We start from the raw sequence: 144,179 nt of genomic DNA, 5'->3' as shown, positions 1-144,179 counted from the left end.
CTAACTATAACGTGGTTGAAACCTATGGTTTTTCCGGTAAAAAAATAATCTATATATATCTATATATATATTCACTGAAAAAACCATAGGTTTCACACGTTATAGTTAGCTGGACATTTTACTGATAAAAAACCAATGAAATTCCCCCGTTATAGTTACTGCAGGCAACTATAACTCACGCGACCGCAATCCTCTGCTGATGCTAATACTGTATTTAGACACTTATTTGCCCATGTCTTCTTCCATTAAATTTTAGCTTTACATATATTACAAATATTTTTTTTTCATAAAGACACATATGTCATCAGCAGAAGATTGCGGTCGCGTGAGTTATAGTTGCCTGCAGTAACTATAACGGGGGAATTTCATTGGTTTTTTTATCAGTAAAATGTCCAGCTAACTATAACATGTGTGAAACCTATGGTTTTTTCAGTGAATTTGCAAGGTTTTTTAAATGCTAAGTTACTTTACGCCATTCGTGGCGTGCGCGCCCAGTTAACGCAGTTCGTTCCGTGCGCGCACAGTGAGCACGCGGTGCGCTTCGCGCACCGCACGCCCACTTTACGCAGTTAGTGCCGTGAACGCACAGTGGTCACGCGGTGCGCTGCGCGCACCGCGTGCCCACGTTAAGCGGGATGGGCCATGTACGCACGATGCGCTTCGCGCACCGTGCGCACATGGGGGACATATTTTGCGCATCTTTGTGAAATGTATTCTTCGGGCACCATTTGCACACGGGGTGGGGAGAATGTGGATAGTTTTTTTTTTTTTATAATTTTTTACCGTGCGCGTACGGTAAGCGTAATCGGCGATTTTCCGGAAAAAATTTTTTTTTTTTTTTTGGGCTTGGGGGTGGTTTGGGGACCCCTGTATCAATGCTGGGTGGTTAGGATCTCATGAAACTGCCTCTTTACATATATTTGGGGTACGTTTTTGCTGCCCAACTCAGGAAGCGAGAGAGAAAATGGCGGCCGCCGCTTCCTGGTTTCGACCGACTCGAATGTTTACTAAGATCTAAGAGCCAATCAGAATCGCGCTCGCGCACGCCACCGTACGCGTACGGTAAGCTTACGGTAAGCGCACCGTAAGCTGCCACAGATATATATATTGATTTAAAGGCTATTTTCTCAGAATCTACTGAACAGATTTACACCAAACCTACAAAAGGCACTTCCTTGACCTGGGGACTACCTCTCTGCCAAATTTCATTAAATTCTGTTCAGCCGTTCGGGCTGTAGCCCTGTCTAAAGGTCCTATGGAAAGATGCATGGGAAAAACGCGTTTTGGGACCCCCCTTTTATCTCAGCCCCCGCTTGACGAATCCCCCCGAAACTTTCAGGGTAGGAGCGGAGCGTAGCGCCCCACCTATTTTGAAAAATTCGCGAGGATTCGTCGACCGGCGCCAAAGTTATTCAAAATAGAATGTTGCGGATTTCCTATGGAAACGTGGTCCTAACTATAACTACCTACTGGCGACCGCCAGTAGGTAATATGTGTTTATTTATATATATATATATTATCTACTGGCAGTCGCCAGTAGGTAGTTATAGTTAGGACCTATTTTCCATAGGAAATCCGCAACATTCTATTTGGAATAACGTTGGCGCCAATTGACGAATCTTCGCAAAATTTTCCAAACTTTTGGCCAGCTCCGATCTGCTCCTATCCTAAAAATTTCACGGTGATTCGTCAAGCGGGGGCCGAGAAAAAAGGGGGGTCCTAAAACACATTTTTCCCATGCATTTTTCCATAGGACCTGTTGACGCAGCTACAGCCCGAACTGCTGAACGGAATTCCACCAAATTTGGCAAAGAGGTAGTCCTCAGTTCAGACTCGTGCCTTTTGCTTAAATGGTGTAAATCCGTTCAGTAGTTCCTGAGAAAATAAGAGTTAACAAGATAGATATATCTGGGCGGAGCCTAACCACACATCTCATCGTGAGATCTGATTGGCTGTCAGTACTTCATCCAATAAGTGTTGGCAGCCATCTTGGGACCAATATACATGATAGTACCTCATTAAAAAGCATTGCAGTTAATAGAAGGTTTTAAGACTTTAGTTACATTATAAATCATTTGTTGATGGTACCATACTCATTTTAGGAATTGTGGTGTGTTCTAAGGTGATTTTACCATGTGAAAAAGCCTTCTGCTGTGATATCATGAATCATGTTTGAGAGAAAACTATTTTCTCATGCTTTTCCCACAGAGGTTTGGAAGGTGATATAAATGAGAGCATATTTTCTGTAAATTCACATTATCTTTCTCAGTCATGTGAGAATGAAGTCTGACATTCTCAGTAAAACAAGTACATCCAACAAGGGCAGAGACTGTCAGTTGATTCATTTGTGTTCTACTGCAGCTTCCCAGAGTGTTCTAAAGAACAACTAGAGCGCTAACAGTCCTACTTATGACAAATGTATTGCACACCTGAAGCCATCTTGATTGGAATAAAGTGGTAACTCTTAAAACATTTAATTTAAAAAGGAACAAAATGAGGGGGTTCATTTTGCCATAGAAAGTATGATTAGTGCTGCAGAAAGAAAAATTAGGGCACATTTTGAGTGACTTCTCAAATCCTCTTCTATTTTATTAAAAAATTCTGACATGCAGACTGAAACATGCACTTTCAATACCAGCAGCAGACTTCCCTGGTGAGCAGTAGCTTTACTACAGTAATCTAATGAGCAACTAGAGTGCTAACATTCAGAATGTATGGCAAATGTGTGACACATCTGAATGCCTTCTTGGTGGAATCAAAGTAAAAAACTGAAAGTATTGCCTACTGAGGAGACTGTAGTAAATGAGGAAATTAGGAAACTTCATAACAAAAAAGTCTCCCAAAATGGCCACCAGAGACAAAAGAGCCCAAATGTAGCCCAAATATCACCCAGATGTAGCCCAAGTATAGTCCAATGACAGAATGTCCCAGAGCATTCTAACGAACAACTAGAGCGCTAACAGTATTACTTATGACAAAAGTATGGCACACCTGAAGCCATCTTGATTGGAATAAAGTGGTAACACTTAAAACATTTAATTTACAAAGGAACAAAATGAGGGGGTTCATTTTGCCATATAAATTATGATTAGTGCTGCAGAAAGAAAAATTAGGGCACATTTTGACTTCTCAAATCCTCTTCTATTTCATTAAAAAATTCTGACATGCAGACTGAAACATGCATTTTGAATACCAGCAGCAGACTTCCCTGGTGAGCAGTAGCTTTACTACAGTAATCTAATGAGCAACTAGAGTGCTAACATTCAGAATGTATGGCAAATGTGTGACACATCTGAATGCCTTCTTGATGGAATCAAAGTAAAAAACTGAAAGTATTTCCTACTGAGGAGACTGCAGTAAATGAGGAAATTAGGAAACTTCATAACAAATAAATCTCCCAAGGTGGCCACCAGAGACAAAAGAGCCCAAATGTAGCCCAAATATCACCCAGATGTAGCCCAAGTATAGCCCAATGACAGAATGTCCCAGAGTGTTCTTAAGAACAACTAGAGCGCTTACTGTCTTACTTATGACAAAAGTATGGCACACCTGAAGCCATCTTAATTGGAATAAACTGGTAACACTTAAAACATTTAATTTAAAAAGGAACACAATGAGGGGGTTCATTTTGCCATAGAAATTATGATTAGTGCTGAAGAAAGAAAAATTAGGGCACATTTTGAGTGACTTCTCAAATCCTCTAGTATTTCATTAAAAAATTCTGATATGCAGACTGAAACATGCACTTTTAATACCAGCAGCAGACTTCCGTGGTGAGCAGTAGCTTTACTACAGTGATCTAACGAGCAACTAGAGTGCTAACATTCAGAATGTATGGCAAATGTGTGACATATCTGAATACCTTCTTGGTGGAATCAAAGTAAAAAACTGAAAGCATTTCCTACTGAGGAGACTGCAGTAAATGAGGACATTAGGAAACTTCATAACAAATAAATCTCCCAAGATGGCCACCAGAGACAAAAGAGCCCAAATGCAGCACATATATCACCCATATGTAGCCCACATGTAGCCCAATGACAGAAGTGTGCAAAACACTTATTTTGTGTGTATTTGCAGTTTTATATAGTGCAGACTTGTCAGGTAGTGAAGTGTTTTACATGAGCATTGGTTATATCACACAAGATCAAATTCATTTTGGTTGTAGACATGGGGAGATTAAATGATTTGACCAGAATCACAGAATGTTGAGCTGAAGCAGAAACTCCAAACTGGTTCCCCAGTTGCAAAGTCTGCAGCTCTGAAAGTAACACCACATCCTCTCCCCTAGGTGCAACATTTAATGAAGTGGTCAACTGGATAAAAAAACATAAAGATTACAAATAATTTAAAAGTTCTTTGTCGCTATTTGAAAACTCAGAAAATATGTCCTCATTTTAGTTTTTTAGAGCACTAACCATAATTTTGATGCAAATAAGACCCTCTCATATATGTTATTTCTAAAGGAAATGCTCTAGGTATTAGAGTTTTGATTACATCAAGATGATGTCAGGCGTTCCACACTTTTGTAATCAATCTATAATGTTAGCAATCTAGTTATTCATTGGGATACTGTTGAGAGGCAGAGGCCAGCGGCACGGACTCTGAAAACTGAAGGCAGGTAGGAGAGTGCAGAGGCAACAATTTGACCGCACTGGGCAGGCAGGAAGGGCAGTGGCAGCACAACAGACTATGGAGGGCAGTGGAAAGGGGGGCAGGGGCAACAAACCAACAATACAGGAGAGGCTATGGCAATATAATAGATACCATACATGCCAACAGACCCGTTTCAGCCAGGAAACGTCCAATGTTTTTAAGCTCAAATGGGCTTTATTTGATCTGTCTCCTGTCTACAATCTCCTCTTTTTCAATGTAACTCAAAGGGGAAAATCAATACCCCAGTTTTTTTTCAAAATCTCCCTCTTACCAAGTTCAAAATGTTCGCAAGTATGGTACATTGGATCATGATAGGCAGGGGTAGGGACATGGACTGGGATAACAGAGGACAGGAGGGACATGGAGAGCTGCACCAAACTGACCCTACAGGACAGGCATCAGGGTTTGCAGCAGCACAATACAAAACACAGGGCATGCAGGACTGGAGTGCAGCACAACAATCCATAGAAAGCAATAGGGAGGTGTCAAGAATTCCTGTCATGCGAGGGGAGGAAAACGATAACCAGCGAAAACGGACTACATCTCCCAGGATGCTTAGCGGTTGAGAGGTTATGTAAACAGGAGAGCTGTTACATAACTCTAGGAAAACACGCCCTTATGTAAACAGAAGAGCTGTTACATAACTCAAGGAAAACACGCCCTTATGTAAACAGGAGAGCTGTTACATAACTCAAGGAAAACACGCCCTTATGTAAACAGGAGAGCTGTTACATAACTCAAGGAAAACACGCCCTATAAAGGGAGGAACCGGGAGGTACAACGCTGTCGGATATTGTGTTTACACCGACGTACCTGCTTAGTGAAGAGCAGTGTTCCGGAGTGGTGCTCCAGTAAGGCAAGAACGGAGGTGGGCCGTGTCTTGCCCCATCGTCACCTGTGAAGGACCCGGAAGCTCTACCGGATAACCATTGAGCTTCGCTTTTTGACTCGGCTGAGTCAAAGCGCAGTGGCGCTTTTGCTGGTTGGAGTCGTAACTCCCAGCCCGACCAGAGATACAGGGACTGCCAGCTGTAACGCACACCAGGAGGTGTTTGCTGCGTTACAGACTCGGAAGTCCACAGGATCGATCGAGCGGCTGCTCTCGGTTCAGTCTTCTTTGCTTGTGATTGGGGTATCGGTGACGCATCACCAGGAGGTGACTCCGCGTCCCGGTGCAGTCTGAGGAAGAGGTTGAGCGGCTGCTCCCTTCAGGTAGAGACCCCGGCTGGGTGTTTCCCTGACTCCTCGATTCTCCCCAACACTCTTCGTGCCCCTCACAGCCTACCGATTGGCATTGTCGGCCATTTCATTTCTGCCCTCTGTTGGCATACGCCGGGATCGGCGTATATGCAGAGGACGGTTAGGACCATCCGTGCCGTGGGCTGGTAACGTACTTAGCCTGGAGGATTCCAGTGACTATAACCTTTGTTTATTCCTTGTATTATTTTTGCCTTCATTAAAATAACTAAACCTTCACAAGTGGTTGCGTTCTCATTATCGTGTCTGTTAAACGATCCTGAGACGTTCAGGGCGTTACAGGAGGGGACAGGACCATGCACATGGACAACAGAGAACAGAGGGGAAATAGGCAATGGTAGCTAGCTGACCATAATGGACAGACAGGAGAGAAAGCTGCAGCATAACAGACCATAAAGGGCAGGAGGGATGGTTCAGGGGCATTACAATGGAACAGACAAGCCAGGAGGGAGGGAATAGGGGTCTGCACATGGAAACAGAGTGCTGGGGGCAAGGGGGCAGGGCAGGAGCAGCAAGATGACCATGGAGGTCAGGCAGGATGGGCACTAGAAACAAGACACACCATGGAGAGCAACAGTGAGACTATGATGTCATACACACAGACCATGGAGGGAAGGTGGGAGGGGGTCAGGGCCAGCTAGCTGACCACACAGGTAAGGTGGGAGGGGCCATGGCAGCACAGAAGACCATGCATGGCAAGCGGGAGGGTTAGTGGCAGCACAATGGCTATGATGGGCAAGATGGAGGGTGCAGGGGCATGCACAAAGGACCATGGAGGATAGAAGGGAGGGTCAGGACCTGGGCACAGACAAGAGAGTTCAGGGGAAGGGGCCTCACAACAGACCGCGCGGGGCAGGCAGGAGGAGCAGTTGCAGCACAACAGACCAGGGAGGGCAGAAGGGTGTGGCAGTAAAATGGACCATGGAGGACAGGAGGAAGGGGATAGGGGCATGGCATGTGGACAGCAGGGTGGAGGTGGCAGGGACAGGTTACAGTCATCTGACAATGCTAGGCAGGTGGGAGGGGAGTGGCAGCTCAACAGAACACTCAGAATAGATAGGAGTTGCAGGTCCATGGAACATGGTGGGCGAAAAGGATGGAGCAGGGGCATGCACAAAGACATCGGAGGGCAGGGGGAAGGAGAATAGGGGCAGCAAGCTAAGCACAGAGGCTAAGCAGGAGGTCAATGATGGGCCATAGAATTGGGCAATGGAGGGCAGGAGGAGTGGACTGGTACATCATGCTAAATGGAGGGCAGTGGCAGCACATCAGACCATGCATGGCAGGAGGGAGGAGGCTAGTCCATGGATTCAGACAACAGAGGATAGGGAGGAGGTGGATGGGGCAGCAAGCTAACTGTTCAGAGAAGGTGGGTATTAGGAACTTTATTGTTTTTAAAATGTGTGTCTGTGCGAACTACTTAAAATATGAACAAGTATGCAGCATAATCTCACTTTTATTCAGGAAGAAGAGGACATTTGTGACTGTGACTCTGGGCTCACTTGGCAGAAACACCCCCTGACCCTCCACCCCCCATCGCAAAATGTAATGCCTGTGAAAAGGGTAGGTGGACGCAGTGTTATATAGAACATAGTCCTGAGAGCACGATTGAAAATGAAAACTAGCTATAGTATATGGTATAAACTATGCACCAAAAAGTGTGATATAAAATGAACCGGGGCATGAAATATACTATGCAATACATTGTGCGCAATGAAAGATTCATTGGAGAGCGCGAGATAGCACAGGCACTAGCGTGTGCTATGCGATATGCGCCTTGGAGTGTAATATGCACAAGGCAGTGTTGTGTAACCTAACTAGTCTCTAAAGTTGTAATCTAAAATATGTGCTGGGGAGTGTAACATTGCATATGCACTATGACAAAGATATGGATTCCAGATTGTAATATGTATGGCATAGCGCTGTGCGTTATAACATAGGCATCGAGAAAGGCACGTTAGATGGGGCAATATAACCCGTGCGAAGGCAAGTGTGGCATGACATATTCACGAGGTGGTGTTACAGTGCACATGGGCTAGAGAGTGTCATAGCATACGCACTAGCTGGTGAAATACAATACAGAGGTCTGTGGCACTCGGCGGGCACTGGTGGGTGTAACACAGCATTGGGCTCAGCCAGGAGCACGCTGTGACTCTCAAGTGAGGTGTGTCTCCTTTCCAGAGAGTAAAAGGACCATATGTACCTATCACCATGACGATTTGCGTGATATTCATTAAAAGGCGACTATGCATAGAATGAATCCACATGGAATGTATTTACACCGCTAGTGAAGCTCTGACGTGTCTGACGCCCTACTGTGCCTAATCCCGGCGCCCCCGCCGGTGGGTACTCTCCAAATAGAAACCCCTGTCGTTTATTTATACAAACATGGGTAGCTATTGACGGGCACATTTAATATACACGCACACCAAGCCATTCAAAGGGGACTCGACAAAAATTCGACCAAACTATGCAAGAAACCCCCCTCACGGTTAATAAAACACACATCCACCGCCGGATGTGTAATACTTTTTATTTTACTCTCTGGAAAGGAGACAAACCTCACTTGAGAGTCACAGCGTGCTCCTGGCTGAGCCCAATGCTGTGTTACACCCACCAGTGCCCGCCGAGTGCCTCACACCTCTGTGTTGTATTCCACCAGCTAGTGCGTATGCTATGACACTCTCTAGCCCATGTGCACTGTAACACCACCCCGTGAATATGTCATGCCACACTTGCCTTTGCACAGGTTATATTGTCCCATCTAACGTGCCTTCCTCGATGCCTATGTTATAATGCACGTGCAAAAACAACAATTGATGGACAGAATGCAGAACAATGTCATACATTCACCCCAGTACAGAGATCTGGGCCTAAATCCATCGTTTTTTTGCTCACCATGCCATTCCAGTTTGAACCCAGCCATATGCAAATCAGTCTTGACCCTGTGCCCCATGGGAACAGTCCAGCCCGAACTGCCAAGCCAGGTACTCCCTGGACTGGAAACAAGCATCCTAGGATCGGTTTCGGGCTTTCAGCCCTCGTCAGCCAGGATAGCTTGATTCCAGTGGCATGGAGAGCACGGGACTCACGTCTGAGCATATCCTTCCCACTCGGGGTGACAAATGCAAAAACAACAATTGATGGACAGAATGCAGAACAATGTCATCCATTCACCCCAGTACAGAGATCTGGGCCTAAATCCATCGTTTTTTTGCTCACCATGCCATTCCAGTTTGAACCCAGCCATATGCAAATCAGTCTTGACCCTGTGCCCCATGGGAACAGTCCAGCCCGAACTGCCAAGCCAGGTCCTCCCTGGACTGGAAACAAGCATCCTAGGACCGGTTTCAGGCTTTCAGCCCTCGTCAGCCAGGATAGCTTGATTCCAGTGGCATGGAGAGCACGGGACTCACGTCTGAGCATACCCTTCCCACTCGGGGTGACAAATGCAAAAACAACAATTGATGGACAGAATGCAGAACAATGTCATACATTCACCCCAGTACAGAGATCTGGACCTAAATCCATCGTTTTTTTGCTCACCATGCCATTCCAGTTTGAACCCAGCCATATGCAAATCAGTCTTGACCCTGTGCCCCATGGGAACAGTCCAGCCCGAACTGCCAAGCCAGGTCCTCCCTGGACTGGAAACAAGCATCCTAGGACCGGTTTCGGGCTTTCAGCCCTCGTCAGCCAGGATAGCTTGATTCCAGTGGCATGGAGAGCACAGGACTCACGTCTGAGCATACCCTTCCCACTCGGGGTGACAAATGCAAAAACAACAATTGATGGGTCCCGTGCTCACTACGCCACTGGAGTCAAGCTATCCTGGCTGATGACGGCTGATAGCCAGAAACCGGTCCTAGGATGCTTGATTCCGGTCCAGGGAAGACATGGCTTGGCAGTTCAGGCTGGACTGATCCCCTGAGGCACAGGGTCAAGACTGATTTGCATATGGCCATGTCTGAACTGGGGTGGCGTAGTGGGCAAAAGAACGATGGATTTAACCCAGATCTCTTGACTGGGGGAGAATGTCTGCATTGTCAGCATTCCGTCCATCATTTGTTTGTTGTAACGCTTTTCGCCCTAAGTGGGATGGGTATGCCCAGACGTGGGTCCCGTGCTCACTACGCCACTGGAGTCAAGCTATCCTTGCTGATGACGGCTGATAGCCAGAAACCGGTCCTAGGATGCTTGATTCCTGTCCAGGGAAGACATGGCTTGGCAGTTCGGGCTGGACTGTTCCCATGAGGCACAGGATCAAGACTGATTTGCATATGGCCATGTCTGAACTGGGGTGGCGTAGTGGGCAAAAGAACGATGGATTTAACCCAGATCTCTTGATTGGGGGAGAATGTCTGCATTGTCAGCATTCCGTCCATCATTTGTTTGTTGTAACGCTTTTCGCCCTAAGTGGGATGGGTATGCCCAGACGTGGGTCCCGTGCTCACTACGCTACTGGAGTCAAGCTATCCTGGCTGATGACGGCTGATAGCCAGAAACCGGTCCTAGGATGCTTGATTCCGGTCCAGGGAAGACATGGCTTGGCAGTTCGGGCTGGACTGTTCCCATGAGGCACAGGGTCAAGACTGATTTGCATATGGCCATGTCTGAACTGGGGTGGCGTAGTGGGCAAAAGAACGATGGATTTAACCCAGATCTCTTGACTGGGGGAGAATGTCTGCATTGTCAGCATTCCGTCCATCATTTGTTTGTTGTAACGCTTTTCGCCCTAAGTGGGATGGGTATGCCCAGACGTGCGTCCCGTGCTCACTACGCCACTGGAGTCAAGCTATCCTGGCTGATGACGGCTGATAGCCAGAAACCGGTCCTAGGATGCTTGATTCCGGTCCAGGGAAGACATGGCTTGGCAGTTCGGGCTGGACTGTTCCCATGAGGCACAGGGTCAAGACTGATTTGCATATGGCCATGTCTGAACTGGGGTGGCGTAGTGGGCAAAAGAACGATGGATTTAACCCAGATCTCTTGACTGGGGGAGAATGTCTGCATTGTCAGCATTCCGTCCATCATTTGTTTGTTGTAACGCGTATGTTATAATGCACAGCGCTATGCCACATATATTACAATCTGGGATCCATATCTTTGTCACAGTGCATATGCAACGTTACACTCCCCAGCACATATTTTATATTACAACTTTAGAGACTAGTTAGGTTACACAACACTGCCCTGTGCATATTACACTCCAAGGCGCATATCGCATAGCACGCGCTAGTGCCTGTGCTATCTCGCGCTCTCCAATTAATCTGTCATTGCGCACAATGTATTGCATATTATATTTCACGCCCCGGTTCATCTTATATCACACTTTTTGGTGCATAGTTTATACCATATACCATATCTAATTTTCATTTTCAATCGTGCTCTCAGGACTTTGTTCTATATAACACTGCATCCACCTACCCTTTTCACGGGCATTACATTTTGCGCTGGGGGGTGGAGGGTCAGGGGGTGTTTCTGCAAAGTGAGCCTGGAGTCACAGTCACAAACGTCCTGAATAAAAGTGAGATTATACTGCATACTTGTTCATATTTTAAGTAATTCGCACAGACACACATTTTAAAATCAATAAAGTTCCTAATACCTGTAGGAGAGTAGGGTCTGCAATCCTATGATCACCCAGATTTTTTGCTTTTGCTTCATTGGTTTACGACTTTCTCCGGCTGTGGGCCTGCCAATCAGACCCACAGCCTAGCTGTTCTCTCTCGAAATTAACACACATGTACGTTAGGTGCATCCACTAATTGGAACTGGGCCGCCTTGTCAGTCCCTGTCTCAGCATACCACAGGTATCCAGGGCATCGGTGTACCCAGGGCCTACCAGGGGCTGAAGCATGTATTATGCCACCCCTGGAATGGCCGCCCAAATCTGACACAACTGGCTGCACGACAGCTGGGGCCACGTGGTGTAATCACCCGTTGCTGTAGGTGTAGTATTCCTACACCTAAACCCTAAAATGGACACATGGATTCCTATCAGTCACTCCTATAGCAGGCCTTATCAATCCTGAAGGCAGAGTGCAGGGAATCATGTGGGACGGTGCTCTGGCGCGAGCTGAGCCCATCGACGGCTTGCGGAACCAAGTCCTAATAGCCGTTCCATGGGGACGCGGGCCAACTACTTTTAATGCATTATAATCCTTGCGGTTATTTGCTAACTTTGGCCTCACATCACCTACACATGTCGAGTAAGGTGTCATACGAATGGGAATACGAACCCCTCGCCAGTCCTGGTGACGGGGTTAGCATTCCCCCCTTTTAGAGGGACACGACATGGAAGTAACCTTGAACCCCGGTTAAAGTTGACTCAAGCCTCAGCATCACAAAATGGATGCTGCCACCAGACACAAGTCTGACCTCCTGCTGCTGGGGGACCTTCCAGCAAGGGGAGCTTGGACAAAGGGTTTCCTGTCGAGGGCGGTGTTAGCACCGTCCCAGACAGGGTTTGTGTATCCCAGGTAGGCAGGGCTGAAAGGAAGGTGATTGCAAGTGGCACCCCGGTGCTCACTGTGCATAGCCCGGCTCAAACCAGTTTCGGGGGCACACCAGCCCCTGAGCTGGCGCGAAGCCGGACAAAGGATAGGGGTGTAACCACCCCCCTCCTGGCTCCACCCATAGGTAGAACCTAGTCACGGGCCAGCCCCTTTTCTTAGAATAAAGGTAGGAGCGAGTCCCCTTCCCAAATTGGATAATCAGATAATCGGATAACTCCGAATCACGAACCACTTTCCACGAAAGGAACTCTTGACTATTTCTGAAGACTCTCCCTTGTGGCTAAGGAGTAGCCACCCTGCACCAGCAGGCACCACCTAAGCGCTTGCGGTTTGCTGTAAGTCTCTCCTATGGATCAAGACTGCCCAGCTCGACGAGACCCGAGTTCCCTGCCATCTCTGACCTTTTACCTACCTCATCAGCCCAGCTGAGAGTCGTAGGTGTGACGAGACCTGCGGGACCGGCTATCTTCAGAACCTGCACGACGCTTATCTAGCACGCCCACCGAGGGACCCTCGAGTGAGTGCACCTAGGGTTTGAGAAGCCCTAACCCTGAGCAGCTCCAGCATCGAAGTCTGCCTCCCCAGCATCCCCGAGATCTGCGTGGGGGCCCTTCCGCTCCTTGCTGTTCACCGCGTTGTTCGACCACTTGCCGACCGGCTTGTGGCCCTCTTCACGACGCACCACGATTGTTTCATCACTAGTCTGGTTGCTCCAGACTGGCTCTTGCTCCCCTTCAACAGAGGAGTACCACGGACCCTCCTGGTCCACTCCCGACGCCATCTTGACTCCCCCGCTTGGGTTGCCACTGCCAAGGTCCGCTGCCCTTCCTGGGCCCAGCATCATCGACAGCAGACACCTTCGTGGGACAGCTCGCCCTCCATCCTGGTCGCCGCCGCGCCTCCTGGTCCGAGGAACAGCCGAGTCCGACGTCACCCACTCACCTGGTCGAGGTGACTTCAGCCGGTACCCTCCTGGTACCCACCCGATCGCTGGCTAGCGGTTGAGAACTGAGTCCCCTCTGCTTTCAGGTTTCCTTCATCACCGATCCAGGCTTGGATCGCTCTGAACATCGTCACTGGTCGCCTGCCAGCAACTTCTTCTTTCAGGCTCCTGAGACTACACGAGGACTCCCGACATCTTGCCGAACTTCACGCAGCCGCAGCCTCCGGGCTAGGTAACTCGAGCATCTCGGTGCTCCATCGCAGGTTCGCTCTACAAGTGTCCAGTTCCTTTTTCGTTTAGTCCCACTGATCGGATCACTCCGGAATCAGTACCTCCAGACTCTAACCATTCGCATTTCACTGTTAGTGTAGATGGTTTCTCGTGCCCCTCGGGCATTTGTGTAAATTGTGCAACTGAAGTATTTTCCTAAGAGTTTTGTAGTGTGCTTAGCTCCCTGACTCATAAAGAGCCAGGGTAGTCTTGTTATAAATAAATATCCTTTTATTTTCATAACAACTTGTGTGGTGTCCTTTCACTTGGTGTTCAAGGGGTATATGTGATGGTAAACAGCTGGCTTAACACGCCCTCTAGAGTTTAGCCTAAGACTGCTCGTATCCACGCTACTAGGATAGCTGGTCTATAAGGTTGACTTACAACCAATCATCAATAAGGGTCGTTTGGAATGATACACAGTGATCACTAGAATAGTGAGCACTACATATCAGGCCAACTTCTCACATTGGTGAGCAGCGGTTGGGATTTGAGCTTGCTGTTGTTTTACCACACACGTATCCTAAGAATATCGCAGTGAAAGATCACATAAGTACCCAGGTACATATAACTTAACTTAGAATACTCCGAGTTCTACTGAACCGGCTGTTGTAGTGTAACAGGGCTTAGCACACCCTGACTACAACTCTTAGCAAGGGATCAGTAGGTAAACACATAGTGTAGGTAGGTGCATCACTTACACCTCACTAGAAAAGCATGTCGGTCCACGGAGAGTCTTCGCAGACTCCCTTAGTGGTCAGTGACCCTCCACAGGTCGTGTCACGATATGCAACTCTTAGCTTCAAGGAGATGAGACAACTGTGTGCCTCCAGGAAGCTAAACCAGGGTTCTAACCCTACCATCGCAATACTGATAGGTCTCTTAGAGGCGTACGATGCTAGGAGGTCCTCTAACCCAGGTCCCCCCAGGGCAGATGGGAACATGCCTCCCTTAGAGGGAACCCTCGGTGACCCAGACCTCGACCTCCACACAGAGGAGGAGGACGAGGACGAGTTATCGGGAGACGAGGCAGACAAAGGTCCAGTGGTAGTCGGCAGGCTTACAAGGACCAACTTAAGCAGGCATGAGAATGGAACTGGGGGAGCCCCGGGCCCACGCTCAAGCAGGCTTAACCTTGGGAACGGACGAGCTAGGTCTCTCTCCAGAGGCTCTGGCAGATCGGTTCATACACATGTCTCTCAGGCATCTTCTCAGAGAGGAATGACTTCCCCTCAGAGGAGGGAGCATGAAGCGAAGATGCGGGAGGTCAATCTGAGGATCGAGCGGGAAGAACTTGCCCTCGCCAAAGAAAGACTTGCCTTGGCCCGAGAGCAGAAATTAAGTGGGTTAGATCCCACTGGTGGCAGCATTCTCAATAGAGAGAAAGACAGGGGTATAGACACTAGACACCTGAGTAAAATAGTGCCCCCCTTTAAACAAGGGGACGACATCCACAAGTGGATAACTGCCTTGGAGAGGGCCTGCACTGTCCAGTGCGTCCCCCCAAGTCAGTGGGCAGCTATACTGTGGCTTTCCTTTGAAGGTAAAGGACGGGACAAGCTCCTCACTACAAGAGCTGAGGATGCTAACAACTACCAAGTCCTGAAGAACACACTGATTGATGGGTTCGGCTTAACCACGGAACAGTACCGGGTGCTGTTCCGGGACACCCAGAAGATTCAGTCTCAGGATTGGGCTGACTTTGTCGATTGTGCCACTAAGGCTTTGGAAGGCTGGTTGCTGGGTAGCAAGGTTACTGATTACACAGGATTGTAAAATCTTATCATGCGAGAACAGATTTTAAACAACTGTCAGAACCAATTGTTGCATCAGCACCTTGTCGACTCGGATCTGACCTCTCCCCAAGAATTGGGAAAGAAGGCAGACAGATGGGTCAGAACAAGGGTCAAGCAGAACCAGAATCAGAACCAGGGTGGTCAGAAGAAAGCAGACCAAAAGGGTAACAAGAACGAACAAAATGACCAGAAGTCTTCGACAGGTCCCCAACAAACCAAAGAGGGTGGGGGTCAGGCTTCACAGAAGAAGAAGACTCAAGAAGGCCAGTCAAAAAGGTGGTGCCAATACTGTAAAAGTAAGACTCACTGGTTTAGTGAGTGCACCAAGAAAGGAGGGCAAACTCCTGCCACTGCAGCCCCTAAGGCACCTGCGCCCCCTAGTACAGTCAGCAGTGGTAGTGCGCCTCCCAAGGCATTAGTTGGGTTAACCTTGGGAACCGAGGGGAGTGACGACTTAGTCGGCACGCTCACTCAGGCCATCCTTGTCTGTACAGGGGATATGGATATGTCCCCTGATGCCAGTCCCAATACTTTGGGCAAATACAGACAGACACCTTTGATAAATGGAAAAGTGGCTCAGGCCTACAGGGACACGTGTGCCAGTGTCACCATGGTGACGCCTAACTTCGTGGACCCTGGACAGATCATGCTAGGTACCAGTTACCTAGTGACCAATGCCAGCAACGTCACTACCAATCACAGTATGGCAGTTGTTGATTTCTCCTGGGGAGGGGTAAGTGGCCCGAAAAAGGTTGTGGTTAGTTCAGACCTCCCCGTAGAATGTCTGTTGGGCAATGATTTGGAAACGTCACAATGGTCAGAAGTGGAGCAGAGGACTCACATGGAGATGTTAGGCTTGCCAGCACATGTCCTTGCTGTGACCAGGTCACAGGCCAAAAGATGCCCCACTGAACAGGTGCTGGATCCTGGAAGAACGGACCAGACACCTTCCAAGAAAAGGAGCAGTAAGGGTAAGGCTTCGCCTTCCCCCTTGCCCCAGGTCGTGGATCAAGTCTCCGAGGAGGCTGACCTTAAAGAACTGAGGGAAACTGAGCCGCAAGAGCTTGAACCTGGTCAGGTTGAGTTTCTGGGCTCAGGGGGACCCTCCAGGGAAGACCTGGGGAAGGCACAGTTAGACTGCCCCTCACTTGAACCCCTCAGACAGCAGGCCGCTGCTGAGGCTGCAGGGAACGCCACAGGTACCCACAAAGTGTACTGGGACGATGGACTCCTGTACTCCGAGGCAAGAGACCCCAAACCTGGTGCGACCAGGAGGCTGGTCATCCCCTTGTCTCTGAGAGGTTTCCTTCTCACCTTGGCCCACGAGATTCCCCTTGCAGGTCACTTAGGCCAGAATAAGACTTGGGACAGAATTGTTCCACACTTTCACTGGCCCCACATGTCCGAAGATACGAAGGAGTTTTGCCGCTCCTGTGTCACTTGCCAAGCCAGTGGTAAGTCAGGTGGCACAACAAAGGCCCCCCTCATACCACTACCAGTGGTGGGGGTACCCTTTGAACGAGTGGGGATCGACATTGTCGGACCAATGGAACCCCAGACAGCATCAGGGCACAAGTTTATACTGGTGGTGGTGGACCACGCCACCAGGTATCCTGAAGCTATTCCCCTTAGGACCACTACAGCACCTGTGGTGGCACGGGCCCTCCTTGGAGTGTTCTCCAGAGTGGGCTTCCCTAAGGAGGTCGTCTCAGACAGAGGTGCAAACTTCATGTCGGGATATCTGACTGCTATGTGGAAGGAATGTGGTGTCAACTACAAGTTCACCACACCCTATCACCCACAATGCAATGGGCTTGTTGAGAGATTCAACAGGACCCTAAAAGGGATGATTCACGGACTACCTGAAAAGCTTCGGCGGAGATGGGATGTCCTGATACCCTGCCTCTTGTTCGCCTACAGAGAGGTCCCGCAGAAGGGGGTTGGCTACAGCCCTTTCGAGCTTCTGTTCGGACATCCTGTAAGGGGACCCCTTTGTTTGGTAAAGGAAGGATGGGAGAGACCTCTCAGAAAGCCGGCATCAAACATTGTGGACTATGTGCTCGGTCTCCGCTCGCGGATGGCGGAGTACATGGAAAAGGCGTCTAAAAACCTGGAGGCGAGCCAAGAATTACAGAAAGCTTGGCACGACCAAAAGGCTGTCCTGACTGTGTACCAGCCTGGACAGAAGGTGTGGGTGCTGGAGCCAGTGGCCCCAGCAGCACTCAAAGACAAATGGTCTGGGCCCCACACGATCATTGAGCAAAAGGGAGAGGTCACCTACTTGGTAGACCTGGGAACTCCCCGGAGCCCCCACAGGGTGCTCCATGTAAACAGGCTCAAGGCATATGTCAACAGGGAGGGCATGGGCTTGCTCATGGCCACAGATGAGGGACAGGAGGAGGAGAGTGACCCTCTCCCAGACCTGCTCTCTCAGAACCCTGACGATGGATCAGTAGATGGTGTTGTCTTTTGTGGCAGCCTCTCTGGACATCAACAAGAGGATTGTAAACAGGTTCTTCAATCCTTTCGACATATGTTCTCTCTGACACACAGTCAGACCAAGTGGTGTACCCATGAGGTCGACACTGGGGACAGTCTGCCCGTAAAGAGTAAAATCTATCGGCAACCTGATCATGTCAGAGACTGCATCAAGACAGAGGTGCAGAAAATGTTGGAGCTGGGAGTCATTGAACCCTCGGACAGCCCCTGGGCTAGTCCCGTAGTGCTCGTGCCGAAACCTCACACCCAGGGCGGTAAGAAAGAGATGAGGTTTTGCGTGGACTACAGAGGTCTCAATGCGGTCACTAAGACTGACGCCCACCCGATACCAAGAGCAGACTAACTTATCGACCGGTTGGCCTCGGCCAACTACTTAAGTACGTTTGACCTGACAGCTGGGTATTGGCAAATCAGGTTAGCTGAGGAGGCCAAGCCCAAAACAGCATTTTCTACCCCGGGTGGGCATTATCAGTTCGTGGTAATGCCCTTTGGTTTGAAAAATGCACCTGCCACCTTCCAAAGGCTGGTGAATCGAGTTCTCACTGGGTTGGACGACTTCTGTGCGGCGTATCTGGACGATATCGCTGTCTTTAGCTCCACCTGGGAGGATCACCTGGTCCACCTGAGGAAAGTGTTAGAGGCCCTGCAGAAGGCAGGCCTCACTATCAAGGCCACCAAGTGCCAGATAGGGCAGACACAGGTTGTATACCTGGGCCACCTTGTAGGTGGAGGCCAGGTTCAACCATTGGAGAGCAAAATACAGGCCATCCAGGACTGGGCTCCTCCAACCACCCAGACTCAGGTTCGAGCTTTCTTGGGCCTGACTGGTTATTACCGGAAATTTGTCAGAAATTATGGATCCATTGTGACCCCGCTAAACGACCTGACAAGTAAAAAGATGCCAAAAAAAGTTCAGTGGACAGCAAGCTGTCAGAAGGCATTCGATGACCTAAAGCAGGCCATGTGCACAGCACCTATCCTAAAGAGTCCAGACTACTCCAAACCATTCATTGTCCAAACAGACGCTTCGGAGCTGGGTGTGGGAGCTGTTCTATCGCAACTGAATTTTGATGGTCATGACCAGCCCATAGCTTTTATTAGCAGGAGGCTGACCCCCAGAGAGAAGAATTGGTCAGCTATTGAGAGGGAGGCCTTTGCTGTGGTTTGGGCCCTGAAGAAGTTGAGGCCATACTTGTTTGGCACTCACTTCAAGATTCAGACCGACCATAAGCCCCTCTTGTGGCTAAATCAAATGAAGGGTGAAAACCCCAAACTACTTAGGTGGTCCATTTCCCTACAGGGGATGGACTTCACAGTGGAGCATAGACCTCGCACTGATCATGGCAATGCAGATGGGCTCTCCAGGTATTTCCACTTAGAGCAAGAAGACTCACCTGGTCAAGGTTAGCTTATTGTCCCAAAGTTTGGGGGGGGGTCATGTAGGAGAGTAGGGTCTGCAATCCTATGATCACCCAGATTTTTTGCTTTTGCTTCATTGGTTTACGACTTTCTCCGGCTGTGGGCCTGCCAATCAGACCCACAGCCTAGCTGTTCTCTCTCGAAATTAACACACATGTACGTTAGGTGCATCCACTAATTGGAACTGGGCCGCCTTGTCAGTCCCTGTCTCAGCATACCACAGGTATCCAGGGCATCGGTGTACCCAGGGCCTACCAGGGGCTGAAGCATGTATTATGCCACCCCTGGAATGGCCGCCCAAATCTGACACAACTGGCTGCACGACAGCTGGGGCCACGTGGTGTAATCACCCGTTGCTGTAGGTGTAGTATTCCTACACCTAAACCCTAAAATGGACACATGGATTCCTATCAGTCACTCCTATAGCAGGCCTTATCAATCCTGAAGGCAGAGTGCAGGGAATCATGTGGGACGGTGCTCTGGCGCGAGCTGAGCCCGTCGACGGCTTGCGGAACCAAGTCCTAATAGCCGTTCCATGGTGACGCGGGCCAACTACTTTTAATGCATTATAATCCTTGCGGTTATTTGCTAACTTTGGCCTCACATCACCTACACATGTCGAGTAAGGTGTCATACGAATGGGAATACGAACCCCTCGCCAGTCCTGGTGACGGGGTTAGCATTCCCCCCTTTTAGAGGGACACGACATGGAAGTAACCTTGAACCCCGGTTAAAGTTGACTCAAGCCTCAGCATCACAAAATGGATGCTGCCACCAGACACAAGTCTGACCTCCTGCTGCTGGGGGACCTTCCAGCAAGGGGAGCTTGGACAAAGGGTTTCCTGTCGAGGGCGGTGTTAGCACCGTCCCAGACAGGGTTTGTGTATCCCAGGTAGGCAGGGCTGAAAGGAAGGTGATTGCAAGTGGCACCCCGGTGCTCACTGTGCATAGCCCGGCTCAAACCAGTTTCGGGGGCACACCAGCCCCTGAGCTGGCGCGAAGCCGGACAAAGGATAGGGGTGTAACCACCCCCCTCCTGGCTCCACCCATAGGTAGAACCTAGTCACGGGCCAGCCCCTTTTCTTAGAATAAAGGTAGGAGCGAGTCCCCTTCCCAAATTGGATAATCAGATAATCGGATAACTCCGAATCACGAACCACTTTCCACGAAAGGAACTCTTGACTATTTCTGAAGACTCTCCCTTGTGGCTAAGGAGTAGCCACCCTGCACCAGCAGGCACCACCTAAGCGCTTGCGGTTTGCTGTAAGTCTCTCCTACGGATCAAGACTGCCCAGCTCGACGAGACCCGAGTTCCCTGCCATCTCTGACCTTTTACCTACCTCATCAGCCCAGCTGAGAGTCGTAGGTGTGACGAGACCTGCGGGACCGGCTATCTTCAGAACCTGCACGACGCTTATCTAGCACGCCCACCGAGGGACCCTCGAGTGAGTGCACCTAGGGTTTGAGAAGCCCTAACCCTGAGCAGCTCCAGCATCGAAGTCTGCCTCCCCAGCATCCCCGAGATCTGCGTGGGGGCCCTTCCGCTCCTTGCTGTTCACCGCGTTGTTCGACCACTTGCCGACCGGCTTGTGGCCCTCTTCACGACGCACCACGATTGTTTCATCACTAGTCTGGTTGCTCCAGACTGGCTCTTGCTCCCCTTCAACAGAGGAGTACCACGGACCCTCCTGGTCCACTCCCGACGCCATCTTGACTCCCCCGCTTGGGTTGCCACTGCCAAGGTCCGCTGCCCTTCCTGGGCCCAGCATCATCGACAGCAGACACCTTCGTGGGACAGCTCGCCCTCCATCCTGGTCGCCGCCGCGCCTCCTGGTCCGAGGAACAGCCGAGTCCGACGTCACCCACTCACCTGGTCGAGGTGACTTCAGCCGGTACCCTCCTGGTACCCACCCGATCGCTGGCTAGCGGTTGAGAACTGAGTCCCCTCTGCTTTCAGGTTTCCTTCATCACCGATCCAGGCTTGGATCGCTCTGAACATCGTCACTGGTCGCCTGCCAGCAACTTCTTCTTTCAGGCTCCTGAGACTACACGAGGACTCCCGACATCTTGCCGAACTTCACGCAGCCGCAGCCTCCGGGCTAGGTAACTCGAGCATCTCGGTGCTCCATCGCAGGTTCGCTCTACAAGTGTCCAGTTCCTTTTTCGTTTAGTCCCACTGATCGGATCACTCCGGAATCAGTACCTCCAGACTCTAACCATTCGCATTTCACTGTTAGTGTAGATGGTTTCTCGTGCCCCTCGGGCATTTGTGTAAATTGTGCAACTGAAGTATTTTCCTAAGAGTTTTGTAGTGTGCTTAGCTCCCTGACTCATAAAGAGCCAGGGTAGTCTTGTTATAAATAAATATCCTTTTATTTTCATAACAACTTGTGTGGTGTCCTTTCACTTGGTGTTCAAGGGGTATATGTGATGGTAAACAGCTGGCTTAACACGCCCTCTAGAGTTTAGCCTAAGACTGCTCGTATCCACGCTACTAGGATAGCTGGTCTATAAGGTTGACTTACAACCAATCATCAATAAGGGTCGTTTGGAATGATACACAGTGATCACTAGAATAGTGAGCACTACATATCAGGCCAACTTCTCACAATACCCACCTTCTCTGAACAGTTAGCTTGCTGCCCCATCCACCTCCTCCGTATCCTCTGTTGTCTGAATCCATGGACTAGCCTCCTCCCTCCTGCCATGCATGGTTTGATGTGCTGCCACTGCCCTCCATTTAGCATGATGTACCAGTCCACTCCTCCTGCCCTCCATTGCCCAATTCTATGGCCCATCATTGACCTCCTGCTTAGCCTCTGTGCTTAGATTGCTGCCCCTATTCTCCTTCCCCCTGCCCTTTGATGTCTTTGTGCATGCCCCTGCTCCATCCTTTTTGCCCACCATGTTCCATGGACCTGCCACTCCTATCTACTCTGAGTATTCTGTTGAGCTTCCACTCCCCTCCCACCTGCCTAGCATTGTCAGATGACTGTAACCTGTCCCTGCCACCTCCACCCTGCCTGTCCACATGCCATGCCCCAATACCCTTCCTCCTGTCTTCCATGGTCCATTTTACTGCCATACCCTTCTGCCCTCCCTGGTCTGTTGTGCTGCAACTGCTCCTCCTGCCTGCCCCGCGTGGTCTGTTGTGAGGCCCCTTCCCCTGAACTCTCTTGTCTGTGCCCAGGTCATGACCCTCCCTTCTATCCTCCATGGTCCTTTGTGCATGCCCCTGCACCCTCCTTCTTGCCCATCATAGCCACTGTGCTGCCACTAACCCTCCCGCTTGCCATGCATGGTCTTCTGTGCTACCATGGCCCCTCCCACCTTCCCTGTGTGGTCAGCTAGCTGCCCCTGACCCCCTCCCACCTTCCCTCCATGGTCTGTGTGTATGCCATCATAGTCTCACTGCTGCTCTCCATGGTGTGTCTTGTTTCTAGGGCCCATCCTGCCTGACCTCCATGGTCATCTTGCTGCTCCTGCCCTGCCCCCTTGCCCCCAGCCCTCTGTTTCCATGTGCATACCCCTATTCCCTCCCTCCTGGATTATCTGTTCCATTGTAATGCCCCTGATCCGTCCCTCCTGCCCTTTATGGTCTGTTATGCTGCAGCTTTCTCTCCTGTCTGTCCATTATGGTCAGCTAGCTACCATTGCCTCTTTCCCCTCTGTTCTCTGTTGTCCATGTGCATGGTCCTGTCCCCTCCCTATTGCTTTCTATGGATTGTTGTGCTGCACTCCCGTCCCGCATGCGCTGTGTGGTGTATTGTGCTGCTGCAAACCCTGATTCCTGCCCTGTAGGGTCTGTTTGGTGTACCTCTCCATGTCCCTCCTGTCCTCTGTTATCCCAGTCCATGTCCCTACCCCAATTCCTCCTGCCTACAATGATCCAATGTACCATACTTGCGAACATTTTGATCATGGTAAAGGGAGATTTTGAAAAAAAACTGGGGTATTGATTTTCCCCTCGGAGTTACATTGAAAAAGAGGAGGTTGTAGACAGGAGACAGGTCAAATAAAGCCCATTTGAGCTTAAAAACATTGGACGTTTCCTGGCTGAAACGGGTCTGTTGGCATGTATGGTTGTACTACCACTGCCTCTTCCTTCTGCCCACAATGGACTATTATATTGCCACAGCCTCTCTTGCCAGTCCTGTATTGTTGGTTTGTTGCCCCTGCCCCCATTTCCACTGCCCTCCATAGTCTGTTGTGCTGCTACTGCCCTTCCTGCTTGCCCAGTGTGGTCAAATTGTTGCATCTGCACTCTCCTACCTGCCTTCAATTTTTAGAGTCCGTGCCCCTGGCCTCTGCCTCTCAACAGTATCCCAATGAACAACTAGATTGCTAACATTCTGTATTTATTACAAAAGTGTGGAACGCCTGACGTCATCTTGATGTAATCAAAACTGTAATACCTAGAGTATTTCCTTTAGAAATTACATATATGAGAGGGTCTTATTTGCATCAAAATTATGGTTAGTGCTCTAAAAAACTAAAATGAGGGCATATTTTCTGAGTTTTCAAATAGCGACAAAGAACTTTTAAATTATTTGTAATCTTTATGTTTTTTTATCCAGTTGACCACTTGATTAAATGTTGCACCTAGGGGAGAGGATGTGGTGTTACTTCCAGAGCTGCAGACTTTGCAACTGGGGAACCAGGTTGGAGTTTCTGCTTCAGCTCAACATTCTGTGATTCTGGTCAAATCACTTAATCTCCCCATGGCTACAACCAAAATGAATTTGATCTTGTGTGATGTAACCAATGCTCATGTAAAGCACTCCAATACCTGACTAGTCTGCACTATATAAAACTGCAAATACACAAAAAATAAGTGTTTTGCACACTTCTGTCATTGGGCTATACTTGGGCTACATCTGGGTGATACTTGGGCTACATTTGGGCTCTTTTGTCTCTGGTGGCCATCTTGGGAGATTTATTTGTTATGAAGTTTCCTAATTTCCTCATTTACTGCAGTCTCCTAAGTGGGAATACTTTCAGTTTTTTATTTTGGTTCCATCAAGAAGGCATTCAGATGTGTCACACATTTGCCATAAATTCAGAATGTCAGCACTCTAGTTGCTCATTAGATCACTGTAGTAAAACTACTGCTCACCAGGGAAGTCTGCTGCTAGTATTCAAAGTGCATGTTTCAGTCTGCATGTCAGAATTTTTTTATGAAATAGAAGAGGATTTGAGAAGACAAAATGTGCCTAATTTTTCTTTCTGCAGAACTAATCATAATTTCTATGGCAAAATGAACCCCCTCATTTTGTTCCTTTGTAAATTAAATGTTTTAAGTGTTACCACTTTATTCCAATCAAGATGGCTTCAGGTGTGCCATACTTTTGTCGTAAGTAAGACTGTTAGCGCTCCAGTTGTTCGTTAGAACACTCTGGGACATTCTGTCATTGGGCTATACTTGGGCTACATCTGGGTGATATTTGGGCTACATTTGGGCTCTTTTGTCTCTGGTGGCCATTTTAGGAGATTTATTTGTTATGAAGTTTCCTAATTTCTTGATTTACTGCAGTCTCCTTAGTAGGAAATACTTTCAGTTTTTTACTTTGGTTCCATCAAGAAGGCATTCAGATGTGTCATACATTTGCCATAAATTCTGAATGTTAGCACTCTAGTTGCTCATTAGATCACTGAAGTAAAGCTACTGCTCACCAGGTAAGTCTGCTGCTGGTATTCAAAGTGCATGTTTCAGTCTGCATGTCAGAATTTTTTTATGAAATAGAAGAGGATTTGAGAAGTCAAAATGTGCCCTAATTTTTCTTTCTGCAGCACTAATCATAATTTCTATGGCAAAATGAACCCCCTCATTTTGTTCCTTTGTAAATTAAATGTTTTAAGTGTTACCACTTTATTCCAATCAAGATGGCTTCAGGTGTGCCATACTTTTGTCATAAGTAAGACTGTTAGCGCTCTAGTTGTTCGTTAGAACACTCTGGGACATTCTGGCATTGGGCTATACTTGGGCTACATCTGGGTGATATTTGGGCTACACTTGGGCTCTTTTGTCTCTGGTGGCCATCTTGGGAGATTTATTTGTTATGAAGTTTCCTAATTTCTTCATTTACTGCAGTCTCCTCAGTAGGAAATACTTTCAGTTTTTTACTTTGATTCCATCAAGAAGGCATTCAGATTAGGGCTGGGCGGAATTTGCGGAATGCCTCTTCGCGGAATTTTGAAAAAAAAATTGTTGAAAACGAGCGCACAACCTGAGGGACCGTGTGCCCGGGACTGGGGTCCCTCGTGCTTGGGCAGGCTCCCCTATCTCCCCGGCCTGGCTGCGTTGAGAAGCAGTGACCGGCCCCGGGCCTCCTGATGTTTGGTCAGGGCCTGGCATCCCACGTCCTGCGGCCTGCCAAGTGTCCATCTGCCCGGGACAAGGGACCCTGGTGCAGAGCCCCGGAGCCCTGCAAGGGCAGGCAGGAGCCCTACCGTTATGGCTCGGTGTGGGCAGCTGGGAGTCCTTTCGGTCCCGGCCATCTGGTCGCACCTCTCCCCTCGGCCATCTGGTCGCGCGCAATGCTTTCCAATAGGGCGACCAGATGGCCGGGCCAGCCTGGAAGTCCCGATGAGGGTCCATCCGCCTCGCGGATCCCAGCCAGGGCTCCAGGAGGCCACGCGCCGCCGCCTAGGGTCCCCTCCGTCACTCGGAGTGCGAGGTTTACAAGAAAGGTGGGTAGCCTTCCTCCGGATTAGTAGGGGCAGGGTATGCCGGGACACCCCTCCTGGGGTTTGCGGTTCTCAGGCGGGGACCAGATGGGCCAAGCCCGGACGTCACTTCCCCGGGGCGTCGGGTGCTTCCTCCTCCAGCCCGCGGCGAGGCAAAGTGCCCAGGACGGGCTCCATGGGTCCCCCGGGCGTCCCCCGAGGCCTGCAGCCCTGCAGCCCTGCAGCCCTGGAGCCCTTCAGCACGGAGCCCTGGAGCCCTGCAGGCCCGGAGCCCTGCAGTCCCGGAGCCCTGCAGCCCCGGAGCCCTGCAGGCCCGGAGCCCTGCAGCCCCGGAGCCCTGCAGCCACTGAGGCCTGCAGCCCCAAAGCCCTGCAGCCCTGGAGCCCTTCAGCCCGGAGCCCTGGAGCCCTGCAGGCCCGGAGCCCTGCAGGCCCGGAGCCCTGCAGGCCCGGAGCCCTGCAGCCCCGGAGCCCTGCAGGCCCGGAGCCCTGCAGCCCTGGAGCCCTGCAGCCCCGGAGCCCCGGAGCCCTGCAGCCACGGAGCCCTGCGTGGGCAGGCGGGAACCCTACCGCTATGGCTCGGTGTGGGCAGCTGGGAGTCCTTTCGGTCCCGGCCATCTGGTCGCACCTCTCCCCTCGGCCATCTGGTCGCACGCAATGCTTTCCAATAGGGCGACCAGATGGCCGGGCCAGCCTGGAAGTCCCGATGAGGGTCCATCCACCTCGCGGATCCCAGCCAGGGCTCCAGGAGGCCGGGCACGTCCGCGCCTAGGGTCCCCTCCGTCACTCGGAGCGCGAGGGTTTCAAGAAAGGTGGGTAGCCTTCCTCCGGATTAGTAGGGGCAGGGTATGCCGGGACACCCCTCCTGGGGTTTGCGGTTCTCAGGCGGGGACCAGATGGGCCAAGCCCGGACGTCACTTCCCCGGGGCGTCGGGTGCTTCCTCCTCCAGCTCGCGGCGAGGCAAAGTGCCCAGGACGGGCTCCATGGGTCCCCCGGGCGTCCCCCGAGGCCTGCAGCCCTGGAGCCCTTCAGCCTGGAGCCCTGGAGCCCTGCAGGCCCGGAGCCTGGCAGGCCCGGAGCCCTGCAGCCCCGGAGCCGTGCAGGCCCGGAGCCCTGCAGCCCCGGAGCCCTGCAGCCACTGAGGCCTGCAGCCCCAAATCCCTGCAGCCCTGGAGCCCTTCAGCCCGGAGCCCTGGAGCCCTGCAGGCCCGGAGCCCTGCAGGCCCGGAGCCCTGCAGCCCCGGAGCCCTGCAGCCACTGAGGCCTGCAGCCCCAAAGCCCTGCAGCCCTGGAGCCCTTCAGCCCGGAGCCCTGGAGCCCTGCTGGCCCGGAGCCCTGCAGGCCCGGAGCCCTGCAGGCCCGGAGCCCTGCAGGCCCGGAGCCCTGCAGCCCCGGAGCCCTGGAGCCCTGCGTGGGCAGGCGGGAACCCTACCGCTATGGCTCGGTGTGGGCAGCTGGGAGTCCTTTCGGTCCCGGCCATCTGGTCGCACCTCTCCCCTCGGCCATCTGGTCGCGCGCAATGCTTTCCAATAGGGCGACCAGATGGCCGGGCCAGCCTGGAAGTCCCGATGAGGGTCCATCCGCCACGCGGATCCCAGCCAGGGCTCCAGGAGGCCGGGCGCGTCCGCGCCTAGGGTCCCCTCCGTCACTCGGAGCGCGAGGGTTACAAAAAAGGTGGGTAGCCTTCCTCCGGATTAGTAGGGGCAGGGTATGCCGGGACACCCCTCCTGGGGTTTGCGGTTCTCAGGTGGGGACCAGATGGGCCAAGCCCGGACGTCACTTCCCCGGGGCGTCGGGTGCTTCCTCCTCCAGCCTGCGGCGAGGCAAAGTGCCCAGGACGGGCTCCATGGGTCCCCCGGGCGTCCCCCGAGGCCTGCAGCCCCAAAGCCCTACAGCCCTGGAGCCCTTCAGCCCGGAGCCCTGGAGCCCTGCAGGCCCGGAGCCCTGCAGGCCCGGAGCCCTGCAGCCCCGGAGCCCTGCAGGCCCGGAGCCCTGCAGCCCCGGAGCCCTGCAGCCACTGAGGCCTGCAGCCCCAAAGCCCTGCAGCCCTGGAGCCCTTCAGCCCGGAGCCCTGGAGCCCTGCAGGCCCGGAGCCCTGCAGGCCCGGAGCCCTGCAGGCCCGGAGCCCTGCAGCCCCGGAGCCCTGCAGGCCCAGAGCCCTGCAGCCCTGGAGCCCTGCAGCCCCGGAGCCCTGCAGCCACGGAGCCCTGCGTGGGCAGGCGGGAACCCTAGCGCGAAGGCTCGGGGTTGGACAGATGGGAGTCCTGTCAGTCCCGTCCATCTGGTTGCACCTCTCCCCTCGGCCATCTGGTCGCGCGCAATGCTTTCCAATAGGGCGACCAGATGGCCGGGCCAGCCTGGAAGTCCCGATGAGGGTCCATCCGCCTCGCGGATCCCAGCCAGGGCTCCAGGAGGCCGGGCGCATCCGCGCCTAGGGTCCCCTCCGTCACTCGGAGCGCGAGGGTTACAAGAAAGGTGGGTAGCCTTCCTCTGGATTAGTAGGGGCAGGGTATGCCGGGACACCCCTCCTGGGGATTGCGGTTCTCAGGCGGGGACCAGATGGGCCAAGCCCGGACGTCACTTCCCCGGGGCGTCGGGTGCTTCCTCCTCCAGCCCGCGGCGAGGCAAAGTGCTTAGGACGGGCTCCATGGGTCCCCCGGGCGTCCACCGAGGCCTGCAGCCCCAAAGCCCTGCAGCCCTGGAGCCCTGGAGCCCTGCAGGCCCGGAGCCCTGCAGACCCGGAGCCCTGCAGCCCCGGAGCCCTGCAGCCCCGGAGCCCTGCAGGCCCCGAGCCCTGCAGGCCCGGAGCCCTGCAGGCCCGGAGCCCTGCAGGCCCGGAGCCCTGCAGCCCCGGAGCCCTGCAGGCCCAGAGCCCTGCAGCCCTGGAGCCCTGCAGCCCCGGAGCCCTGCGTGGGCAGGCGGGAACCCTAGCGCGAAGGCTCGGGGTTGGACAGATGGGAGTCCTGTCAGTCCCATCCATCTGGTTGCACCTCTCCCCTCGGCCATCTGGTCGCGCGCAATGCTTTCCAATAGGGCGACCAGATGGCCGGGCCAGCCTGGAAGTCCCGATGAGGGTCCATCCGCCTCGCGGATCCCAGCCAGGGCTCCAGGAGGCCGGGCGCATCCGCGCCTAGGGTCCCCTCCGTCACTCGGAGCGCGAGGGTTACAAGAAAGGTGGGTAGCCTTCCTCCGGATTAGTATGGGCAGGGTGTTAGACCTGGCACCTTGGCGTGAGTCTCCCTTCCTCTTTTTGTCGCTGTGCCTCATGTGTTTTTATGGTGTTGGCCGCTCAGCGCGCTGTGCCACTGCCAACCAGTGTCGCGGTGCGAGTGCTCCCTATATAAATTGTATATGTTGGTTGGATTCCATGATTGGATTGTTTGGTTTACTATCAGACCCCAGTAAAATGCGCCAGGGGCGCCAGGGCATGTAAATACGAACACCGCTGGTGGGCTTGCAGCACGGGTTGTGCCACCCACAGAAGCGGCCGGTAAAATACGTCTAAGGTCTGCCATCGCAGAACCTGCGTGCTGTCTGGTACTGACACGCCGACCGACAAGTGCCCACACTTGCCAGTCCCTAAAACCTTCCCTTAGCTGCATGTTAGTCACCCCTCTGGTAGGCCCACGGGCAGGGTGCGTTGTAAGCCTAAGGTAGGACAAGCCCGGATGCGTGGCATATCCTAGTAGTGAATTACCGCCATCTTGTTGTTCACTACTGCAAGGCTACCCTGTTCTCATAGGCCAGTATGGGCGGCCTGGATTATTACACCCTATGATCCTAACCGACCCAGGGAACATGGTAGAAGATCGAGTTTAGTATGCCTGAACTCGGAATAATAAGGTACATCTTTTCGCAAGGTTTATTTTAATATTCCGGGTTTGCAAATGCCGCTTTTAGAAAGTCGGCCTTTGCTTGCCTAAACATTTCAGCCGCCTCTGCGTGATGTGTATCTGATGTCTGGCTGGTGTGAGTGACAGGGCTGGGGGAACCCAGATGGGCAGGGCTAGGTAGCCTGGTATGAATAGGACGATCGACAGGTAGATGGGTGGGAGGAGTGCTCCTAGGTTCTGAATAGGACAGTGCTCCGCTACCTCGATGCCGGCTCCACCCCCTGTGGAGCGTCTGATGACTCTGCCCTGCACTCTGAAAGAAGAAGCCTGCATCACGTAAACAAAGTGCTCAGAAACCGGACTGAACTAGGCAAGGGCCCCCCTGGCCTGGGAGAACAAAAGATTTGTGGTATAAATGGAGGAGCCCTGCTCCTAAGAAACTAGATCCGCTTTTGACCAAGAAGAATCTCTGCCTGAGGAGGAGGCACCGGGAAAGCTGTAGGAGGAAGACTGTCCCTATCCTGGGGGATTGGCCTGCAGTGGTGACCTTGCTGCCAAAGGAGAGAAGAGAAACTGTTGCTGAAGACTTTTACTTTACTTTTACTTTCAAGACTTGTGCTTTTCCAAAACGATCTCTAAGGGCTTGGAACTGAGCTTGCCCCCTGAACTGAGCCCCAGTACCATTGGGCTCTACCTGATCTTCACTCGCCTGCTGCTGGACTGTGGTGTCCTTTCCCTCGCCGGAGCTGTGACCCTCGTGCCCCAGTCCCTCCCTGAGCCGTGACCAGGACTGCTTAGCCGCCCCCGCCTTGGGAAGAGCCTCGCTCGATCGGAGCCGCTCCCCCTACGCTGTGCTGGGCTGCCCCGTCACCTCGCTCGTGGAGGCTCGCTGTGCACCTTCACCCTCCCGCCGGAATCGGCGTTTGTGAGCATCTCCAAGCCTCGGACGGCCCGGACGCATCTGCGTGCCCGGCTGCCCCGCTTTGTTCACCCGCCACCTACAACACCCTGCTCTTGTCGTGAGCCTGAGGATCAGACACCCTCGTGAAGTGTGGGAGCCCCGGACGCCGCCTCGCTCTTCTGTCGAAGAGCCGCTGAAATCCCGCACCCGCCTTTGCGTCAAGAAACAAGGTACTGTACTTACGAACTTGACCGCGAGCTCGCATCGGATCCAGGGTCCGCAACGTTCTTATTTCCCTGTCATCTGCTGTGTGCTTCCGGGGCGCTGCCTCAGCACAAAGTACGCTGAGGCCTACAGTTACCTGGTGCCCGCCTAAAGAACTTTCCGTAAAACAAAGAGAACTTGACCGTATTTCCAAGAATTGGGGCCCCATCCGTTCAACGTTACTGGGCCTTGTATTTGAATCTGCTGAATCTACATAAAAGCTTATTTTTATATACTTCCTGATTGGTGTCCGTTTGTGGTGCATGCAAGGGGTTTACTGTATGTGTAATTGCATTTGCTTAACCGTGTACGCCTGAGACTTAGCCTAGACTGCTCGCGCCACGCACCTAGAGGGTGAGCAGGGGTTATTCTGGGGAGTCATCCTTCGCCCTGACAAGAAGTAAAGGGTCCCTGCTTGTTGTGGGTTCACACCTGCGTCAACCAGAGCCCCCTCATTTCTAACATTGGTGGCAGCGGTGGGATTTACGGATTTGCATTTGTGGTTTGCGTATAGTGAATCACTGATCACCACGTAGTGAGAGCAGACCAGTAACACAGCCACAAGGCTAGCATTTGTTTTTGTTTGCCAAGAGTCTCCGTTGTTAGAGCCATGCCTGGTTCACTTTCAGCCGGAAGGGCGGTTTCCATAATCTCTGGATTTGAAGACGTAGATTGGGACGAAGACGCACTTCAGAATCGTACCAATGAAGACTTGAAAGGTCTTTGCTCCAAGTTCAGGATTGCCCAAACTGGATTGAAAAAGAAGGAACAACTTGTGAAGGCGCTGAGGGCCTGGTATGAGTCAAAGGCACCAGAGAATCAGGTGGAAGTGGTTCCACCAGAAAGTGTCCATGAGTTTGGCAGGTGCCTGTCGCCAGAAGAGTTGGCCGACAGGGCCGCAACCCGGGCACACGAGGTGGAAATGGCAAAACTTCATGGGCAGATGGATATGGAAAAACAAAGATTAGCCATGGAAGAAAAGAAACTACAATTAGAGCATGACATGAAGCTGAGGGAGCTGGAGCTGAAAGCAAAAAGTTTGGAGCTTAATCCCTCTGGTGGCAGCACACCGCCAGTACCGGCGGAACCAAGAGTTTATATTCCCAAGGATGTAGTGAAGGAGTTCTTCAGGAATGACGACATCGGGCAGTGGTTCAGAGCCTACGAGGTAGCCATGTCTTCCCACCGGGTCCCTGAGAAAGATTGGGGAGCGGGGTTGTGGGGAAGGTTCCTGAGTGAAGGGCGGGACACACTGTTAGATTTACCTGTTGATGTTCGTAATTCTTACGCCCATATGAAGGAAGCATTGATGGCTAGGTATGGGTTGACCCCTGAGTTATATAGACAGAGGTTCAGGGGTTGCACTAAGATTCCCAATAGTACGTATGTGGAGTATGTGACTTTCTTTTGCAGAGCGCTGGATGGTTGGGTGAAGGGTAGTAAGGTGAACGATTATCAAGGGCTTCTTGATCTAATGGCATGGGAGCACTTGTCCAGTAATTGTTTTCCTGAGCTACGCCAGCACCTGATATATAGTAAGCTGACTAACCCGAGGAAGCTTGCTGAGGAGGCGGACCGCTGGGTCAGTACCAGGGTCCACAAGGGTACCGTGGGGGATTCCGCCAAAGGTGGGCAGGGTCCCCAGCAGAAGAGTGGGGGGGACAGGGGTAAACAGAAGCAGTTCCAAAAAGGGCCCCAAAATAGTCCCCAAGGGAACCAAGGGAAGGGTTCTCAGCCTCCCCCACCCCAGAAACCGACCGGGGCCCCGACAGGTCCTCCTGTTCCAAAGGGGCCCGTAAGATGTTACAGGTGTAACAATTTGGGGCATTTTGCCTCTGATGTAAAGTGTCCATTGTTTGGTAAACCAGCACCCACTGGTGCTCCACCCCGGCAGGTGACTAGTGTAGCCTTGGGGGAGGAGAGGGATGTCCAAGGTGGGTGGGGTCCCGCAGAGATGTCCCTGGTCTCGCTAGGAGACCGTGAAGTGGTCCCTCCAACCCAGCTGCCTGAGAACACTAAGAAGTACAGGCAGTGGGTGACCATAAATGGCCATAGAGTGGAAGCTCTTAGAGATACAGGAGCCAGTGTGACGGCTGTCAGGTGTCACCTGGTGTCTCAAGAGCAGGTGGTCCCCAATGCATTCTATCCCGTTGTTGCCGCTGACAACACAGAGAGACACTGCAAGGTGGCTCAGGTTCCCTTTGAGTGGGGGGGGGTCTCTGGTACTCTTCAGGTAGCTGTGAGGCCCGCCATGCCTGTAGACTGTTTGTTAGGGAACGATTTGGAGAGCTCACCTTGGGCTAAGGTGGAGCGGAGTGCTCACCTGGAGATGTTGGGTATGCCGGATTGGGCGTGTGTCACCACACGGTCCATGGCAGCCAGTAGAGGTACTCAAGAGGTCCTGGAGCCTGAGAGGGAGGCCCAGGAACCGGCCTCAGAGAGAAGGAGCAAGGGGCGCGGGAAGCCGGCCCCTGAAGTTCCTACGGTCCAGGAGGAAGCAGACCTTGAGGGGGATGCCCTGGAGCCTACAGGGGAGCAGATAGCTGAACTGGGAGACCTGCCGGAGCTGACCCATTGGCAGCAGGAAGGGGGTCCCACCAGGGAGGACTTTTGCAAGGCACAGAAGGAGTGCCCTTCTCTCGTGGGTATGCGGCAGCAGGCTGCAGACCAGGCCGCAGGTGATCAGTCAGGATCACATTTCGTTTACTGGGAGAACGACCTCCTATATACAGAGCCTAAGGTTGCTGAGCCTGGGTCAGCCCGTGCGCTAGTGGTACCCCAGGACTTCAGAGCCTTCCTACTGGGGCAGGCTCACGATGTGCCATTGGCAGGGCATTTGGGGCAGGACAAGACCTTTGAAAGGCTTGTCACCCACTTTTATTGGCCTCAAATGCGCAGGAGTTCAGATACTCACTGCAGGACATGCCAGACTTGCCAGGCAAGTGGAAAGAGTGGAAGGAAGCAGAAGGCTCCACTCCAGCCATTCCCTGTGGTCGGTACCCCATTCCAGCGAGTGGGGATTGACATTGTAGGGCCACTGGACCCCAGGACAGCGATGGGCAATAGGTTCATCCTGGTCCTGGTGGACCATGCCACCCGGTACCCGGAAGCCATTCCTCTAAGGACAGTGACGGCCCCCGTGGTGGGACGGGCACTGATGGGAATTTTCTCCCGAGTGGGATTCCCTCTAGAAGTGGTGTCTGACCGAGGTACCAATTTCATGTCCAAGTACATGAAATCTCTTTGGCAAGAGTGTGGTGTAACCTACAAGTTCACCACCCCTTACCACCCCCAAGGAAACGGGTTGGTTGAGAGATTCAACCGAACCCTCAAAGGCATGATAATGGGCCTAGAAGGAGCCATGAGGCGTAAGTGGGACGTCCTCTTACCATGCCTTCTCTTTGCTTACCGTGAAGTGCCACAGAAGTCTCTGGGGTTCAGTCCCTTTGAGCTTCTGTATGGTCACCCAGTCAGAGGACCTCTAAGTCTGGTCAAAGAAGGCTGGGAGCAATCTCCCAGGAAGCCTCCCCAGAATGTATATAGTTACATGCTGGCCTTCAGGAATCAGACTAGGCGATTCAGGCAACTTGCTGAGGCAAATCTGGAAGCCAGCCAGGAGGAGATGAAGCGGTGGTACGACCAGAATGCCACTCTGGTAGAGCTTCAGCCTGGACAGAAAGTATGGGTCTTGGACCCGTGGAGCCGTGTGCGCTCCAGGATAAGTGGACCGGTCCCTTTGAGGTGGTGGAGCGCAAGAGTCCTGTTACCTACGTGGTGGACCTGAAATCTCCTAGGAACCCCTTAAGGGTCCTACATGTCAACCGCCTCAAGCCCCACTTGGAGAGGTCCCAAGTGGGCATGCTCTTGGCAACAGATGCTGGAATGGAAGAGGAGACAGAACCTCTTCCTGACCTCCTGTCAGCCAAGGAGCAAGATGGGTCAGTGGATGGTGTCATCCTCTCTTCCACCCTGACCCCTGAGCAACAGAATGATTGTCGCCAGTTGCTGGGACAGTTTTCTGACCTGTTTTCCCTGGTCCCTGGTGTCACTGATTGGTGCGTCCATGATGTGGACACTGGGGATAGTCCACCTGTGCGGCACAAGGCCTACAGGGTGACTGACAGGGTGAGGACATGCATCAAGGAGGAGGTCTCCAAGATGTTTGCACTCGGGGTAATTGAGTCTTCTAGCAGTCCTTGGGCCAGCCCCGTGGTCTTGGTCCCAAAGGCTGCAGCGCCGGGAGCCACACCCGAACTCCGGTTCTGTGTGGACTACAGAGGACTCAATTCGGTCACTAGGACCGACGCACACCCCATCCCCAGAGCTGATGAGCTCATCGATCGGCTAGGGGCTGCCAACTACCTCAGCACGTTTGATTTAACGTCTGGGTATTGGCAGATCGCCTTGACCGAGGGGGCCAAAGAGAGGTCAGCATTTTCCACCCCAGATGGGCACTACCAGTTCCGGGTTATGCCATTTGGGATGAAGAATGCCCCTGCCACCTTCCAGAGATTGGTCAACCAGGTGTTGGCTGGGCTGGATTCGTTCAGTGCAGCCTACCTGGATGACATCGCAGTGTTCAGCTCCACTTGGGAGGAACACTTGCGTCACCTCTGGGAAGTGTTGATGGCACTGCGCAAGGCAGGCCTCACGATCAAGGCGAGTAAGTGCCAGATCGGGCAGGGTTCCGTGGTGTACTTGGGACACCAAGTTGGGAGTGGCCAGGTGGCACCCCTTCAGCCCAAGATAGAAACCATCCTGAATTGGGAGGCGCCTAAAACCCAGACGGAGGTGAGAGCCTTCCTAGGTCTCACCGGGTACTACAGGAGGTTTGTCAAGGGGTATGGCAACATGGTTGCCCCCTTGACAGCGCTGACTTCGAAGAAGCAGCCCAGGAAAGTGATCTGGACTGACACCTGTCAGAAAGCTTTTGAGGCCTTGAAAACTGCTATGTGCACGGCGCCCGTGCTCTTGGCTCCCAACTTCTCCAAAGAGTTTATCGTTCAGACAGACGCTTCAGAGCATGGTGTGGGGGCTGTTCTTTCACAGATTAATGAGGAGGGCCTAGATCAACCCGTAGCCTTTCTTAGCAGGAGGTTACTTCCACGGGAACAAAGGTGGAGTGCTATTGAGCGTGAGGCATTTGCTGTGGTCTGGGCGCTGAAGAAGCTAAGACCCTACTTGTTTGGGTCTCACTTCCGGGTTCAGACGGACCACAGGCCCCTCAGAGGGTTGATGCATATGAGGGGTGAGAATCCAAAGCTGTTGAGGTGGTCCATTTCCCTACAGGGTATGGATTTCACGGTGGAACATCGCCCTGGTACAGATCACGCCAATGCTGACGGTCTGTCCAGATTTTTCCGCCTTAGTGATGAGGAACTCCCTGGGGTAGGGTAGTTCTCCCCACTTTTCAGCTGGAGGGGACACGTGTTAGACCTGGCACCTTGGCGTGAGTCTCCCTTCCTCTTTTTGTCGCTGTGCCTCATGTGTTTTTATGGTGTTGGCCGCTCAGCGCGCTGTGCCACTGCCAACCAGTGTCGCGGTGCGAGTGCTCCCTATATAAATTGTATATGTTGGTTGGATTCCATGATTGGATTGTTTGGTTTACTATCAGACCCCAGTAAAATGCGCCAGGGGCGCCAGGGCATGTAAATACGAACACCGCTGGTGGGCTTGCAGCATGGGTTGTGCCACCCACAGAAGCGGCCGGTAAAATACGTCTAAGGTCTGCCATCGCAGAACCTGCGTGCAGTCTGGTACTGACACGCCGACCGACAAGTGCCCACACTTGCCAGTCCCTAAAACCTTCCCTTAGCTGCATGTTAGTCACCCCTCTGGTAGGCCCACGGGCAGGGTGCGTTGTAAGCCTAAGGTAGGACAAGCCCGGATGCGTGGCATGTCCTAGTAGTGAATTACCGCCATCTTGTTGTTCACTACTGCAAGGCTACCCTGTTCTCATAGGCCAGTATGGGCGGCCTGGATTATTACACCCTATGATCCTAACCGACCCAGGGAACATGGTAGAAGATCGAGTTTAGTATGCCTGAACTCGGAATAATAAGGTACATCTTTTCGCAAGGTTTATTTTAATATTCCGGGTTTGCAAATGCCGCTTTTAGAAAGTCGGCCTTTGCTTGCCTAAACATTTCAGCCGCCTCTGCGTGATGTGTATCTGATGTCTGGCTGGTGTGAGTGACAGGGCTGGGGGAACCCAGATGGGCAGGGCTAGGTAGCCTGGTATGAATAGGACGATCGACAGGTAGATGGGTGGGAGGAGTGCTCCTAGGTTCTGAATAGGACAGTGCTCCGCTACCTCGATGCCGGCTCCACCCCCTGTGGAGCGTCTGATGACTCTGCCCTGCACTCTGAAAGAAGAAGCCTGCATCACGTAAACAAAGTGCTCAGAAACCGGACTGAACTAGGCAAGGGCCCCCCTGGCCTGGGAGAACAAAAGATTTGTGGTATAAATGGAGGAGCCCTGCTCCTAAGAAACTAGATCCGCTTTTGACCAAGAAGAATCTCTGCCTGAGGAGGAGGCACCGGGAAAGCTGTAGGAGGAAGACTGTCCCTATCCTGGGGGATTGGCCTGCAGTGGTGACCTTGCTGCCAAAGGAGAGAAGAGAAACTGTTGCTGAAGACTTTTACTTTACTTTTACTTTCAAGACTTGTGCTTTTCCAAAACGATCTCCAAGGGCTTGGAACTGAGCTTGCCCCCTGAACTGAGCCCCAGGACCATTGGGCTCTACCTGATCTTCACTCGCCTGCTGCTGGACTGTGGTGTCCTTTCCCTCGCCGGAGCTGTGACCCTCGTGCCCCAGTCCCTCCCTGAGCCGTGACCAGGACTGCTTAGCCGCCCCCGCCTTGGGAAGAGCCTCGCTCGATCGGAGCCGCTCCCCCTACGCTGTGCTGGGCTGCCCCGTCACCTCGCTCGTGGAGGCTCGCTGTGCACCTTCACCCTCCCGCCGGAATCGGCGTTTGTGAGCATCTCCAAGCCTCGGACGGCCCGGACGCATCTGCGTGCCCGGCTGCCCCGCTTTTTTCACCCGCCACCTACAACACCCTGCTCTTGTCGTGAGCCTGAGGATCAGACACCCTCGTGAAGTGTGGGAGCCCCGGACGCCGCCTCGCTCTTCTGTCGAAGAGCCGCTGAAATCCCGCACCCGCCTTTGCGTCAAGAAACAAGGTACTGTACTTACGAACTCGACCGCGAGCTCGCATCGGATCCAGGGTCCGCAACGTTCTTATTTCCCTGTCATCTGCTGTGTGCTTCCGGGGCACTGCCTCAGCACAAAGTACGCTGAGGCCTACAGTTATCTGGTGCCCGCCTAAAGAACTTTCCGTAAAACAAAGAGAACTTGACCGTATTTCCAAGAATTGGGGCCCCATCCGTTCAACGTTACTGGGCCTTGTATTTGAATCTGCTGAATCTACATAAAAGCTTATTTTTATATACTTCCTGATTGGTGTCCGTTTGTGGTGCATGCAAGGGGTTTACTGTATGTGTAATTGCATTTGCTTAACCGTGTACGCCTGAGACTTAGCCTAGACTGCTCGCGCCACGCACCTAGACGGTGAGCAGGGGTTATTCTGGGGAGTCATCCTTCGCCCTGACAAGAAGTAAAGGGTCCCTGCTTGTTGTGGGTTCACACCTGCGTCAACCAGAGCCCCCTCATTTCTAACATTGGTGGCAGCGGTGGGATTTACGGATTTGCATTTGTGGTTTGCGTATAGTGAATCACTGATCACCACGTAGTGAGAGCAGACCAGTAACACAGCCACAAGGCTAGCATTTGTTTTTGATTGCCAAGAGTCTCCGTTGTTAGAGCCATGCCTGGTTCACTTTCAGCCGGAAGGGCGGTTTCCATAATCTCTGGATTTGAAGACGTAGATTGGGACGAAGACGCACTTCAGAATCGTACCAATGAAGACTTGAAAGGTCTTTGCTCCAAGTTCAGGATTGCCCAAACTGGATTGAAAAAGAAGGAACAACTTGTGAAGGCGCTGAGGGCCTGGTATGAGTCAAAGGCACCAGAGAATCAGGTGGAAGTGGTTCCACCAGAAAGTGTCCATGAGTTTGGCAGGTGCCTGTCGCCAGAAGAGTTGGCCGACAGGGCCGCAACCCGGGCACACGAGGTGGAAATGGCAAAACTTCATGGGCAGATGGATATGGAAAAACAAAGATTAGCCATGGAAGAAAAGAAACTACAATTAGAGCATGACATGAAGCTGAGGGAGCTGAGCTGAAAGCAAAAAGTTTGGAGCTTAATCCCTCTGGTGGCAGCACACCGCCAGTACCGGCGGAACCAAGAGTTTATATTCCCAAGGATGTAGTGAAGGAGTTCTTCAGGAATGACGACATCGGGCAGTGGTTCAGAGCCTACGAGGTAGCCATGTCTTCCCACCGGGTCCCTGAGAAAGATTGGGGAGCGGGGTTGTGGGGAAGGTTCCTGAGTGAAGGGCGGGACACACTGTTAGATTTACCTGTTGATGTTCGTAATTCTTACGCCCATATGAAGGAAGCATTGATGGCTAGGTATGGGTTGACCCCTGAGTTATATAGACAGAGGTTCAGGGGTTGCACTAAGATTCCCAATAGTACGTATGTGGAGTATGTGACTTTCTTTTGCAGAGCGCTGGATGGTTGGGTGAAGGGTAGTAAGGTGAACGATTATCAAGGGCTTCTTGATCTAATGGCATGGGAGCACTTGTCCAGTAATTGTTTTCCTGAGCTACGCCAGCACCTGATATATAGTAAGCTGACTAACCCGAGGAAGCTTGCTGAGGAGGCGGACCGCTGGGTCAGTACCAGGGTCCACAAGGGTACCGTGGGGGATTCCGCCAAAGGTGGGCAGGGTCCCCAGCAGAAGAGTGGGGGGGACAGGGGTAAACAGAAGCAGTTCCAAAAAGGGCCCCAAAATAGTCCCCAAGGGAACCAAGGGAAGGGTTCTCAGCCTCCCCCACCCCAGAAACCGACCGGGGCCCCGACAGGTCCTCCTGTTCCAAAGGGGCCCGTAAGATGTTACAGGTGTAACAATTTGGTGCATTTTGCCTCTGATGTAAAGTGTCCATTGTTTGGTAAACCAGCACCCACTGGTGCTCCACCCCGGCAGGTGACTAGTGTAGCCTTGGGGGAGGAGAGGGATGTCCAAGGTGGGTGGGGTCCCGCAGAGATGTCCCTGGTCTCGCTAGGAGACCGTGAAGTGGTCCCTCCAACCCAGCTGCCTGAGAACACTAAGAAGTACAGGCAGTGGGTGACCATAAATGGCCATAGAGTGGAAGCTCTTAGAGATACAGGAGCCAGTGTGACGGCTGTCAGGTGTCACCTGGTGTCTCAAGAGCAGGTGGTCCCCAATGCATTCTATCCCGTTGTTGCCGCTGACAACACAGAGAGACACTGCAAGGTGGCTCAGGTTCCCTTTGAGTGGGGGGGGTCTCTGGTACTCTTCAGGTAGCTGTGAGGCCCGCCATGCCTGTAGACTGTTTGTTAGGGAACGATTTGGAGAGCTCACCTTGGGCTAAGGTGGAGCGGAGTGCTCACCTGGAGATGTTGGGTATGCCGGATTGGGCGTGTGTCACCACACGGTCCATGGCAGCCAGTAGAGGTACTCAAGAGGTCCTGGAGCCTGAGAGGGAGGCCCAGGAACCGGCCTCGGAGAGAAGGAGCAAGGGGCGCGGGAAGCCGGCCCCTGAAGTTCCTACGGTCCAGGAGGAAGCAGACCTTGAGGGGGATGCCCTGGAGCCTACAGGGGAGCAGATAGCTGAACTGGGAGACCTGCCGGAGCTGACCCATTGGCAGCAGGAAGGGGGTCCCACCAGGGAGGACTTTTGCAAGGCACAGAAGGAGTGCCCTTCTCTCGTGGGTATGCGGCAGCAGGCTGCAGACCAGGCCGCAGGTGATCAGTCAGGATCACATTTCGTTTACTGGGAGAACGACCTCCTATATACAGAGCCTAAGGTTGCTGAGCCTGGGTCAGCCCGTGCGCTGGTGGTACCCCAGGACTTCAGAGCCTTCCTACTGGGGCTGGCTCACGATGTGCCATTGGCAGGGCATTTGGGGCAGGACAAGACCTTTGAAAGGCTTGTCACCCACTTTTATTGGCCTCAAATGCGCAGGAGTTCAGATACTCACTGCAGGACATGCCAGACTTGCCAGGCAAGTGGAAAGAGTGGAAGGAAGCAGAAGGCTCCACTCCAGCCATTCCCTGTGGTCGGTACCCCATTCCAGCGAGTGGGGATTGACATTGTAGGGCCACTGGACCCCAGGACAGCGATGGGCAATAGGTTCATCCTGGTCCTGGTGGACCATGCCACCCGGTACCCGGAAGCCATTCCTCTAAGGACAGTGACGGCCCCCGTGGTGGGACGGGCACTGATGGGAATTTTCTCCCGAGTGGGATTCCCTCTAGAAGTGGTGTCTGACCGAGGTACCAATTTCATGTCCAAGTACATGAAATCTCTTTGGCAAGAGTGTGGTGTAACCTACAAGTTCACCACCCCTTACCACCCCCAAGGAAACGGGTTGGTTGAGAGATTCAACCGAACCCTCAAAGGCATGATAATGGGCCTAGAAGGAGCCATGAGGCGTAAGTGGGACGTCCTCTTACCATGCCTTCTCTTTGCTTACCGTGAGGTGCCACAGAAGTCTCTGGGGTTCAGTCCCTTTGAGCTTCTGTATGGTCACCCAGTCAGAGGACCTCTAAGTCTGGTCAAAGAAGGCTGGGAGCAATCTCCCAGGAAGCCTCCCCAGAATGTATATAGTTACATGCTGGCCTTCAGGAATCAGACTAGGCGATTCAGGCAACTTGCTGAGGCAAATCTGGAAGCCAGCCAGGAGGAGATGAAGCGGTGGTACGACCAGAATGCCACTCTGGTAGAGCTTCAGCCTAGACAGAAAGTATGGGTCTTGGCCCCCGTGGAGCCGTGTGCGCTCCAGGATAAGTGGACCGGTCCCTTTGAGGTGGTGGAGCGCAAGAGTCCTGTTACCTACGAGGTGGACCTGAAATCTCCTAGGAACCCCTTAAGGGTCCTACATGTCAACCGCCTCAAGCCCCACTTGGAGAGGTCCCAAGTGGGCATGCTCTTGGCAACAGATGCTGGAATGGAAGAGGAGACAGAACCTCTTCCTGACCTCCTGTCAGCCAAGGAGCAAGATGGGTCAGTGGATGGTGTCATCCTCTCTTCCACCCTGACCCCTGAGCAACAGAATGATTGTCGCCAGTTGCTGGGACAGTTTTCTGACCTGTTTTCCCTGGTCCCTGGTGTCACTGATTGGTGCGTCCATGATGTGGACACTGGGGATAGTCCACCTGTGCGGCACAAGGCCTACAGGGTGACTGACAGGGTGAGGACATGCATCAAGGAGGAGGTCTCCAAGATGTTTGCACTCGGGGTAATTGAGTCTTCTAGCAGTCCTTGGGCCAGCCCCGTGGTCTTGGTCCCAAAGGCTGCAGCGCCGGGAGCCACACCCGAACTCCGGTTCTGTGTGGACTACAGAGGACTCAATTCGGTCACTAGGACCGACGCACACCCCATCCCCAGAGCTGATGAGCTCATCGATCGGCTAGGGGCTGCCAACTACCTCAGCACGTTTGATTTAACGTCTGGGTATTGGCAGATCGCCTTGACCGAGGGGGCCAAAGAGAGGTCAGCATTTTCCACCCCAGATGGGCACTACCAGTTCCGGGTTATGCCATTTGGGATGAAGAATGCCCCTGCCACCTTCCAGAGATTGGTCAACCAGGTGTTGGCTGGGCTGGATTCGTTCAGTGCAGCCTACCTGGATGACATCGCAGTGTTCAGCTCCACTTGGGAGGAACACTTGCGTCACCTCTGGGAAGTGTTGATGGCACTGCGCAAGGCAGGCCTCACGATCAAGGCGAGTAAGTGCCAGATCGGGCAGGGTTCCGTGGTGTACTTGGGACACCAAGTTGGGAGTGGCCAGGTGGCACCCCTTCAGCCCAAGATAGAAACCATCCTGAATTGGGAGGCGCCTAAAACCCAGACGGAGGTGAGAGCCTTCCTAGGTCTCACCGGGTACTACAGGAGGTTTGTCAAGGGGTATGGCAACATGGTTGCCCCCTTGACAGCGCTGACTTCGAAGAAGCAGCCCAGGAAAGTGATCTGGACTGACACCTGTCAGAAAGCTTTTGAGGCCTTGAAAACTGCTATGTGCACGGCGCCCGTGCTCTTGGCTCCCAACTTCTCCAAAGAGTTTATCGTTCAGACAGACGCTTCAGAGCATGGTGTGGGGGCTGTTCTTTCACAGATTAATGAGGAGGGCCTAGATCAACCCGTAGCCTTTCTTAGCAGGAGGTTACTTCCACGGGAACAAAGGTGGAGTGCTATTGAGCGTGAGGCATTTGCTGTGGTCTGGGCGCTGAAGAAGCTAAGACCCTACTTGTTTGGGTCTCACTTCCGGGTTCAGACGGACCACAGGCCCCTCAGAGGGTTGATGCATATGAGGGGTGAGAATCCAAAGCTGTTGAGGTGGTCCATTTCCCTACAGGGTATGGATTTCACGGTGGAACATCGCCCTGGTACAGATCACGCCAATGCTGACGGTCTGTCCAGATTTTTCCGCCTTAGTGATGAGGAACTCCCTGGGGTAGGGTAGTTCTCCCCACTTTTCAGCTGGAGGGGACACGTGTTAGACCTGGCACCTTGGCGTGAGTCTCCCTTCCTCTTTTTGTCGCTGTGCCTCATGTGTTTTTATGGTGTTGGCCGCTCAGCGCGCTGTGCCACTGCCAACCAGTGTCGCGGTGCGAGTGCTCCCTATATAAATTGTATATGTTGGTTGGATTCCATGATTGGATTGTTTGGTTTACTATCAGACCCCAGTAAAATGCGCCAGGGGCGCCAGGGCATGTAAATACGAACACCGCTGGTGGGCTTGCAGCACGGGTTGTGCCACACACAGAAGCGGCCGGTAAAATACGTCTAAGGTCTGCCATCGCAGAACCTGCGTGCAGTCTGGTACTGACACGCCGACCGACAAGTGCCCACACTTGCCAGTCCCTAAAACCTTCCCTTAGCTGCATGTTAGTCACCCCTCTGGTAGGCCCACGGGCAGGGTGCGTTGTAAGCCTAAGGTAGGACAAGCCCGGATGCGTGGCATGTCCTAGTAGTGAATTACCGCCATCTTGTTGTTCACTACTGCAAGGCTACCCTGTTCTCATAGGCCAGTATGGGCGGCCTGGATTATTACACCCTATGATCCTAACCGACCCAGGGAACATGGTAGAAGATCGAGTTTAGTATGCCTGAACTCGGAATAATAAGGTACATCTTTTCGCAAGGTTTATTTTAATATTCCGGGTTTGCAAATGCCGCTTTTAGAAAGTCGGCCTTTGCTTGCCTAAACATTTCAGCCGCCTCTGCGTGATGTGTATCTGATGTCTGGCTGGTGTGAGTGACAGGGCTGGGGGAACCCAGATGGGCAGGGCTAGGTAGCCTGGTATGAATAGGACGATCGACAGGTAGATGGGTGGGAGGAGTGCTCCTAGGTTCTGAATAGGACAGTGCTCCGCTACCTCGATGCCGGCTCCACCCCCTGTGGAGCGTCTGATGACTCTGCCCTGCACTCTGAAAGAAGAAGCCTGCATCACGTAAACAAAGTGCTCAGAAACCGGACTGAACTAGGCAAGGGCCCCCCTGGCCTGGGAGAACAAAAGAGATTGTGGTATAAATGGAGGAGCCCTGCTCCTAAGAAACTAGATCCGCTTTTGACCAAGAAGAATCTCTGCCTGAGGAGGAGGCACCGGGAAAGCTGTAGGAGGAAGACTGTCCCTATCCTGGGGGATTGGCCTGCAGTGGTGACCTTGCTGCCAAAGGAGAGAAGAGAAACTGTTGCTGAAGACTTTTACTTTACTTTTACTTTCAAGACTTGTGCTTTTCCAAAACGATCTCCAAGGGCTTGGAACTGAGCTTGCCCCCTGAACTGAGCCCCAGGACCATTGGGCTCTACCTGATCTTCACTCGCCTGCTGCTGGACTGTGGTGTCCTTTCCCTCGCCGGAGCTGTGACCCTTGTGCCCCAGTCCCTCCCTGAGCCGTGACCAGGACTGCTTAGCCGCCCCCGCCTTGGGAAGAGCCTCGCTCGATCGGAGCCGCTCCCCCTACGCTGTGCTGGGCTGCCCCGTCACCTCGCTCGTGGAGGCTCGCTGTGCACCTTCACCCTCCCGCCGGAATCGGCGTTTGTGAGCATCTCCAAGCCTCGGACGGCCCGGACGCATCTGCGTGCCCGGCTGCCCCGCTTTGTTCACCCGCCACCTACAACACCCTGCTCTTGTCGTGAGCCTGAGGATCAGACACCCTCGTGAAGTGTGGGAGCCCCGGACGCCGCCTCGCTCTTCTGTCGAAGAGCCGCTGAAATCCCGCACCCGCCTTTGCGTCAAGAAACAAGGTACTGTACTTACGAACTCGACCGCGAGCTCGCATCGGATCCAGGGTCCGCAACGTTCTTATTTCCCTGTCATCTGCTGTGTGCTTCCGGGGCGCTGCCTCAGCACAAAGTACGCTGAGGCCTACAGTTACCTGGTGCCCGCCTAAAGAACTTTCCGTAAAACAAAGAGAACTTGACCGTATTTCCAAGAATTGGGGCCCCATCCGTTCAACGTTACTGGGCCTTGTATTTGAATCTGCTGAATCTACATAAAAGCTTATTTTTATATACTTCCTGATTGGTGTCCGTTTGTGGTGCATGCAAGGGGTTTACTGTATGTGTAATTGCATTTGCTTAACCGTGTACGCCTGAGACTTAGCCTAGACTGCCACGCACCTAGAGGGTGAGCAGGGGTTATTCTGGGGAGTCATCCTTCGCCCTGACAAGAAGTAAAGGGTCCCTGCTTGTTGTGGGTTCACACCTGCGTCAACCAGAGCCCCCTCATTTCTAACACAGGGTATGCCGGAAGACCCCTCCGGGGCTGGCGGTTCTTTGCCGGGGACCAGATGGGCTATGCCCGGGCAACATCCTCCCAGGCTTCACTCCTCCGGCCCGCGGCGTGGCAAAGTGCCCAGGGTCGGGCTCCACGGGTCCTGGGCAGTCCTACCCCCGGGGCTCCCGGGCCCGAGAGCTCCGTCGGTGTTCCCCGTGCCCGAGTCCCAGCCGCTGTCCCCCAGCCCCCGGGAAGCAGAGAGCCCACCGAGCCCATGGTTAAGGCGGGAGCCCTACCGCTATGTAGCCTTCCTCCGGATTACTAGGGACAGGGTACTCTGGGACCCCTCTCGGTCCTCAGCCGGCAGCAGGACGGGCCCGGATGCTGCCCCGGTCCTGTCCCGGGGACTGCCGCGTGGCAGGGTGCCCTGGACAAGGGGTCCGGATGGTCCGGGGAGGCTTCCCCTGCGCCTGCAGGCCTGGGAGCCCCGGCTGGCTCCAGGGGCCCAGCCGGGCCCCATACCCCGGCCTGCGGCACTGCCAAATGCCTGGGACGGGGTTCCGTTGTGTCCGGGGAGCCTCCCCAGGCATGTCTGGGTTCATTGGCCCCTGGGGGCCCGGGGGGGGCAGCCTCCCAGCCCCGGGCTCCGTCCCGGGTCCTGCCACGTGGCAGGGTGCCCGGGGCGGGCTCCGGAGGGCCCGGGGAGGCTTCCCCTGCGCCTGCGGGCCTGGGAGCCCCGGCTGGGTCCAGGGGCCCAGCCGGGCCCCGGGTCGGGGTCTCCGGCCCTGGGCCCCGTCCCCCGGCCTGCGGTACTGCCAAAGGCCTGGGACGGGGTTCCGTTGTGTCCGGGGAGCCTCCCCAGGCCTGTCTGGGTTCATTGGCCCCTGGGGGCCCCGGGTAGGGCGGCCTCCCCACCCCGGGCTCCGTCTGGGGTCCTGCCACGCGGCAGGGTGCCCGGGGCGGGCTCCGGAGGGCCCGGGGAGGCTTCCCCTGCGCCTGCGGGCCCGGGAGCCCCGGCTGGGTCCAGGGGCCTGGCCGGGCCCCGGGTCGGGGTCTCCGGCCCTGGGCCCCGTCCCCCGGCCTGCGGCACTGCCAAAGGCCTGGGACGGGGTTCCGTTGTGTCCGGGGAGCCTCCCCAGGCCTGTCTGGGTTCATTGGCCCCTGGGGGCCCAGGGGAGGGCGGCCTCCCTGCCCCGGGCTCCGTCCTGGGTCCTGCCGCGCGGCAGGGTGCCCGGGACGGGGTCCGGAGGGCCCGGGGAGGCTTCCCCTGCGCCTGCTGTCCCGGGACCCCCTGCTGGGTCCAGGTGCCCGGCCGGGCCCCGGGTCGGGGTCTCCGGCCCCGGACCCCGTCCCCCGGCCTGCGGCACTGCCAAAGGCCCGGGACGGGGTTCCGTTGTGTTTGGGGAGCCTCCCCAGGCCTGTCTGGGCTCATTGGCCCCCGGGGGCCCCAGGGTTGGGCGGCCTCCCCGCCCCGGGCTCCGTCCCGGGTCCTGCCGCGCGGCAGGGTGCCCGGGACGGGGTCCGGAGGGCCCGGGGAGGCTTCCCCTGCGCCTGCGGTCCCGGGAGCCCCGGCTGGGTCCAGGGGCCCGGCCGGGCCCCGGGTCGGGGTCTCCGGCCCCGGACCCCGTCCCCCGGCCTGCGGCACTGCCAAAGGCCCGGGACGGTGTTCCGTTGTGTCCGGGGAGCCTCCCTAGGCCTGTCTGGGTTCATTGGCCCCTGGGGGCCCGGGGAGGGTTGCCTCCCCGCCCCGGGCTCCGTCCGGGGTCCTGCCGCGTGGCAGGGTGCCCAGGACGGGGTCCGGAGGGCCCGGGGAGGCTTCCCCTGCGCCTGCGGTCCCGGGGGCCCCGGCTGGGTCCAGGGGCCCGGCCGGGCCCCGGGTCGTGGTCTCCGGCCCCGGACCCCGTCCCCCGGCCTGCGGCACTGCCAAAGGCCCGGGACGGGGTTCCGTTGTGTCCGGGGAGCCTCCCCAGGCCTGTCTGGGTTCATTGGCCTCTGGGGGCCCAGGGGAGGGTGGCCTCCCTGCCCCGGGCTCCGTTCGGGGTCCTGCCGCGTGTCAGGGTGCCCGGGACAGGGTCCGGAGGGCCCGGGGAGGCTTCCCCGGCGCCTGCGGTCCCGGGGGCCCCGGCTGGGTCCAGGGGCCCGGCCGGGCCCCGGGTCGGGGTCTCCGGCCCCGGACCCCATCCCCCGGCCTGCGGCACTGCCAAAGGCCCGGGACGGGGTTCCGTTGTGTCCGGGGAGCCTCCCTAGGCCTGTCTGGGTTCATTGCCCCTGGGGGCCCAGGGGAGGGTTGCCTCCCCGCCCCGGGCTCCGTCTGGGGTCCTGCCGCGTGGCAGGGTGCCCGGGACGGGGTCCGGAGGGCCCGGGGAGGCTTCCCCTGCGCCTGCGGTCCCGGGGGCCCCGGCTGGGTCCAGGGGCCCAGACGGGCCCCGGGTCGGGGTCTCCGGCCCCGGACCCCGTCCCCCGGCCTGCGGCACTGCCAAAGGCCCGGGACGGGGTTCCGTTGTGTCCGGGGAGCCTCCCCAGGCCTGTCTGGGTTCATTGGCCCCTGGGGGCCCAGGGGAGGGTGGCCTCCCCGCCCCGGGCTCCGTCCGGGGTCCTGCCGCGTGGCAGGGTGCCCGGGACAGGGTCCGGAGGGCCCGGAGAGGCTTCCCCTGCGCCTGCGGTCCCGGGGGCCCCGGCTGGGTCCAGGGGCCCGGGTCGGGGTCTCCGGCCCCGGACCCCGTCCCCCGGCCTGCGGCACTGCCAAATGCCCGGGACGGGGTTCCGTTGTGTCCGGGAGCCTCCCCAGGCCTGTCTGGGTTCATTGGCCCCTGGGGGCCCGGGGGAGGGTGGCCTCCCCGCCCCGGGCTCCGTCCGGGGTCCTGCCGCGTGGCAGGGTGCTCGGGACGGGGTCCGGAGGGCCCGGGGAGGCTTCCCCTGCGCCTGCGGTCCCGGGGGCCCCGGCTGGGTCCAGGGGCCCGGCCGGGCCCCGGGTCGGGGTCTCCGGCCCTGGACCCCGTCCCCCGGCCTGCGGCACTGCCAAAGGCCCGGGACGGGGTTCCGTTGTGTCCGGGGAGCCTCCCCAGGCCTGTCTGGGTTCATTGGCCCCTGGGGGCCCGGGGGAGGGTGGCCTCCCCGCCCCGGGCTACGTCCGGGGTCCTGCCGCGTGGCAGGGTGCCCGGGGCGGGGTCCGGAGGTCCCGGGGAGGCTTCCCCTGCGCCTGCGGGCCTAGGAGCTCCACTTGGGGGCCGGTTAAAGTAAAGGATAGTCTACCTAATTCATGTCGGGTTTTGATGCATACCGTAGCGAGTGAAAAAATACTTTTGGTGTTGTATTAAACTACAGCGCGGCGCCCCCCGTATGGCAAGGACACTCACCTGAGTTGGAATACCTGACGGGGAGAGAGGACGCTGTCGTGTGCTGCGTTAGGAGTTTGCCACTTTTGTAATGCCGGGACTAAGTGCAAGCCCTTGCCAGCAGGACTGGGAAGCCACTTGGCTGTTCGAGTGAAGAGTCACTGTATTTTTTCACTCGCTACGGTATGCATCAAAACCCGACATGAACTAGGTGGAAGCAGCGCTATGGGGAGGCTGGCTCAACGCACTACACCAATCAGAGTGGACTATCCTTTACTTTAACCGGCCCCCAAGTGTTACTACATTCACTTGATGGAACGTGGCACTGAGGAAAGCCGACAGGCTGAAACGCGTCTGCCTTGCGTTTCATTCATCTATTTGGAGCGCTTGAATTTGAAATAAAGGCATGTGACAACTCCGAGCATGTGTCGGCCCCGTTTGCTCTTCGGAAAATTTGGGGATTGGAGTGTATGTTTAAGCGGTATAGCAAGCACCGCTAACCGGCACGCCCTCCCGGTTTGGAGCTCCGCGCAGACTTGCTAAAACTTTTGGTGTTGTATTAAACTACAGCGCGGCGCCCCCCCGTATGGCAAGGACACTCACCTGAGTTGGAATACCTGACGGGGAGAGAGGACGCAGTCGTGTGCTGCGTTAGGAGTTTGCCAGATGGGATTTATCGAACCCACTTTTGTAATGCCGGGACTAAGTGCAAGCCCTTGCCAGCAGGACTGGGAAGCCACTTGGCTGTTCGAGTGAAGAGTCACTGTATTTTTTCACTCGCTACGGTATGCATCAAAACCCGACATGAACTAGGTGGAAGCAGCGCTATGGGGAGGCTGGCTCAACGCACTACACCAATCAGAGCGGACTATCCTTTACTTTAACCGGCCCCCAAGTGTTACTACATTCACTTGATGGAACGTGGCACTGAGGAAAGCCGACAGGCTGAAACGCGTCTGCCTTGCGTTTCATTCATCTATTTGGAGCGCTTGAATTTGAAATAAAGGCATGTGACAACTCCGAGCATGTGTCGGCCCCGTTTGCTCTTCGGAAAAATTGGGGATTGGAGTGTATGTTTAAGCGGTATAGCAAGCACCGCTAACCGGCACGCCCTCCCGGTTTGGAGCTCCGCGCAGACTTGCTAAAACTTTTGGTGTTGTATTAAACTACAGCGCGGCGCCCCCCCAGTATGGCAAGGACACTCACCTGAGTTGGAATACCTGACGGGGAGAGAGGACGCAGTCGTGTGCTGCGTTAGGAGTTTGCCAGATGGGATTTATCGAACCCACTTTTGTAATGCCGGGACTAAGTGCAAGCCCTTGCCAGCAGGACTGGGAAGCCACTTGGCTGTTCGAGTGAAGAGTCACTGTATTTTTTCACTCGCTACGGTATGCATCAAAACCCGACATGAACTAGGTGGAAGCAGCGCTATGGGGAGGCTGGCTCAACGCACTACACCAATCAGAGCGGACTATCCTTTACTTTAACCGGCCCCCAAGTGTTACTACATTCACTTGATGGAACGTGGCACTGAGGAAAGCCGACAGGCTGAAACGCGTCTGCCTTGCGTTTCATTCATCTATTTGGAGCGCTTGAATTTGAAATAAATAATAAGAACAAAGAAACGGGGCTAAGAGGGATCAATCTCGTTTATTTTAACTCAAGAAACAATTAATTTTCTCGGTACAACTTATTTCTTATAAGAAACTATATTCATCATAATTTATCAGGGACGAATATCTCTTGGTGAACATCAGAGCACTTCAACACAAAGTATATACAGATTTGCACAAACATGAAGAAAAACAACACACCAAATATATACAGATTTGCACAAACATGAAGCAAAACAACCTCTATTTACAATATCGTTAATTCATATGAAACACAAATACACATACAGTTTATGTACACAACAAACTATCAAATCTCAATTCCCCTAATCATGGTTCCAAATCAATGTATACTAGTTATTTATAGTAGTACATTTGGAGGTAATCCTTTTTGGCATCCGAGGTGTTCCTCCTCTCCTATTGTTTTATGTGTCTGCCAAACAAAAATAATTCTTGAATCAACACATTTAGTGGATTCCTCCTACGTCAAAATGTCGACGCGTTCGCGTTTCAGCCTCCAACTATTTGGCCTCTTCAGGACGGGGATAACAAGCTATCTACAAAAGTGATATGATAAAATAACAATGAATGAATAAATAACAACAACTAATATATGTCACAAGCTGTCCCAGATTAGCCCATGCAGTGCTCGAAAGGGCCACACGTGAAGGACTAAGCGGAAACACCGGAGCATTACCTTAATCCCAGAAAAGACAGAAATGTGAATTATACTGGTTCAAACCCGGCTGAGTGCGACAGCGAAAAATTATGAGGGGTAATGCGGGGGCGATAGTGAAATAAATTTTTAGAAAACGCGAGACCCACCACCAACCAAGGCACTCTCAGAATGATTTGTACCTGGTTCAAGACTGGACGGATATAGCAGGGGCGGTACGTCAGACGAAGTCTTCTCAGTGTCTCAACAAAGTTAGAATAATGCCTAGTACAGGTCCGGCTGGACCTCTCTTGTGGCGTCACGTAACTTCAATATCTTTTACATCTAAAGTGAAGTATACAGTAAAACCGCTTAGGTTAGGAGGTGCACTGAGCACGTGAGAGAGCGTCTACACTCATGTAACGTGTGAGAACGGGAAAAGGGGATTACCTTGTCCATAGCCTTAGTATGAAAAAATCGCCATACGTCTTAATCAACAAGAATGGGGGTCGCTTTAAAATTCTTCCACTCGATCCCCTCTCGTTCACCCACTGGAGGGAACAACAAAGACAGGTCTAATATCACTGTCTACTCCAAACCACACTGACTCGAAGCTATTCATGGGATCGTATTATTAAAAAAAAAAAAAACACTACTGTCGCTCCTCCTCAGCACATCGCCACACAGCCACGGTCATACACGCTTAATTATATACTCATGACGCTCTAGGACTAGTGCTCATAGACACTGACACGAAGCTATTAACGGGGTGATATTCTAACAATCAACTATCAGCCCTCCTCCGCACATAACCCGACAACAATCCTATACACTTAACTGGTACGGGCTCGCGTACACGCCTCTGAATCAGCCGCTTCAGGTTCACCAAATGAGACCGCACAGGTGACTGCGAAGGCGGATTGTTAAAAAGCGTGTGCTTACGTAGGTACGCCGCGGGCAGCGTGACGGAGACTCGAAAGTGAGAGAGGACTGTACTCCACCCGGGAGTAAATGCGTCCCGTCTACCATATAGCACTTTTCCATGCTCCTGTCAATTACAGAGTTGGACGCAAACGTAAAAATCGAAGCACGTGTCATCGCACAGATTCTTATAAAAAGGGGCTGGAAAAAATGTGGAGAAAGAGGAGAGCGGAGACGGTACACACGTGTTCCCTCATTCATGGTCTGTTTAAAATTACGCTCCTCACCGTGCTCATATACCAAAAATGATGAAAATGAATACAAAGACAGTTCAAACTTTGTTTATCTGCCACCATATAGCCAAGTGGCAGCAGGAGTCTCGCAGCGAACGGGGACAGCATAGGGGGGGCCCCATTCCCCTTCCACCTTTAGGTCACTGCATGAGCCAACCAGCAGGCTTACATTCTCAACATGTTTCTCGGTTAACGGCACGTGTTATACTTGCTGTTCAAGCTACGTAAGCGTCTTACTGCATCACACATGCCTAGCTTACCTAACTGGAAATCTTAGATCAGAGCCCATAGTTCATCTCTCTCGTTAAGGCCCTCAATCACAGTGTGGTATCTTTCAATGAGGCGGGCTTCTATTCGGTTCAATCTCATCTCGAGTTCCCCCTTGTTGTTTGCCTTAACTACAGCTAAGACTGTCCATTCAATGTCATTCTCGTTGTGACCTGCTTCAACGTAGTGCTGTACCAGCGGTGCTCCCTGTGTTCTACACCTAATACGCGATTTATGTTGTAAAATTCGCGATTTTACCATCTGTGTCGTCTGCCCGATGTACATTTTCCCACACGGACATTTTATCGCATACACCACATTTTTGGTGTTGCAATTGGAAAATGTTTGCATCACGTGTTCTTTATCATTAATCTGCAAACATTTGGTATCAGTTGTATAGGTGCAGGCCACGCAGTTGTTACAGCGATAGTGACCTGTCACAGCCGGTAAACCCAATAGGGATCTAGTGTCATTTTTCTGCATTGGCTCCCTCATGGCTCATGAATTTGAAATAAAGGCATGTGACAACTCCGAGCATGTGTCGGCCCCGTTTGCTCTTCGGAAAAATTGGGGATTGGAGTGTATGTTTAAGCGGTATAGCAAGCACCGCTAACCGGCACGCCCTCCCGGTTTGGAGCTCCGCGCAGACTTGCTAAAACTTTTGGTGTTATATATATATATATATATATATATATATATATATATATATATATTTGAATATTGATCATTTGACATCTGGGAAAGCCTTTCTGTTAGAAACCACGGCCTATATAGAACCCCAATCCTTTTCCGAAAACAGTATTTAATGTGCTTCATTTTATAGAAATGAAATCCCTTTACAGAGGGTGTGGTGATGGGTCTATTGCTTCGTCGTGTTTGAGCCACCATGTGGGAGTGGTATTCTATATTATCTGGGAGTGCGCAGCTAGACAACAACCACCATCTCCATCACAAGACCTGCCACGAATGCAGTCAATCTACAATGTAACCAGCACCGTCTCTCTTTACCACTGACATAATCCGCATTATCTACAGTACCATCCCTGCCACAGATGCCGCTCATCAAATCTATAATCATCACCACCCACGCTTATCAGAGAGATAAGCATCATCTCCACCACAAAACCTCTAGCAGATGCTGTCATTCTACAGTGTAACCAGCACCATCTCTGCTTACCAGTTACGCAATCCACATCATCTACAGTAGCATCCCGGCCGCAGATGTTGCTCATCTAATCTGTAGCAATCACCACCGACGCCTATCACAGACACAAGCATCGTTTACACAACAAGACCTGTCACAGATGCAGTCAATCTAAAGTGTAACCAACACCATCTCTGCTTACCACAGAGACAATCTGCATAATCTACAGTACCATACCTGCCGCAGATGTTACTCATCTAATCTGTAATCATCTCCACACTGGCTTCTCAAAAACACACGCATCATCTCCACTACTTGATCTGTCATAGATGTACTCAATCTAGAGTGTAACCAGCTCAATCTCTGCTTACCACTGAAACAACCAATATTATCTACTGCCACAGATGTCACTCATCTAATCTGTAATCATCACCATCCATGCTTATCACACACACAAGCAGCATCTCCACCACAAGACATGTCACATATGCAGTCAATCAGCAGTATAACCAGCACCATCTCTGCTTACCACTAACACAATCCTCATCATTTACAGTGCCATCGCTGCTGCAGATGTCACTCATATCATTTGTAATCATCACCACCCATACTTATCACAGACTTTACCATAATCTCCACCAGAAGATTTGTCACAGATACAGTCAATCTACAGTGTAACCAGCACCATTTGTGCTTACCACTGACATAATCCGCATCATCTATAGTGCCATCCCTGCTGAAGATGTCACACATCTAATCTTTAATTATCACCAATGATGCTTAGCCCAGACACAAGCATCATCTCCATCACAAGATCTGTCATTACTGTCATCAATCTACAGCGTAAGAAGGACCATCGGTGCTTACAACTGACACAATCAGCATCATCTACAGCCCCATCCCTGACACAGATGTCACTTATCTAATCTGTAATCATCACCAACCACGCTTATTACAGACACAAGCATCATCGACCACTGACACAATCTGCACCATCTACAGTGCCATCCCTGATGCAGATGTCATTCATATAATCTGCAATCATTACCACCCAGCTTATCACAAACAAGCATCATCTCTATCACAAGACCTGTCACTGATACGATAATTTGACAACATATTCAGCACCATCTCTGCTTCTCACTGACACAATGCACATCATCTACAGTACCATCCCTGCCGCAGATGTCACTCATCAAATCTATAATAAAAATCCACCATGCTTATCACAGATACAAACATCATCTCCGTTGCAAGATCTGTCACAACTGTCATCAATCTACAGTGTAAGAAGGGCCGTTTGTGCTTACTACTGACACCATTATCATCATCTACAGTACCATCCCTGCCTCAGAGGTCCCTCATCTAATCTTTAATTATTACTACCCACGCGTAACAAAGACACAAGCACAATCTCCAGGACAAGACCTGTCAAAGATGCAGTCAATCTGCAGTGTAACCAGAGCGATCACTGCTTACCAATGCAACAACCTGCATAATCCACAGTGCCTTCACTGCTCTAGATGTCACTTATCTAATCTGTAATCATCACCACCCACGCTTATCACAGACACAGTTATCATCTCCAACACAAGACTTATCACATATGCAGTCAATCTGCAGTGTAACAAGCACCATTCCTGCCGTAGATGTCACTCATCCAATAAGTAATCATCACCACCAATGCTTATCACAGACACAATCATCATCTCCACCAGAAGATATCTTAGGCATGCAGTCAATCTACATTGTGACCAGCACCATCTCTGCTTACCACTGCAACAACTTGCATCATCTACAGTACTATCTCTGCTGCAGATGTCCCACATCCAATCTATAATCATCACCACCCACACTTATTACAGACATAGGATTCATCTCCGTCAAAAGTCATCAAAACTGTCATCAATTTACAGCATAAGAAGGGCCATCTTTGCTTACCACTGACACAATCAGCATCATCTACAGCAACATCCTGGCCTCAGAAGTCCATCATCTAATCTGTAATCTTTACCACCCAAGCTTAAAACAAACACAATCATCATCTCCACCACAAGACCTGTCACAAATGCATTCAATGTACAGTGTAACCAGCACCATCTCTGCTTACCACTGATCACAATCAGCAGCCTCATGGAGGAGCAGATGTCACTCATCTAATTACTGCCCACCCTTATCACAGACAGAAGCATCATGTCCACTACAAGATCTGTCACGGATGCAGTCAATCTACAGAGTAACCAGCACCATCTCTGCCTACCACTTCAACAACCCTCATCATCTACAGGACTATCCCTGCCACAGAAGTCACTCATCTAATCTGCAATCAACACTACCCACGCTTATTACAGTCATGAGTATCATCTCCCTCACAAGGTCTATCAAAACTGTCATCAATCTGCAGCCTTGGTAGGCCCATCTGTGCTTACCACTGACAAAATCAACATCATCTACCGTACCATCCGTACCTCAGGAGTCCCTCATCTAATCTGTAATCATTACCACTGGTGCTTATGACAAGTGCAATTATCCTCTCCACCACAAGACCTATCACAGATGCAGTCAATCTACAGTGTAACAAGCACCATCAATGGCTATTTTATTTAAAATAGTAAAACCAGCACACCTAAGAAGAAATCACCTTTTCTCCATCCATAGAGCCTATTGGACGCCCCAGAGGTTGTCAAAGTTCGGGAGCAGAGGAGACGTGGTTTGTCCTAGGTGTGATAGTCCAAGAGAGGATGACGTACATATGTTTGTGGAGTGTCCGGAGATTCAGCCTTTCTGGAATGATGTGAGTAGGGTTCTGTCTACTGTGCTGGATATGGATATTAAGGTAAGCGTCTTGTTGGTTATTTTTGGATGTATAGATTCCCCCGCAAGAATAACTAACAACAAAGCAAGGCTGCTTTTTTACTCTATTCTGTTGGCACGCAGGGAAATTTGCAAACAGTGGATAGCTGTATTCCCTCCAAAGCTCATTGATTGGCTAATCTCTATTAAGTATGTTGCTAGCTTGGATTTGAAGGCCTTCAAAAAGCATGATTTTTGGTCTCCCTTAATAGAGTGGTGTGAGCAGTAAATGAACAACGAAGTCCGATGATTACGCCTTCCTTGCCTCGTCTGGCTATCTGGTCCCTCCCTTGCTTCCCATTCTATGCCTTGGCGCATGAGGGAGAGTAGGGGAGTGATAACAAGGGAACATAGGATGGAAGACGGTGCTTCAAATAAACGAGGGCGGAAAAGGTTGAAACCAGTATCCTCCCTTTCCTATCTCTGTCTCCCTGCTTCCAGCACAAAAAGGGCATGTTACTCTATTCAGAGGTGCAAATGGAATGGAGTTTTTAGAGGCAAATGTGAACAAAAAAAAATCACCATCCATGCCTATTATAGACACAAGCATCATTTCCACCACAAGATATGTCACATATGTAGTCAATCTACAGTGTAACCAGCACCATCTCTGCTTACCACTGACACAATCCACATCATCTACAGTGCCATCCCCGCTGCAGATGTTACTCATATAATCTGTGATTGTCTCCACCCACGCTTCTCAGAAACACAAACTTCATCTCCACTACTAGATGTCAGAGATGCAGCCAATCTACAGTGTAATGAGCACCATCTCTGCATATCACTCATACAATCCACATCATCTACTATTCCATCTCTTCCACATATGTCACTCAAATAATCTGTAATCATCACCAACCATGCCTCTCACACACACAAGGATCATCTCTCTCACAGGACCTGTAACAGATGCAGTCAATCTACGGTGCAACTGCACCATCTCTACTTTACACTAACACAATCCACATCATCTACAGTACCATTGTTGCTGCAGAAGTCACTGATCTAATCTGTGATCATCACCACCCACTCTTATCACAAACTTTACCGTGATCTCCACCACAAGACTTGTCACAGATGCAGTCCATCTACAGTGTAACCAGCACCATCTCTGTTTACCACTGACTTAATCCGCATCATCAATAGTACCATCCATGCTGGAGATTTCACTCATCTAATCTGTAATCACCACTACCCACGCTTATCAAAGACACAAGAATCACTTCCATCACAAGATCTGTTATAGCTGACATCAATCATCAGTGTAGGTAGGACCATTTGTTCTTACCACTGACACAATCAGTATCATCTACAGTGCATCCCTGCCTCAGAAGTCCCTCATCTAACCTGTAATCATCACCACCCACACTTATGACAGACACAGTTATCATCTCCACCAATCAATCAATCAATCATAGCATTTGTAAAGCGCACTATTCACCCGTGAGGGTCTCAGGGCACTGGGGGGTAATGAATGCTTCTACTGCTCGAAAAGCCAGGTCTTGAGGACTCTTCTGAAGGTCAGCATGTGTTGGATCTGCCGTAGGTGGATGGGGAGGTTGATCCAGGTCTTAGCGGTGAGGTGGGGGAACGATCTGCCATCAAAGGTTGCTCTTCGGATGCTGGCGGGTGAGGGTATAGAAGCTGAGTCGTGTGTTGAGGTAAGCTGGTCCGGTGTTGTGGAGTGCCTTGTGTGCGTGGGTGAGGAGCTTGAAGGTTATCCTCTTGTTGACGGGGAGCCAGTGCAGGTCTCTCAGGTGGGGTGTGATGTGGTTGTGGCGAGGGATGTCGAGGATCAGGTGTGCAGAGGCGTTCTGGATGCGTTGAAGCCGTTTCAGGAGTTTGGCCGAGGCTCCTGTCTAGAGGGCGTTTCCGTAGCCCAACCTGCTGCTGACGAGGGCCTGGGTGACCGTTCTTCTCATTTTTGTGGGGATCCACTTGTAGATCTTGCGGAGCATGCAGAGTGTGCTGAAGCAGGAGCAAGAGACAGCGTTGACCTGCTTAGTCATGGAGAGGGTGGAGTCGAGGATGACCCCTAGGTTGCGTGCGTGGTCGGTGGGTGTTGGAGCTGTTCCCAGTGCGGTCGGCCACCAGGAGTCATCCCAGGCCGAAGGGGTGGATCCGAGGATGAGAACCTCCGTCTTGTCCGAGTTCAGCTTCAGTCGGCTGTTCCTCATCCATTCGGCAACGGCCGAAATACCTGTTACAGATACAATCAATCTACAGTGTAACCAGCACAATAACTGCTTACCACTGACACGATCCGCATCATCTACAGTACTATTCATGCTGCAGATGTCACTCATCTAATCTGAAATCATCAGCACCCACGCTTATCACACACACAAGCATCATCTACATGACAAAATCTGTCACAACTGTCATCAATCTACAGTGTAAGAAGGACCATCTGTGCGTACCACTGACACAATCAGCATAATCTACAATACCATCACTGCCTCAAATATCACTCATCTAATCTTTGATCAACACCACCCATGCTTATCACAGACACAACCAGCATCTCCACCACTAGACCTGTCACAGAGGAAGTCAATCTACAGTGTAACCATCACCATCACTGACACAATCCGCATCATCTACAGTACCATCCCTGCCGCAGATGTATTCATCTCCATCCGCGCTCCTCAGAAACACAAGCATCATCTCTACTACTAGATCTGTCTGAGATGCAGACAATCTACAGCGTAACCAGCACTATCTCTGCTACCACTGACACAATCCACATCGTCCATTATTCCATCTCTGCCATAGATGTCACTCAACTCATCTATAATCATCACCACCCCTGCCTATCACAGACACAAGCATCATCTCCACCACAAGACCTATACAGATGCAATCTACAGTGTAACCAGCACATCTCTGCTTACCACTAACCCAATCCACATAATCTACACCATTGTTGCCTTAGATCTCACTCATCTAATCTGTAATCATCACCACCCACTCGTATCACACACTTTACCATGATCTCTTCCACAAGACCTGTCATACCTGCCATCAATCTACAGCGTAGGTAGGACCATCTGTGCATACCACTGACACAATCAGCTCATCTACAGTACCATCCCTGACACAGAAGTTACTCATCTAATCTGTAATCCTCACCACCCACACTTATCACAGACACAAGCATCATCTCCGTCACAAGATCTGTTACAACTGTCATCAATCTACAGTGTAAAAAGGACCATCTATGCTAACCACTGACACAATCATCTTCATCTACAGTACCATCCCTGCCGCAGATGTCACTCATCATATCTGTATAAAAGCATACTTTCCGTCACAAGAATTGCACTGATGCAGTCAATCTAAAGTAGTACCAGCACCATCTCTGCTTGCCACTGACACAATCCACATTATCTACAGTACCATTCCAACAGGTTAATGCAGTGACTTCTGCATCCTGCCGCACTCTAAAAACCTTGAGAAAGATTTTTCCTTTTACTCCAGTAAATCTCAGGAAATTAGTTGTTACTGTTCCCATCCTATCGAAGGTTAAGTACTGCAATGCTCTGTATTTATAATATACAGAAATGCTTATTGAATAAATTACAGATCTTGCAAAATGCAGCGGCTCAGCTATTATTTGGAATTCCTAGGAATCAAGCCGCCTCCAAAGCCTAAGTTCAACTTCACAGGTTACCAGTACAAAGGTGTATCGATTTTAAGGCTTTGTGCATTGCCTTTAAAGCATTGCATATATGATGTAGGAGTAGAATACCTGAAAAAGAAATTCACTTGGTATATTCCAACAAGGTCACTGCGATCCTCGTCAGCTTTCAATCTGACTGTCCCTTAATTTGAAAGAGCTTGTTGGGGCAGAAGATGTTTTATCTATGACACCACTTCATTTGAAGACTTGTGCCTCCTTGTTTTCCTTTAGGAAGAATTTTAATACTTGGCTGTTTATTCTGTAGATCCTGATTAGATATTTTTTTCCTCTCTATACCTTCATTCTATTGTTGCTTTTGCGCCAGTATGTAGGAAAGTGCTCCTTTTGCATTGTTGGCCCCCACTTTTTGAATGATGTTTGATGCTCTTTGACTAAGTGTGCCCTGGCTTCCTGCTAATCAGGTACCTAGGGCCTGTAGTCTTTCCCTAAATCTGTACCGTTGCACCCTCAATTTGCACCTCTCTGGCCAAATGTAAGTCCCTTGTAAAAGGTACCATGGGTACCAAGGGCACTGTGACCAGGGAAGGCTTATAGGGACTGCAGGACATATTATGCCACCCTGTACCTTAACACACACACACACACTGCACTTGCAGGTTGCGTGTTTTGGTCTAGAGAAAAGTGAAGAGTCGACATGGCACACACATCTGTGTGCCATGCCTACAAACCACTGCCTATGGTATAGGTAACGTTGGGTTCAGAATTGATTCTAGGTTTACTGAATAATAACAATCAGAAAACAGTACTCAAACTTTTCCATAATAATCATTGAACATGTAAGAGAAGGAAGGACAAACAACACACCAAAAAATTGAGTAAATCTGAAGTTATATTGCAGGATAATTCAATATATTCTTTTACATTTTATGGTGTCGGAATAACATTAGAAGGCTGTCACAGTTCATGAACATATGAGTTGTTCAAACAGCGCAAGTGATATGGTGAAAAAAGTGTGAAAAAAGTGCTAAGTGTGAACAGGATATATAGAGTGCTGTACGGATGGTTAAAAATTGGACATTCAAAGAACGTCCATCCCTAGGTATATAAATCTCCAGGCCACTTGGGGTTTCAATTTCCATTTCACGTGGGGCGGAGAGAGTAGGGTTAGTATTATGACAAACACGTCGACGTTTCGACCCAGAGAAATGCGTGATTGACTAGTAGGCACAGCGGGTCTTCCTCAGGACAAAGTGAACCAAGGGACAGCCCAATGAAAGAAAGAAAGAAAGAAAGAAAGAAAGAAAGAAAGAAAGAAAGAAAGAAAGAAAGAAAGAAAGAAAGAAAGAAAGGTCTTCAGGGTACGGTCCACCGTAGGTTGGATTCAAAGAAATGACTGTAGTGAGGTCCTTGATAGTAATGAATCACATCAATCGGGCAGCACAGTCCTGTAGCTTTCCGGTGCTGCTCGGGAAGTGAGTTAGCCATTGATCCCAACCTGTAACTATCTGAAACAGCCTTAAATTTAGTATTTGGAGCAACCCCGAACTTTGCCATCTCAGACAAGCTAGGAGAAGAAGAAAGAACAAACAGTCGTACAGAAGGAAGAAGAGGAGGACGCCAACGGCCTGTCCCGACCTCAACCTGCTCCAGAGGAAGCTCGGCATGTCCAGCAGCCAGCAGACCCCAGAATACCGAAAACCTGCCCTGCCTTCCCTACAAAGGCTCTGTCTCCCATGAGCACCGGACCTGCGTATTACAGCCGAATCCGTGAGTCTGAAACACTCTGCACCCAACGCCCACGGCTGGAGTTCGAGTGGCCCAATGCCACGAGGAGGCCCCCCCAATGATCCTGACCTTGGATCTGGTGATCCCAGACCTACCTCAAGCCTCCCAGCGATGCCTGCAGCCTCTATCTGTAGGGTCCCCCTGACAGAGAACAGAGCCGGTAAGGAAACCCGATGCCTAAAGACAACCCTGCACCCGAGGCCCACTGTCTTGGGTGGCCCAACTGATGGTGTCCAGACAACCCCCTGCATCCCAACTTACCTCTCCAACTGGTTGTCGTCTCCAGTCAGCATCCCTGCCTGTACCTGCAGTGTTTGTTCCAACTGGTGCACCCCAACCAAATCAGCAACCTGCACCCAGCCACCCTTGTGGCACTGTGGGTGTCCCTTGTGTGCTAACTCAGATCCCCATTAACCCTGAGCTTAACTCTTTGCTCCCCCAACCCCATGGCTTGGCCGAGAGCAACCACCAACCAAAGGCCCCATATGCTAAAATTGGGCATCAGCACTCTGCACCTGGCTGCCCTAGTGCCGCTGAGTGTGTTCTTTGAGGGGATCCTTGACCCTGGTGCAACCCTTATTCTAACCCTGGAAACTCAACCCTAAAGACTAATTGCTTACCTGCAAACTGATAACCTAATTTTTATCCATACAATTGCATTGACTGTTTTCCTCTGAAAAAGTGTTGAGAGATGTTTGTATGGAAACCTAATCAACTGTGTTTTAATGCAAAACGGTTTTACTTACCTTTGTCTAGGAAATGTCCCAGTGTGATATTCAGACATACCACACTGAGGAGTCGATTCCGATTCCGGCTGCAAAACGAACCGACCGACACGGACCCGGACCGAATACCGACTGACACGGACCAGCGGCGTATGACCCGTGCAGTACGATGCAAAGCGAATGAATTACAACTGACACGTACGGAATACAAGCCGTACGACCGAGCCGGAGGGAAAATAGTGATCCGGCCGGAAAACCGGGGCGATTTTCACCGACCTGACACGAACCCGGAATCAACCCGACCGACCCGTACCCGCGATGTACGATTAGCGCAGTACGAAGCAATGCGTGTAAAACTAGACCAACTCGCACGGAGACCAAGCCCCACGACCGACACGCACAGACAACCCGGCACACAAGCAATAGAGACCGCCGCGAACGACGCGTACCAAACACAGAAGACAGTCAGCGTGAACGAGGCGGAGAAGCCCGCACGAGACAACAGCAGCGTCCGTTTCCGTCACATGAACGTCTCCTTCATGCCCACAAAACACAAAGGAAAAAACACAAAAAAAGGACCAAACAAGCATGACTAAGCCAATAAATACCCTAGAAAAATTAATTGGACCAAGACACACCCACAACTCCAACTATATAAAGGACTACAATCACTACCATCATCCCTTGCAAACAGGAGACACAGCCAGCAGCAAACACCAGTACACAGCAACCACAGACACTCACAACTCACCCATCACACAACTCACACACCATCAGCCCCTCATACAAAAGCACACACACATACACACAGCAAAACCAACACCAACCCAACATCACTTGCACCCTGACACACACATCCCCCACCACCACCACTCATCACCATGCCTCCAAAGAAGAATCCAAATTTCACAGATAGTGAGTTAGAAGTGCTGGTAGATGAGATCATCAGAGTAGAGCCACATTTGTTTGGTACATTGGTTCAAAAGACCCCCATCTCACAGAAAACCAAGATGTGGGCGAGGATTGTGGACAAGGTGAACGCACAAGCACCAACGTTGCGCACAAAGGATGATATCCAGAACCGGTGGTATGACGTGCGCAGGAGGGTCAAGAAACTCATCGAGAAAGATCACGCCTTGAGTCAGTGCACCGGCGGTGGCCCTCCTGCCAAACCAGTCTACTTCAGGACCTGGGAGGAGAAGGTACGGGACATCCTACCACCAGAGAGCATCCATGGCCTAACAGAAATCCCAGAGACTGGTGAGTACACAAACAACATACCCAAGATTGTGTGGCAAGGGGACAGTGAAACCATGCTCCCAAAGCAAAGCTACACTAACCAATAGATAATCAACCCAAGATGTGAATGCCAGTCACACAAACACAATACCTGCCATCTCATAGTGACTGGGGACTGTGTCATGGCATGCATCAACCTACAAATAGAGCAAGCCAGTGGCACTAAGCCAAATACACCTAGCCAGACAGTTTGCCACCACAAACACACCACCTCACAGTGCAGCTGACTGTCAGGAAGGAATAGTGGGGATGCAGGTAAAGTGAGTGTAGACAAAATCATGATGGGGCCTGTAGTCACAGACAATGCTCCCCCTCCTGATTGGCCCATCAAGACCCCTCTGAAACATGCCCACATCACAGGGAGTGGAAAATGACTGACAAGATGGCTGACACTGGCTCCTGCTGTGGGGAGCACAAGGCCCTGCTAGGGCTTGTGTGCAAATCAGAAGCAGGACACCACTGACTGACATCCTGAAAGACAACTTGCACGCCCTACAATGGAAGCACGTTTCATGATGGGAAGGAGGACTGACAGCCCTGACCATACTAATCAGCATGGGGAGATACCCCCCCAACACAAACTCTACACAACTCACTGGGTACAATGCATTGACACACACCTCATTGAAATATCAGCAAAAGATACCCCGTACTGGGTGCTGCTGTGTGAAGCACAGGGACTCACTTGGGACTTGTTGCCAAACAAACACCAGGATTTCACATTCAGCCATCTTGCCATTGATGTCACACCCCCTCACAGGGAAGCAGAGTCAAGAGGGAAGAAGCATGGGCATGCTGGGAAGGGGGGTGTGGCCAAGAGTATGATGGGACTCACAGACAACCTACACCCACCCACATGGCCCTGCAAGATCAACCTGAACCATACTCGCCTCACAGGGAGTGGGAAGGGACTGACAAGATGTCTGACACTAGGCTCTGTTGTGGGGAGCACAAGGCCATGCTGGGACTGGTAGCCAAACAAACACCAGGATTTCACAGTCAGCCAACTTGCCATTGATGTCACACCCCCTCACAGGGAAGCAGAGTCAAGAGGGAGGAAGCATGGGCATGCTGGGAAGGGGGGTGTAGCCAAGAGTATGATGGGACTCGCAGTCACAGACAACCTACACCCACCCACATGGCCCTGCAAGATCAACCTGAACCATACTCGCCTCACAGGGAGTGGGAAGGGACTGACAAGATGTCTGACACTGGGCTATGTTGTGGGGAGCACAAGGCCATGCTGGGACTGGTAGCCAAACAAACACCAGGATTTCACAGTCAGCCATCTTGCCATTGATGTCACACCCCCTCACAGGGAAGCAGAGTCAAGAGGGAGGAAGCATGGGCATGCTGGGAAGGGGGGTGTAGCCAAGAGTATGATGGGACTCGCAGTCACAGACAACCTACACCCACCCACATGGCCCTGCAAGATCAACCTGAACCATACTCGCCTCACAGGGAGTGGGAAGGGACTGACAAGATGTCTGACACTGGGCTCTGTTGTGGGGAGCACAAGGCCATGCTGGGACTGGTAACAAACACCAGGATTTCACAGTCAGCCATCTTGCCATTGATGTCACACCCCCTCAAGGGGAAGCAGAGTCAAGAGGGAGGAAGCATGGGCATGCTGGGAAGGGGGGTGTAGCCAAGAGTATGATGGGACTCGCAGTCACAGACAACCTACACCCACCCACATGGCCCTGCAAGATCAACCTGAACCATACTCGCCTCACAGGGAGTGGGAAGGGACTGACAAGATGTCTGACACTGGGCTCTATTGTGGGAAGCACAAGACAATGCTGGCAAATGGCCAACATTAAGATCAAACTCTGTCTGTGACAAGCTGGGAAAAAGCAGTGTACAGGCAGGCATCTGTATGACAAGTAGAAAATGTCATGTTTGTGAACCAACGATGCATGTAGAAACATAAATCACATTGTGTGTCTCTTCCAAACACAGGTCGTGCTGGGCACCCAGCGCCAAATGACGAGGATACCCAGTGCCAGACTCTGGTGGACACTGAGCTCTCTGGTCTGACTCTCTCACTGTCCTCTTCGGATGACGACGACCAACCTGGCCGCTCCGGTGTGAGCCATCATGCAGCAACATCTGCCCCCCTCTACCCACGCCTCCAGCATCTGGACACCGACAGGGCACCCCCGCCAACTTAGGACAGACCAAGGACAAGCAACACCCACAGCACAGGGACACAGGACCCCCGGAAGCTATTGCCAACACCACCAGCAACACCACCTAAGGGGTCCCAGTGTCACTTGTGCGTACTGCCGCTGGTCCTGCCCGTGTGGAGAGGGGTGCTGGGAGGGGTGGGAGGCACAGGGCACGGCTTGCAGAGGGGTCTGGACTGCATGATGACCCCCAACTGGCACGCATCTTAGATGCGTACCAGGATAGCACCGGAGGATTTAGCCAGGTAGTGGGGATCCTCAAGGACATGCAACACGAGCAGGTCGCCCACCATGCCCGCATGGAGGCAAAGTGGGATGCCCTAACTGCGGTGCATCGGGACATACTACAATGCCTCCGCCAGATCAACACCAACGTGTCCCCACCCCCCTGTGTGCCCACAACATCTGTTGCAACACCATCTGACAGCGCCACAGGGAGGGAGGAGAACTCTGGCAGAGAGTCCCCTGCACGGCAGAGGCCTGCACATGAGGATCCCCCTCCCGGAAGAAGAGGGGTCGTCCGAAGAAGGACATGTGAGAGGCATATGTCCCAGCACATCCCCCAGGGCCTCCAAACCTCTTCTGGACAATGTTCTTTGTGCGCAACCCGTTTACCTTGTCCAATCGCACACAACTCGCCCACATTACATGGAGGGTTCATGTTTGGCCAATGTAGCAGACGACTGTGGCCTTTCCGCTGACATTTCATCTACCAGCACTTCCAACTCCAATGTGAACTTTGGATTCTCAAACCACTGTACAGCACCCACCATCCTGTGCACTTCACTCACACATGTTTGTAAATAAACTCACCAGTACATCATACTTGCCTCTGTAGTGATTCCAACTTGTCATGTTCAGGGCGAAGTCGATCTGCTACACAACACAGTGCATGCCAAATACTGAAACAGTGTGACCAACATAAGGTGAGTCATGGGGATGTGACACATGTGAGGGAGAGACACCACTATGGCAACACAAAACATACTCACCATGGCCATTTTACTCATCACACACAATGATGTTGACCTGAAACACATTGGCATGCACAGACACAACACCAACCCCAGTCAGTGGTAACAAGTCCATAGGTGAGGTAAGCAGATGTCACTCAGATGTGGGAAGACAGACAACGCACATAACAAAGCGTAGCACAGGTTCATTACACATCAGCAACACGTTTATTCCACACTAGTTGCACGGTAATTCTACGTAACAGTGGACACACGTTCACAATGTGTTGGAGAATGGAAGTCCAGGGATGTGTGGTACATCAGTTGATGGAAATTGTCAACTTCCACACTGGTTTTGGCTTCTGGGTGTTAGGGGTCAGTGTTGAACACACAACAGGCAAAGGACCCTGGGAAGGACAGACAAGATCCAGTCAAAAGCACAGACGAACAGGAGAGAAATGCAATACACATGCACAAAACATGTTGCAAAACACCTACACAAACACTAGTTAGCAGTACTACCCTATTGTGGAGTACACACCACCTGAATGGACACATCACAGCACGCATCCAGTCAAGTGGCACACAGACACACTCAGACAGCAACAGAGCTGGCTCATCACATTCCAGGCTACCTCCATACATTCACATAACAACACTGGAAACTCACATTCAGGTGAAGAAGTTGTTGATGAACTGGGAGCGGACGTCACCATCATCTTCATCATCACTGGCATCTTGGCCCAGGTCGGGATCCTTCACAGGTGCCGGACGTTGGTCGTTGTCATCGTCATCCTGGATGAGAGGCACCTCCTTCCGCACCGCCATGTTGTGTAGCATGCAGCAGACCAGTATTATTTAGCACACCTTTGCAGGCTCATATGGGAGGGCCCCTCCGGTCTTGTCCAGGCAGCGAAAGCGGCTTTTCAGGAGGCCGAATGTCCACTCAATCATCCTCCTGCACCGACCATGTGCCTCATTGTAGCGCAGCTCGGCTGGTGTCACAGGGTTCCTGAGGGGTGTCAGCAACCACGGCATGTTGGGGTATCCAGAGTCACCTACACACACAAAAATGAACAAGTAGCTGAGTTTTGTAGGAGTGCGGAATACAACAGTGACAAACACACACAATGAGAAACAGTCAGTACACACCGACAAGCCAGGCACGCTGAGTTGGTATCTGTGACATCAGCGTTGCAATGTGACTCCTCCTCCTAATGTAGGCATCGTGCGCCGAACCAGGTAATCGTGCACACACATGTGTGATCAACATGTCAGCAAGACAGACCACCAGAGCATTGATCGAATGGTAGTTCTTCCTGTTCCGGTATGCCTGCTCATGTGCCTGTGGTGGTATCAGGGCAACATGTGTCCCGTCAATGGATCCAATGACGTTTGGAATCCTCCCCAGTGTATAAAAGGCATCCTTAATTTCAGGGAGTTCATCTTGGGTCGGGAACTTGATATACAGGTCGAGGAATTGCAACATCCCCTCCAAGACATCGCGTAGCACCCGACTAAACATTGTTTGCGACATACCACCAGCAGTAGCCACAGTGTACTGGAAGGTACCGGTTGCAAAGAAGTGCAGGGCTGCCATCACCTTCACCTCTGGGGTCAGTGCTGTAGGGTATGTCCGGCCAGGTAGCAGATGTGGCACCAACTGCTCCGCCAACTCCTCAATCAGTGGCCTGGTGAAGCGGTACCGTCTGATGCTGTCGCGTTCCTGCATGGTTGCAAGGTCTGGGAACGGCCGATGGACAGCTGGTGCCCTGCAGTACAGAGATGCATAAAGGAAGATTGTCAGTACATCAACCCATGTGGCCATGACCACGATCACTAACACATGCTAGTTCATGACATTACACAATGTACTGAGGTGTGTGCTGTTGGGCATGGACACATATGTCACCTACAAGACCACCACCTCACATCTCAATTCCACATGTCCACATGAGTGCCATGTAGTGCAATGGGCTAATCATCTGGCTGTGTCACCCAACCTATGTGCTGCTGCAATGTTCAAAAAACCCACCCCAGTGACAAATGAGAACTCATGTCTCCCAGGCATCACAGATCATTGCCATGCAGAAACCCAGGGTCCCTGTATTGACACATCAACACAGCATTGGACATGGCGTAGCACATGCACACCACAAGGCAAGCGTAAGTCCCACAGGTAGTGGCCACTGTTGTTCCTGCCGGCCCTACATGTACGTCTCTTAGACACACACCCCATCAAGGTTGATGCATATACCACATGGATGTGGAGACTGTCACCCATTGGTAACATGTGATCAGACACATCCGAGACACAACATGCACACAGACTGTGGGTGCACATCAGTATTGGGGCTACAGGTCTCACTGTGACGTACATGCCATCATCCCCAGGACTCAGGGTGTATGTGACATGTCTTAAACATATCCAACCTGACACTGTGGCCTTCACTCATGCCTATTACTGTCCAATTGCACATCACAGTGCTAATGTGCACAACGACACAAAGGACTCTGCCCCCATGTACAAGATAACAGCCTGGGAGTGACTGCACAAAGTGCCAGACAAAAAAACAGCTGTGGCCCCCTCAAACACCCAGGGAATGCAGCCTCACATGCCATGGGACACTGTGTGGCCAATGCAATAGTGTGGCAGGTGTGTGCAGGTGTCCATGGCCAGTATATGTGTGTTGCATCCATATAATAGTCACACTAATGAGGTCCGACGCAGGTGACAATGAGTACGCATTGCACGGGTTATGACCGAGCCGTGCGTACGCCTTGTTATTGAATGCAATGGGGTCTGACGCGGGTGACAATGCATACGCATTGCACGGGTCATGACTGAGCCATGCGTACGCCTTGTCATTGAATGCAATGGGGTCCGACACGGGTGACAATGCGTACGCATTGCACGGGTCATGACCGAGCCGTGCGTACGCCTTGTCATTGAATGAAACGGGGTCCGACGCGGGTGACAATGCGTACGCATTGCACGGGTCATGACCGAGCCGTGTGTACGCCTTGTCATTGAATGCAATGGGGTCCGACGCGGGTGACAATGCGTACGCATTGCATGGGTCATGACCGAGCCATGCGTATGCCTTGTCATTGAATGCAATGAGGTCCGACACGGGTGACTATCATGCATACGCGTCGGACAGGCATGGCCCAAGACAGGCGTACGCCTTGGCCATTGGATCGTATGGAGACGGGTTCATGTGTATATTCAAAATACGCGTTGTACAGTCAGTTGAACGAGCCGGGTGCACCCATTGACTCAGGAATGTCATGGAGACGGATGCGGATTCAAAACTTGTATGAGTTGTGCACTGGAAATTCAGTTGGATGCCTACAACAATGTTGCAATTTCAAGTGTTCCATGAAGGTGAAGATTTGAACGATGCGGAAGGCGTGTATGAGTCGTACTTTTAAATGGATTGGCCAGATTCATAGGATGCAACTGTGTTGGACCTATCACTTGGGACACATGGCACAGAGTCTGCCTCTGCAGCACAGATATAAGGCTGGCTGGCCCCAAGGGAGCTCACTTGCCTGCACTACATGCTACTTGACCACATCCCTGCTACCACTGCTGCTGTCTATGCATCCTCTGGCTCCTGCTATGGCACGTACACTGGAGAGGGCCCCAGCCTTCACTGAGGAGGAGAACCAGGCCCTGCTGGACGGGCTCCTTCCAGAGTACAGAAAGCTCTATGGGACACCAGGGGAGCAGGTGATTGTGCTGTCCACCGCCTTCCTAATTATGCATGTTGTCTGACTAGCAGTACTAGCAGTGTGTACACCAGTGGCAAGCATTCTCACAGACTACTTTCATCCACCAAAGTGTGTAGGTACATGTAATGAATAGTTTTACCGCTGCTAAAGTGCATTGTTGCAAGCTTAAACTATCCAGGCATTGTTAACATGTCAGACATGCATGTGAGTTTTCATACCCCATGGTTGCACTACCTGTGTAATTTATTTCCCTTTGTGATCATGACATGTATATCCAATTGTGTGCTGCACAAATGTGGGGCATGTGTGTTAATGTACTTTTCACTTTGTCATCCTCACAGGTTGATGCTCACCAGAAGCAGGAGATCTGGCTGACCATCGCCCGGGCTGTTCGGTCTGTGGGGGTCTACAAGCGCCGCATCCGCAACTGCCAGGAGAGGTGGCAGGACCTTCGGGGCTGGACCCGGAGGATAGCTAGAGTCCAGCTGAAGCTGTCACCTCCACGCAGGATGGGCGGACACCGGACCCACATGCTCCGGATACTGGCGGTGGTCTTCCCGGACCTGGATAGGCAGCTGAAGGGGGTAAGTCCATGCCTGATCTGTGTACTATGTCTGACATGCAACTAGCAGTCTTTTGTCCGGGTCACACTTCCACATTACGTAGGTCTTGTAGTCCCAAAATCAGGTCCCTCATCTGTGTGATGCACCCTCCTCATCTGTTCCACAGGTGTGGCCCCTACAGTCTGTTGCTTGTGTCACTAGGGCACTGTGTCCCTGCAGTCAGCTATGTTTCAGGTACCAATCAGCATCAGTTCCCGTGACTCTGTTGTGTGTTTCATGGGTGGGTCAATTGTTTACACAATGCCTGAGATCTGACATGTGAACTGTGTTTGCCCTTGAGATGTGTACCAATTGCTGGTCTGACTCACAACATGTTTCTGGGGTATTCAAAACAAAACCATGCAGCAGGGGACTCCAATTTTTGGGCATCAGGAGTATGTATATCAAGTATGTCACAATTGCTTAGCCACCTGACTACTGTCCGGGGCAAAACACTGCTTCACTTAGTCCTGCCCAGTCATGCCCCCTCAAGGGCATTCAGAAACACTCTGTAATCCCACTCCTGTGTAAGGAATTGCAGGTTGTGCTTAGTGAAATGTGCCCTCAGGTGTCTGCCTCTGTGTCATTAGGGTGTGGCTTGTTGCTACGTACAACTGGGGTGTCCATGATTCAGAGGGTCAGCATGATATCTGCAATGTGACTGTGGGAGACAAGACCTGTGTGACATATAGGTGTGTGATCATCTGACAGCGCACAATGGTGTATGCAACTGTGTCCCTCATGCAGCTGGGTTACATGCATGGCAGACTGTGATGTGCTAATGTACATGGATTTGTGTTTGCTGAGACTCATATGAATGATTTGCATGATGTGGGGTCTTCTGGGTCCTGGATATGTTGTTTGCATGGGATGGGCAAGTGCGCCGGTCATCTGCAGAGTCAGCTTTACCCCTGAGCTAGTCAGTGCATATTGTTGTTGTCTGGATGCCCTGTCCCTGTGACAGGAGACAGTGTTGACTGACTTCAGGGCATCCCAGTGCCATGGCATTGAACTTGCTATGAGTGAGCCTGCGTTGTGTTCAAGTGTGCACCATGCACCCCATTGTGGCCTTGCCCATCAGGACATGAGTACATCATAGTGTGTGTTGCTGGCATGCATCCCAAGCATGTGAAATGAGTCTCTGCCCATCCCTTCATCCGGACAACTGTACTGACTCAGTCGCAAGAGATGTGCTGTGTGTCTAGTGACATACTCCTACATGTTAACTTGCAAGTACAACTAATGTGTGGGTGGTGCATGTTGGCACATTGGTGTGTTAGCATCCAACATGCAACGGACATATGTGTGAAAGTCAAGGAGGGATATGTGTGCCATGGTTGATGTTGAGAATGACATTTGTCTCATCCTAAACAGTGTTGGCACTTTGAGCTGTGTTCAGCTGATGATGCCAGGGCTTGCCCTGTGATGTGATGTACTCACTGTGGTGTGTGCAGTCAGTGCAGGTGACTGATGTTGTTCTCTTACTTCCTATTCCTATCCAGATACATCCACGGCCACAGGAGGGGACAGCTCCACGGACCAGGAGGAGCCACAGACCCTTACAGGGACAGAAGGAGAGGAGTCAGGTGGACCCAGTGGCATGGAGGGCGAGTTGAGCCACACAGAGGAGTCGTCAGCACCATCCCCCCCCAGCTGAAGGCCACAGCAGCTCTGAGGATGACTCCCCTGTGGAGGTGGGTGTCAGCAGCCACCAAACACCAGCTAGTAAGGCTGTCTCTGCCACCACCACCACCACCCCCTCCCATGGGCTCCCATCCCAGAGGTCCCTGTGGGCTCCCGTGTTCGTGAGCATGTCTCCTTTGTGCCAGGCACCGCACCCCCTGCCCCTGTGTCCCCTGCTGCCCTGAGTGAGGAGTCTGTGGACTTACTTAGACAGATCCATGTAGGGCAGACGTCAATGCTGAAGGTCCTCCATGCACACACAGGTCTGTTGACACAACTGGTGTCATTCATGGAGGGCATTTCCTCGGGCATGTCTGCCCTACAGAGGACCAACCAGTCCGTGGCCTCCTCCCTGACGGCAGCAGTGTCCCTCCTCCAACAGTCCCACACCCCACCTACCCCTGCACCACCCATGATTCCTAGCACCCTACCTGTCCCAAGCACAGAAACCCCCAAACCAAGGGCTAGACGTGCACACAAGCAAGCGCAGGGGACTGATTCCACACTCACAGGGGCTTGTTTGCTGACACACACACAGTCATCCACAACCACTCCACAGTCCTCCGAGACCTCTCCCTCCCAGCCCCCTTCCCTTGCCTCACCTGCAACCCCATCCCCCCAGAAGCTCTTCCTCTGTGACCTTGGCCTCTTCCTCACCGACCCTGCAGATCCTGATTACAAGGGGAAGAGGAAGTCCCCACACACAGAAGGGAGTGCTCCTCACACCCGGACACCCTCCCCCAGGCGCAGTCAGACCGAGACGCCCACCCGCAAGTCCCCCCGGTGTAAGAAGAGCAAGACCCCCCCGCCACCACGCAGGTCCAAGACAAAGTCTCCGTCCTCCATCCCCCTGGCCACCACTCCAGAGGTTCCCCCGCCACTCCCTGCACCAGGTTCCCCCACACACAGATACACCATCCCCAAAATGCGAAGGCCATCCCCCCCAGCGCTTGCTCCTCCACACCTGGTCAGACAGTTGGTGCCACTGATGTGGGGACCGTGTCCCCACCCCTGCCCTGCCGACCTCACCTGTCCCCCATTCCGCTCCCATGGATGTAGGCACTGCTATGGAGTCCACGACCACCCCGTCTGACTTGGGCACTGCAGTGGTGAGCCAATCCACTCCATCTGACCTGCCCACTGGAGTTGTGCCGGCACCCACCCCATCTGACTTGTGCCCCACAGTTGTGACAGCACCCACCACTTCAGTCAGCTCCACTGCAATTGCAAGTGTCTCGCCTGCATCCCCCACCTCTTCACTGATCCTGTCCCTGCGGTGCCTGGCCTGCCCCCATGTATGCCCCTCCGAGGGGATGATCCCGGTCCTTAGCAGTGCAGGCAAGCAAGTTGTGACATTTGTCACTCTAGTTCACTCCTTGGCATTTTGACATGGACTGGCCATTGGCCTTTTGGTTGCAGAGACGTTTAGCACTTTTCATATGCTGAATAAAGCTTTTTACTTTGTCCCTGTGAACTTGATTTAGCTGTACATAATGTTGATGTTGTTTTACATGCCCTTGCACCTGTAATGCTTGGTTTACACTGTTGCATACTGATGTGTTGATGTGAGGTACTCCCTGTGGTCCATGAGATATGTATCCTATTCTGGTGGGTATCCATGTCATCCTTTGCAGCTACCTGGGTGTGTCAGGATCAACTATTTGTGTACATCTCTCTGTGAGCATTTCATTGGCATGGTCACATCTGTGGCTTGCACCCCTGCACATATGATGTGCTTCCCATTGTCCAAATTGTCACTTCCACATACTTCGTGCTCATCACTACAGGCCCTACAGGTGTGTGCATCATTGTAATAGGAGCAACTGGGTCCTCTGTGCAACTTGCTAGACATATGTTTTGGGTATGTGCAGATGCCTTAGGGGAGACTCCCATACCCAGGCTGTTGTGACCAGAGCCTTCATTGTGTGGTAACTGATGGCTGACTGGCCAAGTGTTCTGCAGACATGAGTGGGACTTGCGGTGAATATGTTTGGCACAGCAGGGCTCCCACAGGAGTTGTATTCAAGTTAGTGTGTTGTCCAGTTACATGGCCTGGGCCCATGGTGTGTGTTGTATGTGCATGTGTGTGTTCACATTCCTGTTCATACACAGACAGGGTTCCCTTGATATGTTCCTGTTGTTGATGCTTGCTGAGTGGTACTGGGTTCTCCCACTACTTTTCCAATGGGCTACCAGATGTGTGGGTGCATGACACACTACTGTTAATTGTTGTATCATCATTGTGATTTTTCAGTTCTGAGTGTTGATGATGTTGTCAGATACAGATGGGACACAGTCAGGGTTCCTCAAGGCACTTGTTTGTTCGCAATATCATGTAGTTGTCCCTAGGTGGTAGTTTTCAGTGATTGAGACATTTGTATGCGAGTATGACTGCTCCCACTTGTCGGGTTCACGGCAGCGATGCTGGCAGGTGTCAGCATGGGTGCCTTGTGTTTTCCTTGGCATCTGCATAGTACTGGGACTGTGGCAGGGATTCTAAAGGTTACATGACCTTTGAGGTCATGGCCAGGTACCGCATACTGTGCAGTGTGTCTGTCATTCCCCAGGGTTGTAAACTGTCCTTGTGTGATGTGTGTGTGCACCTTAGTTCCTGGCAACATTCCTGTGTTTGTCATGGGTGCATGTGCAATGTCACCTGTCCATGTGGACTTCACAGATACACATTGTTGCATTTCAGGTGTGTGGTGTTGATGGTGGACTGATGTGAATGTTTGCATGGATGATCCCCTAGCTCCCATTTGTCTATGGATGAGGGGCCATGCTGAGTGATTTGTGTTTGTGTATGTGTGATGTACATTTGTGGCACAGGACGCATGTCTGGATTTCCCAGTTTGTACGACATCTGCCTTTGTCATCACAGTGGAGGTGTCATGCATGCTTGTGTCACCCCACTGTCTGTTCCCTGGGAGTAGTGGTGTTGTGTGTCAGTCTCTTGCTGTGTTAGTTGGTGTTCCTTCCAGCTTGTGTCACATGTGTCTGTTGTGCTTCCTCTCACCTCCCAACGCCTGATTGCCCACTGAAGGTGTCCCAATGATGGTTTACTTTTGTATGGCACTGTGTCCACAGCTGTGTCACTGTGGTTCAACCCCCCTCATGTGTTGTGTAGTTGCCTGGGGATACTGAGACACACACACACACACACACACATGGTGTGTCAGATTTGCAGTGTGAGGTTGCCTGTTTGTGATTGTGCATCTGCATCAGTGCATTGGTATTTCTATCATGGGCCATTGTTTTGGATGCCGTTTCTGTGATTTGCCTGCTGTCCCTGTGAGTCATATCACATAATTGTGCACATTCATCCTGGTTGTTAGGTGCCATTGCTGGCATGGAATGGGAGTTTGTGAGCTGACACCTACAGTCTACACAGGTTGTTTTGGTTAGTGTGTCTATTTTCGAGATGTGTGTATGCTTTGTGATGGTCACTTCTGCGCTTGTGTCATTGTACACTGTATGCATTGTCAGCCCCCATGTGTGGTGCCTGTCTGCACATGGCCGAGAGTGTGTTATGTTTTCACAGCACTGTTAGCCTCACCACATCTCTGTGGGAATGGGACACAAACACTACTTCACCCCAGAAGTGTTTAATATGTTGGGAGCAGGGTTCATACATGCTGTTTGTTATTTGCAGCTTTGACCATGATGACACTTACCTTTTGGTCACTGTGTTGAGGGGGATTTGGTCCCCATCACCACAATGCTCGACATCTGCTGCATTTTGTGAGCCCCCACTTAACTTCTGTTCTACACAGTGAGGGGGTGTTCTTTTTACATTGCCACAGTGCTATGGTGATGCTTGCCTTGTGTATGTCACACTCATTTGTTGGTCACACATGTGCTGTTACATTGTATGCGCGTAGCCATAATCACTGTTGTGGGCATTTGTCACAGACTACACACTGTTGTCATGATGTCATGGGGGATGTATTTTGCAGACATACCTGATGTTTGTGTATGATGGATGTGTTGCACATCACCCATACTATGGGTGTGGGTGGCAGGGCTGATGGGCAACAGGTCGCCTGTGAGTGGGGGTGGCAGGGGTGATGGGCAACATAAGCACTAGGGGAGTGGGTGGCAGGGGTGATGGGCAACATAGTCCCTATGGGTGGGGGTGGCAGGGGTGATGGGCAACAGGTCCCCTGTGAGTGGGGGTGGCAGGGGTGATGGGCAACATAGTCCCTATGGGTGGGGATGGCAGGGGTGATGGGCAACAGGTCCCCTGTGAGTGGGGGTGGCAGGGGTGATGGGCAACAGGTCCCCTGTGAGTGGGGGTGGCAGGGGTGATGGGCAACATAAGCCCTGTGAGTGGGTGTGGCAGGGGTGATGGGCAACATAAGCCCTGTGAGTGGGGGTGTCAGGGGTGATGGGCAACATTAAGCACTAGGGGTGTGGGTGGCAGGGGTGATGGGCAACATAGTCCCAATGGGTGGGGGTGGCAGGGGTGATGAGCAACAGGTCCCCTGTGAGTGGGGGTGGCAGGGGTGATGTGCACCAGGTCCCCTGTGAGTGGGGGTGGCAGGGATGATGTGCAACAGGTCCCCTGTGAGTGGGGGTGGCAGGGGTGATGGGCAACATAGTCCCTATGGGTGGGGGTAGCAGGGGTGATGGGCAACAGGTCCCCTGTGAGTGGGGGTGGCAGGGGTGATGTGCAACAGGTCCCCTGTGAGTGGGGGTGGCAGGGGTGATGGGCAACATAGTCCCTATGGGTGGGGGTGGCAGGGGTGATGGACAACATAGTCCCTATGGGTGGGGTGGCAGGGGTGATGAGCAACAGGTCCCCTGTGAGTGGGGGTGGCAGGGGTGACGTGCAACAGGTCCCCTGTGAGGGGGGGTGGCAGGGGTGATGGGCAACATAGTCCCTATGGGTGGGGGTGGCAGGGGTGATGGGCAACATAAGCCCTGTGAGTGGGTGTGGCAGGGGTGATGGGCAACATAGTCCCTATGGGTGGGGGTGGCAGGGGTGATGGGCAACAAGTCCCCTGTGAGTGGGGGTGGCAGGGGTGATGGGCAACATAGTCCCTATGGGTGGGGGTGGCAGGGGTGATGGGCAACAAGTCCCCTGTGAGTGGGGGTGGCAGGGGTGATGGGCAACAGGTCCCCTGTGAATGGGGGTGGCAGGGGTGATCTGCAACAGGTCCCCTGTGAGTGGGGGTGGCAGGGGTGATGGGCAACATAAGCCCTGTGAGTGGGGGTGGCAGGGGTGATGGGCAACATAGTCCCTATGGGTGGGGGTGGCAGTAGTGATGGGCAACAGGCCCCCTGTGGGTGGGGGTGTTAGTGGTGCTGGCCATGCAACCCCTATGGTGGGCTGTTGTTAGTGACCAGGATATGGATCCCCTGTGTGTGTGTGCCATTTTGCGGGTATGTGTCATTTGTTTATGTGGTAGGTGTCTGACTTACCGCCTGCGCCGTCGGCGTCGGTCCCTGAGCCGGTCATAGATGTAGAGTACTGGTATGACCTGCGCGATGGGATTCATGATGTGTTCGTGTCGTACAGGCTGCTTGTTGCTCCGTCTCGTACCCGCTGCAAGCTGGTCCGTCTCGTAGCCCTGTATTGATTTGTGGCGCGAATCGTAGCTGATATGCTTGTTTTCCGGATGCTGTGACGTGCCGTACGTAACGACCAGTCCGGCGCGTAGGAAGTACGCATCGTACTTGTCATGCCGGAAACTGATATGGATACTGCTTCCGGGCGACACGGTTCCTTTTTGGGAGTTACGGCTCGGACGGAGAATGGGGCTTGATTCACAGCCTAAGTGTCGGTCATGTTTTTGGCAGTTATGCGCATCGTACTTACTCTACAGGACGGACCAGCTCCGGGTACGTGTCGGTCGCACGGTAAGGCTACGGACAGCTGTCCAACCGGCTATCGGAATCGGCCCCTGAGTAGAAAACGTAATCTAAAAAGTACTCTCAAGAATATTCTGAAAAGTAATCATCAAGTAATTAAAAATTCCTTTTGTCTTTAAATATTTTACAAACCTCCAACAAAGTCAATTTCATCCAGCTCACTTATTTTGAACAGCCTGTTTTGAAAAGTGCAATTCAACTTACCTGTACCAAGTCCTGCTTGGTTTTAAAAATAAAATATAACTAATGAAATATATTTTATACCGACAATTGGTCTGAGTTCAGTCATTTGTTGCCTGAGTGTGTACAATAAATGCTTAACAATACCCTCCGATAAATCCTTACTGCTCACACACACTACCACAAATAGAAAGTAAGGTATTATCTACTGTTACCTCTGTAAGCCTTTGGTGATCCACTAGACTGTGCACACTATACCCTACTTTGGCATAGTATGCAGAGAGCCAGCTTGCTACACAAGACACCTTCGGGCAATTGCGCACTTTAAACAATGTATTTTAATTTTATTTCATATGCCCTAGAGAAAGGGCAGTTCCAGAGACTCTCCTAGCAAATCATGAATAACTCCCTCTAGGAAGAGCTGCCCCGGCATCTCAGGACAGACACGCAAGAGGAATGGCGGTTGTAGCATATCAAGAGCAACACTCCAGACGAAGTGCTGCTGCAACATCTCAGGACATAAATCCTATAGGAAGAACTCTCCACACTATGGAAAAGACACTGTATAGGGAGATGTTCCCCCACCCCACAATAGATACTGTAGAGATACTGTGGTTTAAATACCGTATAAGGGACACCCATGAGCAGTGCATACCTAGCATCTCAGGACAGATACTGTAGAAAAAGGGTAACATAAGTCACATTAGAAGGCAAATGGTCCCAGTAGCCCTGGGAGACACCCTTGCTAAAGATGTCTCAGCACCACAGTGGAGACACACTACAGGGAGGGATCCAATGGGAGTTGGGCACCACTCATAGGAATGAACAAGTACCCGCAAGAGATATCTAAGGTTTGATGGCAACAGTTTAACACCGAGTGACTTAAGAGAGCAATAACAACCCCACCCACAGCAACATATACATTAACAAAGCAATTAACCTCTCAACCACCACATGAATATGGTCCAATGGAGGACCTGCTCTATAATGAGACAGTGTAGACTCACCTGTGCTGTAAGTGGCACTGAAACTGTTTAATGCACTTGGACTACTGTAGACAAACTCCACCAGCATGGTGCTCCCTGAGGCCAAGAGTGAGAGCCCTTTGCCTTGTCCACATGTGTTGTCCAGTATAACACGTGAGGTCTTGCTCTTTCCATCATAAACCCGCAGGTAGTCAGACTTACAGGTCACAGAGTACATGATGTTAAAGTCACTGAGCCACAGGTAAACCTGCAAGGGGAAATAGTCCTAATTTATCTCATAAAGCTTATCTGGCATCAAACTTTCAAACAAGTTCACTGAAAATGTGTAATTATCATTTTCGTATGAAAAACAGTCATGGATGAAATGCTTGAATTAATCTCAGCCACTTGTAATTACTCGGGCCGCATCCCAATACATCGTTATTTCGTAACCCATGCCATTTTTTTGGGACCCAGCTATATGCAAATCAGTCTTGACCATACTCCAATAGGAACAGTCCAGTCTAAACTGCCAAGCCAGGTCCTCACTGAACCAGAACACAAGCAGTCAAGGACCGGTTTTGCCCTTGTTCTGGGCTCATCAGCTGGATAGAGCTTTGTTCCAGTGACAAAGTGTGCACGGGACTCATGTATGGGCATTCCCATCCCACTTAGGGTAACACATTCCAGTCCAAACTGCCAAGCCAGGTGCTAGCTGAACCAGAACACAAGCAATTCAGGGCAGGTTTTGGCCTTCTTATGGTCAAGACTGATTTGAATATGGCTGGGTCCAAACTGGGGTGGCGAGCAAAGATACAATGGATTTAACCCAAATCTGTGACTGGGGTGAATGTTTGACAATGTTCAGCATTCTGTCCATCAACTTTGTGTTGCTAATATACTTTTTCATCATTTTACTTGAGGGAACTTGATAATTTAGGTAGGGCAGCTCTGCAATTTTCCGCAGTGCAAGGCTTGAGACATTACAGAGTCTATATCTGATTGCAGTCTCTCTACCTACAAATTCTGCTGTGTGCCATAGACAACATTGCATATAGAGTGCATTTTGGGTCAGCTCCTTGCATATGACTGGATGGCTCTGTTTTCTGTCTGAGTTAACGAATAAATGTCTTTCCTCCGTTTTCCTGTGCTATGCCACCTCTGTACTATTTCTTCTCTTCCCTCACTCCCCACCATCCTCCCATCTCTTTTTTCCCAATCATATTGCTTTTCCAAAATCAAGCACAGTCAGGTTCTCAGTCCCATCCACTACTTTTCTTCCAGTCTCTGCTTTCCTGTTGTCTTTCTACCACTTCGCCTTTCTTTGCCCTCCGCTGTCTCAATGCCACTGCCCACAGCACACCATCCATCACTATGAGCTTTACCATGCCAACTTCAAAATACAGAAAATTTCATTTTTCTATACATTCAAGATGGCCATCATATTTATTACATCAAATGCAACACCAACGGACAACCTCACAAATTTTGGGTACATTACCCACACATAAGCAAATAATTGCCTTCAATGAATTGGAAATTGAAAGTGTAATATTTTGGGTTTATTCAATTTACATTGCAAAATTGTAAATTTGATTATGAATTTATTTTCCACATGTTATTGTGAAAGAAAGAAAAATTATCGTTGATGTTACGATTTTTGTTTGAACCTTACCGCGCACACAATGTTTCGTCTATGTCTATTAACAATGACCTGTATTTCTAGGGGAATTTGGGCACAGGTCATCAACTTGACAAAGGCTTCGCCGAAACGCGTAGTTCTGTTTGTTTAACGCAATAAAATCCTTATTGTTTTGTCCGTTGGTGTGCCGCTGGATTATTTACTGGGAATTCTCGGATCTTATCCTTGTGGAAAACATTAAAAGCGGAGTTGCGACCACTGCTGGCACCGGCGTCGAGAGGAGGGAGAGCGGTGATTTCGCAACGATTCCTTGGAAACGTAAACTTTTGAACTGCTCCCACCGCTTCAAGTACAACGATAACGTTACCAAGGGTAAGCGGGTGTCTTTGGGACCAGGCGGGGAGGTGTCCTGAATTCACACCGGAGGGTGGGGTTTGAGACAGTATCTCTGTCTGTGTCTCATATCTGCCTACGCTGCCGGTATTGTAACGATTGTTGAAGCAGACGCAGCACCCGTGTGCAGGAGTTGCGCGGGGTGCCGATGGACACGTTGTGAATTGACCTTTTCTGTTTATCAAAACATGAATGAATGGGAGACCCAAAGAAGGAACGAAGCACTATCTTTATTTGATGAAGGTTTGGATAACATAAGCGTCCCAACTACAACGAGCATTGGTGGCAACATAGTGGAATCTTCCTTAAAACAGAAGCTGTCCCAACTTGAGAAATTATCAAAAAGAGAGATAAATAAATGGTGGGAAATTACCTCACTAACCAACTACATAGAGGTAAACAGAGTACCCAGAGGACTTAGAATTACCATAATTCCAATTTATGAAAATCCGAACCCAGAATTATTGAAAGAATGGTCTTTATTTATGGCCAAAACATGCAAAGGTATGTTGGAGATGCTAGTTAAATATGCGAAAATTGACCTTGAAACAACCAGGAAGGAATTATCAGAATTAAGACAAGAACTAGAGAAATCTAAAACCGAAAAAGCTGTCATTGATTTTCTAAAGCAATTGGAAAATAAATTAAAGACCTATGAGGATACCACCAAGGCTAAGAAACGGAGAAAATTTCTAAGGGACAAGAAAGATTATGCTGAAGGCCGCATCTTAACGTACGCAAAACGTTTCGATTGGGCTCAGAGGAACCTACATCCATCCAAAGACAAAGACAACAAGAACTAATATCAACTGATTCCAGTTCCGAATTAAGTTCCGATACAGAGGCCCAAAGCATCCCTTTAGGAGTACGTCCCCTAACCTTCCTGCACGAGTTCCAAATCTTAAAACAGAGGAAGGACCAGGAGGAGAGACCACAATCCAAGAGAGGAAGAGGAAAAGGAAGGGGCGCAAAAAGAGGGAGAGGAGCAGGAACAAGAAAAGACTCAGATTAAAGAACAGACGTGGTGGTAGGATAAAATCAATATCACGTATATCCACTGCAGAAGAACAGACTAATAAATCGGTGATTAACTTATCCTCCAGAGCTTTAACACCAGAAGAAGTATCGTTATTACAATTGGGACTTTCCTTTTGCCCCACTACGGATATTGACATTGTTAATACATGCATTGATCTATTTTTATATATCCGCAAGTTAAAGTTGATGAAGATTTATAAAATGAATACTAAATCCAAAACGTCTAGAATAGGTTGTGCATTAGGAGAAGATGATTTCAATTTGAATATTGAAGATGCAAACCTTATCATGAATTTACATTACATGGAGGAAGATATGACCGAAATGTCGGCCAAAGAGAAAAGTAGAATACTAATTGATTTGGGATTCCGACCAGATGCGACATACTGTACAGGTCTAAGACCCAAGTCTAAATACAATCCAAATGTTCCGCATGACAACATTGAGACATTTAGTCAAACTATGATCTGGGAAATCAACAAACTAAAGGAACAGAGAACCAGAAGATATGATGATAATCTAACTAAAAAACAAAGGGAAGCACTAAGAGCGTTATCTCATGATACTAATATAATTATCAAACCCTCGGATAAGGGGGGTAAAATAGTTGTGATGGATATTTCCCAGTATAACCAGGAAGCTCTAAGACAATTGAATGATACCTCATGTTATGAGGAGATAAATTGGGGAATTTATAGAGCTTCAATTACAAAGTATCACGCACTGTTAGAAAGCTGGTGGGTGGGTGGTATGTTGTCCTCAGATGAATTCTCCTGGTTGAAAAATGAAAATCCACGTGTCCCCTGTTTTTACTTGCTACCCAAGGTTCACAAGCACCCCACTAGACCACCGGGGAGACCAATTGTGTCCTCAAATGGAGGATTGTTAGAAAATACTTCGATCCTCCTAGATCTTTTTCTTGCACCTTTTGTCACTAAACTAAGATCATACTGCAGGGATAGTAGTGATTTCTCACGTAGAATACATGATATCACATGGGAAAGTAACTACCACATTATAGCACTAGATGTGTGTTCCCTCTATACCTGCATAGACCAACAAAAAGGTGTTGAAGCCTGCATGTACTTCCTTAAAGAAAGACACATATCACTATGGGAACATACCCAAATGTTAAAGAAGATGATGCTCTTTTGTTTAGAGGAAAATATTTTTATCTTTGACAAAACAATGTATCGTCAAAAGTCCGGAACAGCTATGGAAACATCCTTCGCACCTAGCCTAGCTAATCTTTTTCTGGGATGGTGGGAGGAATGTGTAGTATGGGTGGATGAAAATGAGAGATTCATACAGCACATCCCGATCTGGATCAGGTATATTGACGACCTGTTCCTGATATGGGATGGACCTCTGGATGTAGCACAAGAATTCATAAAAAAATTGGGGAATAATGACCTTAATTTAACATTCACACATTCCATCAGTACTTCACATTGTGAATTTCTTGATATTGCCATCAACATAGAGGACAATCGGATAGTGACCACCCTTTTTCGTAAAGAAACCTCAGGAAATACTTTGCCTCATGCAAATAGTAATCATCCCGTACCATTACTAAATAGCATTCCCTTTGGAGAGTTCCTCCGGGCACGAAGGAATTGCAACACTGAAGGGGGCTTCTCCAAAGAAAAAAGTATCATGGAGACGAGATTTAAACAAAGAGGATATGTGCCCAAAGTGATCTCTACTGCAAGTAAAAAAGTTGAAAATATTTCACGAAATGAAGCACTTTTCTCATCACGTAAAAAAAGGAGAAAAACACAGTGATACCTAGATTAATTACCACCTACAATAGCAGATCAAATACTCTGAGGTACATGATGAAAAAACATTGGGGATTACTTGAATCTGACCCCATAATTGGCCCAGACATAGGCACAACACCTGCAATAACGTATAGAAAATCTAAGTCTCTTAGAGACCAACTTGTACACAGTTACCAAAATATACCGAATAACACTACGTGGCTGGGAACAGCGAAGGGCTTCAAAAAATGTGGCTCGTGCAAAGAATGTAAACACAGCAACAATCGTGACAGTTACATTGTAGGGCAAAACACTAAAATGAGAAAGACCATCAGTAAATTCATAACTTGCACCAGTGACTATATGATCTATGTCCTGGAATGCCCTTGCGGTTTAAACTACGTGGGCAGTACCAAATTGCAGCTAAAAAACCCGCATATTACAACATATGAGGGCAGTGACTAACATTGATCTCAATTACCCAGTAGCAAGGCATTACCAAGATAAACATCAAAGTAATGCCGAACTGATCAAATTTTTCGGCATTGACAGAATTCTACCACTCCCTAGAGGGGGAGATCGTGAGAAACTCCTAAGAATCACTGAGTCCAAGTATATTATTGAACTCAACACGAAAATCCCCAATGGGATGAACTATGGAGAAGAACTTGCTACTCACATTGGTTTATAGACCTACCTGTTGTGCCTCATGTCCATCTTTGCTCTCCCGTTCTGAATGTAAATTTTAAACACCTCACTTTTTCAACATAATATTATGGGGCAGATATATATAATGATTGTCTGGATTAATTACCTCAGGGTATTAATTGATTGGTTTAGTACAATCTATGAACTTTTCACTACTAGCTAGGCTTAGCGTAGTGATTGAGACATTCTGCACCGACTTTTTGATCATTACTCACTTGGTGGTTTTATTATTTGAACATTATCATGTTTATTATTGGATTATTAAGGTTATTTTCACTTCTCACAAACAGTTTCTGACCTATGCCCCTGGATATGTTCCCCTCTAATGATGTGGATTCTTAAATAGACATTGTTGGCAGAAAGAGAAATTGCAATGACGAGTTAAGGATTTGCTTTTGCTTTAATCCTAAAAATATATATATTGTCGATATATGTCCATATATATGAATTTATTATGTTCACGCATTTGCCTTTAATGATTGGTGCCTGGCAATTTACCGATATAAGCACTCTGTACATACACAATGATTGGGCACTTGCCCCGTATATGGAGGATATTTTGGGTACATTACCAATATTAACGTAAGCAATTACCTTCTATCTATTGGAAGAAGGAAATAGAATGTGCAATATCTAGGCTTATGCTGAATAGGCACCTGCCTGTCATATGGACGTTATTTTGGGTACATTACCCACACATAAGCAAATAATTGCCTTCAATGAATTGGAAATTGAAAGTGTAATATTTTGGGTTTATTCAATTTACATAGCAAAATTGTAAATTTGATTATGAATTTATTTTCCACATGTTATTGTGAAAGAAAGAAAAATTATCGTTGATGTTATGATTTTTGTTTGAACCTTACCGCGCACACTAAGGGGCATATTATCAAGCCAGGACATAAAATTATCGCCGCTTTAGCGGCAGAAAACTACCGCTAAAGCGGCGATAATGGGCTTGATAATATGCTCTATGGATCTATGGAATTCCAATTGAAGCCCAGGTTAGATGTCCTTCACATCTAACATGGGCTTCAATTGGAATTCCATAAAGCATATTATTAAGCACATTATCGCCGTTTTAGCGGCAGTTTTCTGCCGCTCAAACGGCGATAATGTTATTGCCTGGCTTGTTAATATGCCCCAATGTTTCCTCTATGTCTATTAACAATGACCTGTATTTCTAGGGGAATTTGGGCACAGGTCATCAACTTGACAAAGGCTTCGCCGAAACGCGTAGTTCTGTTTGTTTAACGCAATAAAATCCTTAATGTGTTGTCCGTTGGTGTGCCGCTGGATTATTTACTGGGAATTCTCGGATCTTATCCTTGTGGAAAACATTAAAAGCGGAGTTGCGACCGCTGCTGGCACCGGCGTCGAGAGGAGGGAGAGCGGTGATTTCGCAACGATTCCTTGGAAACATATATATATATATATATATACATATATATATATGTATATATATATATACATATATATATATATATATAAAAAGTATTAATCACAAGTCCTTGGGTGTCAGCAGCCCGGAAGGAGCTTTCTTTGGTGTAAGAACGAGGCGGCACACCAAATTCCATTCGGGCAGATTTAATTACCAAACAACAACGCGTTTCAGCAGCAGAACGGCCTTTGTCAAGTTGTTTACAAAACCCCACAGTCACCATTTTGTATTTGTGATGTCATAGTAAACATAGAGGAAACACTACAGTCCGTGATTGCTGAATTCACAGAAATGATAACGAGAACAAAACACACAATATCCTTAATGCATGATTGTGTTTAAATAAAGCATTGTCAATTCTTTTTGGAATTTTGTTGGGTGTGTTTACAAAATTTGACATGGCAATGCCAATAATCGTCATACCTCATTCTTTTCATAATTTTGAGAGATAGAGAAATAAAACAGATGGACGGAATTGATAGTAGCGGCATCTATGCTCTTTCTCTCCCTAATTTATAGTTATAGGAAAGTAAGAGAGACATAGAAAGGGCTTTCCCTAGATTGCCGCTAAAAATTATTTTGACACATATTAAATCGTTCAATTGATTAAGTGCAATGATTATGTACATGTACAATTAATGCCAAGCGGCCAATAATTCCGTTTTGTCAAATATTAGAACATGTATGTATGTTAAAAAGCTTCCTCTAAAGCAACCATGAAAATTACTGGTGAAGGTGAGGAAATGCGAACGGTGTTTGGAGAATAGTTCTTTTTTGGTACAGGTGTATATGTGAAACATTATAAGTGATAGAAAAATATAATTAAATAAGAACAAGTAAAGAAAGAACTAAGGAAATTACTGAACGCAATTGGGTAAGCAATTTGCTGGAACTGTTGTGTGGGGGAAATATAATTCCCTCAATGTACAAGTGCAAACAGGCAAGCAAATTTAAAGTTCCTGTTCTGTTCCAACAAGCCACATCATAGTAGTGCAGCGACGAGGCATATGCCTCCTGACCCAGAATTCTATATTACTGTCTTATGTGAAAGAAAGTGCACCCTCAATTGAATTTTTAAAATCATTAAAAAAAAAGAGTTGATGCATGACTAATGATGGAGTAGAAAAACCCCACATTAAACATAATTAAAAGGACCAAGGTTCTGGATTACTGTTCGTAAATTACAGACAATATAACAAGAGGTCATGGAATATTATAAGCCAATATGTGTACATAATTCCTCCTCCCTATTGAGACCATGCGGAGACCTTGTATTGAGTTCAATTATGTACTGGGATTCCAAAATCCGTAGCTCTTTCTCGCGGTCCCCTCCTCTGATGTGTTTGTAGATCCTATAAATGCCTATCATTCCGCAAGGGCATTCTAATAAGTACACCACAAACTCAGTAGTGCATGTGATGAACTTATTGATGTACTTTTCTCTCCCATTGTGCATTTTGTAGGTTTTGCAGCTGGAGATGGACTTACACGCCTTACAGGCATTGCATTTATAAAATCCCTGGGTAATTTGGAGCCAAGTAGATTTTGGTTCAGGATTCTGGTAGCTTTGGACCAATTTATCTTTTAAAGATTTTGGGCTGTGATATGTAATGACAGGAAAGTTACCGATAGTTTTACCTATTGTAGTGTCTGATTGTATGAGACCCCAATGTTTGCTCATTAGTCTTTTCAGTTTATTTGATCTTGCGTTATATGTTGTTATCATACGCAGATGATCAGTTTTACCCTGTACCTTTTGAGGATCTTCAATTTTGAAAAGGGCCTCTGTATGTGTGATATTGAGAAGTTTAACATGTGCCTGATTTAAGAACTTTTCTGTATAGCCCCGTTTCCTAAAACGTTGTTTCATATTTGATGCTTCATTACGGAATGTGTCATTGCTGCTACAATTCCTGCGTGCACGCAGTAGTTCACCATACGGAATGCTATTCAGCAGGGATGCAGGGTGATGACTGTGAGCATGCAGGGTTGTGTTACCCACAGTTTCTTTTTGAAAGAGGGTGGTTGTCAATTTATTGTCCTGAACAAGTACTCGTATGTCAAGGAAATCACAGGTCGTATCGCTGATGGTATGGGTGAAACTTAGATTAAGATCGTTCCTACCTAAGGTGTCAATGAATTTGTTGGCCTGATCTCTATCACCATCATAGATGATGAAGAGATCATCTATGTAGTGAAGCCAAAGTGGCAGATGTTCCGTATATTGTTCATTGGGTTCCCTCCATACTACTTTCTCCTCCCACCAGCCCAGAAATAAGTTCCCCAGGCTGGGGGCGAAGCAAGTACCCATCGCATTGCCAGATTTTTGCCTGTACAGAGTTTTCTCAAATAGAAAGATATTCTGTTGGAGACAGAAAAGCATAATTTCTTTTAACATCATTATATGATCGAATTTTTCAATGCACTCTCTTTTTAGATAATACATGCATGCTTCGACCCCCTTGTGCTGATCTATGCAAGTGTATAAAGAGCATACATCTAAGGAAATCATTAAATATCCTTCTTCCCATTTGATGTCATGAATTCACCTCACAAAGTAAGAACTATCTTTTTAATAGGACCTTAGGTCTGTGACATAAGGGGCCAAGAAATGATCCAAAAAAATAGAGGTATATTCTAATAGGCCCCCATTAGAAGAAACGATCGGTCTTCCTGGTGGTCAAGTGGGATGCTTATGTACTTTAGGCAAAAAATACAAACAAGGTACTTTGGGATTACTGTTTCGCAAGAATCTGTGTTCGTCATCATCTATAAGAACTTGTTGACACCAAGTGCTAAGCATATTGTAGTAATTATTGACAGTCAAATCATACGTTTTCCAATCAATAATTTCATAGCAGTCTTTGATAGTTGGTGGATGTCTTCCATCCTATAACTTTCAATATCCCATAGGACTATATTGCCCCCCTTGTCGGAGGGCTTTATGACAATTGTAGGTTCTTCCATTAAGTCTTTGATTGCAATTCTTTGACTTTTGGTAAGATTATCGCATTTAGTGTATGATCTATCTTCTCTCAACTTGACCAATTCATGGATCATGGCTTGATGGAAAGCTTCAATATTGTCAAATGCTACATTGGGATTAAATTTAGATTTTATTCTAAGGCCACTTTTTGAGGGTATATCCACAGTGAAGCCTAGGTCTTTCAAAGTTGACCCCGCATTTATATTGGTTGTAGCATAATCTCCGGTTTCAAGTTTGTGTATTGCTAGGCTAGATTCAGCTTCTTCCACTGTGAAAATGCCTGATTGAAAAGTCCTGCTCAAATTCTAGATTAGAATTTGTCATTTGTCTCCGATCTGTTCGTTTATATGTATGTAACTTCCTTCGTTTTAATTTCCTTACGAATAGAAATAGATCTATACGGGTATTAACATAGTTCAGTCAGTTGTGGGACAAAAGTATAGCACCAACTTGAGCAATGATTCTTCGTTGGGTGTCAAAATACGTCAGTCTCCATTTTGTCAAATTTGTTTGTATTTCTATGCCAGTACTTGGATCTGCCCCCTCTTCTTGTTAATCTCAGTTTCTCTTTTTTTTGCGGCCTTTCTTTTTGGTCTTTTTTATAAATTAAAGTTAGCATTTAATTTATGTTCATTTAAATATTTTAAATATATATATTTTTAAAGCGATATTTAATACAACTATATTATTGTAAACAATATTTTTTTGTTGACTTTTTTGTGTTTACCTTTTTAAGTATAGGGAGTCGATATTTTGTATTCTATATTTTTCCCTAGATATTCTTTTCACCTATATTTGTGTTTTTTCGATATTCTGTGAGTGAACCCTCTTTTACATTTTTGGACGGAGGTTCTGTCCTACATTAAACATGTTACTAGCTTGGACGTCCCCAGATGGATTCTTAGTCGCCTACTAGGATGCCTTAATGATTAGTCTAAACAAATGCTGAGTAGGAGGTATGCACATCTGGGACTCATAGTGGCACAACAGAGAATCACAATCCATTGGATAAACCTTGGCCCCCAAAAATAGAGGCTTGGAAACTGGACCTAATTAAATGGGCCGGTGCCATAGAGGCCCACGGGATATAACCACAAAGATAAGAAGGCTGCTGAGGCCTTGTTGGTCTGGGGCACTATCACACAAATGCTGTTAGAACCCTCAGATCAGTCTGACATATTGGAAATTATTGAGATAGAGGGGGAGGAGTGAGGGACTCGCATAACCCAGGATTGTTCCTTGACTAGCCATGGTTATTTACAATTGCTCCACTTTGTGGTACCACAAGTTGTCTTTTATTGTGCACTTATCCCAGTGCTCCATTTCTGTATATGATTGGAAGCTGGGGGGTGAGGGTGGAGTGAGGGGTGTTTCTGTAATAGTGAGAGTTATGTAGACCAACGTTTTTATGGGGGGACCACCTTAAATGGAGAGAACGCCCTTCGAACACAGGGCAGGAATCGGAACAGTGTTTGTAATACTTGCTTGTTTGGTACTTTTATCCTCCAAAGTCATCCTTCATGATGAAGTGCCTTTATTGACTGATGTATTGTATGTCGTCCTGTCATTGAAACTTTGAAAATAAACACAATAAAAAAAGGAATTTTTTACTTTATCAAGATGGCCACCACATTGCAACACGATGGCCACATTGAAAGTATAAAAAAAACTTTTAAGGTGGCCATTCACTTCTGTTGTCTTTGAGAATTCCAGTGCATTTTAAAAGCATTCAGCATTGGCAAAACCAATAGCGGTAATCATAAAGGTTTGGAAAATTGAGACTGATTGGCTTTGACAATACATGTGTCTGAAGTTGCCATAATCTCCCAAATTCAGGACTGCTTGGCGGCTGGGTGTATGTCACCTGATTTCTTGGAAGGCGGATCAGCCATAGACAGCTGCTCGCGCCCTGGGGCAGGGATGTGCTTGGGTTAAAGCTGATGGCTCCACTTGTTCTCATAAGCACAGTCCTGCAGAGACCTGGAGAAAAAAATGGTTGAATTGATACCGAGCAACCAACTCACATTTTCTATCTGAATTTGCATGTGGCTGTTCATGGTTGTCTTTCAACTGCCCCTATTAATTTGGAGTGCTGCGTGTGTTAATGACTTTCTATGTAAGTGAATTCATCAAAAAACACAGAGTATTGGGAGTCAGATATGCACAAGTATTTTCATATATATATATATAACATAATGAGAAAAAAAAATAAAAAAATAAGCTATATTTAAAATTTATGATAAATAATTATAGTGTCATGTCCTCAATCACAACTCATCAAAACGGTAGACAGAACAATAATGTACCCCCCACAAATTAGGATACTGCAAGTCACCAAGGAGTTCGGTGGGCTACAGAGGCATAAGGGCAATGGCCTCAGGACACAACAGAAATCTGAGGCTATATGCAATAAACCTTACAATATGTTTTTATTCCCGAGGGTACTTTATCTCATACAATTAATGGTACCTGCATGACCCAGCCTCTAACAGATAAACTATTTTAGCAGCAACTAGCTCCACGCGATCAATCCTTTTTAAAAATGCATGTTTTGTTGTAAATTCAACACACAATGAATAAATAACCTGTACGCTAAACTAACCATCAAAGATGATGTAATGCTAAATTGTGACTCTTTCAGCAGGACAACCTGATGCGTGTAGTTTTGCTGCTCAACAAGTAACACATTAAGATTAAGCAACATTTGCAAGTCACGGTTTTCCAGATTGCTTTTCTTTGTGAAATATGTGCATCGCCTGTTTAAGAAGCATTATTTGGAGATAACTTAGAATGCACAGGATGTTAATGGTATGTTATGAATGTTATGACATTTATAGAGCACAAACTGTCACAAATAAGCATATCCTGGCTCCATAGAGATCCAATAACATGCTTGTGAGATTAATGAGAAACAGGTAGATTACATGAGAAGGGCACAGACAGTCTGAACAAGCATTGGCATAGCCAATAGGTCTTGCCTTTGGGGCCGTATAAGTGTTTAGACAGAGCTATTGGCTTTGCTAACATTTTTAATATGTGTTGTAGAGCATTGTGAATGTTGTGCAGCATGTTTAAAAGTTAGAAGTTATAATAAAAAAAGTGTTATAACCATTTTTGTCACCTTATATATATAACCTAGAAAACATTATACACAACTGAAGGACCCTAATAAAAACAGAATTAACACCAAAAATGTGTTCTAGTTTTTTTGTTTATACAATGCTGTTAATTTTACCTGCCTGTTCTAATGCTTTTTTGTTATAGTTTTTATTGTTAGGTGGGGCAGTTCATCATAGTAACATAACATAACGTGTATTTGTAAAGTGCACTTTCACCCGCAAAAGGGGTATCTTGGCACTGATTAACAGATGTACTCATTTTCTCGACCTCAGAAAGGATGAAAGGCTAAGTGAATTTGCCGGGATTCGGACCTGTGACCATGAGGTCGAACACAGTCCCCTGCAGTAAACACAAATACATGATGTAAAACCCGGGAAACATGGTGTAAGTTGAACAGAGTGCATGTGTGTATAGCACAGAATAAGTGTACAACACAGAATATACACCACACATGGAGCACATGGCAATATGTTGTAAAATATATGCACAGCAGAGTTCACAGTAGGGCCCTGTTGTTGCAATGCATACTTGGAGCTTAGTGTGCCCAAAGCGCAGGGTAGAAAGGGTGCATGTAAAACACAGGTAAGAGGGCAGTAGATGTACAGCACCAAGATCACAGAACAAAGCAGGCCACGAAACACAAGGTAGTAGTATATTGCACAGAAAACATGCCGAGCACAAAGCACTCGCACACGACTGTCACACAGCACAGAGTACATGTACAGCATGCAAGGTTGAAATGGAAGTCATTCAGGTGGTGGTAGTGCGTTTAAAAAGGGTGAAAAGACATAGAAACATCCGCGTACACGGAAATCAAGTACCAGTAGAAGAGAGTACACAGAGTTAAGCACACAATACAAGGTAAACGCAGAGCATGTGCTACACGTACAACACTGAGGACACAGAATGGGTGAAGGAATGAGTGGGCGTGGAGCAAGTTAGTATGATGGGGGAAAAAGGGATGAGTGGATCTTAGTGGAAGAGAGCTGGGGATGAACGAGGGCAAGAAGGGGTGATTGATGGCTGGTGGAACAGGGAATGGAGAGTAAAGAGTGTAAAGGTGAGTGAAGGAATGGGCGTGGCTATGAAGGATGTGGGGAGGTGGTAAAGGAGGAGATGAGGGAGGCGAAATAGGGCGGTGAGGATGGGATAGTAAAAGGAGGGGGCAAATACATGAGGGGAGGGGCGTGGAAGTGAAATGGGAACCCAGTGAGAGTTGTGGAGGTAAGATAGGACTCAAGCAAAGAATTGGAGTGTCGGGGGCAAATGAATACAGGAGGGCAGTGAAAGGGAGCGCGGGAGGGAATGTATGGAAGGGAGTTAGAATACCTTTTCAGGGTGAGGGGTAAAAGGGTAGTGCGGAGTGGTTTCGTAGAAACAACGTGGGAGGGGAAGTTAGGGGTTATGAAGTGGGCGAGGAAAGCATCTACGGCTGTGGGGGTGAGAGAGAACTTAGGGGGATAAAGGGAAGCTGAGGGGGGGAAAGGCAGAGCCGAGGTAGGAATTTGTGAGCGGAAGTAAAGACTGAGTTAACATGAGTGGGCAGGGGGAACGAGGGTGAGGGGAAGGCGTATGGGGGCATTAATTGAAGATGTAATGGGAAATCAAACTGAGAAAAGAGGTGGAAGTTAGAGAATACGGATGTGAAACTGCTGGAGAAGGTCGAGAGGCTGCAGGGGTGGAAGGAGAGGAGGGAGGCATGGTCAGAGAGGAGAGGTGGGAAGTGAAAAAAACAAGCGCAGCCGTTAAATTGAAAGTGACCGCGCTGGCAGCTGGCACACTGCACGCCGCTGCTTGCTCCCGACAGCTTCGATGCCATGGGAGTGAGGTGGGGAGTGAAAAAACAAGTGCGGCCGCTAAACTGAAAGGGACTGCGCTGTGTTTAATGATCCACGACAAGGAATGCAGCTAGCACCCTGCGCGCCGCTGCTCGCTCCTGACAGCTTGATGCTGTGGGAGTGAACATTTACAGAAAAGGTGGGACATTCACTTTGGCCAATTGCGTGCTTTCATTTTTGAAAGCCACACGCAAAGGCCAATAGAATGTGTGGAAGTTGAAAAACCACACGGATAAGTTTCAAGGAAGTCTGGAGTGATTCCAAGAGGCCTCCGCATAGAGTAGCGCATGCACGCTGCGCTAGGCTTGACCTAAAAATGAAGGTTAATGCAGACTGATTTTATGAAGATGACAGAAAAGTGTCACTTCAAAGTGACTGTTCGAAAGATGTGATGCACATCAAACCTATTAAGGTGGCTCGTTAAAAACTATTGTCTTCTCAACAAAGTGGAAATGTGTCTTTAGTAAGGGAGGGCTCCTGCTAGGAGGCCATAGCCATATGACAGAGAGCAAGCTAAGATGTCTGCACCGCCACAGAATCAGCTGCCAGCCATGGAGGCACTATGAACCAGGTACACAAAGCCACTAACCACAGTTGTAGAGTAAGTTGATCTTGCCCACATCCAGGTTGCTTAATCCAGCCCTCTGTCCAATGAGTACAGTGGGGTCAGGCTTGGGGACCAGTGTGCTCTTGCCAGGTGTGTTAGTATAGGCAGTTCTGTTGGGGAAGGAAAAATATTCATGTGAAGGCACAACTTACTCGATAGCACAATGTCCTCCATAGTATAGTGTCCTCGCAAAGATTAGGACCCTAATTTTTCCTATCAATTGCACCAACATTCAGCACTGTCGCTACTTGCAGCTGTTAACATAATGTACTAATGGGCTTATATACAAGCCCTGTGCGCTGCTGTAAAATCACTTTTTGTGACATTCACGTGATGCACAGGATTTAGCTGTATCTACAAGGACATGTAAGTTGCTGTTTTACCTGTCACTGCGTCCAGGAGGAAAAACATAATTTACCACTTAGGGGCTGATTACAATGTTGTTAGGAAAGCATTCCCACTGAATCGGGTTAGGAATGCTTTCCGAACGATTCGTAGTCGGGGAGTCCTACTGACCGATTATGATGTGTCCAGATGCTTACAGACTCGTTCGGTCAGACTCGCATTGACTTCAATGGCAGCCTGTGTCCTGAACGAGAACACAGGCTCCCTTTAAAAAACGGGATGGGTGGAGAAAACTGTGCACCCTGTGGCGGCCACCCCATGGTGCCTGCCACATTGTGCATGGTTGGGAAGAGGGGTCCCTTTAGAACCCCCACGGGCCACATTCTGTCGCCTCCGGATGAAGGGGGGCCCGCACGGGGAACACAAAGACCAATTCCGAAAGCTGTTTCGTCTAGGACAAACCGATTCGGAATGGCTATCCAAATCGGTGATCATACTCGCTCGTTTGGAAACCGTCTCCATTGGGCTGTACGATTCGGATACGAATGACTCGGGCTGCATGTATCCCATCAAACAGACCGGACAGCTTCCTTACATCATAATCGGTCGTCCGGAAAGGTGACTGATTCAGTAGGAAATGAGGGTTCTGAATGGGATTCGACAATACCGAATCCCATCCGGAGCTCTTCCTAATGACATCGTAATCGGCCCCAAAGTCTAGACCACGCACCACCTCTACAAAGTGGTCTGTACAACGACCTGTCTTTACCACGGCATTCCTTTACCATACAAGTCTTTACAAATTCTTGCCATAGGGGAAGTGACGTTGGGCTTCGAAGTACAATGCTTTCCCTACTGTTGCACGAATTGGAATTTAGAATAGTAATTTATTCCTAAACTGGATAGACAATGGTAGCAAGGGAACTCTATGCCGCACCACTACGTGTGTTATATATGTTAAACTTTTAAATCCCTTTTTAGAATCCTTGATTCTTGCCCACCTCTAAAGGCCAGCCACCATCATTTGACCTTTCATTAATCAAACTATTTACAAAAATAGAGAGGCAAGTAGCCAAGGTTTTTAACAATAAGTACAATCAATATCAATATTGAGGAACAAAGAAGTACAATGCGAGAGGCCTTGTGTTCTTTTTTAAACAAATTTGCTTCTTTTATTCATTCTGTGTCAGTATACACAGTTCGGCACAGCCATCATGTTTCGCCCACAATACAGGCTTCTTCAGGGCGTAATTAAACTGGATAATCCCCTCTCAAGGCAGGTATCTTCTCCCGGTACAAAATCCCACTCGGTTCAGGTCAGGGTCTTAATAAGTTGTGTATAATATTCGTACTCGTTTGAGCCAGCTGCTCAACTTTTAAATGAGCGTAAGTAATACCTCGCATCTGAGGCCGTGTATGGCCATAGCAAACACAACGTAATGAAGTGTGTCTCAAATATTATGCATGACTTATTAAGACCTTGACCTGAACCGAGTGGGATTTTGTACCGGGAGAAGATACCTGCCAGTTGAATTACACCGTGAAGAAGCCCGTATTGTTGGCGAAACGCGTTGGCTGTGCCAAACTGTGTATACTGACACAGAATGAATACAATAAGCAAAACATTTTTTAAAAGAACACAAGGCCTCTCGCATCGTATTGCTTTGTTCCTTGATATTGATATTGATTGTACTTATCGTTGAAAACCTCGTCTACTTGCCTTTCTATTTTTGTAAATCGTAATTTTTTCCTCTCTAAAGTGCAGCGCTTTCCCCTAAGGCAAAGCGGTTGTGGGTTGCAAAGACTTGCGTGATAAAGGAATGCAGTGATAAAGATGGGTCATTTTAAAGACTGCATTGTAAAGCCATGTGTTATAGTGGCTTGCATGGTTCTGTCATACATCCGTCAGGGAGGCATGCCACAAGCATTGCAGTGTGTGTTCTCACGCAACGCCCATAGGTTTTGACACATTCACGGATTTAAAACATGGCATAAGTCTGGGAATACGATAAAACCCAGGGGTGACTTAACAAAGACCAATAATAATCTTTAACCTTGTATGTTACACCTGCCCTCCTTGGCATGGTTCCCCTGTCTTTTAGCCTCTACTGCCTGTATTTATTTACTGTGTGCTGGACTTTGGTTTTGCTGGTTTATGTACTCTGGGCACTTTACCACTGCTGACCAGTGCTAAAGTGCAAGGACTCCCTGTGTAAATTTCGATTCTGATTGGCTATCCATGATTGGCATATTTGATTTACTGGTAAGTCCCTAGTAAGGTGCACTATGTGTGCCCAGGGCCTGTAAATCACATGCTACTAGTGGAACTGCAGCACTGGTCGTGCTACCCACATGAGTACCCCTGTAAAATTATCTCTGGCCTGCCATTGCAGTGTCTTTGACTGTCATGTTGAGCTGGCAAGTGCACCCACTTGCCAAGCCCAAACCTTCTCTTTTACTACATGTATGGTGCCTCTAAGTAGGCCCAAGGTAGCCCCATAGACAGGGTTTAGTGTATGCGAAAGGTAGGATATGTCCTGGTGTGTTTTACATGTCCTGATAGTTAAATACCGCCAATTTATGCAAGGCCTGTCTCTCGCATAGGTTATTGTTGGAGCTGCCTTGTAACTTCTTACAAGTGTGACATTCAATTGGGAAGAGCTAGAGATTTAGATTGTTTGCTCCCTGAACTCAGAATTTAAAGATACATCTTTTAGTGACGTTGGTTTTTAAATTGTGTGTTTGAAAATGCCACCGAAGGTGAGCATTTCTTGTTTAACCATCCTGTGCCTCTGCCTGCTTGTGGAATCAACTTCTGGTTTAGACTGACATGGGCCTGTTTGTGCATTCACTCTAGACAGTCACACAAAGGGAGCTGAGGTGTGTCCAGTATATCCTGATGACGCATCCCCGGGCTGATGGGTCTTCCTAAGCTAAAATGGTGGGAGGACTTGTCACTGACACCTGAATAGGGCTGTGCCTGTCCTCTCACAATGCTCTCTCCACCCCCCTGGAGTGCGTCAGGAGCCAAGGCCAGGCACTTCAAAGTTTATGCACTACAAAGCCTTCAAAGGCCAAGAGGGGTATAAGCATTAAACGTAAAATCCCAGGCTTTTAGAACACTTCTGGATCAAGAGGAACCTCTGTCAAGGAAAAGAACTGAAGAGCTGTGAGGAGGAATATTGCCCGTTTGCTGTGTGTTGCTTTTCTGTGTTGGCCTGCAGTTGCTGCTCCTGTTTTTGAGAGAAAAAGGACTGGACTTTGCTGTGTATTCTGCTTGTGAAGCTTCTCAAAGGGCTTGTGTGTGCTTGCCTCCTGTTAAGAAGTCTCAGGGCCATCGAAACTTCATCTGCAGCATTCCTAAACTCCATTTCTGGGAGTTCAGGCCTGCCTTGTGGTACCAATTCCTGTTCTGGGCCCTAGGAGGTTGTTCCTTCTGTAAAAAAAGATCAAGAAGACCTGAAAATCAATCCATCGCCCTTCCAGTGCCTGTTTTTCCGATGCAGTGTTGCAGGGATTCTGCTTATACACAGAACTATGCGTAGAACCCCAGGACCTCAGTGAATTGTGGTGTACCAGAAACTCACCTCAGAACCCAGAACCCAGTATCCGGCTAGCATAAGTGTCCCATTCGTTATCCGAGATTTAGCTCGGCGGTCCCAATGAAAAGACAAGCCAGAACAAGCGACTCAGTGTACTCTCAGGAATGGTGGGAATCGGAAATACCTGTTTGTATATTATTCTCACATCAGTCCACAACAAGAATCAACAGAGACACGGTGAAAATAAAAAGAGTTTATTTTTATAGACCACGTGTCCTAAGATGCAGTACTTTGGCTAATACAAGCAGACAAATGATTAAAATTAAAACCATCAGCATCGTTACAATACCATAGAATATAAAGGGAGTGATCATGTTATAAATTACAGTGGATACTACCACCTTCCCTTAAATAGGAAGCTAATATTATTATTATGCTAATAAAAGGTCTCTTAGGCTTGAACAGGGGACCCCATACCTCACAGATCAGCTTAGTGAAATCACATCACAGGAGCATCAGAAGTCTTCTCGCAGGAAGGCTCGTCTTCGGTCTGAATATTAAACATGATGTCTGCAATATTAAAAGCACCAACTTTCAGGTATTCGCAGCTGCCTGTGTGTTATGGCTAAATAGTGGGTCGATCAACCTAGAGTGGAAAACATGCATTGTCTAACAACCCAGACTGTTTGTTACACCATGTACAGACCAAGGTCGCTGCGCAGAGCTCGGGATGGTAATAACAGATTGCTCTCGTGTGAGGCAAAGCGCGAGTCAGCAGTTTGTTTAAACAATAACATGTAGACGCAGTGTCGTGCGCAAAAGCAGCAAGATGGCTCTCTAACATCTAACGTGGTTATGCTAACTTAACAATGTATGTACGTATTAAGGGATTCCTTACTACATGCCCCCTTGATCGAAGCACTAACCAGTAGGGAAGAAATGAGAGAACGCAGAGTTCAAATTCGACAGAGCAGAACAAGGCGTATTCAATTTCGAAACCAAGCATCGGTTCAGAGCAAGTTCGAAAAGGAAAAAGAAAACGGGAGAGAAAAAAAATAAAACCTCAAAAAGGGAAAGGAAAAAACTGAAAAACGCTGTTTTGGCCAGCAATCCAAAGTCACCGGTAATGTTCAAGACATGGTAGAAAAAACATAGTGGATGACAGTTCACTCAATTCATGAACGTGTATGCAGCATACGTAGCAACAGCGTCCAACAGAAAATCGTTGGCACGGCCACTAAAAGTTTCAGCCATCCAGTTAATCAAAGAAAAGGAACATACATGTTCTTCAATGAGCGGAGCCTCTAGCACCATCAGAGGGCAACCGACGTGTTCTTCCAGATAACTCATATCCAAGAAGTCATAGGCAGCCCTTGCGATGTCCCAATTACCCAGGATACCATGCGCCGCACCACAGGCCATAATCCGAACACCAGAACAGGCAAACTCGTGAGACACTAAGGGCCTCATCAGTCGATCATAATCCGGCACCGGAGACACCGTGTTGGTTAAGCACAAATCCAGAGGCCATTCAAAGATACAATCTAGGCAGTGAAAGACAGGTTGCACGCAGGTAAAGTAGGAATACTGGAAGGATAATCCATATGCCAGGCTCAAAGTCACCAATGGCAGGGTACCATAATATTCAAGCATACTGTCATGAAGAAGATACAGGCGGGGCAGGTTGTCGTGAGGCACAGAAAGTGCAGCCATTTCGTAGTATGAAAAGTAAAAGCAGCACACCTGCCACCAGCGCCAGAATCAGCGGGACACCGCCAAAGACGCTCGAAAAAATAGAATGAAAAAATGCCGGAATCACACCAAAAATAGTTTGGAAGGAGGTCACGAGGCCTGAGCCTACAAGTTTAAAAAAATGAGCCAGGCCAGTTGTGGACGAGGCATTGAAGATTGTTTGGATCAAAGCTCCAAAATGCAGGGGGAGGTCAGTATTCAAAAGCGCCTGTACCTCAGTGCGCGTATTTGCCACGTGAAGGACAAATGTTTCTCGGGAGGAAGTCAATGGCACCTCCTTTTGGGACAATAGAGCTCTTATTCTGCTCATCTTGTTGAACTCTGCTTTCAAGGTCGGAATCGAAGGCCAGATGGAAACATCCAGCCGCCCATGCGGGGGAGGAAATAGAACATTATTGCAGCAGACTACTCTCTGCGATACAGTTACTATATATGGGATTCCCACTAACATCCCGCAGCAAGCTTCATTATTCAAAATTAAATAACTACCGTTTGCAAGCAGCGTGAAAGATGGTGTAATCACTGGCACTGGTATACCTTTGAGGACGCAGGCCAAATTCGGGGCGTGGACATTGCATGCACCGTGTAACTGAATGTGCCTACATACCACAGAATGATCAGGTGTCGAGGTACACTCCTCACCTTTCAGGTAAACCTCTGTAGGACCATGAATTTGGAATTTAACAGCATCCCACTCAATTCCATCCAAAACGGGCCAGGCAGTAATATTCACAAAAGTCTGGTCCCTTTTCATGATGTGGGACGAGGAGTGGGGGGCCAAAGTTCCATTGATAAGTCTAATTGTAGATCGTTCTTTAAGATAGTGGCCATTCACCAGACGGAAAAATACTATTACAAATCCAATGGACATAAACAAAAAAATACTTATAAGCACCAGCCAGATGTATGTCCAAGGGGGAAGCAAAAAATGTCTTTTGAACCAACTAGCAAAAATAGCAATGTTCGAAGGGGAAGTAGAAGGCAATGAGTTAGTGTCAAAGGAGAAACGTGACTGGTCAACCGCCGTAGATTGTAAAACAGGTGAGTGACCATTTGTAGGATAAGCATACTCAGTCTCTTCGGGCAGACCACCAGCTGGCGGTATTAACAAGGGATCAGTAACTGACTGCATCTCGATGGCAACATCAGACAAGGTGGTAGAAGCAGGAACCAACATCGAATTTCTTTGCATCGTCTGGCATGAAACTGCTGGAGTCAGACTAAGAAGTATCGGCCACTCGCTGAAGTTTGACATTGTCAATAGAGATGTACCTGTTTTCTTTGCGACCAGGAAGTGAAGGTAAAATGACTGTTCTTGTACCCTGCACTCCAAGCACTGGAACCGGTGCACGAGGGGCCGAACTCCTTCTTGTTCTCCACCTTCTCACGGACCAGGTCTCCAACTTGGGGTAGCCAGCCGACTACCGGAATCTGAAGCTCAGCATCAGACGTGGAGGGCAAGTGTTCCTTCGATAGAGTGTCTCTGGCTTCTTGTAGGGTCTGCAAAACAGCACAGTGATCATCTACGTCAAAGGGTGCGGTCGACGCCGCCATGTCTAGACCATCAAGGTCTGGGACAAACATTCTGATTCCGAAGAGCATCATGTATGGGGTCCGCCCACCCAGAGACATTCTAGGGAGATTATTAAGTGCACGTTGGACGTTATACAAGTGGGCTAGCCAATTCCGGCCTGTGCCTAAAACACGTGCTGTCAAAGATTGCTTTAAGTCACGGTTCATTCGCTCTACCACACTATTACCCTCAGGTCGGTAGGGGGACGAAAATTTGACTTGGACCCCCAAATTTCTCATAGCCTCCTTGTAAGCCTTGGAGGCGAACGCAGGGCCCTGATCAGAACGGAAGGTACCACATGCAAAAGTTCCCACAAAGACACGCAAATCCCTGATGACAGTCCGCGAATCAGCACTCCTTTGTGGCCATACCCAGAGAAAACGTGTGCACGAATCCACTGCAACCAAGATATACTTGTACGCAGTATCAGAAGAAAAAGGACCGCAGTGATCTAGATAAACACAACCAAATGGTTTATTAGATATGTACAACTGTGTTTGTGGTGGGCGCGCAACAGTGGAAGGTTTAATCTGTTGGCAAATGTCACAATCAAGAACATAAGCGCGCGCTTGTTTATATAAACCCAACCACCAATAACGTTGTTGTAACAGAGATATAGTAGCGGACACGCCGGCGTGGGCTGACGCCAACCCCTCGTGCGCTGCTAGTATCAGAGATGGTCTGCAGTCAGCGTTGGGAATAATTCTGTCACCAACGTCGTTAATCCTCACTAACGGGACGTTATCAGGACTTAAGTGATATAAATAACGAGAAGGAAAACCCTTCGGGTAATCACTTCACTTCTCTGTAGCAGTAATAGCTGCCAAGATGTCATCATCAATCTTACTTTTAGATCTTGTAACTGCTGCCACTAAGTATGTAGCCACTGCGGTTTTTGCTGCCTCGTCAGCCAAGCTGTTACCGACAGCATGGACACCAAGTCGTTGGTGACCAAGAGTGTGAATAACATTCACAAGAGGGAGACATTCTTTAAAGTCTGCCACTCGAACCCAAAGCAGTTTATGCTTAATTGTGCTACCTTTGGTATCTCGATATTCGTTTTGAGACCAGAAGTGTAAATTGTCATTGTAGGACTGGACACAATAAAAGGAGTCACTTACTATAAGAGTAGTAACTCGGGGATCAGCAAACTCCAGTGCAAGCACCAGAGCCCGGAGCTCCGCCAATCGCGCGGTACAATCACCCAATGACTGCGTATGCACGGCATCAGATTGGAATTCACCATTTACGAATGTACCCACGACAATTGCGCAAGCCGCAGAATAGGCATGCTTTGATCCAATCGCCGGCTGCGCCGAGCCGTCAGTGTATATGACACAATGGTATTCTTCGAGCGGGCGCAAAGACAGAGGAGCCGGATGAAGGAATTCATACTGTAAGTACTCCTGAGTCTGTAAAGAGGCGTCAAAGATATAAGTGACATCTGGTGATGTCAGAGTTGTGGCCCATTGTATCCACCGTGGATGCAAAGCTTTAGACTTTGGTACACTTGCTTTTGTCACCGCCTCCAGGGCAGGATACGGTGTTACAACCAGTATCTGTTTTCCATGTGACAGCGCGCGTTCTTTAAGAATCGCCATCTGTACTGCCGTCAGAACTTTCTCGACAGTGGAAAAACGCAACTCAGCAGAGGTGTACAAGTGTGATTTATACGCAATGGGGACTGTATCGCCCTCATTGAACGTCAAGTACGTGAAACCCACTGCGCCTGGTACTATTCTTATTACCAGGTTAGTGCGATTATCACGCGTCAATAAGTATTGTGAAGCAAGAAGATCAGCCTGTAAAGACTGAAGAATAGCAGTATGTTCTAGCTGCCAGCTAGACTTCGAAAAAGAAGGTTGTACCAAGGCGTAAAGCGGCTTGATACGCTGGGCATAATCAGGAATATACGTACGTCCGAAATTCAGAAAGCCCAGCAAAGATTGTAATTTTTTCAGTGTTGTAGGAGCCCGCAGGCATGCGCACTTCTCCAGAAAGTGAGGAGCCAATCCCTTACCTTCATTGTTGAGCTTGTAGCCCAAAAACAACACTGTATATTCCGCGATGTGAGACTTCGCAAAATTAAATTTGTAGCCGTAGTCTGCAAAACTCACAATAATATTGTCGACTCGAGACAGATGTGGCATCAGCTCATCATCCGTGAGGTCGATATCGTCAACATAGGAGTATGCGTCGGGGTCAATTCTCTCTAAGAGAGAGACCACGCGAGCGGAAAAGACGCCAGGGCTGTTTCTATAGCCCATGGCTAATCTTGTGAACTGTTTTTGTTTGCCGCCCAAAGTAAACGCCGTCCACTGGCTACTCAGTGTGGACAGGTTATGGCTAAAAAAGCCATTGGAGATGTCAAGTGTCGTTTTAAATCTCTTACGCACGAGACTGTCGACAAGAGCCGAGCTGTGAGTATTTTGTACCGCGCAGGTCCGGCAATGCGAATTTAAGTGCCGGTAATCCAAAACTAAACGGTACGACCCGTCAGGCTTCGTCACAGTGAATAAAGGGTTATTCATAGGGGACACACAAGTTTCAATAACACCCTGATATTCCAATTGTTCAAGGATTGCAGCGACGTGCGGTCTAGCCTCACGACGCATAGGATATTGGGGCTGTGGCTGGGGCATAGACCGCAATGGAATTTCATGGCAGGGGGACAGTCGGTCCCATCCAACCTGAGTGCGATACACTGCTGGCGCTAGCGCCAGTGCCCACTCCTCAGCGTACACTTCAGCCTGGTCCTTTGGCACTGTGTGCGCAAAGGACGGGAGGATAACCTCCTCCCCTCTAGGAGCTTCTAAAATGAAAGCTGGGGGCCAATCTGCCTCCGCTAGGAGGATATCATAGGTGGTAGTCAGATTATCCCAAAAAATCCCCTTTATTGTATGTTGTATGTCACCCTCAATTAGTAAGACTATTTCGTAAAGTCTGTCAGGGGGAGCCACTCTGGTGTCAGCTGTTTCAACAGTAACCAATATATCAGTTGCTGTCGCCGCTAGAAATGGACGCAGAGCTTGACGGACTATGGTAATTTCCGCTGCGCTGTCCAGTAGCGTCAGCGCCCATGTCCGGTTCCGAAGCTGTGTCCGCACTATCTGAGGCATACCTTGCCGTCAGAGCAGCCACTTTCTTCTTCTGAAACGGGGGTCTTTGTCGTGCAAATTCGTCCTGCTTGCCTTTACTCTCAGTCTGCCGGGATTGGTCACGTGTTTGTGGAGCACCCCGACCTTTGCCACCGCCTCCGCCACCGGACTGTGAAGCCGATGTTTCCTGTGAAGAACGAGGAGAACGTTGTTCAGAAACCTGAAATCTATCAGGATACTTAATAGTAGCACGATCACACAGATCATAAGTGCGCTCACTACTTGACTGAACGGGAGAGGCAGGCCGAGACCCCTGTTTCTGCTGCTGCTTTCCCTGTTGTTTTGACCGCCAACTCTGTTTCGGAAAGCTTGGCCGGCCATCCTTACCAGAGGCGTCTGCCTTACCCTGCTGCTTAATTTCGGGAGTTTTAACAACAGGTTTAACTCCTAAAGAGCTACGACCCAAATCTCTGTATGTTGTCGAGATTATTTTCGCGAACTCCCGCGGCTTGTCCTCATCAGCAACTTTCTTTAGTTCATTACGAACTTGGAATTGCATAGCATCACCCTTAAGGTTACACATTATCATGGTAGCCACCAGGTCAAACTGTCCGAGGAGCCGCATGCCTAATTCTATCGCAGACTCCGCACCGTGGTTATCTTGAACACGTTTAATAACGGAGGGTAGTACCGACATCGACGGAGTGCCAAAGCACTGCGAGTACGTCGCTGCAAAGACCTCGCCCCAGTTTACACAACCATCAATGTCGGGGACCAAGTCTTTAGGCAAACTAATGGTAAGGATCCTGTGTTTCTCCACAGGAGATGTATTCGGGTAAACCGCTTCTATTTGGTCAAATTTTTCAGCAAGCCAAAAAGGGAAATCATCCCTATTTTGGGGGCGCTTGCCCATAACAGAATTAACCATAACAGGACTAATGACCAACGCGTGGTGGTCAGTAGGCTGCCCCGCAACAGCAGGTGCCCCCGCCTGCACATAGCGTGACACGCACTGTACCAAAGCCCGGTGTACTGTAATAAGGGCAGTGTGCAGTACACGCAATTCAGCCACCGGCACCGTGAGGTAACGGGGATGAGGAGTATATCCGGCTAGTACCGGCCAAGTGGCCCCTGCAATTGACAAAGGGCCCATTCTCGGCGGTATAACCGCATGGGGAAGGGCGCCATTAAACCAAATAAGATGCTGCCAAGCAGATATTGGTATTTCTTGTGTCCTATGCGGCGTATAGTTCGCTGGCACAGCTGTGGCAGTGTAAGTATGAAAAGAATCATCGTCCTCACTCACTGCCGGAAGCATCACCCAAGAGTAGAACAACTCATAAGGATGAGCCGCATCGGCTCCTACCACAAAGATTACGTTCATACCAGTGTCCGGCACGCCATACTGCGTCAAATGACGTTTCAGAGGTGCCCGACTGTGCGCCGCTATATCGACCACCATAAGGACAAGCTACACTCAAAGTAATCAGTAGCACAAGGGTTCAATAACCTTTTTAATGATCAAGCTAGAAGAAACCTATATCAACAGAAATAGGTAGGTTTAAATCCGTCAGACTTGTTATCCGGAAACAAGAATGAGGGTGTTGTGGACTAATATAAGCACTACTAAGGCGTTTCAACTCATAGACCAAACATTAGGTGCGCCATGTTGCAGGGATTCTGCTTATACACAGAACTATGCGTAGAACCCCAGGACCTCAGTGAATTGTGGTGTACCAGAAACTCACCTCAGAACCCAGAACCCAGTATCCGGCTAGCATAAGTGTCCCATTCGTTATCCGAGATTTAGCTCGGCGGTCCCAATGAAAAGACAACCCAGAACAAGCGACTCAGTGTACTCTCAGGAACGGTGGGAATCGGAAATACCTGTTCGTATATTATTCTCACATCAGTCCACAACAAGAATCAACAGAGACACGGTGAAAATAAAAAGAGTTTATTTTTATAGACCACGTGTCCTAAGATGCAGTACTTGGGCTAATACAAGCAGACAAATGATTATAATTAAAACCATCAGCATCGTTACAATAGCATAGAATATAAAGGGAGTGATCATGTTATAAATGACAGTGGATACTACCACCTTCCCTTAAATAAGAAGCTAATATTATTATTATGCTAATAAAAGGTCTCTTAGGCTTGAACAGGGGACCCCATACCTCACAGATCAGCTTAGTGAAATCACATCACAGGAGCATCAGAAGTCTTCTCGCAGGAAGGCTCGTCTTCGGTCTGAATATTAAACATGATGTCTGCAATATTAAAAGCACCAACTTTCAGGTATTCGCAGCTGCCTGTGTGTTATGGCTAAATAGTGAGTCGATCAACCTAGAGTGGAAAACATGCATTGTATAACGACCCAGACTGTTCTTGTTACACCATGTACAGACCAAGGTCGCTGCGCAGAGCTCGGGATGGTAACAACAGATTTCTCTCGTGTGAGGCAAAGCGCGAGTCAGCAGTTTGTTTAAACAATAACATGTAGACGCAGTGTCGGGCGCAAAAGCAGCAAGATGGCTCTCTAACATCTAACGTGGTTATGCTAACTTAACAATGTATGCAGGAGAAATTTTCATCACCACTGCCATGCGGGTGAAGTTACAGAAGAAGCTGCGTCAGTTCAAGTTCAGTGCACTGTGTCATTGAAGTCAGAGACCACCGCACTGACTCTGACGGAGGCCCTGCTATGTGGCTGAAAGAATTGATGTATCATTTATCCGTGGCTGAAGAAATCGATGCAACGCCTGTTTGCCACCGCCACATCTACGTACAGCGCATCCGGATTCCCACACATCGCACCTGTGCGGTAGGTTTTTCCAATGCATCACCCACAGACCAGAACCGACTTAGATTTTGACGCCTCGCTTCCCCCTGCAGTTCATATTCAAAACAACACTTCTCCTGCTTGCAACAGAATTGACGCATCGCCGCCCCAAGGGCTCAGGAACTGACGCATCGATTTGTTTTTTTCCAACGCTTCCCTCCTCTGTGGCTGTTTTGCTTGTGAAAATTTGACGCATCCGAAGGTTCTCTGTGTAAAATCACCACATCCATAGTTTCCTATGAACTGAATTGCTAAAACTTTGAAAAAGTCATATTTTGAATTGTGGATTTCTATTGTTGTGGCCTTGTTTGCTTTAGGTAAAGATACTTTATTTTACTAAACTATTGTGGTGTCCATTTTTAGTGTTTTCATTGTAATGGTATATGTTTTATGAACAAATACTTTACACATTACCTCTGAGATCGGCCTGACTGCTCGTGCCAAACTACCAAGGGGGTGAGCAGGGGTTATTTTAGGTATGTAATCCTCTTACTCTGACTAAAAGTAAGGGTCACCACTTGTAAAGGGTGCATACCACTGCCAAATAGAGACCCCCATTTCTAACACTGGTAATCACCAGTGAGGATTTGGACTTGTGTTTGTGCCTAACATACAGTGATTAGTGTACACTACTGCTTATTGCATACCATTATGCAACCACATACTGTGTTTTTGGTTTGTCCTATTTTTGTGATAACCCTTGAAGTCATCTACAAATCATGCCTCAGCTTGGTGACCTAGTAAATGAGGTTGCAAATTAGTTTTTTTAGGTGCAGTCTCACAACGTGGATCAGCTCAAACAATTTTGCAAAGATTTTGGATGCCCAGTTAGAAGCCCTGCTAGGAAAGAGGAGCTACAAAAAGGCATTGAGGGCGGGTTGGGCAGCAAGAGAAGATGGGGAGGCTGAGAATGAGAATGTGGATCTGGAGGTAACGAGCCAGCAAGGGTATTTTGAAGCTCAGGATCTGCCTCTGTATCCTCCAGGCCTGGCAGCAATGTGGCATCTAGAAATATGTCCCAGAGGAGATGGAGGACAGACAGAGGGCCTGGGTTCATGAGATTGGGCTTGCTAGGTTCCATTAAAAAAGCTTTAAATGGAGCAAACTCAGCAAGAAAAAGTGAAGAAGAAAACCCTTATCTGGAAGAAAATAAATTGTTGTAGATCATGAATTAAGTTTGAAGGAGCAGGACATCAAGGCCTAGCAGGGAGAGTCCAGTTCAAATGGTGGCAGCGTACAGTCGGCGCAGTCTGGGTGGAAAGTGCATGTTCCAAAGGATCTGGTAAAACATTACAGGCGGCGGGATGACATACATGCTTGGTTTTTGGCATATGAGGAAGCACTCCACATGAATGAGGCCCCTGTCACATAATGGGGGGGCGGGTCTGTGGAAACACTTTGAGATAGAGGGGAGAGAAACTTTGACTGCCCTAGGGCCTGCCGCAGGTCTCACCTACACTATCATGCAGGATGACTTAATCACCCAGTATGGTTTCACCCCAGAGCAGTATAAGGAAAAGCTTAGGTCTTTAAGAAAAAGTGATTCTCATACTTGGTTGGAATGTGTTGATCATTTTTGCAAGGCACTGGATGGTTAGATAAAGGGCAGCCATGTAACTATCAGAGGTTGGGAGCGCTTCTATGATCTTTGTTTTACAGAGCTGCGCCAGCATCTGATTGAAAGCAAGCTGACAGACCTCAGAAAGCTTGCTCAGGAGGCAGATCGCTGGGTGAGTACCTGGGTCAGCAGACCCCACTATGGGTGGGCAGGGTCCCCAGCAAAAGAGTGGGGAACAAGGGTAAACAGAGGGAGTTCTCTGAAAGGCCCTAATCTAGTTCCCAGGGTAAGGATTACCATCCCACGGGTGAGGAAAAGCCTTGGATCTCTACAGGGAAGCCTGCAGAGAGAGGTGTCCACAATTGTTATGCATGTGGTCAGAAGGGGCACGTTAGGGGGGACCCCAAGTGTCCTAAGTGGACACCGTCACACAGTGGTGTGCAGTCATGTGGGTTGGTCAATGTAGCACTTGGGGAGGAGTTGGTTCAAGGAGAAGGGTGGGAGCCAGCAGAGATTACCCTTGTCTCACTAGGGGACAGTGAAATGGTCCAGAGAACCCTCCTGCCTGAGAACACTAAGAAGAACAGACAGTGGATGACCATCAACAGGCAAAGGAGGGTCTGAGAGACACTGGAGCCAGTGTGACTATGGTAAGGTGTCGCCTGGTGCCTGAAGAGCAGGTGGTCACCAATGTGTTTTACCAGGTAGTTGCTGTGGACATCTCTGAGTGCCAGTAGAAGGTGGCTCAGATTCCCTTTGAATGGGGGTCTTATGTCCATTGAGGGTGGCTGTGAGTCCAACCATGCCTGTTGACTGTCTAGTAGGGAACAACTTGGAGTATTGCCCTTGGTGTGAGGTGGAATGCTGGACACATTTGGCAATGGTGGGTCTGCCTGAGTGGGCGTGTGTGACCACTCGGTCAATGGCTGCCAGAAGGGCTGATCAAGACGATCTGGAGCCTAAAAGAGTGGCCCGGCACCTGCCAGAAAGAGGAGGAGAAGGGGGAATAGGAAACCAGCCCCAGAAGTTCCCACAGTCCAGGAGGAGGCTGACCCTGAGTTGGACACCACGAAATCTACAGGGGAGAAAGTGGCTGAACTGGGAGACTTGCCTGAGCTGACCCATTGGCAGCAAGAAGGGGGTCCCACCAGGGAGGAATTCTGCAAGGAGCAGCAGTTATGGCCTTCTCTTGTGGGTTTGTAGCAGCAGGCTGCATACCAGGCAGCTGGTGATCAGTCTCAATCACATTGGATCTACTGGGAGAATGGTCGCCTGTACAGTGAGCCTAAGGTTGCTGAGCCTGGGGCAGCCCGTGCACTGGTGGTACCACAGCGCTTTAGAGCTTTTCTCCTAGGTTGGCTCATGATGTGCCTTTGGTAGGGCATTTGGTGCAGGACAAGATCTTAGAAAGGCTTGTCACCTACTTAATTTTGCCCTAGATGCGAATGAACTCTGATACCCATTGTAGGACTTGCCAACCTTGTCAGGCAAGTGGTAAGAGTGGGAGGAGAGATAAGGCTCCTCGCCGAACCTTTTTCTGTTGTGAGAACCCCTTTTTGAGCAGGTGGGAATTGACCTCGTGGGGCATCTGGACACCAAGACAGGTTTATCCTGATCTTGGTGGACCATGCCACCCGGTACCTAGAGGCTATACCTCTGAGGACTACGACAGCACCCGTGGTGAGCCGGTCACTGATGGGGATCTTTTCCCGCATGGGTTTCCCCAAGGATGCAGTATCCGACCGGGGTACCAACTTCATAGCCAGGTATATGAAGTCTCTGTGGGAGGAGTGTGATGTTACCGACAAGTTCACCACTTCTTCTCATGGTAATGAGTTGGTTGAGCGGTTCAACCAAACCCTGAAGGGCATGATTAATGGTCTGTCAGACTCCATGAGGCATAACTGGGACCTCAGCAGAAGTCACTGGGGTTCAACCCCTTTGAACTGCTGTATGGACACTCTGTGAGAGGACTACTTAGTCTGGTAAAAGAGGGCTGGGAGAAAGATGTATTTAGCTACATATGCTGTCCTTCAGAAACCAGCGTGAACACTTCAGGAAGCTCGCTCAGGTGAAACTGGAAGCAAGTAAGGAAGATATGAAATCCGGGAATGACTTGAATGTCAACCTGGTTGAGCTTTAGCCTGTCCAGAAAGTGTAGGTCTGGGCCCCAGTGGAGCTGCTTGCTCTCTAGGACAAGTCAACAGGGCCTTTTGAGGTGGTGGAGCGTAAGAGTGATATCACCTATCTGGTGAACTTGCAGGCTCCCAAGAACTCTTTGAGGGTTCTACATGTGAACTGCTTTAAAACTCACTCTAAGAGGTCTCAATTGAATATGCTCTTGGCAACAGATGACGGGGTGGAAGAGGAGAGTGTGCCTCTACCTGATCTCCTGTCTGCCAAGGAGCAAGATAGGTGAGTAGAAGGTGTTAGCCACTCTCCTGCACTGACCCCTGAACAACAGAATGGCTGTTGCCAGTTGCTGGGGCAGTTTGCCACTCTGATTTTACCCTGACCCCAAGTGTCATCCATTGGTTTACCTATGATGTGGACACTGGAAATAGCCCATCTGTGAAGAATACAATTTACAGGTTGACTGACAGGGTCAAATCCAGCATCAAGGAAGACGTTTCCAAGATGCTGGATTTGACCTTAGGTGTGAGAGAGCCCTCCAACAGTCCTTGGGCCAGCCCAGTGGTCTTGGTCCCAAACCCTGTAGCACCAAGTGCCACATCTAGACTGCGGTTCTGTGTAGACTTCCATGGGCTCAACACCGTCACTAAGACTGATGCGCACCCCTTCTCCAGAGCTGGTGAGCTCATAGATTGGCTGGGAGCTGCTTGATTTAAAGTCTGGGTAGTGGCAGACTGCCTTGACCGACGGAGCCAAAGAGAAGTCTGCACTCTCAATGCAATAGGGGCACTACCAGTTCCAGGTTATGCCCTTTGGCTTGAAGAATGCCCTGCCACCTTTCAGTGGTTGGTCAACCAGGTGTTGGCTGGGCTGAAGTATTTCAGAGCCGCCTATCTGGATGACATTGCAGTGTTCAGTTCCAGCTGGGAAGAACACTTTCACCACCTCTGTGCAGTGATGAAGGCTCTGCAGAAGGCAGGCCTCACTATCAAAACCGGTAAGTGCCAGATAGGGCAGAGGCTTGTGGTGTACTTAGGGCACCAGGTAGATAGCATCCAGGTGGCGCCCCTACAATCTAAGATTGACACTATTCTGGCTTGGGAGCCCCTAAGACCCAAACTGAGATGAGAGCCTTTTTAGGTCTCACTGGTTAGAGCACTACATTTATTAAGGGCTATGGCACCATTGTTGCCCCCTTGACTGAACAAACTTCCAGAAAGCAGCCAAGTAAAGTGATCTGGACTGATCAGACTGCTTTTTACTCTCTGAAGGCACCCAACTTCTCCCAAGAATTGGTTTTGCAGACAGATGCTTAAGAGTGAAGGAGGTGGATTCCACGTTCTGGACTTAGTCTGGAACCCCTGGTCGATGGCTCTTTGTTACCTGCTTAAAAGTGTGGAGGGGAGAGAAAATAATTTACCAATTCTGCTTTGCAGTTCCAATGAACCATGGCTCAGAAGAGTCCCAGACTACCTATTCAAAGTTTAGTTAGTTTATTACAAAGCCAAGAACTGTTGAACATACAGACACCTCAAAATGAGGGTGTAGAAATAGATTGAAACTAATACAAATCCAAATCTACGGGTGAAATTGAGTCGATGTAGCATGCACAGAATGACCAGTTCCAGAATTAAGATGCAGAATATAACTGGAGGTTCATAGGTAAAAGCATTAATCTGTCCCTACACTGTCAGCACGAGAAGGCTTCCAAAGAAGTACACTCACGTTGAATGGGTCAAGTAGCATAAGCTACAGAGCTCATTCTAAGATGCTGTCTCCTCCCAAAGCACAGAAGAAGCCCCAGACTCTGTCCCTAACCCCAACACAAAAACTTAGGACATGCCCATCATCACATCACGCGATCATCCCATCCAGCTCGACGCCTCCTGGAGGTAACTTTCCATGCAGCAATGGTGCTCCCAGACTCTTGCTTGATGACCTTCATTCCTAAAAATAAAAGCGTTATTCTAACAAGGATGAATTTCTCCACCTGCAACAGAAATGTGAGAGAGAACAGATTCTGCAAACCCATCTAAAGAGCAGCAGAAGGGAGAAATACACGAGGCCTACAGAATTCGGCTAACATAAGAAACAACATAAAATTACCTTAAGCACACATATGAATGATCATTGTTACTTTGCATATGTAAATCAATGTGTTACAAGGCAAGCTAATCACCTCTCTTTAGTCACACGTAAAACTCTGCACATTAAGACTTTTCATCAAAGAGCACACGATTACAATGTTGATTCATTCACGTTATATGAAAATGCCTATCACTTCACTTATGCATTATTACATAACAAAAACTAATAACCAAAATGTTAACACAACAAAGGAATATATGTGTGGGTGTGAACTACTCATGATTATAATGTACCCCTATACATGAAAGAGCACAATTGCGCTCTATCGAGAGCATGGTGGATGTGGGGGAGGTACTCTCACAGCTGACCAAAAGGGCCTGGACCAACCTGTGGCCTTCATTAGCAGGAGGTTACTTCCCTGGTAAATGAGGTGGAGCACCATTAAGTGAAAAGCTTTTGCTGTGCTCTGGGCACTGAAAAAGCTAAGACCCTACTTGTTTGGGACTCACTTCCAGGTTCAGACCACGGGCCCCTTAGATAGTTGATGCAGATGAGGGTGACAGCCCAAAACTGTTGAGGGGGTCCATCTCCCCACAGGGAATGGCCTTTATGGTGGAACACCGCCCTGGCACAGAACATGCCAATGCTGATGGTCTGTCCAGTTTCTTACGCCTTAGTGATGAGAACTCCCAGGAGGTTGGGTAGTTCTCCCTACGTAAAGCTGGAGGGGACACATGTTAGACCTGGCATCCTTGCTGTGGTTTCCGCAGACTTTTTGCCTCTACCGCCTTTATTTTTTTTAATGTGTGCTGGACTTCGTTTTTGCTTATTTATGTACTCTGGGCACTTTACCATTGCTGACAAGTGCTAAAGTGCAAGGGTTCTCTGTGTAAATGTGTATTCTGATTGGTTATCCATTATTGACATACTTAATTTACTGGCAAGACCCTAGTAATGTACACTATGTGTGCCCAGGGTCTGTAAATCAAATGCTACTAGTAGGACTGCATCACTGGCCAAGCCACCTGCATAAGTAGCCCTGTAAGTCTGTCTCAGACCTGCCATTGCAGTCTCTGTGTTGACCTGGCGAGCACACCCACTTGCCAGGCCCAAACCTTCCCTTTTACTACATATAAGACACCCTACGGTGAGCCCAAGGTAGCCCCATGAGCAATTTGCTGTGTATGTGAAAGGTAGGACATGTGCGTGTGTGTTTTACATGTCCTGATAGTGAAATACTGCCAATTTATGCAAGGCCTGTCTCTACTATAGGTTATAATTGTAGCTGTCTTGTAACATCTTACAAGTGTAACTTTCAATTGGGAAGAGATGGAGATTTGGAGTTTAGGCTCCCTGTACTTAGAATTTAAAGATACATCTTTTAGTGAAGTTGGTTTTTAAATTGTTTCTTTGAAATTTCCACTTTTAGAAAGAGCCATTCTGTGCCTCTGCCTGCCTGTGGAATCAATGTCTGGTTTAGACTGACATGGGCCTGTTTGTGCATTCAATCCAGACAGTCACACAAAGGGAGGCGTGTCCCACATATCCTGATGACCCATTGTGAGGCTGATTGGCCTTCCTGAGCTTGAGTGGAGGGAGGAGCAGTCACTGACACCTGAATAGGGCTGTGCCTGTCCTCTCTTAATGCCCCATTGGTATGTGTCTGGAACCAAAGCCAGTTTATGTACTACAAAGGCTTCAAAGGCCAAAAGGGTATAAGGATCTACAACCCCAGACTTTTAGAACACTTCTGGATCAAAAGGAATGCGTCTTATCTTGTAAATACTGTGCATTCCTGTTCTTTCGAATTGGTGTGCGGAAGCACAGCAAAATGACTTGTGGCACTGCTCTATGCCAATTCTTTCAAATAATTAGATGTCTCTAAGAACTAAAGAAACTATTAATTGCACTGCACTTCTGAACTCCACTAAACCTGGTCCTCTTATGTGATGCAAATCAGTGATTCGGCAAAGGCTCCCAAACCTCAGGGCTTTCAGCCCTATCATCTTCAAAGCAGACAGTCCTGTCCAGGTGCCCCAGGTGAGGTATCTCAGCATCTCTGCCTTTTCTCCTGCATCCCATCACAAGCCTGAGATAGGCTCTTGGTGCATATCCTGGTTACTGGTCTCAGATCATCACCCAGATCTACACCAAGCCCTTCTGACCCTCATGGTTCAATGTGTAACCACAGGCATGCCCAGGTTCACCAGGCCAGAGCGCCTTCTTACCTGGAGTAGTGCATCACCGACCTGTAGTCGTACGGCAAGCCGAGGGTGTTTCCTTTTTTCCGTGTGTCAAGGTTGGGCCGTTGATCTGAAAAGGACAGAAGCAATATCTGTTTTTCATACTAAATAACTTCTGAATACATTATTGGCTGACACAGAGGTGGGTACAAGGTTACCGTTCATTGTTTTTTCATTATTAGCTTCCCCAAAAAGTCTTAATTCTCACACTTCTTCATTTTGGATTTGTTAATATCTTTATTTTGGTTTTGTTCATGTTCGCATTATACCTTCTAAAACTGGAGTTCCTCACAAGGGATTAATGAGTGCGAGTGCACCTTACAATGTGATAACTGCTCGATGCCGGAGGAGGGTCGGGACGAAGACAGGGGCACAAAAAAGTGTGAAGGGCAATGATGACCAAGACGATTGATGCTCCCAATCTTAGCTTGCTCTTTGGCCTCTGGGGAAGAATAAAACTCCTTCAGGTGAGTATGAACATCCAGGCTTGGCCCATGGTAAGCCTGGCACAGCATTTCATGCCCCCGGCCTTAAGGTCCACAGCAGCCGGATCATGCAATGAATGTGATCACGGCATTAACAATAAGATCCTTGTGTGATTCTGTAATACACATTCCCCCGCCCCTTCACCAGAAAGTGAGACACTGTCAATCCTTTTATTATGGTGGTGTGCGTGGTGTAGTGTGTGGTGTGGTGTGTGTGTGTTTTGTCCTGAAACATGTAGATGTTTTGAAATGCTGCAGAAATTCTAGTATGCCATGACACAATTGTCTTACAATTTCATTTCTAGCCATAAATACCTTAAAACTAACATAAAGGCTTTGATTTTTTCAGCATCTACTGCCTGATCTATCTTTATTTGCAGAATTTCCTAAACTGAGGAACATAAGCATTTCTAATCAATATCAGTGTCCTACCATTTCTTACCACCTCCCAAACAGGCATCGACCCTCTGTTCTAAGGTGATGCTCCTGTGGAATTCGCAAGACACGAACCCTCTTCCTTGTCAGCCAATCGCATCGCTGGGGTTTACCTTGGTCAATGTATTGCCACATGATGCTGATGTAGGCGTCTCGGTCCTTCCGGGTGTGCTCGTGGTAGAAGCCCAGGTTATGCATCAGCTCATGCTGTATGGTCCCCTGTTTCAAGCAGCTCTCAGCAGCAAGCGATGTGGTTTGCATTCCCCCCCGCCTTCCATAGTTAGACCAGCACCTGGGGATGGGCGAAGAATACCGAAAAATAGAGTAACGTACAGAGATGATTGGTGCAGAAACCTTTAAAGAAAATCTAGTGTAGGGAGCTTATTTATTTCCCACATTTTGACAACAGTTTTACCAGTATTTCGTATCTTAGCACCTCTTTGTGCTCTACAAACGATCTTTTTATAATATCTGGTAGACAACAATTTACATGATGATATCTGGTATACAACACGCTATACTGAACCACCAGAAAACCATTAGCGAATGTTGATAACTCTGGTTAAACACTTTATTAAATATAAGATGGTTTCCACATGGTTTTCAGGCTAGTGGATACTGTATAGTCTAGTGAAGTGCTTCATTGTTTTGTCTGGAATTAATTTTCAGAGTTGATTTTAAATTAATGGAGAACTGTTTTATGGTACACATGCAGGATCCATGACTTCAGCTTTACCCTTTTAACAGAGCGGTGCCTCACGCCCTGAGCTGTTGCCAGGAGTGGTGAGGAGTCCACCCATACACATACGGGTAGGGAAATGACTTTCATATACATTTCCAAGTGCAAATAACACCTTGCAAATATTAGGAACATTAATAGTGATATTGTTCTTTTTTCAGAGCACTAAGTACAGCACAAGCAAGTTGTAATTAACTTTAAAATGGTATAGCATGTCACTATGATTTTCTTTCCATAGGTGACAACAACAATCCTGTAGATTCTTCGTAAAAGAGACCACAGGTGATTGTAGGTTGTATCGTTCTACTTACTAAGTTTAATTTAATTTGTTTTGAGCACATAATGTTGCAGTAGCTTCACCATCTAGATCCTGAGGAAGGCCACGATCGAAGTTCGATTACTATGACTGAAACATGTAGACCCTCTATTTAGACATTGCACTCAACTAGTTTTTTCAAACTATGCTTGTACTTTTTTTAACAATTCACACCAAGATTTAACCATTAAAATTTCTTTTTTCGCTTGGTGGCCAATTTTAACATCACTTCACAACATCACTATCTTATACACTGCAAACACCCACTTCAAAAACATTTTCGTGCTTCACAGATCTTATGAGATCTGACCAACTGACCTAATTGAAACATCCATGAGCTCCTACCTCACAGTGAGGGGGTTGCAGCCCTTGGTTGCACTAGGTTTTGCAACCAAGAGGAGATCCCAGATGATGAAGCATGCCACCTCGGTGGGTGATGGGAGTCCGTCCTCTTAAATAGGACTTCCTCCATATTATTATTAGATTACTTGCTTGTACTGACTGTGCTTTGACCTCTCCTTTGGAGAGTGTATTAGACCCACGGATTTTGTTGTTTGTTACGAATTGTATTGGAGATTTTGTCCTCGCAGGTCTCTAAAACTTTTCCTGAGACCCTTAACCCAACCTGTGTTATGTATAGGCTTATTTATGACCACTTGCGCCGCCGGTGTGTTACTTTTCGTGACGCACCGGCGGCGTAAATATGCGCCACACCGCTACATAATTACAAAGTGACACATCCAAGCAGATGCATTACTTTATAAACCCCGGTGGTACATTATACCCGCGTCAGGTATAACGTATGCGGGGTGAGAGTTTCTCCGCAAAAAAGGCTTGTAGAAGTGTTGCAGTGAAATTTATGAGATTTTACTGAGCCACTTCTAGGACGCTACTGCATCAAATTCTTACACCTGCTTCACAGCAGCCATAAGACTGACACAGGCACTTTCATATGGGGCTTGACCCATGTGAAATGGCACATTGCTGGAGTTGCGTCTGTTTTCAGACATACCCCAGCAATGGGCCACTTTTGCGCCTACTGATGCGTCAGGAATACTGAAGTATCTGTAAATCCTTGCGATATGGAGCTCTGTATAGTAAACACGGCGCATCCATGGTGTCGCAAGGAGGGCACACTGAAAAGTGTTGCATAGCTGTTTTCACGCAGCGATGCAGCACATTCCATAAATGAGCCCTAGGGCTGGATTTATGAGGCCCCTTGCGCCACTGGAACGTCACTTTTTGTGACGTTCCATGGTGCAGGAGCCTGCTCTATATTTACCAGGCAGCACTTAGCTACTTTTTTTGTCTTAATGCTACCTCGTAAATATTGTTCCCTGGAACGCAGTTTTCTGCGTTGAAGGGGCATGCAATGGGTGTTGCTGGGGGCGTTCCCAGCAGCATCCATGGCTTTTTGGCACTGCCCCAGATTCACAAGACATCGTAACTCTGAGGCAGCGCCAAAAACATACGCCTCTCCAGGGGAGGCGTAAGGGAGGCGCAGTGAGGAGAAATAGCTTTATTTCTACTCATTTTTCCTTTTTCTTTGCAGCACACATAGAAAGAGGAAAAAACCTCTTGTGATTATTTTTGTGCAGGAAGGTATCCCTTGCTTCATGGTGCACAGGTGCCTGCATTGGCGCACAGCAGCCCATTGTGCGCCAGCGCAGGGGAAAAGGACAGGAATGCGTCGTATCTGAGAGATACCGCACATTTCTGGCCTTTTATTTTGCAATAGGGCAAAATCCCAGAAATGAGGCCCCTATTATGTAATGATTGTTAGTGTGTGTTTTTTGGTGGTTCACAGAAATAATGATTTTAACCTGATTTATTTAATTGGATTAGCATAAAATAAGACAACGGTTACAGAAAAAACATTAAAAATGAAAGTATTTCTTATGAATGATAAGCTCCTTGTCTGGACTATTGTAAATCTAATGTTCTGAGAGGTTTCACAGCGAGCTTGGAATGCAATTATCTCAGCAAGAAATCAGAACTATATTTTATATCTGTGGGTTGTGTGGGATGATGGGCAGATGGGCTTCCTGGCAAAGGGCTCCCTCACAAGTCCTGTTACAAACATATATAGACACAGGGGGGATAACTGCAGCAAGGACCCCAGACAAGCAATTGCACTATCAAAAGAGAGACAGAAACAGGTTGACACACTCGGGGGTGTACTCCTGTGGCTGGAGGCAATGCTCTCTTTCTTTCAGTTTCCAGAGCAACGGATCCTATTTGGAGAGTGTGCCGAGGTGACTAATGTTTGAGTTCCAAGCATGGAAATGTACGATTCTTCTCCAAAAACAATGCCCAGAATGAAAGCCTGGGAGGGATGCCTTTTCAAGTCTTTCTATTTATGTGGTTAAGAAAATGCTCCAATGGAACTATGTACCCCATTCGTCCTCTCTGACTAATGGCAGACGGATGGCAGACATCTTTGAAGGCCACCATTTAGTCCTTTGTTTATTTCTGTGACCAAGGGTCTGAATATAGTCTTCTTAGAACCCATTGTGCGGGGGTCATGTGTACATGCTTTTAGGTCATTCACTGGGAGTAGACAAAAAGGGAGATGGGCTCTTCTGATCCCTCTCTCCACAGTGCTACGATGTGCATCCTTGCTGTTGCTTGCCTTTGTCGCCCATCGTTACTTTCAAAGGATCAAGGCAAACTGTAGGGAACTGGGCTTTTGTTGCAGTTAAGCCCACACACACACTTTTGCCTTCTTTTTAGCTACTAGATGCGGGTGTTCTACCCTGACAGACCAGACTTCAGTGCCAGTGCTCCTTCTCTAAAACAGGGTGTTGTCTAATTGTGCTATGATTGGCAAAGGACTTTAGCACCTCTGTAAGTCCCTATTAAATGGTACCTAGGGCAAGGGTACTAAAGAGGGTCCCTAAGGGTGCAGCATATCTTGTGCCACTGTAAGGGACCCATATACAAATTCCACACAGACTGCCATTGCATGCCGAATGACATGGTGCAAACCATGAGTGTAAACACAAAAGGACACACTCCTGCGTGTCATGCCAAAGTCACTGCATCTAATATATGTAAGTCACCCCTACACCAGGCCTTTGATCCCTAAGGCAGGGTGCATTATATTTTATGTGAGGACATATCTGCATGAGCAGATATACCCCTGCGATGTCCAGTTATATTACTAGATATTGAAAGTGATCAGGGAAGCCATTTTAAAAGCATCTGCTGGACACTGCTGCAAACGAGTTATCCAGCTACATGATGGCTTCACTGAAAATAAGGATGTTTGGTATCAAACTTCTCGTATTAATAAGCCCACCTGATTCAAGTGGTGGATTTAATAATAAATGCATCCACAGGGGAACTTAGAGGTGCCCCCTGAAATCCTACCAGCCTCTGTTGCATTGATTGACTTGTTTCTGCCAGCTTTCCACCCGAAACAAGTTTCCCGACTCCACGGGGCGAGAGCCTTTGCTCTCAAGGGTCAAAAACAAAGCCTGGGTGGAGGGTGTTCACACCTCCTCCCACCGCCTCCCACAGGATGACCTGCTGATTGCCATTCCAAGAATCAAGCTTCAAAGAAGCTGCCACCTCTGAAATGCAAGTCTGGCTCTCTAAAAGGAGAGGAAGCTGAACCCCTTTGTCCAGAGCCTTTGGCAACTGGACAGGCGGGAAAATCACCTAGTCAGGGAGACATGACCACCCTCAGGCTAGTACCAAACCCAAGGTGGGCTACTCAAAGTGGACACAACAAATCAGAGTTGGCCATCTTGATGATAGCAAACTTAGGGATTCTAGAACAGATTTATGCCTACTTCCCTACAGGGGGCATAGTGACTCCAAGGGTAAGTAGCCCATTGGCTACTACCCCTCTCTCTCCTTAACTCCCCTAAATTGAGTATTTCGAGGACCCCTAATACCAGATCTTCAGATTTCATTGGACACAAAAGAAGGAGTGAAAGAAGTAGACTGCTGACCCGAGAACGGAGGAGCATGGCTCACTTGGTGCCAACCCCGCTGTCCTGTCTACTGCATCCGACCATTGTGGAGCAACTGATTTGTCCTGCTGCTGTCCAGACCTCAAGAAGCCCAGAGGGCTGCCAGAGCTTCACAAATTGTCAAAGGAACTCCCTTGGAGCACCAAAGAAGAAAGACCAGGTTCACTGACCTGTTGCCTACTGAGTCTACCGATGCACCAATCATCTAGTAAGAGGTAACAGTGCTTCTACTGGTCAAATCCGTCCTCCCGGCAAGTGCGGGGATGTCAGGACTGACCGGAGCTGCACAGTACCCATACCTGGGGTACTGGACAACTTCCAGCGGCCACTACTTTTTGTGCCCAGACCGGACACCAACTTTGAGGAAGACCGACCTGCACATTGAGGAATTTCAGGCACAGTGAGACCCACATCGAGAGTAGCCAGCTGTTCTATTTTCCCCTCTACAGCAGAAACAAAGACCAAGAGTGAGTCTGTGACTACCGCCACTCGACACCTCAAAGCACCTATGCACATACACTCCAGAGACCAAGTCCAAGGGAGGTGATGGTGCCAACGGGGTCCCTAGACCCAAACATGGGGTTTGGTTTTGCCCAGATGGGACTTCCTGTCGCCACCTGCAGCCACTTTCTGCAGGCCCCCTCCAACAGCAAGTGAGGCCAGCACAGAATCCCGACCCCAAAAGACACCACTGCACCCAAGCCCCAGAGCTCGAGGAGAAGTGGACCAAGGATGTCCCTGTGTGCCCAAGGATCTCAAGGGTAGAGTCCCCCTGTGGGTTACCAGGACTGCTCCCCTGGGCCAAGCTTACAGACTCTTTCTGACCGGACCATTCTCCCATTGTAGTGAATGGTACAACCGATGCCTTGACACACCTTTGCAGCGTTTGCCCCAGAGCCTTGCAAGGTGACCTGTGGGGTGGCATTGGACCTTGTGCCATACTCACCTTAAGTATGGAAGAACTTATTTGTATTAGTCACTGCTATGTGCCTGTATGCAATATATGTGTTTCCTCTATCGGATAACATTGCAGTTCCAGAAAATGCAGTGTCGATTTTTTTAAACTGTAAAAGTTCTTATCTCGAAAAGTACTTACTTCCAATGACCTTGATATCTAAATTTATATAAAAGTATTTGTTATTTTTAAAAATTGGTGTTAGATTTATTTTTTGAGTGTGGCCTCACCTCCTGCCTTTGTGGGTGTAGTAAATGCTTAGCACTACCCTCTGATGTGCCTAAGTGCTCGCCCACACTACAACGAAAGAGAGTATTTGGGGTGTCATTTGTGCCTCTGTTTTTCCTTTTGCCTTTGTCTGCACTCTTTACACAGTGTACCTCCTTTTTCGTTGACTATATAAAGAGCCAGCTTCCAACACATGCTCTCTGGAAACCTGATAACATGATCTGTTTTCAAGGACGATACCTGTGTGTCTTCTTGTTCTAGCCAGGGCTGTAATCATTCTTTCCAGGTTATTTCCTGTTTGTTTTTCTTGCTTTAGTGCTGTGTTGAGTCTTGCCTTCTTGGCAGGTCACTGGGTCTCTGCTCCAGAAATGAGCGCTGATGCAGTGTGAGAAAGTCACTGAAAGATAACTGGCAATCACAGTGGTTGAGCAGGGAGTCACAGCCGACAAGTATCTTACTCCGGGTGGGCTGGCCTGTATGTACCTCACTCTTTGGCCGAGAAGCATTTCTCAGGCCTATGCTAAGAAGCAAGTTTCCTTTAATGAGAAGTAAACCTAATACTGCTGAATTCTGCACTGACATCATTTAGAATGTTTGACCTTAAAGTGAAATGTTTAGAAATATTCATCTTACTGCAGAATGTTCCGATTTAAGAAATGTATTACATTTTCTAAGCGACAGTATCTATGCAATAACTAAACCTCCTCTTGTCTTTTGTATCACATAATGCTCAAATAGAATAGTTGTACTTTTTAAACAATAATTCTTGTTCATGCTAAACTAAATGCCTTACCTAACAGTGAATTTGTAAGTTGATGTTTCTCATCTTTAGTATAGTCCATTGTTCATGCTGTGAAACATTTAGGGGCCGATTTCGATGTCGGGCGGAATTGCTTCTGCCCGACACTGACCTCTGGTCTGCGGCCCTGACCGCCTCTTTAGGATGCGACCGAACACTGTTTGGTCATATTCCTGCATTTCCTTATGGAAGCATGCATTATGGCCGTAAACAGCCCATAAAACATGCTCCCATAGACAGGGCCGTTTCTAGGTGTTTAGCCGCCCTAGGCAAGAATTGAAAAAACTCTCTAACAAAGAGAGAGGGACCCCTACACCAAGGGAGAGGGGTGCCAAGTAAGACCGTTGTCAAAAAAGAAGGACCTCCCTTGGATCTATATATGCCAACAATCATGCAACACTCAAAACTTTAATTTAAAAAATAACAGGGTAAGAACCAGCATCAACGAAGCAAACAAACAAGCTACTAAATCATTAGTTTATTAAAATTAGTCACATACATCTCACAAAAAGTGAGCAGTTGTACACATATGTTAAAAAACAATTGTTAACCAATTTATCAGAGTACACAAAAAGATAAAAATCAATAAAAATGTACATATGATTCAATGACATATAATGCAATGACAACACAGCAGTAATACTCACTGTCAGTATACAATACACAATTAATAAAAACAAGAAAATTGGGAAAAGAAAGAAGAACAGGAAAATTATTCCTACTTCCAAAAGGGGAGAATCGCTTAATCATGGACTGATTAGTTGTGACCCTAGTAACATTTGATTACGTTATGCATTTCACACAACCCTTATTGTCATAGATTTTATCCGATTCCCCTTTAAATGAGCATCGACGCGTTTCGGTAGGCCACAGGTGACGGCCAAAACCTTCCTCAGGATTGTTTGCTGATCCCAATTAAGAAATTAGAGAATCTGAAAAACATGTGCAACAAAACTAACATGAGTGACTACCTATTTTATACATCTGAGAGATTATTTGATATGCTTCATTGATCACGATTCAGCCCATGCTATAGGAGCAATCCTATTAAAAAAACCAAACATACACTCTTTCATACCGCACTATGTAGATACACAGTGCTTGTAGATAAATGAACTCGATTAAAAGAATTTTTTCACATTAATGGAGTCATACAGCTAATCGTTCATAATATTTAAAACTGAGTTGCTATGGGAGGATATCCTCTCTCACACTGTGGTTACGTGTAATTTTGTCATTGACTAGGTCGTTAAAAGGCCTTAATTCACGTGAGGAGTGGGATGCTCTGATAACAACGTAAAGTTGAATATTTAGACTGGAACTTAATGGTCGATTTACCTACCATCTGTGTCTCTGATACTTGCTTGTTTTTAGAGTTTAGGTGTCTTAGGTATAGTGGCTATTCAGGAAAGCCTTCTCTGCTGAGCATATCGATTTCAATTAAGGAATAACCTTTCTTAAATGATATTCAGTCTAATATTTATTTTTGCGTGAGTCAATGTAGACTAATGCATTTAATAAATACATGCGCGGAGATTGCTACCCTCGGGATGAGGTTTTGTTTAAATTCAATTTTTTATGGCTTGTGTCCTTGTCCATAAGGAACGACGAAGTGCAAACAACTATTGTATTCACGAAAGACCTACAAACAATTAGGGTATTGTTGCATCTGTTTCTATAACTATTCTTGTGACGTTCCCCCCGCCGTCACATTTTCCTTTTTGTCGGGTTATATTTAGATGCATTTACGCGATAATTTTGATGATGTACTCATCATTCGTTTTTTTATTATATATGTGTTCGGTAGCATCTTACAATTATTGCTAGACAGCAGTGTCCCGTTGATGTAAAGAAAAAATGAGTCAAACTCCTGGACTTTAATACTAATGTAACAGTGCTAAGATGGCGGCCATTGTGTTAATGTGACAAGTTAGGCATTATCGGGCCTTTTTTCTTGCCCCGGAAGGATAATTTCTAGTTCCGGTGCCAGCAATTGCTAGGTGATATTTAAGCCGGCGTTTTGCTTGACTCCGTGTTCAACATATTTTGAAGGAATCCCAACTTGCGGATAGGATCGAGCCCTATTTAGGTACGTAAAAGAGACAGCAGTAAAGAGTTGTTCGCGTCTATGGCTGCTTCGGGGATTACAAATCTTCTTTTGCTCCTTGTGTTTTTTTTTTTTTTTGCCATAGGGACGTACATGATCTCAGTATCTGTGGAATACGCCACCTTCACCACGCTTTAAGGGTGCTAGAAAATGAACTATAAGGTATCTATCTACATCGAGGGAATTTATTAGCGGTATGTTTGGAGGATGCTCGTTTAACGGGAGCCCTCGAGATTTAAAGCCGCCTTTTTAATGCAGGCAGTGTTATACTGTAGACACTAAATAGCTTGTGTTTTTTTGGTTAAGCCATTAGTAATGCTTGACTGCTCTCGTATACATAGCCAAGAAGAGCAGGGTCTGGATGCAGTCTCATGGGGTTAAGTTTAGCCAATAGGAGTGACATTCGCGTAAGCTTAGTTCCGTGTACACGGTAAATTTAGCGTTTTTAGCTGACCATGATATATATTCAGTAAAAAACAGTTAAGACGCTTAGAGTATGTTGGTTAGTAATAGATGCTTCTGCTCTGTTTCAGATATCTTATGGGATAGAGACCGAAGACTCTCATAATTTGAATACCTACAGCCAAGGAAGTGTGTTTATATCACCTGGCTGCATCAAAAGAGTTGAATGGTAAATATAGGACCTAGGGTGTGTTATATTTGTAGTTGGACTAAATAGATAGGTATCTAAGCCTTTTTAAAAGGGTTAAATGAATTACGGATACCTGTTTGTTTTTTGTTGTTCTCTATTTATGTTAGGTAACAGAATCTTCATGTGATTATTGTCCATGAGCTTATTGATGGATCACCTATTTTTGTGGGGCCTTCACTTATGTTAGCCACAGAAAATCTTAAGGTAACATCTTAAATCTGTCTCGAATTTCCTAATAAGATGCAGTGAATAGAATTTCTGTACTTATTGATATGAAGTTCCTTGGATACTTAGCAAAACTATAATGTTGGTGTAGCATGTAGTCTAAGCAGGGAAAATAATGATGATAAGAATTGTGGTTTAACGACCTAGTCAATGACAAAATTACACGTAACCACAGTGTGAGAGAGGATATCCTCCCATAGCAACTCAGTTTTAAATATTATGAACGATTAGCTGTATGACTCCATTAATGTGAAAAAATTCTTTTAATCGAGTCCATTTATCTACAAGCACTGTGTATCTACATAGTGCGGTATGAAAGAGTGTATGTTTGGTTTTTTTAATAGGATTGCTCCTATAGCATGGGCTGAATCGTGATCAATGAAGCATATCAAATAATGTCTCAGATGTATAAAATAGGTAGTCACTCATGTTAGTTTTGTTGCACATGTTTTTCAGATTCTCTATTTTCTTAATTGGGATCAGCAAACAATCCTGAGGAAGGTGTTGGCCGTCACCTGTGGCCTACCGAAACGCGTCGATGCTCATTTAAAGGGGAATCGGATAAAATCTATGACAATAAGGGTTGTGCGAAATGCATAACGTAATCAAATGTTACTAGAGTCACAACTAATCAGTCCATGATTAAGCGATTCTCCCCTTTTGGAAGTAGGAATAATTTTCCTGTTCTTCTTTCTTTTCCCAATTTTCTTGTTTTTATTAATTGTGTATTGTATACTGACAGTGAGTATTACTGCTGTGTTGTCATTGCATTATATGTCATTGAATCATATGTACATTTTTATTGATTTTTATCTTTTTGTGTACTCTGATAAATTGGTTAACAATTGTTTTTTAACATATGTGTGCAACTGCTCACTTTTTGTGAGATGTATGTGACTATTTTTAATAAACTAATGATTTAGTAGCTTGTTTGTTTGCTTCGTTGATGCCGGTTCTTACCCTGTTATTTTTTAAAGTAAAGTTTTGAGTGTTGCATGATTGTTGGCATATATAGATCCAAGGGAGGTCCTTCTTTTTTGACTACGGTCTTACTTGGCACCCCTCTCCCTTGGTGTAGGGGTCCCTCTCTCTTTGTTAGAGACTTTCAGTACAGCCCTTGTTGGTTGGAGAGTTTACCCTTGATTACATTCTAGAAAGGTTGAATAAGAGCTTCTGGCCTGTTCATGGACCAATTTAGAACTTTTGGTTTCAGTGAAGACCAATTAAATAGGATAATTAACACCAAGAATGGAAATAAAATTACGGTATTATCAAATAAAGGTGAGAATTGGGGCAAATTACTCAATCTAAAAAAAAAGCTTATACGTACTGAGGCTCATGCCGAATTTTTGATAGAATATGTTAGGTCTGGTACGATTCCCATTGGACTACAAGTCCGTAATGAACCCGGTTTATTTATAGAAAATGAGAAATTCCTTGAAACATGGGCTATGATATCAAACAGATGCAGCCGTGATTGGATGCTCCTTATCATCGAGACTGCCCAAGAGCTTATCATTCTAGAAAAAGAGGCAATTGACAAACTAGAGATAGAACTAAAAAACTGTCCTGCACTAGAGGAAGCCAAGAAAAAATTAGATGATATAAACAGAGATGTAGATGGCTATAGGGATTATTTGTTGAATAAACAAACTAATAAGTTGAGGAAATATGTAGAACGGTTCTCTCAAGAGAAAATTTACCCTTTCCTTAAGGAGAACTATTTTCAACAAAGAAATGATAGTAACTGGGAAAGACCCCAACAGAGACAAATATACAACAGAGGGGGTAGAAAACAAGTTACTTTCTCAGAGACCTCTGGTTCTAGCAGTGAGGATGACAATGAAATGAGGGATGACCCCACAAATAGAGGCAACACCAGAGACTACATTCCTTTTTTAGATTCGCGCCCGAGGAGAGGACAGCGCCACAGTGGGAATTCGGGGAGGGGTCAGATGAACAGGGGCCCTCCGCAACAACAGGAGTATATGCGCACAAGGAGCCAACGTTACTGGCGACAGACCGAGCACCAGTAATCAATTTGTCAAATAGATTACTCAGTGATATGGAAATCAACATCCTGAGTAAGGGTTTTAGTTTTGTTCCATCTACGAATATAGACAAATTTCAGTTAGAAAAAGATCTGCGCTCCTTTTTCCGCAAAGTACGACTGAGGAGAGTTTTTGAAAATCGGGAAAGTCAGGAACGGGTAAATCTATCTGGTTTTAAACCGAAGTCAGGATTTACTCCAACTTTAGCCATGGTTGGGAAAAACATTGAAGCATTTGAAAAAGCAGTGGAGAGCGGTATTGGCAATATCCTCAGTAGACGTAATAAAACAGGCTCTGGTCAGAACAATATCAATAGGAATGAGAGACAGGCCCTCAATTCCTTAAAAGCAGACAGAAACCTCACCATCAAACCTGCAGATAAGGGTGGGGGGGTTGTTGTTTTCAATACCATAGACTATGAACATAGAATGCTTAAACTGCTTAATGTTGAGGAACACTATAAGCGGACAAATGTACAAAGTCTTGAAGTTGTGGCAAGAGAATGTTTGGGACTCCTAAGAGAGGCAAGAGATAATTCTTGGATCTGTGAAGAAGAATTCAAGTTTCTAAACAACATAGAACCAAAGACCCCTGCCATATACGGCTTACCTAAAATTCATAAAAATGCCACTGATCCACCAATGAGACCTATTGTGAGTAGTATCAACTCCTTGTTAGAACCCGTAAGCAAATACGTTGATCACTTCCTACGTCCTATAGTTTGCAACCTAAGATCATATGTAAGAGATTCTGCCCACATCATTTCTCTTGTTGAGGGACTCCCCTTCTGTGGAGAGACTCAATGTCTGGTCACCCTCGACATTGAGTCTCTCTATACGAATATCCCACAAAATGATACGGTTGTAGTCATCCGTGATATTCTGAGAGATCAGGACTTAGGTGGAGCCAATGCAGAATTCATTGTGAGTTGTGTCAATATGATCTTGAAGAACAATGTCTTTTTATTCAAGGATGAATATTTCAAACAACTCAAAGGGACCAGCATGGGGGCTACCTGTGCTCCCAGTCTGGCCTGTCTCTATGTTGGCCAGTTCGAGGCCAAACACATATATAATGAGGTGGCCCTCTTTTTCGAAAATGTAGCGGGCTGGTACCGCTACATTGACGATATTTTTTTCATATGGGAGGGCGACATTGAGAAATTAAATGAATTCCTCGACTGGCTCAATCATGGGGATCCGAATTTGAGGTTCACATCATACCATAGCAGAAGCAAGGTAGACTTTCTTGATATCACTATAAAAGACTTGAATGGATGTTTGGAGGTTGAATTATTCACCAAACCAATGGCCAAAAACACTCTCTTCCATTTTTCCAGCTTCCATCCGAAATCCCAAAGAGAAAGCATTCCGTTCAGTCAATTCCTTCGTCTTCGAAGGAATTGCTCTGACCTACAAGATTTCTATAGACATGCAGAAGATCTCAAACGTAAATTTAAAGATAGAGGTTACCCTAACAAACTCCTCTCACACTCCTTTAAAAGTGCTAGGTTCTACGACCGCGAGGCACTGGTTGAAAAATCGGTAGGCAAAAAAGAACCTCCCAATAAAGTTGTTTTTGTTAGTAAATTCTCTCACCTCAGTAACCAGATCAAAAATGTAGTCAACAAAAACTGGCATATTATTAATCACGATGAAGAAACGAAACTGGAGAAACCATTATTTGCCTTTAAAAGAAATAGCAATCTAAGGGACATGCTTGTGCATACTTACCGTGAGGAAAACAACTGGATACAAAGAACGATTGCTAACACTCCAGCAGTTGGTAATGTGAGATGTGGTACTTGCAATGTGTGCCCTTTATGTATGCAAGCAAAAGAAATCTCCTACAATGGCGTGAATATTCGATCTAAAACACTCAATAATTGTAGAAGTAAAAATGTGATCTACTTCTTACGATGCCCCTGTGATCTTGGTTACGTAGGGCAAACAGGCAGAGAGGTTCGAGTGAGAATGCAAGAACATAGGTCAGCCATAAAAATTAAAAAATTGACAGCACCTCTTGTGCCGCACTTCCTTGAAGTTGGACATGGGGAAAATGATTTCTCTTGGTTCATCCTAGAAAAAGTTAAACTTGACAAGAGAGGTGGTAACATTACTTGTAAACGCAAGGCCCGTGAACAATGGTTCATTTCTCATCTCAATACCATATGTAAAGGCCTTAATTCACGTGAGGAGTGGGATGCTCTGATAACAACGTAAAGTTGAATATTTAGCCTGGAACTTAATGGTCGATTTACCCACCATCTGTGTCTCTGATACTTGCTTGTTTTTAGAGTTTAGGTGTCTTAGGTATAGTGGCTATTCAGGAAAGCCTTCTCTGCTGAGCATATCGATTTCAATTAAGGAATAACCTTTCTTAAATGATATTCAGTCTAATATTTATTTTTGCGTGAGTCAATGTAGACTAATGCATTTAATAAATACATGCGCGGAGATTGCTACCCTCGGGATGAGGTTTTGTTTAAATTCCATTTTTTATGGCTTGTGTCCTTGTCCATAAGGAACGACGAAGTGCAAACAACTATTGTATTCAACGAAAGACCTACAAACAATTAGGGTATTGTTGCATCTGTTTCTATAACTATTCTTGTGACGTTCCCCCCGCCGTCACATTTTCCTTTTTGTCGGGTTATATTTAGATGCATTTACGCGATAATTTTGATGATGTACTCATCATTCGTTTTTTTATTATATATGTGTTCGGTAGCATCTTACAATTATTGCTAGACAGCAGTGTCCCGTTGATGTAAAGAAAAAATGAGTCAAACTCCTGGACTTTAATACTAATGTAACAGTGCTAAGATGGCGGCCATTGTGGTAATGTGACAAGTTAGGCATTATCGGGCCTTTTTTACTTGCCCCGGAAGGATAATTTCTAGTTCCGGTGCCAGCAATTGCTAGGTGATATTTAAGCCGGCGTTTTGCTTGACTCCGTGTTCAACATATTTTGAAGGAATCCCAACTTGCGGATAGGATCGAGCCCTATTTAGGTACGTAAAAGAGACAGCAGTAAAGAGTTGTTCGCGTCTATGGCTGCTTCGGGGATTACAAATCTTCTTTTGCTCCTTGTGTTTTTTTTTTTTTTGCCATAGGGACGTACATGATCTCAGTATCTGTGGAATCCGCCACCTTCACCACGCTTTAAGGGTGCTAGAAAACGAACTATAAGGTATCTATCTACATCGAGGGAATTTATTAGCGGTATGTTTGGAGGATGCTCGTTTAACGGGAGCCCTCGAGATTTAAAGCCGCCTTTTTAATGCAGGCAGTGTTATACTGTAGACACTAAATAGCTTGTGTTTTTTTGGTTAAGCCATCAGTAATGCTTGACTGCTCTCGTATACATAGCCAAGAAGAGCAGGGTCTGGATGCAGTCTCATGGGGTTAAGTTTAGCCAATAGGAGTGACATTCGCGTAAGCTTAGTTCCGTGTACACGATAAATTTAGCGTTTTTAGCTGACCATGATATATATTCAGTAAAAAACAGTTAAGACGCTTAGAGTATGTTGGTTAGTAATAGATGCTTCTGCTCTGTTTCAGATATCTTATGGGATAGAGACCGAAGACTCTCATAATTTGAATACCTACAGCCAAGGAAGTGTGTTTATATCACCTGGCTGCATCAAAAGAGTTGAATGGTAAATATAGGACCTAGGGTGTGTTATATTTGTAGTTGGACTAAATAGATAGGTATCTAAGCCTTTTTAAAAGGGTTAAATGAATTACGGATACCTGTTTGTTTTTTGTTGTTCTCTATTTATGTTAGGTAACAGAATCTTCATGTGATTATTGTCCATGAGCTTATTGATGGATCACCTATTTTTGTGGGGCCTTCACTTATGTTAGCCACAGAAAATCTTAAGGTAACATCTTAAATCTTTCTCGAATTTCCTAATAAGATGCAGTGAATAGAATTTCTGTACTTATTGATATGAAGTTCCTTGGATACTTAGCAAAACTATAATGTTGGTGTAGCATGTAGTCTAAGCAGGGAAAATAATGATGATAAGAATTGTGGTTTAACGACCTAGTCAATGACAAAATTACACGTAACCACAGTGTGAGAGAGGATATCCTCCCATAGCAACTCAGTTTTAAATATTATGAACGATTAGCTGTATGACTCCATTAATGTGAAAAAATTCTTTTAATCGAGTCCATTTATCTACAAGCACTGTGTATCTACATAGTGCGGTATGAAAGAGTGTATGTTTGGTTTTTTTAATAGGATTGCTCCTATAGCATGGGCTGAATCGTGATCAATGAAGCATATCAAATAATGTCTCAGATGTATAAAATAGGTAGTCACTCATGTTAGTTTTGTTGCACATGTTTTTCAGATTCTCTATTTTCTTAATTGGGATCAGCAAACAATCCTGAGGAAGGTGTTGGCCGTCACCTGTGGCCTACCGAAACGCGTCGATGCTCATTTAAAGGGGAATCGGATAAAATCTATGACAATAAGGGTTGTGCGAAATGCATAACGTAATCAAATGTTACTAGGGTCACAACTAATCAGTCCATGATTAAGCGATTCCCCCCTTTTGGAAGTAGGAATAATTTTCCTGTTCTTCTTTCTTTTCCCAATTTTCTTGTTTTTATTAATTGTGTATTGTATACTGACAGTGAGTATTACTGCTGTGTTGTCATTGCATTATATGTCATTGAATCATATGTACATTTTTATTGATTTTTATCTTTTTGTGTACTCTGATAAATTGGTTAACAATTGTTTTTTAACATATGTGTGCAACTGCTCACTTTTTGTGAGATGTATGTGACTATTTTTAATAAACTAATGATTTAGTAGCTCATTTGTTTGCTTCGTTGATGCCGGTTCTTACCCTGTTATTTTTTAAAGTAAAGTTTTGAGTGTTGCATGATTGTTGGCATATATAGATCCAAGGGAGGTCCTTCTTTTTTGACTACGGTCTTACTTGGCACCCCTCTCCCTTGGTGTAGGGGTCCCTCTCTCTTTGTTAGAGACTTTCAGTACAGCCCTTGTTGGTTGGAGAGTTTACCCTTGATTACATTCTAGAAAGGTTGAATAAGAGCTTCTGGCCTGTTCATGGACCAATTTAGAACTTTTGGTTTCAGTGAAGACCAATTAAATAGGATAATTAACACCAAGAATGGAAATAAAATTACGGTATTATCAAATAAAGGTGAGAATTGGGGCAAATTACTCAATCTCAAAAAAAAGCTTATACGTACTGAGGCTCATGCCGAATTTTTGATAGAATATGTTAGGTCTGGTACGATTCCCATTGGACTACAAGTCCGTAATGAACCCGGTTTATTTATAGAAAATGAGAAATTCCTTGAAACATGGGCTATGATATCAAACAGATGCAGCCGTGATTGGATGCTCCTTATCATCGAGACTGCCCAAGAGCTTATCATTCTAGAAAAAGAGGCAATTGACAAACTAGAGATAGAACTAAAAAACTGTCCTGCACTAGAGGAAGCCAAGAAAAAATTAGATGATATAAACAGAGATGTAGATGGCTATAGGGATTATTTGTTGAATAAAAAAACTAATAAGTTGAGGAAAGATGTAGAACGGTTCTCTCAAGAGAAAATTTACCCTTTCCTTAAGGAGAACTATTTTCAACAAAGAAATGATAGTAACTGGGAAAGACCCCAACAGAGACAAATATACAACAGAGGGGGTAGAAAACAAGTTACTTTCTCAGAGACCTCTGGTTCTAGCAGTGAGGATGACAATGAAATGAGGGATGACCCCACAAATAGAGGCAACACCAGAGACTACATTCCTTTTTTAGATTCGCGCCCGAGGAGAGGACAGCGCCACAATGGGAATTCGGGGAGGGGTCAGATGAACAGGGGCCCTCCGCAACAACAGGAGTATATGCGCACAAGGAGCCAACGTTACTGGCGACAGACCGAGCACCAGTAATCAATTTGTCAAATAGATTACTCAGTGATATGGAAATCAACATCCTGAGTAAGGGTTTTAGTTTTGTTCCATCTACGAATATAGACAAATTTCAGTTAGAAAAAGATCTGCGCTCCTTTTTCCGCAAAGTACGACTGAGGAGAGTTTTTGAAAATCGGGAAAGTCAGGAACGGGTAAACCTATCTGGTTTTAAACCGAAGTCAGGATTTACTCCAACTTTAGCCATGGTTGGGAAAAACATTGAAGCATTTGAAAAAGCAGTGGAGAGCGGTATTGGCAATATCCTCAGTAGACGTAATAAAACAGGCTCTGGTCAGAACAATATCAATAGGAATGAGAGACAGGCCCTCAATTCCTTAAAAGCAGACAGAAACCTCACCATCAAACCTGCAGATAAGGGTGGGGGGGTTGTTGTTTTCAATACCATAGACTATGAACATAGAATGCTTAAACTGCTTAATGTTGAGGAACACTATAAGCGGACAAATGTACAAAGTCTTGAAGTTGTGGCAAGAGAATGTTTGGGACTCCTAAGAGAGGCAAGAGATAATTCTTGGATCTGTGAAGAAGAATTCAAGTTTCTAAACAACATAGAACCAAAGACCCCTGCCATATACGGCTTACCTAAAATTCATAAAAATGCCACTGATCCACCAATGAGACCTATTGTGAGTAGTATCAACTCCTTGTTAGAACCCGTAAGCAAATACGTTGATCACTTCCTACGTCCTATAGTTTGCAACCTAAGATCATATGTAAGAGATTCTGCCCACATCATTTCTCTTGTTGAGGGACTCCCCTTCTGTGGAGAGACTCAATGTCTGGTCACCCTCGACATTGAGTCTCTCTATACGAATATCCCACAAAATGATACGGTTGTAGTCATCCGTGATATTCTGAGAGATCAGGACTTAGGTGGAGCCAATGCAGAATTCATTGTGAGTTGTGTCAATATGATCTTGAAGAACAATGTCTTTTTATTCAAGGATGAATATTTCAAACAACTCAAAGGGACCAGCATGGGGGCTACCTGTGCTCCCAGTCTGGCCTGTCTCTATGTTGGCCAGTTCGAGGCCAAACACATATATAATGAGGTGGCCCTCTTTTTCGAAAATGTAGCGGGCTGGTACCGCTACATTGACGATATTTTTTTCATATGGGAGGGCGACATTGAGAAATTAAATGAATTCCTCGACTGGCTCAATCATGGGGATCCGAATTTGAGGTTCACATCATACCATAGCAGAAGCAAGGTAGACTTTCTTGATATCACTAAAAAAGACTTGAATGGATGTTTGGAGGTTGAATTATTCACCAAACCAATGGCCAAAAACACTCTCTTCCATTTTTCCAGCTTCCATCCGAAATCCCAAAGAGAAAGCATTCCGTTCAGTCAATTCCTTCGTCTTCGAAGGAATTGCTCTGACCTACAAGATTTCTATAGACATGCAGAAGATCTCAAACGTAAATTTAAAGATAGAGGTTACCCTAACAAACTCCTCTCACACTCCTTTAAAAGTGCTAGGTTCTACGACCGCGAGGCACTGGTTGAAAAATCGGTAGGCAAAAAAGAACCTCCCAATAAAGTTGTTTTTGTTAGTAAATTCTCTCACCTCAGTAACCAGATCAAAAATGTAGTCAACAAAAACTGGCATATTATTAATCACGATGAAGAAACGAAACTGGAGAAACCATTATTTGCCTTTAAAAGAAATAGCAATCTAAGGGACATGCTTGTGCATACTTACCGTGAGGAAAACAACTGGATACAAAGAACGATTGCTAACACTCCAGCAGTTGGTAATGTGAGATGTGGTACTTGCAATGTGTGCCCTTTATGTATGCAAGCAAAAGAAATCTCCTACAATGGCGTGAATATTCGATCTAAAACACTCAATAATTGTAGAAGTAAAAATGTGATCTACTTCTTACGATGCCCCTGTGATCTTGGTTACGTAGGGCAAACAGGCAGAGAGGTTCGAGTGAGAATGCAAGAACATAGGTCAGCCATAAAAATTAAAAAATTGACAGCACCTCTTGTGCCGCACTTCCTTGAAGTTGGACATGGGGAAAATGATTTCTCTTGGTTCATCCTAGAAAAAGTTAAACTTGACAAGAGAGGTGGTAACATTACTTGTAAACGCAAGGCCCGTGAACAATGGTTCATTTCTCATCTCAATACCATATGTAAAGGCCTTAATTCACGTGAGGAGTGGGATGCTCTGATAACAACGTAAAGTTGAATATTTAGCCTGGAACTTAATGGTCGATTTACCCACCATCTGTGTCTCTGATACTTGCTTGTTTTTAGAGTTTAGGTGTCTTAGGTATAGTGGCTATTCAGGAAAGCCTTCTCTGCTGAGCATATCGATTTCAATTAAGGAATAACCTTTCTTAAATGATATTCAGTCTAATATTTATTTTTGCGTGAGTCAATGTAGACTAATGCATTTAATAAATACATGCGCGGAGATTGCTACCCTCGGGATGAGGTTTTGTTTAAATTCCATTTTTTATGGCTTGTGTCCTTGTCCATAAGGAACGACGAAGTGCAAACAACTATTGTATTCAACGAAAGACCTACAAACAATTAGGGTATTGTTGCATCTGTTTCTATAACTATTCTTGTGACGTTCCCCCCGCCGTCACATTTTCCTTTTTGTCGGGTTATATTTAGATGCATTTACGCGATAATTTTGATGATGTACTCATCATTCGTTTTTTTATTATATATGTGTTCGGTAGCATCTTACAATTATTGCTAGACAGCAGTGTCCCGTTGATGTAAAGAAAAAATGAGTCAAACTCCTGGACTTTAATACTAATGTAACAGTGCTAAGATGGCGGCCATTGTGTTAATGTGACAAGTTAGGCATTATCGGGCCTTTTTTCTTGCCCCGGAAGGATAATTTCTAGTTCCGGTGCCAGCAATTGCTAGGTGATATTTAAGCCGGCGTTTTGCTTGACTCCGTGTTCAACATATTTTGAAGGAATCCCAACTTGCGGATAGGATCGAGCCCTATTTAGGTACGTAAAAGAGACAGCAGTAAAGAGTTGTTCGCGTCTATGGCTGCTTCGGGGATTACAAATCTTCTTTTGCTCCTTGTGTTTTTTTTTTTTTTGCCATAGGGACGTACATGATCTCAGTATCTGTGGAATCCGCCACCTTCACCACGCTTTAAGGGTGCTAGAAAACGAACTATAAGGTATCTATCTACATCGAGGGAATTTATTAGCGGTATGTTTGGAGGATGCTCGTTTAACGGGAGCCCTCGAGATTTAAAGCCGCCTTTTTAATGCAGGCAGTGTTATACTGTAGACACTAAATAGCTTGTGTTTTTTTGGTTAAGCCATCAGTAATGCTTGACTGCTCTCGTATACATAGCCAAGAAGAGCAGGGTCTGGATGCAGTCTCATGGGGTTAAGTTTAGCCAATAGGAGTGACATTCGCGTAAGCTTAGTTCCGTGTACACGATAAATTTAGCGTTTTTAGCTGACCATGATATATATTCAGTAAAAAACAGTTAAGACGCTTAGAGTATGTTGGTTAGTAATAGATGCTTCTGCTCTGTTTCAGATATCTTATGGGATAGAGACCGAAGACTCTCATAATTTGAATACCTACAGCCAAGGAAGTGTGTTTATATCACCTGGCTGCATCAAAAGAGTTGAATGGTAAATATAGGACCTAGGGTGTGTTATATTTGTAGTTGGACTAAATAGATAGGTATCTAAGCCTTTTTAAAAGGGTTAAATGAATTACGGATACCTGTTTGTTTTTTGTTGTTCTCTATTTATGTTAGGTAACAGAATCTTCATGTGATTATTGTCCATGAGCTTATTGATGGATCACCTATTTTTGTGGGGCCTTCACTTATGTTAGCCACAGAAAATCTTAAGGTAACATCTTAAATCTTTCTCGAATTTCCTAATAAGATGCAGTGAATAGAATTTCTGTACTTATTGATATGAAGTTCCTTGGATACTTAGCAAAACTATAATGTTGGTGTAGCATGTAGTCTAAGCAGGGAAAATAATGATGATAAGAATTGTGGTTTAACGACCTAGTCAATGACAAAATTACACGTAACCACAGTGTGAGAGAGGATATCCTCCCATAGCAACTCAGTTTTAAATATTATGAACGATTAGCTGTATGACTCCATTAATGTGAAAAAATTCTTTTAATCGAGTCCATTTATCTACAAGCACTGTGTATCTACATAGTGCGGTATGAAAGAGTGTATGTTTGGTTTTTTTAATAGGATTGCTCCTATAGCATGGGCTGAATCGTGATCAATGAAGCATATCAAATAATGTCTCAGATGTATAAAATAGGTAGTCACTCATGTTAGTTTTGTTGCACATGTTTTTCAGATTCTCTATTTTCTTAATTGGGATCAGCAAACAATCCTGAGGAAGGTGTTGGCCGTCACCTGTGGCCTACCGAAACGCGTCGATGCTCATTTAAAGGGGAATCGGATAAAATCTATGACAATAAGGGTTGTGCGAAATGCATAACGTAATCAAATGTTACTAGGGTCACAACTAATCAGTCCATGATTAAGCGATTCCCCCCTTTTGGAAGTAGGAATAATTTTCCTGTTCTTCTTTCTTTTCCCAATTTTCTTGTTTTTATTAATTGTGTATTGTATACTGACAGTGAGTATTACTGCTGTGTTGTCATTGCATTATATGTCATTGAATCATATGTACATTTTTATTGATTTTTATCTTTTTGTGTACTCCGATAAATTGGTTAACAATTGTTTTTTAACATATGTGTGCAACTGCTCACTTTTTGTGAGATGTATGTGACTATTTTTAATAAACTAATGATTTAGTAGCTCATTTGTTTGCTTCGTTGATGCCGGTTCTTACCCTGTTATTTTTTAAAGTAAAGTTTTGAGTGTTGCATGATTGTTGGCATATATAGATCCAAGGGAGGTCCTTCTTTTTTGACTACGGTCTTACTTGGCACCCCTCTCCCTTGGTGTAGGGGTCCCTCTCTCTTTGTTAGAGACTTTCAGTACAGCCCTTGTTGGTTGGAGAGTTTACCCTTGATTACATTCTAGAAAGGTTGAATAAGAGCTTCTGGCCTGTTCATGGACCAATTTAGAACTTTTGGTTTCAGTGAAGACCAATTAAATAGGATAATTAACACCAAGAATGGAAATAAAATTACGGTATTATCAAATAAAGGTGAGAATTGGGGCAAATTACTCAATCTCAAAAAAAAGCTTATACGTACTGAGGCTCATGCCGAATTTTTGATAGAATATGTTAGGTCTGGTACGATTCCCATTGGACTACAAGTCCGTAATGAACCCGGTTTATTTATAGAAAATGAGAAATTCCTTGAAACATGGGCTATGATATCAAACAGATGCAGCCGTGATTGGATGCTCCTTATCATCGAGACTGCCCAAGAGCTTATCATTCTAGAAAAAGAGGCAATTGACAAACTAGAGATAGAACTAAAAAACTGTCCTGCACTAGAGGAAGCCAAGAAAAAATTAGATGATATAAACAGAGATGTAGATGGCTATAGGGATTATTTGTTGAATAAAAAAACTAATAAGTTGAGGAAAGATGTAGAACGGTTCTCTCAAGAGAAAATTTACCCTTTCCTTAAGGAGAACTATTTTCAACAAAGAAATGATAGTAACTGGGAAAGACCCCAACAGAGACAAATATACAACAGAGGGGGTAGAAAACAAGTTACTTTCTCAGAGACCTCTGGTTCTAGCAGTGAGGATGACAATGAAATGAGGGATGACCCCACAAATAGAGGCAACACCAGAGACTACATTCCTTTTTTAGATTCGCGCCCGAGGAGAGGACAGCGCCACAATGGGAATTCGGGGAGGGGTCAGATGAACAGGGGCCCTCCGCAACAACAGGAGTATATGCGCACAAGGAGCCAACGTTACTGGCGACAGACCGAGCACCAGTAATCAATTTGTCAAATAGATTACTCAGTGATATGGAAATCAACATCCTGAGTAAGGGTTTTAGTTTTGTTCCATCTACGAATATAGACAAATTTCAGTTAGAAAAAGATCTGCGCTCCTTTTTCCGCAAAGTACGACTGAGGAGAGTTTTTGAAAATCGGGAAAGTCAGGAACGGGTAAACCTATCTGGTTTTAAACCGAAGTCAGGATTTACTCCAACTTTAGCCATGGTTGGGAAAAACATTGAAGCATTTGAAAAAGCAGTGGAGAGCGGTATTGGCAATATCCTCAGTAGACGTAATAAAACAGGCTCTGGTCAGAACAATATCAATAGGAATGAGAGACAGGCCCTCAATTCCTTAAAAGCAGACAGAAACCTCACCATCAAACCTGCAGATAAGGGTGGGGGGGTTGTTGTTTTCAATACCATAGACTATGAACATAGAATGCTTAAACTGCTTAATGTTGAGGAACACTATAAGCGGACAAATGTACAAAGTCTTGAAGTTGTGGCAAGAGAATGTTTGGGACTCCTAAGAGAGGCAAGAGATAATTCTTGGATCTGTGAAGAAGAATTCAAGTTTCTAAACAACATAGAACCAAAGACCCCTGCCATATACGGCTTACCTAAAATTCATAAAAATGCCACTGATCCACCAATGAGACCTATTGTGAGTAGTATCAACTCCTTGTTAGAACCCGTAAGCAAATACGTTGATCACTTCCTACGTCCTATAGTTTGCAACCTAAGATCATATGTAAGAGATTCTGCCCACATCATTTCTCTTGTTGAGGGACTCCCCTTCTGTGGAGAGACTCAATGTCTGGTCACCCTCGACATTGAGTCTCTCTATACGAATATCCCACAAAATGATACGGTTGTAGTCATCCGTGATATTCTGAGAGATCAGGACTTAGGTGGAGCCAATGCAGAATTCATTGTGAGTTGTGTCAATATGATCTTGAAGAACAATGTCTTTTTATTCAAGGATGAATATTTCAAACAACTCAAAGGGACCAGCATGGGGGCTACCTGTGCTCCCAGTCTGGCCTGTCTCTATGTTGGCCAGTTCGAGGCCAAACACATATATAATGAGGTGGCCCTCTTTTTCGAAAATGTAGCGGGCTGGTACCGCTACATTGACGATATTTTTTTCATATGGGAGGGCGACATTGAGAAATTAAATGAATTCCTCGACTGGCTCAATCATGGGGATCCGAATTTGAGGTTCACATCATACCATAGCAGAAGCAAGGTAGACTTTCTTGATATCACTATAAAAGACTTGAATGGATGTTTGGAGGTTGAATTATTCACCAAACCAATGGCCAAAAACACTCTCTTCCATTTTTCCAGCTTCCATCCGAAATCCCAAAGAGAAAGCATTCCGTTCAGTCAATTCCTTCGTCTTCGAAGGAATTGCTCTGACCTACAAGATTTCTATAGACATGCAGAAGATCTCAAACGTAAATTTAAAGATAGAGGTTACCCTAACAAACTCCTCTCACACTCCTTTAAAAGTGCTAGGTTCTACGACCGCGAGGCACTGGTTGAAAAATCGGTAGGCAAAAAAGAACCTCCCAATAAAGTTGTTTTTGTTAGTAAATTCTCTCACCTCAGTAACCAGATCAAAAATGTAGTCAACAAAAACTGGCATATTATTAATCACGATGAAGAAACGAAACTGGAGAAACCATTATTTGCCTTTAAAAGAAATAGCAATCTAAGGGACATGCTTGTGCATACTTACCGTGAGGAAAACAACTGGATACAAAGAACGATTGCTAACACTCCAGCAGTTGGTAATGTGAGATGTGGTACTTGCAATGTGTGCCCTTTATGTATGCAAGCAAAAGAAATCTCCTACAATGGCGTGAATATTCGATCTAAAACACTCAATAATTGTAGAAGTAAAAATGTGATCTACTTCTTACGATGCCCCTGTGATCTTGCTTACGTAGGGC

Source organism: Triturus cristatus, chromosome 3_1 (genome assembly GCF_964204655.1).
Source record: "Triturus cristatus chromosome 3_1, aTriCri1.1, whole genome shotgun sequence".
In the NCBI taxonomy this organism is placed as follows: domain Eukaryota; kingdom Metazoa; phylum Chordata; class Amphibia; order Caudata; family Salamandridae; genus Triturus; species Triturus cristatus.
Note: the sequence above shows the minus strand (reverse complement) of the source record.